We start from the raw sequence: 144,179 nt of genomic DNA, 5'->3' as shown, positions 1-144,179 counted from the left end.
AAACAGACAACAAGTATATAAACAAAGCTAGATTCAGTAGGCCTGGATCTAGTCTATGCTAGAGCAAACAAGGTGAACCAATTTCAGTAAGATACAGTTCAAATATTCAGGCACTATAAACCTTTAACCAGAAAATTCCCAGCTCAGAAGGGCAGAGTCCAGCCTCTTCTCCCACAAGAGTGCAGTCCACGAACCTTCTTAATGTAAAATAACTGGCCTGAAGCCCAAGTGCCTAAACCAGAACTAATACACTTGGACACTGGGCTCTCAATCAGCAGTTCCCAACTTAGAAGGATGAAAGCTACCTGTCCTGCCACCACAGTGCTTGCCACAAACCTTCCTAATGTAAAACAACTGGTCTGAAGCCCAAGTGCTTAATCCAAAAGACTTGAATGATAGCTACACTTTAATCAAGTTACAACCAAGCAGTAATAAATACCATTGAATACTTTAGAGAATGTCTGGATTAGTGCTCAAGTTACACAAACAAAGCTAGATCCAGCAGGCCCGAATCCAGTCTATGCCACAGCAAACAAGGCGCACCAACTTCAGTAAGAAACAGTTCAGATATGCATGCACTATAAGCCTTTAACCAGAAATTCCCAGCTCAGAAGGGCAGAGTCCAGCCTCTCCTCCCACAAGAGTGCAGACCACGAACCCTCTTAATGTAAAATAACTGGCTTGAAAGCCCAAGTGCTTAAACCAGAATTAATACACTTTTAGAATAACAGACACTGAGCCCTCAATCAGCAGTTCTCAACCTAGAAGGATGTAAGCTACCTGTTCTGCCACAACAGTGCAGACCACAAACCTCTCAGTGCAAAACAACTAACTGGTCCGAAGCCCAAGTGTTTAAACCAAAAGGCTTAGAATGAGTTACACCAAGCAGTAATAAATACAATTGAGTATTTTAAGATGATGCAAAAGTAAAAAGAAGTAGGTAAAAACACAAGTACAGTAAAAGCAGATGATTTTTTTTTTTTTTTTTTTCTGAACAAGTGCTGAGATCAAAGAAACAGATTTGAGTGCTGAAACTAGAAAACTGGCTAGTTACAAGAAAAAAAAAACAAGCTAGAAGGCTTCCCTCAAACACAGAAGGGCTTGGGGGCTCAGAAGCCTACAAATAGTCTGTACCACTTAACAAGAAAGGCAGGAAATAAGCTTATTTTTTTTTTTTTTTCTATTTCCCAGATGCTCTCTTTGTACACAGTAGGAGTGCCTGAAATCAGAATATGATCTCACTGCACTCAGTTGAGTGAGCAAATGAGATGGGCCCAGAGGCAGGCTGAGGGGTGGGCAGTTTCAATGCCACTAAGATTAACACCAAAACAAAAACAGGGCGGGTGGGTGGGAATAACTGAAGAGCAGAATAACCAGTTAAAAATTCCTTCAACACTCCTTCATACACAGTTTAAATCAATTTAAATACTGTATTTTTTAAAAGAAAAAGTGCATAAATAGGTACTTAAATTCTCTTATACGTCCAGTTGAATATAACCAAGTTCTTAGCTTGCCAAGCTGAAGTTTTAAAGCAGGAATTATTTCACATGCACCAGTTTAAATATGCAAGGACAGGAAATCACTGAATGTGGCTACCCCCACACCTGTAATTACTAGCAAATAACAAAATTCAGCCAACACTAGCTTTTAGTTCAAGTTACTGAAGAGCAGAATAATCAGTTAAAAATTCCTTCAACACTCCTTCATACACAGTTTAAATCAATTTAAATACTGTATTTTTAAAAGAAAAAGTGCATCATAAGGTACTTAAATTCTCTTATACGTCCAGTTGAATATAACCAAGTTCTTAGCTTGCCAAGCTGAAGTTTTAAAGCAGGAATTATTTCACATGCACCAGTTTAAATATGCAAGGACAGGAAATCACTGAATGTGGCTACCCCCACACCTGTAATTACTAGCAAATAACAAAATTCAGCCAACACTAGCTTTTAGTTCAAGTTACTGAAGAGCAGAATAATCAGTTAAAAATTCCTTCAACACTCCTTCATACACAGTTTAAATCAATTTAAATACTGTATTTTTTAAAAAAAAAGTGCATAAAAGGTACTTAAATTCTCTTATACGTCCAGTTGAATATAACCAAGTTCTTAGCTTGCCAAGCTGAAGTTTTAAAGCAGGAATTATTTCACATGCACCAGTTTAAATATGCAAGGACAGGAAATCACTGAATGTGGCTACCCCACACCTGTAATTACTAGCAAATAACAAAATTCAGCCAACACTAGCTTTTAGTTCAAGTTACTGAAGAGCAGAATAACCAGTTAAAAATTCCTTCAACACTCCTTCATACACAGTTTAAATCAATTTAAATACTGTATTTTTTAAAAGAAAAAGTGCATAAAAAGGTACTTAAATTCTCTTATACGTCCAGTTGAATATAACCAAGTTCTTAGCTTGCCAAGCTGAAGTTTTAAAGCAGGAATTATTTCACATGCACCAGTTTAAATATGCAAGGACAGGAAATCACTGAATGTGGCTACCCCCACACCTGTAATTACTAGCAAATAACAAAATTCAGCCAACACTAGCTTTTAGTTCAAGTTACTGAAGAGCAGAATAACCAGTTAAAAATTCCTTCAACACTCCTTCATACACAGTTTAAATCAATTTAAATACTGTATTTTTTAAAAGAAAAGTGCATAAAAAGGTACTTAAATTCTCTTATACGTCCAGTTGAATATAACCAAGTTCTTAGCTTGCCAAGCTGAAGTTTTAAAGCAGGAATTATTTCACATGCACCAGTTTAAATATGCAAGGACAGGAAATCACTGAATGTGGCTACCCCCACACCTGTAATTACTAGCAAATAACAAAATTCAGCCAACACTAGCTTTTAGTTCAAGTTACTGAAGAGCAGAATAACCAGTTAAAATTCCTTCAACACTCCTTCATACACAGTTTAAATCAATTTAAATACTGTATTTTTTAAAAGAAAAAGTGCATAAAAGGTACTTAAATTCTCTTATACGTCCAGTTGAATATAACCAAGTTCTTAGCTTGCCAAGCTGAAGTTTTAAAGCAGGAATTATTTCACATGCACCAGTTTAAATATGCAAGGACAGGAAATCACTGAATGTGGCTACCCCACACCTGTAATTACTAGCAAATAACAAAATTCAGCCAACACTAGCTTTTAGTTCAAGTTACTGAAGAGCAGAATAACCAGTTAAAAATTCCTTCAACACTCCTTCATACACAGTTTAAATCAATTTAAATACTGTATTTTTAAAAGAAAAAGTGCATAAAAAGGTACTTAAATTCTCTTATACGTCCAGTTGAATATAACCAAGTTCTTAGCTTGCCAAGCTGAAGTTTTAAAGCAGGAATTATTTCACATGCACCAGTTTAAATATGCAAGGACAGGAAATCACTGAATGTGGCTACCCCACACCTGTAATTACTAGCAAATAACAAAATTCAGCCAACACTAGCTTTTAGTTCAAGTTACTGAAGAGCAGAATAACCAGTTAAAAATTCCTTCAACACTCCTTCATACACAGTTTAAATCAATTTAAATACTGTATTTTTAAAAGAAAAAGTGCATAAAAAGGTACTTAAATTCTCTTATACGTCCAGTTGAATATAACCAAGTTCTTAGCTTGCCAAGCTGAAGTTTTAAAGCAGGAATTATTTCACATGCACCAGTTTAAATATGCAAGGACAGGAAATCACTGAATGTGGCTACCCCCACACCTGTAATTACTAGCAAATAACAAAATTCAGCCAACACTAGCTTTTAGTTCAAGTTACTGAAGAGCAGAATAACCAGTTAAAAATTCCTTCAACACTCCTTCATACACAGTTTAAATCAATTTAAATATCTGTTGTAGTTCAAAAATGTATGACTAATACTAGACTGTACTGTAATCCTTTATGTTTCTATATATTGTTAACTTTGTCACTGTTCATGCTTGCAGCTTTTCTCCCCAGGCCTCTACTGAAAATTGACATATATCCAGCTAGACTAGCCCGGTTAACAAATGTAAAATAAATAAATAAATAATAAATATCACCCAATAATATGCCTGTAGATTACTATAGCAATAATCCACACCTGGGTTGATGTGGTTTGGTCATGAGTGTGAAGCCCGAGTGGCCAAACAAAGAAAACCGTGGGTAAATCCAGCATTACCCACACCCAGAAGTGGGTTAGTGCTATTATACAATGACATTATTTAAAAATATATAATAACTTTTCTTAAATAATGGCATTGTATAATGCCTCCTTGCTGCTCTTCCTCAGCTGTCTGGTATTCTGCTGCAGTTCTGATGTACTGCGCATGCGTATACTTATGCAGTACATCAGAGCTGTGTTCAAAAGCAACGGAGAAAGCAAGATCTCCGTTGCTTTTTACAACCTGTCTCACTATGTTAAACGAGTTTAACATAGCGAGACAAAAGCAACGGAGAATCTCAGTTGCTTTTTTTAAAGCTGTCTCACTATGCTAAACCCATTTAACATAGCGAGACAGTTTTGAAAAAAGCAACGGAGAAAGCAAGATCTCCGTTGCTTTTTAAAATGTTGTGCTATGTTAAATGGGTTTAACATAGCGAGACAGCTTTAAAAAAAGCAATGGAGATGCTCTCTTGCTTTTTTTAAAGCTGTCTCACTATGTTAAACTCGTTTAACATAGCGAGACAGGTTGTAAAAAGCAATGGAGATCTTGCGTTCTCCATTGCTGTAAAAAAAAAAGAGTTATACTAATGGAAAAAGTCCGGGCGACCGGACCTTTTTCCATTACTGTAACTCTGATTTACAACGTGCACGTTAATCAATCAGCGTGAGCGTTTTGGAATATTAATGGGGGTCGTTGTATAATGGTATTTTTGTGATGATAATACTTGATATAGACTATATATTAACACGCCCCCCATACAGACAGCCATGATAACTGAAATTCAAATGGGTTAGGGTATGTAGCTAGGCTTGTAAGGGCCCTAGTGGTCATTATAAGGAAAGTGCTCAGCTCACCATGTAAGGGTGTGCTTCTTACTTCAGTAATTCATCTGGTAATGTAACTGGGTTGGTATTCCAAAAGCCATGTTTCAATTCATGGCTGGCTGTCTTAAATTAGTTCTCAGTTATATTTGTATGTATCCCATAATACATGCACACTGTATGTTTGTAATGAATAATTGTCTGACAGTTGGAACAGAGGATTACTGTGCTGTTTTCTGTGGACCAGTGGTATAGGCTTTGAATCTCTCAGGTTCTATCACATAACTATGTGACTCTGAGCAAGTCAATTAACCAGACAACACTCCCAAGCTTAGTCTGAAGAAATTACAAATAAATAAATAGAAACAAAAAAAAATAAGCAATTTATTTGCGCAAATACTGGCTTGTATATTGATAAAGGTTACGGTGCATAAGAATTGTACATTTTTTCAGTGGCTTCACTTTCCTACAGCATAAATGGAAAGATATTCTAAAGAAATGGGCTTGAATGCTTTCTCATTTATGTTTCTACAGGAGTGCTACAGAATCCTAAAAGCCCAAAATCCTGAAGACCAAAATCCTAACACCAAAATCCTAAAAGTTCAAAATACTGAATACTGAATACTCAAAATACTGAAAACTCAAAATCTTGAAAACACACAGGACACCAACACTTACTATAGCCCAACACAAGTACATACAGAAACATATTACCCTTCAACTATATGCAGGAGGGCAAGCACCCTGCACCCCCCATGTGGGGGGTTGCGACTCCCATACCCCCTGCTACTTAAATATATCAACTCCAAGACTGTGCTTCACTATACTAAGTGCAGTCTTGGAGTTGATATGTTTAAGTAGCAGGAGTTGTGGTGGGCTTGCCTCCCACATGGGGGGGTGCAGGGGGGCTTACCCCCCTGCTTATACTTGGAGAACAGTAATATAGTTTGTGTTTTATTTGTTTCTCTATGTACTTGTGCTGGAATATAGTAAGTGTTAGTATCCTGTGTGTTTTCAGGATTTTGAGTTTTCAGTATTTCGGGTTTTCAGTATTTTGAACTTTCAGGATTTTGGTCTTCAGGATTTTCAGCTTTCAGGATTCTGTAGCACTTCCATTTCTACATGACACCCCCAACTGTTTCAACAATGTCATCAAATTATGACACTTGGTATCTTGGATAAATAATTGCTTTAGAGGTAGAAGGTCACATAACTGATTGTTAAAGGGTAATATATTTTTAAAAAATGCATTGTGTCTCACTAGCATTCTATATAAAACACTGCCTCATAAATAGGAAGTTACTGTTATAATGTTTAAGTCGGCACATATTTTTGATAGCAGTAAAAGTTTTATTTAATAATATTCAAGTATCTGGTATATTGGCTTATAAGCAAATTGTTGGCTAGATATCCAGATTATACCATGCATTTTAATACGTTTCCTCTTGTCTTCCAGAGGACTTTAATATTGTAGGGAAGTACTAAACTGTACAACTAGATGTCAGAAGTTTAAATACGTTCATAGGTAACTGCTAGGCTAGCTGCCCTTGTGGGCTATTTTAAGCCTATCCAATTTCCTTCAAGGGGGAGAATCAAATCTTGCACCTTGTGTCTGTGAGGTAAGCACATTAACCTTTATGTTAACTCCTACCTATGCTTTCACACTTGTTTAATAATGTCTGATTCTCCTCAAACAGCATAATCAGATGTAATCTTTTCAAGACAGAGCAAGGCAAAGGCACTGCCACATGTCAAGATGTAGAGTCTAAGTGGGCTTTCTGATAACTTTGCCCAACAGCTGGACAGAGCAAAACTTATTTACATTGTACTTAATTAGGTCAAAGCTCAATCCTAGCTTTGCCAATTTGTAATATTTTAAATACAGAACATGAACATGTCATTATATTGGGACATTCTCGTAAACAATACCTTGATGTGCAATTATCTTCACAAAGCTACTTTCTCAAGCATCTATAAAATAATCTGTTAGAAAAGATTGCACAATACATGATATGATGCACAAATTAGTATTCAGCAAATCTGCCTCAGACAATTAATCGTCATGAATGCCAGCAATTAGTTCATTATGCCCACAATTTCACATGCCATATATTAAGTAACACAATGTAAGTTATCATACAACTGTGTAATGCTTTTCAGAAAGGTTGTCTTGTGCAACCTACACAAAACATCATTTTATTTATTTATTTATTTATGTATTTATTTGTCATTTTTTAATTGGGTTAGTCCATCTGAGCCAATAGCCCATTTTCAGTGGAGAACCAAGTAGAAAAGCTCCAACTATACTAATAACAAAGGCAGTACAAAAACAGTGTAAATTGAATATATAACATTTACAAAAAAAAAAAATACAGTTCAAAGTTGTATGAGTTAGGTTTAACAATCATATAAAAAGTTTGTACAATATTAGTAGACTTGTTCTAAAAACCACAGAGAGCATAAATACACAGGTTATGTAAAGCAAAAGATTGAAGTTGAATTACCTATATAGGTCTATAGCATAAAATTCAGTTGATACAGAAATGCTCAGCAGCAATGCTATGTTTTAATATGTGATGACAATGATGAAAAGTTTGAAAATGTACTCCCGTTTCAAACTTATGAATCTGTGTGTTCATTTTTTAATTAATGCATTTGTTTATTTACACTTATTGACCAAGTTACCCCACTAGACCAATGGACTCTTTTCAGGAAAGACTTAAGGTAGCATTCATGCTAACTAGGAGAAAGTTGGACAGGGCACCAGAGAACTTCTATTATTCATCGTTGTTGCAAGTGGGACTCATTTTGCAGGTGCAGAGGCAACCTGGAGAAAAAGGAAGGCAGATGGAAAGAGAAGGAATTGATGGAGTGGTGAGACAAATGGAGGAGAAACAAATATTGGGACCAAAGAATGTGTGCAGGATTCTGAGGAGATGTTTCTAAAAAAATCTGTTTGATGGAGATGAGTCAGCAAAATTACAATGCATAATTAAAACCCTCCAGTCAGAAGGGTTGCGGGATGATTTACTTAAAGAAATGGTGATGCAGAGTGAACCAGAAAATAAAGATGACATTTCCTTGCGGAAGAATATGGAAAAAATCAAAAGGAGGATGCAGAGACAATCCAGAAAAATAGTGGTTTGATGGGAAAAGAAAACATATGCAGATAAACTAAAAGACAGCAAAAGGGAAGTAGCAGAAAAGAAGGCAGAAGAAAATGAGAAATGGAAGTACATAGTAAGGTTTCAAAGTAAAGAAGACAAAGAAATAGACAGGTATGAAGTTGGGACAATTTAATAGCTCCTTCTGGTGTAAAAGCACATGAAGTAAGAGCATTTATTTTTGCTAACAAAGAGATTTTGTGACATTAAATTTGAGACTGATTTTTCAATGGAGAATTTTCTTGGAGAATATGAAAAAAGAAAGACTACATCCTGTGGAATCTTTATGCAATAAAATTATTTAACATGGAAACAAAAAAAAAATTTAATGTACAATTTCAAACAGAGGGAGAAAGAGAGACTTTGAAAGGACATTTGAAAACTTTACGTAAAGAAGTACTGTGCATTGCAAAAGTTTATGATGAGGGAATTATGGACTGAACTCCTGGATGGGACTGTAATATTGTACTAAAATTTGAAACAGAATATATATATATATATATATATATATATATATATATATATATATATATATATACCGAGTATGATAAATGTGGAGGGGAATAGGGGTGTTGTAAACTACTGCGGAAAACCTAAAACATGTTTTTTTTTTTTTTTTTGGAAAGAAGTACATTTCATAAGTAACTGTGATAAAAGAAAATATTTGTGGGGAAATGGGACATGATGCAAAAATGGTAACTTTAACTAACTAGGACATTTATGGATGGATTGCAAAACTGAATGTAAGAGTAAGGAAAAAGAAAAGAAAGAAAAGAAAATGTACAAAGAGAAGAAATTTTAGAAGTAGTAGAAATACAGTAGACTCCCTCTTTTCCGGTCTCACTGGGACCAGACCTTAGGCTGGATAAACAAATGGCTGGTTAATCAGATAAAGCATACAAAATAGCATTTATAGATTATAAATCAGCTAGAATAACATGATTTGTGTTAGCATGCATTTTTCTAATGAATATGAAGTCTAAAACTCAAATGTCTCTCATTATTTAACCCAGAGGAAGCAGAAGAGTTGTTCTTCTCTGTTGCCTTTTGCTAGGGCTATAGCAGAAATCTGATGGCTGGTTAAAGAGGAGGATGGTTAAAGAGCGGCTGAATAAGAGGGAGTCTACTGTAGAAGAAAAATGAGATGAGAAAAAAATAATCGAGATAACATAGAAAATGTTTCAAAAATATGTGATGAAAAAGACATAAATTTGGAGGTAGTAAAAGAAAAAAAAGAATTATATTGGTAAAAAGGTAAAATGCAGGGGAAAAAATTAAAGGAAAAAGGCTAAATAAAAAAGAAAAGAAATGGATTAAAAAGAATATATATAGTTAATGATTGGGGGTTGGTATAATGGTTGATGTATTTGCCTCATAGGTACAAGGTACAGTGTTTGATTATGTTTAATGGAAAATGGATTTTAGCAAAAATAATAAGTAAAATCAGATAGGTTATGGAAAAAAGAACTGGGGGTCAAATACTTAGTATGATAGAAAAGGAAATTATGAATATGTGTAAATATATCTGTATATCTATATATTTGTACGTGTAAATATTTGTAAATATGTAAATATGTTATAAATAAGAGTTCTTTTTGTATATAAATAAAAGACCACTACTTTTTTGATAGGTGCTTTGATGGGGTCCTTCTCCAGGCCAGCAATCAAGGAGACTCTATCCTCACCACTGACTCTTGTAAGGGATGGTCAATAAGAGTAAAGATGGATTCACACAATATTTTCAGATGTACATCTTTGCACCAAGCACGATTTCCCTTAAGAGCATACAGGGAGCATGCTCCAGACATGGGGCTGGACTCGCCTTCTCTCTCCAGACCCATACAAAACTCCACACTGACCACTTTGGAGTTCTATGTCCCTGTTTCTAGTAGCTGACATATACACACGTTGATATTTGAGTTGCACATACACACCTGGGGAAAACTGGCAAAGATTTACTAGCTGTGCCCCTCCCTTTCTTTCCAGACTCTGAGGTAATCACACTGCCAGTAATCAGCTACCCTAAGGCTCTTACAAAGGGTATGGAATTATACTGTGTAAAATTAGTACTAATACAAATGGTAGAGTGTGACCAAAGCAGCAAGGCTTTCAAAAGTGGCCACAGTGTCATTAAATCTAGCATAACTACTCTCAAGATGTTAAATGTATTTTCTAAAGGACCAGCCACAATAAAAGGTATTAAAATATTTAATGATAAATAATAAAATAGAAAACAGGAGAATATGGAATACAATAAACAACAGAGTTTCAACCACAGAGATATAAAAAATAATGCAGTTGAATAATGTTTCACAGATGCAGAAAACAATACTAAACTATTCTCACTAAATGTCCCTGACTAACTAAGGAATCACTGTTCCTTGACTACTTACTAAAGCAAGGCAAGCTGATGTGTGTTGAGTGTCTTACCACAGCAAAAGCCAGATGATGTCTGTCTTTGTCTGTGTGGATGTGTGATATATATATACTGTCAGAAATCTTTCCTGTCAGGTTCCAAAAAGCTGCTGCGAAATTTCCATAGAAACCAGATGCTGGTTAGAGGCATCACCACCTCTGGTCACCTGACTCTGATACAATACACACACACACACACACACACACACACACACACACACACACACACACACACACACACGCACACACGCACGCACGCACACACACACACACACACACACACACACACACACACACACACACACACACACACACACACACACACACACACACACACACACACGCATACACACACACACACACACACACACACCACACACACACACACACACACACACACACACACACACACACACACACACACGCATACACACGCACAGCTTTGCTAAGATCTGTGGCAGCATCTGAAAGCTATAACACCATTTCAAACTTTCCACCTTTCCAGGGTTCTCTGATAAACATACACATTTGAGCAGTTACAACAATACAACCTAATATATAATGCATACATTCTTTCTATCCAGCAGGACCTACTGTCAATGCATTTTTAACACAAGTAACTTTACAAATAAATTTTTAACTGAAACATCTGTATGAGTTAGTGTGATAGTCAAATAACATAAAATTCTTTATAAAACTCCAAATACTTATGCTGGCATATGTACACATCTACTGCCCTACTCTCCCTGACACTGGTGGCACTACCTCATAACATCACAGGTGCCATGAGTTCTTTTACATCCAATCTGAGCTAATACAAGCTCAAATAGATGGGATGTTGGTTTAATGTCTTATACAAAGGACAGCACACTCAGGAGTGCAGTACCTACCTCATGCAGCACTGCAGTATCAGCAATCCATCTACGTGGTGCTTCAATGGAACCAGCAACCTTCTGCACAAAAGATGGGTGTGCTCTCTGTTTTCTTATTACTTTTCAATTGCCAAAATCAGGCATGTCATTTTTGAGCATCAACCATACTTATTTAGCATATCACAATTCAGGACCTAACCAAAGTGCAGTGTTCATGTCATTGTAGGCATTCTTTCCAAAAGATGATTTTATACACTAAAGAATAATTCACACTTCAGAATACAATTAGGTATCTATGTCATGTGTCAGATATAAAGAGCTAAAAAAACTATTCTAAAATGTTGCCCTCCCATCCTTTATAACTTTATTATTTTTTCACATTACCTCAAAGGCAGCAACAGAACTTACCACTTAGGCATGTTGTCAATACAGCAAAGTGATAAACCTTAGCAAATGCACTCTTCAGTGGATTAGTATATTAAAGGATTAAATGTATCTAAACTTTTAATAAAACATTAACCTTATTGTCTAAACACAGACATTGATTTGCATGGAGTAACTATCATGTCAGTAATAGAGTTAGAAAGTTTAAAAGCCAAGTATTTAAAACATCACTGATAAGGGTTTGCAGCAGTTAATACATTCTAAATATCATGTAATAAGTTGACTAGTTTCTGTACAATTTTAATATCAATAACCAATAAAATGAGATCAGAATATCCAGCATTCTGTGGTATACAGTATTATGTATGATGCGTATATTGCTGAATTTAAACATTTTATATTTTCTAAAATATAGGCATGTTTCTTCTATAATTGATAGGGATAGGAAGTATCAAAGAGGAATTCCTCAAAAACAAGTGATCTAGAACCGAACTCATTGAAAACAGCACCTTTCAGGAGAAGCAGGCTATCCTGTACCTCACACAATCTGCTTACTTATATATAATATTTCCATGGTCACACAATATTATTGAGAGATGTATGTTTATATATATATATATATATATATATATATATATATATATATATATATATATATATATATATCTTATTTCCAGAACATACAAGTGAAAACTGCGGTGGTGGTGCTGCGGTAGCATTGTTGCCTCACAGTAAGACGTCTTGTTCAATTCTCAGCTAGAGTGTCTTCTGTGTGGAGACATGCGTGAATGGGCATACCTTAGTTGAAGGTTGTGCATCAGGGCTGGCAACTCAGCACATAAAAATCTACTGCCAATCATTAGCAGACTAGAGTTCCGCTGTGGCAACCACTAACCGGGAAAAGCCGAAAGACACAACAACAACAAGGGTCATTTGTTCTATCAGATTAAATAAATATATATGTCTGTGTGTGTATATGTGTGTATGTGTATGTATCTGTGTGTTTATGTGTATAATGTGGCATAGTGAGTGTGTAGGTAACCTTGAGAATCCACAGAGGGTGTGTTTTGGAAGAGAGCTACTTTGTCTGTCAATATCCACTACCACCTTCCTTTTCTTGTCCTTTGTTTGTTGCTGTCCCTTTGACTTAAGATGAATAAACACCAGTGTTTCATCATTGTTTCCTCCTCTATGATGCTCCCTTTCTACCTCAGGATGAATAAATACCACTTTATTCTTATGTTTTCTCTATATCTATTAGAAAAGTGCATCTCAGGACACTTTGCTATAAGCTTTGTTCCTGTTTCATTGTGTATAATTAACTGTCGCCCAGATATTTATGCCCTGTAATAACACTTTTGTAATTATAGGGTTTTATGCAGTACACTTTATTTGTTATGTTCATATACTTCAGTGAATGAGTCTAGTAATTGCTCCCCCGACTTTTTTAAGTTGAGCAAAGGTTTATTTGTAGGTTTACTCTGTTGTTGAATTACATTATCACACTGATAGAGTAGTCCATCAAAAAGGTAGCCACTTCCATTTGTTTCAGAATTTTCTGCTTCAGGGCCAGTATTATTTGCTGTGCCTAATCTTCTAGGTTTCTTAACTAATCTTAATTGATCAAAATTGCATTTGAAGAAGGCTAGGGAAGGGCTCTGCTTAATTTGAATAGGAAACCGCTTCAATAAAAGGACAATCTCTGAGACTCATATCTGTCTCTCCAACATGTTTTGTTTGAGTTTCTAGTCCCCTTAGGAGTTTTGCTATTTTTGTTAGTAAATTAACTACTGCTCTTCAACCTCCTCACCAGTATTAGCACTGGGATGTGATAATATATTATTCTACCTCCCTCCCATCCTATTGTGAGGGTGTGCCCCTTTAAATGTATTATTTCATTTTCCTTTTTCTTTATCAGTACACTCACCTTTCCACAGTCTCATTTCATTTACATAAAAGTTATCCTCAGTATTGCTTTAACATTGCATGTATTTTTTACTTTCCATGCATTGTTTAGTAATCTTATTATAGACTACATCTAGAGTATACCCTTGATCCATTTCTACAACTGAAACACACAGAATGGACCAGATGAAAACACCAAAAACGTCCGACAGCCCAAAGACCAATCTGCAAACTGCCAGCTCACAGTAAAAGCAGCTGAAAACAGGAGCCAATTGTAAAAAAAGCCAAAGCTTTAATAATCCAAACGAACTGTTGAGTTTCATCAGAACATTTTCACATACATCCTGAATTAGTTAAATAGTTCACTCTAATGATGTGATTATTAAATGCTAAACAATTAATCAATTCATACATATGCCACTACTTAAAACCATAATGCTCTTACATCAGACAAAATCCATAAAAGCATCTGAATGCAAAACATCTGAATAAAAGCATCTGAATGAAGTAAATACAAGGAGTGCAAAAGCGACAAATAACACTAAACAGACAATGCACAGTGCAAACATGTCTTATTCCATCATAAGTAATGGTTTTATAGTCAGATTGTCATTTAGTCCAGGCTCAGTGGTGGCGCCTGTACACACCTGCCACCATAATTCTCTGTAAGCCAAATAGTTTTTAACATTTCCACCTCTTGGATTTCTGGTAATTGATATGCCAAATTTAAAGGAATGTTCAGGCCCAGCATTTTTGATATGCCTAAATAAAGCATTCTTTCTAACTTCCTAATAGAATATAGATGGGAATAAATCCTCTGTCGGTCTTGCCAATATAGAAATACTGGCAGACCGAACAGATATATAGACCAACATGGTGGATCTACAGTTACAGTTAATTTTTGTCTTGCATATATTATTGAGACTCACACTATATGAATCCAAGATAGTGCAGCACTGATTGCAAGTGCTGTCTCTACCATTATCAAAAAAAATTTTGGTTTTACCCATTTTGTTAACAAATAGGGTTCAGATCCCACAATATTACCCACATCCTGTGTGAGGCATAACATGTGCCAGTTTTTCCGTATTCTTCACCAATTTGTTCCACTATAAGTGCCTTATTGTAACACCTAGAAGGAGATACATTCACTGTGTTAGGGGCTAATGTCTCAGTGTGTATTTGTCTATTAGATCCCAACAATGGTGAGAAGTTAGTCCCCTTAAACCAAAAACATAGGAACATACATGAACAGACTGGTGACCAATTTCAGTTTCGCCTATAGTGTCCTGTAACCTAGAAGTCATACTGACCCTTGAAGATGTTCTTTTAAGCTTGTGTGGGTGGTAGCTGTTATAATCCAAACAGGAGTTGGAAAAGTGTTTTTTCTATGTACAGAAGATTTAAAACCTTCATCATCGATGGAAATGAAGGTATCTAAGTATGGAACCCCTTGAGTGCTACTTGTATGCGTAAACCTCAGAAAATGACAACTATTAATATATACTCCATGAAGGAAGGAAAGGTGTCACTATTGCCCTTCCATAAGATGTAAAAATAAAATTCTCCTCCCAGTCCAGCATCACTAGATTTGCAAAGATGGGTGTATGCAGCACCCATCGCAACGCTTTTTTGTTTGGGAAAATTTCACCTTCAAAATAGATATAGTTATATTCAAGAACTATACTCATAAGTTCTACCAATATTGATATTTTGTCCCAACTCAATTTTGTATGCTTGGATGCTGCTGAACAAATCAATCACATCTATAGAGCAAAATAATAAGTTGTTAGTTTCAATATCAATAAGGAAATTCAACTGTCATAAATTTATATTGTTCCTCTGTAATTCTATTTTCCAACAAATATTCTTTTTCTTCCTAGTAGTCTTATTGAGTCTGTAAAGTTCATTAATCACTTTGTTTTCAAATAATGTGATACTAGATTTGACCTGAATCAATACTAGTTTCAAATGAGATGTATTCAAACAGACATTTATATATCTTGAAATTTATCCGTTGTCACAATCTTTGAATTCAGACCCACCATTCATATGTGTGTTCACTTTATTTAGCCTATAAACCATTTGTCTGTTATATTGTTCCTTATCCCTTTGTATCTTCCTAACTACGTTCATGTGTGCTTTCCACTCTATCCTCATTTTCAACATCATTTTAAAAATCTTAAACCCATTGGCACAATATTAACGTTAACTCCTTCAAAAATACAATCATTCTTAAGAAAGTCTTGTAAAGTCTTATGGGCACCAACATTGTCTTTGTCAGCTCGACCACAAAATACAGAGTTCTTGTTTGAAGACAAGTTTCTGAAACAACTAGACTCACCCGTTTTGTTAGCCTCTTCAGCAAAATTGCTGAACGAAAAATCAAATGTGAAGTCAATAGCATCCGTCCTAATGTGGTCCGCTGTATTTACGGACTCTGGCAGATCGATGCCATTAGGTATTCCTGGAGAAGAAGTAGAGAGAACTTCCATCAACTTCCTGGGATCTCCTACCGACTGCAACCGAGGTATTGTTAAAACCAGGCAATCTAGGTACTTGCATATTCCCCTGAAAGTTGGAACCCGTTGAAAACTGTCCGAAAAGCTCCATAATTTTGGTAACCTCCCGGATACAAGCTCCTTACCATGATCGTGTCACTGAAAGTACTGTGAGGGGAACTCATAGCAACAACTGAAACACACAGAATGGACCAGATGAAAACACCAAAAACGTCCGACAGCCCAAAGACCAATCTGCAAACTGCCAGCTCACAGTAAAAGCAGCTGAAAACAGGAGCCAATTGTAAAAAAAGCCAAAGCTTTAATAATCCAAACGAAACTGTTGATGCTAGTTTCATCAGAACATTTTCACATACATCCTGAATTAGTTAAATAGTAAAAGAGGCATCACTCTAATGATGTGATTATTAAATGCTAAACAATTAATCAATTCATACATATGCCACTACTTAAAACCATAATGCTCTTACATCAGACAAAATCCATAAAAAGCATCTGAATGCAAAACATCTGAATAAAAAAGCATCTGAATGAAGAAACGTTTAAATACAAGGAGTGCAAAAGCGACAAATAACACTAAACAGACAATGAACAGTGCAAACATGTCTTATTCCATCATAAGTAATGGTTTTATAGTCAGATTGTCATTTAGTCCAGGCTCAGTGGTGGCGTCTGTACACACCTGCCACCATAATTCTCTGTAAGCCAAATAGTTTTTAACATTTCCACCTCTTGGATTTCTGGTAATTGTTTCCAATATGCCAAATTTAAAGGAATGTTCAGGCCCAGCATTTTTGATATGCCTAAATAAAGCATTCTTCGTATCTAACTTCCTAATAGAATATAGATGGGAATAAATCCTCTGTCGGAGTTGCCTCTCGGTCTTGCCAATATAGAAATACTGGCAGACCGAACAGATGGCTATATAGACCAACATGGTGGATCTACAGTTACCTTGTTAATTTTTGTCTTGCATATATTATTGAGACTCACACTATATGAATCCAAGATAGTGCAGCACTGATTGCAAGTGCCGCATCTGGTGGTATGAGAATTCACTTGTCTCTACTCGCATTATCAAAAAACCATTTTAGGTTTTTACCCATTTTGTTAACAAATAGGGGTTCAGATCCCACAATATTACCCACATCCTGTGTGAGGCATAACATGTGCCAGTTTTTCCGTACTATATTCTTCACCAATTGACTAACCGGGTTATGTTCCACTATAAGTGCCTTATTGTAACACCTAGAAGGAGATACATTCACTGTGTTAGGGGCTAATGTCTCAGTGTGTATTTGTCTATTAGATCCCAACAATGGTGAGAAGTTAGTCCCCCTTAAACCAAAAACATAGGAACATACATCCGTCAACAGATCACAGTCATATCAAGAACAGACTGGTGACGAATTTCAGTTCGTCTATAGTGTCCTGTAACCTAGAAGTCATGCGTATGGCCCTGATACACTGACCCTTGAAGATGTTCTTTTTAAGCTTGTGTGGGTGGTAGCTGTTATAATCCAAATAGGAGTTGGAAAAAGTGTTTTTTCTATGTACAGAAGATTTAAAACCTTCATCATCGATGGAAATGAAGGTATCTAAGTATGGAACCCCTTGAGTGCTACTTGTATGCGTAAACCTCAGAAAATGACAACTATTATTAATATACTCCATGAAGGACTCAAAGGTGTCACTATTGCCCTTCCATAAGATGTATATATCGTCTAGGTAACGTGAATAGTAAAGTATGTTATCGAAGTGTGCATTATTAAAAATAAAATTCTCCTCCCAGTCCAGCATCACTAGATTTGCAAAGATGGGTGCGCATGCAGCACCCATCGCAACGCCTTTTGTTTGCCGGAAAATTTCACCTTCAAAATAGATATAGTTATATTCAAGAACTATACTCATAAGTTCTACCAATATTGATATTTTGTCCCACAAAACACACATATGAATGGTGGGTCTGAGATTGATTTGTCTTATGACAATCAAGAGCAGGATTTTTTATCCAATCAGACAAACAGACCCCAGAGGAAATGGGGACAAGGGGGCAATTGGAGAAAGAGATAGTTGAGTACACATCTCATGAACAGGCCCCCTGTAAACAGGACATCTGTTCTGGTAATTCAAAGATTGTGACAACGGATAATGTGGTTAATGAATACTTGAATTTCAAGATATATAACTACAGTAATGTCTGTTTGAATACATCTCATTTTAGTCTCTTTTCTAAGGGCTTAAAATTTATCCCCACTCCCACATTTAGGGTGGTGGACTCCATTTTCGAGATGAAAAAATATACTAGAAAATTGGGTCTTGCTGTAGCATTTAACAACCCACCCTCATCTATGAACGAAGGTACGAATTCGACAGAAACTAGTATTGATTCAGGTCAAATCAGTTTTAGAAAGAAAAGTACATTTATCCCCCACAATATTCCTAGTATCACATTATTTGAAAACAAAGTGATTAATGAACTTTACAGACTCAATAAGACTACTAGGAAGAAAAGAAAAACATTTTCTAATCTGACTGAGGAGGAAGAATTGATTTTGAGAGATTTATGTTTTGATCATAGTCACAGAATAATGAAGCCAGACAAAGGTGGAGGCATTGTCATCTTTGATACCCTGATGTACAGTGCTAAGATTAACAACATTCTCCACACGTCAGGCAATTATGCAGAGGCATCTGTGAATGAACTAAATATTATGTATCGTAGGATAGACATGTTTTTAGAAGAATATTTGTTGGAAAATAGAATTACAGAGGAACAATATAAATTTATGACAGTTGAATTTCCTGTGTTGGCTACAATAGTAGGTATACCGAAGGTGCACAAGGATCATCTGAACCCCCCATTAAGACCAATAATATCTGGTAGTAAATCTAAAACCTTTCAAATAGGGGTTCTTATTGACAAAATGTTAAAATTTATATACGGAAAAGTGAGGCATTTAGTTAAGGACTCCTGGGAATTCTTGAAAAATTTCCCTATTGATATTGAAACTAACAACTTATTATTTTGTTCTATAGATGTGATTGATTTGTTCAGCAGCATCCCTTTAGCCGATGGTATTGAAGCATTTAGTAGAAGTCTGAGAAAGCATACAAAATTGAGTTGGGACAAAATATCAATATTGGTAGAACTTATGAGTATAGTTCTTGAATATAACTATATCTATTTTGAAGGTGAAATTTTCCGGCAAACAAAAGGCGTTGCGATGGGTGCTGCATGCGCACCCATCTTTGCAAATCTAGTGATGCTGGACTGGGAGGAGAATTTTATTTTTAATAATGCACACTTCGATAACATACTTTACTATTCACGTTACCTAGACGATATATACATCTTATGGAAGGGCAATAGTGACACCTTTGAGTCCTTCATGGAGTATATTAATAATAGTTGTCATTTTCTGAGGTTTACGCATACAAGTAGCACTCAAGGGGTTCCATACTTAGATACCTTCATTTCCATCGATGATGAAGGTTTTAAATCTTCTGTACATAGAAAAAACACTTTTTCCAACTCCTATTTGGATTATAACAGCTACCACCCACACAAGCTTAAAAAGAACATCTTCAAGGGTCAGTGTATCATGACTTCTAGGTTACAGGACACTATAGACGAACTGAAATTACCAGTCTGTTCTTGGAACGGGATATGACTGTGATTTGTTGACGGATGTATGTTCCTATGTTTTTGGTTTAAGGGGACTAACTTCTCACCATTGTTGGGATCTAATAGACAAATACACACTGAGACATTAGCCTAACACAGTGAATGTATCTCCTTCTAGGTGTTACAATAAGGCACTTATAGTGGAACATAACCCGGTTAGTCAATTGGTGAAGAATATAAAAACTGGCACATGTTATGCCTCACACAGGATGTGGGTAATATTGTGGGATCTCTATTTGTTAACAAAATGGGTAAAAACCTAAAATGGTTTTTGATAATGCGTAGAGACAAGCGAGTGAATTCTCATACCACCAGATCAATCAGTGCTGCACTATCTTGGATTCATATAGTGTGAGTCTCAATAATATGCAAGACAAAATTAACAACTGTAGATCCACCATGTTGGTCTATATATCTGCCAGTATTTTTATATTGGCAAGACCGAGAGGCAACTTAGACAGAGGATTTATTCCCATTTATATTCTATTAGGAAGTCAGATACGAAGAATGCTTTATTTAGGCATATTAAAAATGCTGGGCCTGAACATTCTTTTAAATTTGGCATACTGGAAACAATTACTAGAAATCCAAGAGGTGGAAATGTTAAAAACTACTTGGCTTACAGAGAATTATGGTGGCAGGTGTGTACAGATGCCACCACTGAGCCTGGACTAAACGACAATCTGACTATAAAACCATTACTTATGATGGAATGAGACATGTTTGCACTGTTTATTGTCTGTTTAGTGTTATTGTCGCATTTGTATTCCTTATATTTAAATGCTTTTTTATTTAGATGCTTTTTTATTCAGATGTTTTGCATTCAGATGCTTTTTATGGATTCTGTCTGATATAAGAGCATCATGGTTTTAAGCTGTGGCAAATGTATGAATTGATTAATTGTTTAGCATTGAATAATTATATCATCAGAGTGATGCGTCTTGGCGCCTCTTTTACTATTTAATTAATTCAGGATGTATGTGAAAATGTTCTGATGAAACTAACAGTTTCGTTTGGATTATTAAAGCTTTGGCTTTTTTTACAATTGGCTCCTGTTTTCAGCTGCTTTTACTGTGAGCTGGCAGTTTGCAGATTGGTCTTTGGGCTGTCGGACGTTTTTGGTGTTTTCATCTGGTCCATTCTGTGTGTTTCAGTTGTTGCTATGAGTTCCCCTCACAGTACTTTCAGTGACACCTCACCCGATCATGGTAAGGAGCTTGTATCTCTTTACCAAAATTATGGAGCTTTTCGGACAGTTTTCAACGGGTTCCAACTTTCAGGGAATACAGGAAGTTGATGATGCCAATGTAGTTCTCTCTACTTCTTCTCCAGGAATACCTAATGGGCAGGGTTCGATGGTAAATACGAGAGGCGACATCGATCTGCCAGAGTCCGTAAATACAGCGGATGCTATTGACTTCACATTTGATTTTTCGTTCAGCAATTTTGCTGAAGAGGCTAAGCGTATTGGTGAGTCTAGTTGTTTCAGAAACTTGTCTTCAAACAAGAACTCTGTATTTTGTGGTCGAGCTGACAAAGACAATGTTGGTGCCCATAAGACTTTACAAGACTTTCTTAAGAATGATTGTATTTTTGAAGGAGTTAACGTTAGTGCTCACAGACCTCTTAATAAGGTCAGTAGGGGAAAGGACTGAATTCGATCAACGCATTGAAGCTTGACAATGCGTATTTGAACTTTTGCATATCGTCTAATATTGTGCCAATGGGTTTAAGATTTTTTAAAATCCCATTAGGCATAGACATTTCCATTGATGTTGAAAAAGACTTTAATAGCATGTTTGATGGTTTTGGGCTAGAGTTCATGAAAAAATTGATTAAATACAACGACATAAAGTTATGTAAATTGATTTTGGAGGTGGAAAACTTAAATAAATTTATTTTACAGGATTTAGCCTTTGCACAGTGGGAGAAATTATACCACAAACAATTCATCATGGCTGAGGATAGAGCGAGGAAAGCACATGAACGTAAAGTTAGGAAGATACAAAGGGATAAGGAACAATATAACAGACAAATGGTTTACAAGTGGGGGAATAATAGGCTAAATAAAGTGAACACACATATGAATGGTGGGTCTGAGATTGATTTGTCTTATGACAATCAAGAGCAGGATTTTTTATCCAATCAGACAAACAGACCCCAGAGGAAATGGGGACAAGGGGGCAATTGGAGAAAGAGATAGTTGAGTACACATCTCATGAACAGGCCCCCTGTAAACAGGACATCTGTTCTGGTAATTCAAAGATTGTGACAACGGATAATGTGGTTAATGAATACTTGAATTTCAAGATATATAACTACAGTAATGTCTGTTTGAATACATCTCATTTTAGTCTCTTTTCTAAGGGCTTAAAATTTATCCCCACTCCCACATTTAGGGTGGTGGACTCCATTTTCGAGATGAAAAAATATACTAGAAAATTGGGTCTTGCTGTAGCATTTAACAACCCACCCTCATCTATGAACGAAGGTACGAATTCGACAGAAACTAGTATTGATTCAGGTCAAATCAGTTTTAGAAAGAAAAGTACATTTATCCCCCACAATATTCCTAGTATCACATTATTTGAAAACAAAGTGATTAATGAACTTTACAGACTCAATAAGACTACTAGGAAGAAAAGAAAAACATTTTCTAATCTGACTGAGGAGGAAGAATTGATTTTGAGAGATTTATGTTTTGATCATAGTCACAGAATAATGAAGCCAGACAAAGGTGGAGGCATTGTCATCTTTGATACCCTGATGTACAGTGCTAAGATTAACAACATTCTCCACACGTCAGGCAATTATGCAGAGGCATCTGTGAATGAACTAAATATTATGTATCGTAGGATAGACATGTTTTTAGAAGAATATTTGTTGGAAAATAGAATTACAGAGGAACAATATAAATTTATGACAGTTGAATTTCCTGTGTTGGCTACAATAGTAGGTATACCGAAGGTGCACAAGGATCATCTGAACCCCCCATTAAGACCAATAATATCTGGTAGTAAATCTAAAACCTTTCAAATAGGGGTTCTTATTGACAAAATGTTAAAATTTATATACGGAAAAGTGAGGCATTTAGTTAAGGACTCCTGGGAATTCTTGAAAAATTTCCCTATTGATATTGAAACTAACAACTTATTATTTTGTTCTATAGATGTGATTGATTTGTTCAGCAGCATCCCTTTAGCCGATGGTATTGAAGCATTTAGTAGAAGTCTGAGAAAGCATACAAAATTGAGTTGGGACAAAATATCAATATTGGTAGAACTTATGAGTATAGTTCTTGAATATAACTATATCTATTTTGAAGGTGAAATTTTCCGGCAAACAAAAGGCGTTGCGATGGGTGCTGCATGCGCACCCATCTTTGCAAATCTAGTGATGCTGGACTGGGAGGAGAATTTTATTTTTAATAATGCACACTTCGATAACATACTTTACTATTCACGTTACCTAGACGATATATACATCTTATGGAAGGGCAATAGTGACACCTTTGAGTCCTTCATGGAGTATATTAATAATAGTTGTCATTTTCTGAGGTTTACGCATACAAGTAGCACTCAAGGGGTTCCATACTTAGATACCTTCATTTCCATCGATGATGAAGGTTTTAAATCTTCTGTACATAGAAAAAACACTTTTTCCAACTCCTATTTGGATTATAACAGCTACCACCCACACAAGCTTAAAAAGAACATCTTCAAGGGTCAGTGTATCAGGGCCATACGCATGACTTCTAGGTTACAGGACACTATAGACGAACTGAAATTCGTCACCAGTCTGTTCTTGGAACGGGGATATGACTGTGATTTGTTGACGGATGTATGTTCCTATGTTTTTGGTTTAAGGGGGACTAACTTCTCACCATTGTTGGGATCTAATAGACAAATACACACTGAGACATTAGCCCCTAACACAGTGAATGTATCTCCTTCTAGGTGTTACAATAAGGCACTTATAGTGGAACATAACCCGGTTAGTCAATTGGTGAAGAATATAGTACGGAAAAACTGGCACATGTTATGCCTCACACAGGATGTGGGTAATATTGTGGGATCTGAACCCCTATTTGTTAACAAAATGGGTAAAAACCTAAAATGGTTTTTTGATAATGCGAGTAGAGACAAGCGTCGAGTGAATTCTCATACCACCAGATGCGGCACTTGCAATCAGTGCTGCACTATCTTGGATTCATATAGTGTGAGTCTCAATAATATATGCAAGACAAAAATTAACTTTGCGAAAGGTAACTGTAGATCCACCATGTTGGTCTATATAGCCATCTGTTCGGTCTGCCAGTATTTCTATATTGGCAAGACCGAGAGGCAACTCCGACAGAGGATTTATTCCCATCTATATTCTATTAGGAAGTTAGATACGAAGAATGCTTTATTTAGGCATATCAAAAATGCTGGGCCTGAACATTCCTTTAAATTTGGCATATTGGAAACAATTACCAGAAATCCAAGAGGTGGAAATGTTAAAAACTATTTGGCTTACAGAGAATTATGGTGGCAGGTGTGTACAGACGCCACCACTGAGCCTGGACTAAATGACAATCTGACTATAAAACCATTACTTATGATGGAATAAGACATGTTTGCACTGTTCATTGTCTGTTTAGTGTTATTTGTCGCTTTTGCACTCCTTGTATTTAAACGTTTCTTCATTCAGATGCTTTTTTATTCAGATGTTTTGCATTCAGATGCTTTTTATGGATTTTGTCTGATGTAAGAGCATTATGGTTTTAAGTAGTGGCATATGTATGAATTGATTAATTGTTTAGCATTTAATAATCACATCATTAGAGTGATGCGTTTTGGCGCCTCTTTTACTATTTAACTAATTCAGGATGTATGTGAAAATGTTCTGATGAAACTCGCCTTTGTGCGAGTGAAAGCGCTCAACAGTTTCGTTTGGATTATTAAAGCTTTGGCTTTTTTTACAATTGGCTCCTGTTTTCAGCTGCTTTTACTGTGAGCTGGCAGTTTGCAGATTGGTCTTTGGGCTGTCGGACGTTTTTGGTGTCTTGATCCATTTCTGATTGCATACCCCATCTTGTTAAGCAGAAAACCATTTAGCTCACTTGGCTCATAGGTTCATAGGTAAGTACTAGGCTAGCTGCCCTTTTGGGTCATTTTAAGGCTAACCAATTTTCCTTTCTCTGCTCAAAAAAGCCTATACCATATGATTATAGACTGGCCTTCCCCAGCTCATAGTCAATAATTATATATTACCTCTAATGAGAATAACTGGGATCATACCATAGATAATTTGAGGAGATCCGTGCATGGGATTAAGCATTTAGGAGCTGCCTCTGTCCATTAGTAGTAAAGGGGGCAATCCTGGGGTATAGATGTCTCATTGAAGTACATTTTACATGCTTTTATACTTACATCTTACTGGTACAGATGTGCAACAACAAACAGTTTAACATCAGTCCTAAATACTTTATCAGCCCAATGGGAAACTATTTTTTTCTCAGTCCTTTGTGCTGTGGATTTTTTAGTCCAAAAATTGGAGTAGTTCAGAGGATACTGTAAGTTTTTCCAGTTGCCTATCTTCCAAATGCAAGAACAAAGCATAACAGCAAAGAGTCCATTTGTTTATGAAGTTTTACACAGCTAGATTCTTCAAAATGAACCCATTTCTCAGCATTAAACAGGAACACACAGCTGCATAATAGGTTCATAGGTTCATAGGAGATTACTAGGCTAATGGCTTAAGAGCCCTTACAAACTTAGCCAATGTAATCTGATTTTACCCAATATACGGCCCGTAGGGGCAAGACGATGGCATATATTTGTGCCTATGCATTTAGTGTCTTACAGAGTGCCCAGTCCATAAGGGATATAGGCATTATCCGAGGTGTGAAAATGTGATTCCTCATCCATTGATTCAAATTGCATTTGAAGAGGGCTAGGGAAGGGCTCTGCTTAATTTGAATAGGAAACCGCTTCAATAAAGGGGCAATTTCTGAGATTCATATCTGTCTCTCCAACATGTTTTGTTTGAGTTGCTGACTACATTTAGATCCCTAGATCAAATGACCCTCTTGCTCTTTGACCTGGAAATGTATAATAGCTCCATCAGGGCTGGATTTGTGAGCACCTTGTAGGTCAGGCATAGGTCACCCCTTAATAGTCAATAAGAGACAGAGTAAAGGAATAGGGTTTTTAGTCTGTCCACATAGGATATTTTGTTTACACCCTGTATTTTCTTTGTGAGAAATCTCTAAGGTCACTCCAGCTGCTGTAAGTGCCTAGTCAAGTACATGCCAAAAGGTGCATTGTACTCGATTATTCGTCTAATGAAGACTGAGTACAGTGGGACTATAATTTCCTTGGATTTGGATGCCATACCTTTACTTATAAGTTGTGCCACATAGAAGGACTTTGTCACCACTGTGGACACATGCTGGACAGAGTTCAGGCTATTATCTATCTGAGTACCTAGATCTCACACCTCTGAGTCTACTCTTATGGGTGTGCTATTGATGTTGTAATTTGCAGGGGGGGGGGGTATTTGACTTCCCAAATTGTATGATAATGCATTGTTTTGAATTTACTTTTAGGTCATGGTTCTGGCACCAACCATTTGTCTGATCTAGACCCTCTTGAAGGATATCCACATCATTGGGGGATTCAATTATTTCCCCCAGCTTGTAGTTGTTGTCAAACTTTGTCATCCAGAGGCCTTCCACATTAACCTTGACTTCAGAGAAGTATATTCCAAACAGGAGTGGTCCCAGCACTGTGGCACACCATTAGTAACTGGCCTCTTGCTGGATCTAGATTCACCACTTTAACCACGTGTCCTATCCATGAGCCAATTGGGTATCCATCTAATGATGTAGAGATTTATGCCCAGTTTTGTGACTTTATTTATAATGCCTGAGTGGGGGACTGTGTCAAATGCCTTCGCCAGGTCAAGGTAGGTGATATGTACAATTTTACCCTCATCCATGACCTTACTGACTTTCTCAAAAAAATCCACCAGATTCAGTAGGCATGACCTGCCCTTTACAAAGCCGAACTGGGTCAGGTCCAGTGTTTGGAGGTTTCCTCTGTCATTATTTATCAGGTCTATGATAATTCTTTGCATGACCTTACATATAAGACTAGTCAAACTTATTGGTCTGTAATTTCGCAGGTCTGTAGATGGTTCCCCTTTATGCAGAGGAATGACCGTTGCTATCCTCCACTCTACTGGAACAAAGCCAGTCTGGAGGCTGTGGTTAAATAGAGATCTTAATGGGTCTGATAACATACCTGTCAACCTCTTAGGGCAAGAAATCTGGACAAATGTATAAATAATGGGGAGGGGCCCAAAAATATGATACTTTTGAAATATTGCTCTTACAGACTTAGAAAGTTGATAGAATAACAGGTTTTGTGTTAGCATGAATTTTCTGAAGGGTATGAAATCTGAAACTCAAATGTTTGTCATTATTTTCTGACTTCAGTCTTTAATGATTTTGCAATGGTTTGCCAGAAAATTAGTTTTATAAAAAATGGACCAAAAATATGAAACAAAAAGCTGAACATTCTGTGAAAATCTGTACAATTGAGAGGTATGCTCAACCTTAGGTAAACGCTAGGTAAGTCCTGATTTAAGCTATTTTAAGAGGTGACCTAGTATATCATCAGGCCCCAGGGCCCCATTGAAGCCATGTTTTTAGCTTTAAAGAATGCAGTGGCAACTTGCTCTTTGGTGATAATTGGTGGTGAAGTGGTGGAGTGTATTTTTTGGGGGAAAACTGGGAATGATGGGGAGGTGAAATTTGAGCTGAATTTGTCAGCCAGAAGATTTGCTATATCTTCTGGCAGAGTATAGGTGATGTCATCTATAGCTAATTCTGCATATTGTTGGGCATTGTCCTTAAGACTGCAGACATAACTGAAAAAAATGCTTCATGGTTAGCTTTTGCTTTGCAGGCTATTTTTGCCTCAAAGTCTGTTTTCAGAGTCTTGTCTAGTTCCCCAATTCACTCATTTAGACTAATGAGGAACTTTTTTGCTCTGTTGTGCACATTGCTTCTTAATTCTCAACAGTATTTTCTTTCTTTTATTGTACAACCTATTAACACCAGGGGTCCACCAGTGTAGCTTGTTTTTGTAGACTGACCTGGGTTTATTCTGGTCTGGTACTACCATTTCTATGCAATTGTTTATACAGTCGTACAGGGTTTTTGTGCATACCTCTGCATAGGTTTCTGCTTTTTCAGGATTTTGGGGAGATTGTAAACTAGCTGTCATTTCTTAATAGGGAGTAATTTATCTTAGAGAAGTTCTTAAAGTTTTTGGGGTTAGGTGGGGGACCAGTTTTACCTTTATTTCAAGGGAGACCACTACATGATCAGATCTTACCAGTAAGGACATCACACTAGGAGTGGTTACAGTACTCTCCCTTAATCATCATTAACATATCATAGGATCATTGGATCATGGGAAGTTAAGAAGCTATTGGCCCTGAGGCCCTTACAAGCCTAGCCAAGAATTTAGCTCATGTTCCAACAAGTGAGCACCCTATGCCACTGTCCAGCAGGGACAGAGGTGGAATCCCAGGGGTGTATCCAGGTTGCACTTAAAAAGGGTTAATGAAGTACTCTGTTTTACATGGAGATTTAGTCTATTCCGCAAAAGGGGGAGCCTCTGGTACACAAATCTGTCCCACCAACAAGTGATATTGATGTCACAGACCAGGTTGAGGTCACGCGTGCAGATTACTCAACTAGAGCTTGACTTGTGGATATGCAGCAGTCCCATCAGAGCGGAGCCTGAGATGCTTTGTGTGTCAGACAGAGGTCACCTTTGAGGAGTTTGTAGGAGACTAAGTAGAGGAACAGGGTTTTTTGTCTATCTGTGTATGGTAGATGTTTGACTCTGTGGTCTCTCCAGCTGCTGCATGTGCTTTGTGAGGTACATTCCAAAAGGGGCACTGTGCTGAATAATGGGTCTTATAAGGGAAGAATACAGGGATGTTATGACCACCTTTTCCCTGGATAAGATACCCTTACTAATGAGGTGGGCCATGTAGAAAGCTTTCTGTACAATGGAGGCAATATGGTGATCAAAAGTCAGTTTGCTATCAACCTGGGTGTCCAAGTTCCTCACAACTGATTGCATGCTTAGGACCGTATTATCAATGTGATAATCTGTGGGGATGCCACTTACCCCAAAAGGGATGATGATGATGCATTTTTTGGCATTCAGTTTGAGGCCATGTTTCTGGCACCAGTCATTAGTTTGGATGAAACTCTCTTGGAGTATGTCTACATCACTAGGGGAATTGATGACAGCACCCAGCCTCCAGTCATCTGCAAACTTCATCAGCCATAGCCCACTAGATTTGGCCTGCACCTCTGAGAAGTGTATCCCAAACAGCAGAGGCCCCAAGACCAATCCCTGGGGTACACCACTTGTTATGGGTCTACTACTTGAGGTGGCTTCCCTTATCTTGACTATGTGGATTCTATCAGTAAGCTAGTTTGCTACCCATCTGGTAACATAGAGATTGATACCTAGTGGAGAGAGTTTATCTGTTATACCTGAATGGGGAATAGTATTGAAGGCTTTGGCCAGGTCAAGGTCGGCAGTGTGCACTGTCTTCCCCTCATCTATGGCCTTGGTGACTGTCTCAAAGAAGTCGACAAAATTTAACGGGCATGACCTTCCCTTGACAAAACCAAACTGTGTGGGATCAAGTGTCTGGAGGTTGCTGATGGACTTGTTAATGAGGTCCATGATACTCTGCTCCATGGCCTTGCATATCAGGCTAGTTAGGCTGATGGGCTATAATTTCCTCGATTGGTGAATGCTCTATCTTTGTGCAAAGGATGACAGTGGCTGTCCTCCACTCGGCTGGGGCAAAACCAGTACTCAGGCTTTGATTGAAAAGGATGCCTAATGGTGCTGTAAGTTCCTGCCTGAGTTCATGTAGGAGGCAGTCTGGGATGTTATCAGGTCCAATGAAGGCTGTATTTTTTTACCTTTGAGAGGGCAGTGATGACTTGCTCCATAGAGATAAGGGGAGGGGGCAGGTACTGGGGATGTCCTGTTTTACTGATGGGGGGACAGGGAAGTGAAGTTTTCACTGAATCTGTCTGCCAGCAGGTTGGCTATATCTACAGCGTTTGTGTATGCAATGTCCTTGACCACCAGTTCTGAGCAGATCTGGGTGCTTCCTTGAGACTGAAGACATATGTGAAGAAAGTCTTATGATTGTCTTTAGTAGATGTGACCAGTTTGGACTTGAAGTTTGCATTGGAGGATTTCCCTAGTGCTCTTATTTGCTTGTTCAGGCTAAAGAGACATTGCTTCCAATTAGGCACCTACTCCTTCTTGGTCCTGGACATCAATTTTTCCTTTTATTATACAGTTTATTTATTGTAGATGTCCACCAGACAGGTTTACTCTTCCTTGAGGAGAAGGATTTTGCCCTGTCTGGTATTCCTGAGTCCATGCAGCTATATAAATTCTCATATAGTACTTTGGTGTAGGCTTGGACATATGTGTCAGTTCATGTGGAGGGGGAAGGGGCTGTGAAGCTATTTATACCTTCCCTCAGGAGGTTGTAATCAGCTTTGGAGAATTTTTTTTGTTTGACCCTAGCTGGGGGGGGGACTTTGAAAGTGACTGCTTTGTGTTCAGATCTTACCAGGGATGATGATACTGTAGGGATGCTGCACTGGTTACTCATGTCGGTTAATATTCTCATCTCCTGTGGGAGTTTCAACCAACTGGTCCAAGGCATTTGCATTGACAAAATCAAGGAATCTCTGGGCATTTGTGTTTTGGCATGACTATTTCTTCCAGTCTATGGTTAGATAGTTAAAGTCACCCAGGATGAGGGTAAAGGGTTGAATCTTGATAGATTAGAAGAGGTCCAGATAGGTGGAGTGGGCATCTTGAGTCAGAGTTGGAGGCCTATAGCTAGCTATGATTTGAATAGGGTCTTGTCAGTTGTTAACTGCACCTGGAGTATTTCCTGTGCATCATACTGTTTGACCAGCCTAGAGGTGTGTATGTTTTTATATATGTTGCAGCTCCACCTCCTTTTGTTTTGCTGCCCACGGTTTGGGGTCTGAATGAATGACAGGATGAGTAACCTGGTTTGGCCAGGGTGCTCTCCACAGCTTTGAACCAGGTTTCTGTGACTGTGTTGATGTCAGCATTTTCCAGTGTTAAGAATGCTTGCAATGAGTGCAGTTTCATGTTTAGACTCCTAGCGTTTAGCAGCATAACCTTTAATATACGTTTTGATGACATTTTCATGTCGGTAGTTTTGACCTCATGGCTTTTCCTAAAAAAGGCACTATGGGGGGAGGCAAGAGCCTTTTCCAGGATCATGAAGGCCAAGGGAGACAGATGCAGGTCATCTCTGGCAAAGCATTGTGGTTTGTCAATCATGTCATCCCAGGCTGTCGGGTACTGGATCCCATTGGAATGATACCAGAAATTAAGCCAATTGGTAAAGTCAATCATTTTCTGTTTGTATTAAGGCATCATTCTGGGTGACAGTAGAATGCTGCTTAAGGTTAGGAACATACCTGCCTGGGACACATATTCAGTGAACTCAATCATGTCTGTCTTCATATAGTCCAGAGAGGTGTGTCTCAAGTCATTCTCTCCAACATGGTCTTTGACAGAGTCATAACAGTGGCAGATTCTGGCACCCAACAAACAGCTAACTATGACTTTGTCCTTATCCAGGATATTTGTTCTCCTAATGGGAGTGCAGACTAGGGGAGCCAGGGCATTTGAATTTACAATGTCCAGAAATCTTTGGGAGTGCATGTCAATGGTTGTGTATGCTTTCCAATTAAAGAAGAGGTAGTTAAAATCACCCATGAGTATGGTATTGGGCTAGATGGTTAGTGATTTTAGTAACTTCAGGTATGATGCATGGGTTTCCTGGTTCATGGTGGAGGACCTATAGCTAGCAAGGAAAGTAAATAATGTGGGAAGAAATAGCCAGGGAATTGTTATGGCTAGGCTTGTATAGGCCCTAGGGCTGATAGCCTAGTACCAACCTATGAACCTATGAACCTATAAGAATATGGTAATGGATTTTCTCATGGTAAGTTGGACATGGAGTAGCTCAAGCATGTCATATTGTTTGACCAGCCTTGAGGTGTGCTTGTCCTTTATGTAGATAGCTATATCTCTGCCTTTTGCTCTTTCATGTTCAGTGGGTGGTCAGAATGTATGAAAGGCATTATAGCCATGCACTGCCAGAGTGCTTTCTGTGGCTTTGAACCATGTTTCAGTAACTACACAGACATCAGCATTCTCTAGGGTGAGGAGAGTTTCCAGGGAAGACAGTTTCTTGTTGAGGCCCCTAGCAATGAGCAGTAACACCTTCAGCTTGTCCTAAGTAGCTTTTGTTATGTTGGAAGATTTGTCTGTTTGGCAATTCCTAAAAAAAAGTTACTACTGGGGTGGATGATGTTTTGGCCAATATCCAAAAGCCTAGAGGTGACAGGTGAATACATTCTATAGCAAAGCAGCATGGCCTCTCAGGCTGATAGATACTGGACCCCTGTGGAATGATACTGGTAGCTAAGCCAATTGTTAAAGTCATTCATTTTCTGATGGTATTCTGACATCATCCTTGGAGACAGTAGAATGCTAAGCTCATACCCACCTGTGACACATATTCTGAGGGCTCAATCATGTCTATCTTCTTAGAGTTCAAGGAGGTACATCTCATGTCATTCATGCCCACATAGACTATAATTGAGTCATACTGATACTTCGGGGTAAGTGACCTGAGTGCTTGCATGGGTGAATCCTGGCCCCTGACAGGCAACTAACTGTAACCTTCCCCATATCCATCCTGCTAAGAGGGACATCAGTTTGTCTCACAATGGAGCCTCCTATGAGCAGAATACTGGGTTGTGCAGTGTTTCACATCATGGGCTTGGTAGCTGAGAGACAATGAGATGTGGCTTTATGTGTTTTGATGGAACTTGTCTTGGTTGTGTGCATGTGGAATTTCTGAGGACTGTGCCTGAGAGGCCTTTGAGGTTTGGGTAAGTTACATGTGAGCACCTCTATATATCTGGGTCTATGTGTGTGGTCTTTTGCAAATGTGGTGAGTGATGTGTGTGTCACTGACAACTTGTTTGCTGCTTTTTGTGTCTGTATGTGAGAGTCTGGCCTCCAGTGGCAATGTGTAACTATATCTCTCACATACTGTATTTGTCTGAGAATTAAGTGGTTGTCAGTGTACATAAGGCAATTGTTACATTGCCTCAGGATGCCCATGTCTACCAAGTTGGATATAGAGATAGCAGGAAAGTGCCCATCCATGGTTCCTGTCCTTATGTGTACTTGAAAAGACAGGCATGGAGGACGTTTGTAACTGTATGAGGAAAGGGTGCTTACTTGGTGTAAACTGTAGTAAACCGAACAAGCACTGCTGCTCAGCACCAAATCAGACGCTCTCTGAGCTGCATAGTATTGGGTGTTATAATAAGGTGACATCACAGTAAAGGACAAATTCCTCCATTATCCCTCAATGAGCAGGAAAAATCGTATTTACCTAGGTAGTAGCAGGTTGCATCTTAGAGGATTTTAGGACTTCAGGCATAGGTTTGCACCCACAATGTTTACTATGTGCTTCACCACTGTTAGATCCATCACACCAATGGAATTAGGATATATGGAAAAACACAAGTTTATTAAAATTCCACAAAATAAATTACTATCCCTCTATACTTTGCAGTTTCAAAAATAAAGCAAATATTACCTTTGTAGTAGTGTCCAGTCCACATAGTCCTATCAGGGTACAGGCTGACTTATAATCAAAAAGAAAGTCTAAGTCTGCAGCCCTTTTCCAGATCTTACTTTCATTTCTAAAACAAGTGCACCCACAAAATATAGCTCACAGCTAACACTTCACAGCTTAGCCCCAAAGGAGATGATTCTCAGTCTATGCTTGCAGGTCTTCCTTTCAGATGATCCTTCATTGTGGAACTGACATATTTAATTTACCCTCTGAGACTCTCTCATTTATACTTTAGTATTTGGTGATTAAGACCTTCTAATCTGGGATATTGCTGTGACAATTATTCCACACTACTTAGTTCTGAGAACACATTTAAAAACAGACACATATTTCATTTCCATAATCAATATGTTAAAATATCCATATCCATATAAATATATATAATATATACATATATATATATATATTGGTCCCCTTCACATTGTCAAAACTGCAAAATGTCGACATTCATATGGCCGAGACCATATGATCGACATTTGCAATTTTGACAATGCGAAACCGGCATCTCACTATAGTGCAGAATGGAAAGATTTCTGTAGTGCAATCTCAGATTTGGTATATTTAAGTTACGGGGGGGGGGGGGGTCAGAACCCCCCATGGAGGGGTACATGGGGGCTTGCCCCCTGCTAGCAATGTGTTTTTATTTTGTAACATGTGTTTATTTTTTTTTGAATGTTCGAAATTGCGAATGTCGATGATATGGTCTCGGCATATATACATGTATGTACACACACACACACACACATATATATATATATATATATATATATATATATATATATATATATACACGAGTCTAGGACACATGCTCGACTAGCATATGTCCGAATCACAAAACATCAAACATACATACACGAAAGCGCTTAACATCAAAAAGCGCTTCTGTGTATGTGTAGTCAAAAAAAAAAAATCTGTGTTTCTGCAGGGGGGCAAAGCCCCCTGCACACCCCAGACCCCCCTACTTTATTATTCTCACTCCAAGATCGCACTACAGTGGGGAAAAAGGAATTTTCCCTTAACCGCACTGTAGTCCTATCTATGAAACAGGCACACATACACAGAAGCACTTGTCGATGTTAAGCGCTTTCGTGTATGTGTGTTCGATGTTTTGTGATTCGAACATATGCTAGTCGAGCATGTGTCCGGATCCCATACCACAGGGCTCAGTCCTGGGCCCACTCTTGTTTGGCATCTACTTTTCCGAAGTACAAGCAAACACAGGAGGGTTATGGCTGACAAAGTTTGCAGATGACTGCAAACTGGGCGCCATAGTAGAAAACACATCTGACACAGATATCCTTCAGAAGGGTCTCACAGAAACGGATAACTGGTGCCAGAGCCATGGCCTAAAGTTAAATGCCAAAAAATGCATAGTCATACCCTTCGGGAAAAACAAGGTTACCCCTAGCTACCAAATAGGTGGCAATCCACTGAGTACAGAAGAAGTTATCAGGGACCTGGGACCCAGGTTGATAGTAGTCTGTCATTCGACACCCATGTAGCTAAAGTAGTTAGGAAGACCTTCTACATTGCCCACCTTATCATGAAGGATTCTCATCTAGATCAAGGGAGGTCATAGTCTCCTATACTCATCACTCATCAGACCAATGATTGAGTACAATGCCCCATTCGGAATGTTTTTGGCCCGGCACTTGCAGCAGCTGGAGAGGCCACAAAGTTCCTCACCAAAAGGATAAAGGGTCTCAAACATCTGTCCTATGCTGCCCGACTGAAAGAACTCCAGCTCTATTCAGTCGCTTACCGCTGCTCAGAGGGTAAAGGGTTGAATCTTGATAGATTAGAAGAGGTCCAGATAGGTGGAGTGGGCATCTTGAGTCAGAGTTGGAGGCCTATAGCTAGCTATGATTCGAATAGGGTCTTGTCAGTTGTTAACTGCACCTGGAGTATTTCCTGTGCATCATACTGTTTGACCAGCCTAGAGGTGTGTATGTTTTTATATATGTTGCAGCTCCACCTCCTTTTGTTTTGCTGCCCACGGTTTGGGGTCTGAATGAATGACAGGATGAGTAACCTGGTTTGGCCAGGGTGCTCTCCACAGCTTTGAACCAGGTTTCTGTGACTGTGTTGATGTCAGCATTTTCCAGTGTTAAGAATGCTTGCAATGAGTGCAGTTTCATGTTTAGACTCCTAGCGTTTAGCAGCATGACCTTTAATATACGTTTTGATGACATTTTCATGTCGGTAGTTTTGACCTCATGGCTTTGCCTAAAAAAGGCACTATGGGGGGAGGCAAGAGCCTTTTCCAGGATCCTGAAGGCCAAGGGAGACAGATGCAGGTCATCTCTGGCAAAGCATTGTGGTTTGTCAATCATGTCATCCCAGGCTGTCGGGTACTGGATCCCATTGGAATGATACCAGAAACTAAGCCAATTGGTAAAGTCAATCATTTTCTGTTTGTATTAAGGCATCATTCTGGGTGACAGTAGAATGCTGCTTAAGGTTAGGAACATACCTGCCTGGGACACATATTCAGTGAACTCAATCATGTCTGTCTTCATATAGTCCAGAGAGGTGTGTCTCAAGTCATTCTCTCCAACATGGTCTTTGACAGAGTCATAACAGTGGCAGATTCTGGCACCCAACAAACAGCTAACTATGACTTTGTCCTTATCCAGGATATTTGTTCTCCTAATGGGAGTGCAGACTAGGGGAGCCAGGGCATTTGAATTTACAATGTCCAGAAATCTTTGGGAGTGCATGTCAATGGTTGTGTATGCTTTCCAATTAAAGAAGAGGTAGTTAAAATCACCCATGAGTATGGTATTGGGCTGGATGGTTAGTGATTTTAGTAACTTCAGGTATGATGCATGGGTTTCCTGGTTCATGGTGGAGGACCTATAGCTAGCAAGGAAAGTAAATAATGTGGGAAGAAATAGCCAGGGAATTGTTATGGCTAGGCTTGTATAGGCCCTAGGGCTGATAGCCTAGTACCAACCTATGAACCTATGAACCTATAAGAATATGGTAATGGATTTTCTCATGGTAAGTTGGACATGGAGTAGCTCAAGCATGTCATATTGTTTGACCAGCCTTGAGGTGTGCTTGTTCTTTATGTAGATAGGTACTGCTCTGTCTTTTGCTCTCTCATGTTCAGTGGGTGGTCAGAATGTATGAAAGGCATTATAGCCATGCACTGCCAGAGTGCTTTCTGTGGCTTTGAACCATGTTTCAGTAACTACACAGACATCAGCATTCTCTAGGGTGAGGAGAGTTTCCAGGGAAGACAGTTTCTTGTTGAGGCCCCTAGCAATGAGCAGTAACACCTTCAGCTTGTCCTGAGTAGCTTTTGTTATGTTGGAAGATTTGTCTGTTTGGCAATTCCTAAAAAAAGTTACTACTGGGATGGATGATGTTTTGGCCAATATCCAAAAGCCTAGAGATGACAGGTGAATACATTCTCTAGCAAAGCAGCATGGCCTCTCAGGCTGATAGATACTGGACCCCTGTGGAATGATACTGGTAGCTAAGCCAATTGTTAAAGTCATTCATTTTCTGATGGTATTCTGACATCATCCTTGGAGACAGTAGAATGCTAAGCTCATACCCACCTGTGACACATATTCTGAGGGCTCAATCATGTCTATCTTCATAGAGTCCAAGGAGGTACATCTCATGTCATTCATGCCCACATAGACTATAATTGAGTCATACTGATACTTCGGGGTAAGTGACCTGAGTGCTTGCATGGGTGAATCCTGGCCCCTGACAGGCAACTAACTGTAACCTTCCCCATATCCATCCTGCTAAGAGGGACATCAGTGTGTCTCACAATGGAGCCTCCTATGAGCAGAATACTGGGTTGTGCAGTGTTTCACATTATGGGCTTGATAGCTGAGAGACAATGAGATGTGGCTTTATGTGTTTTGATGGAACTTGTCTTGGTTGTGTGCATGTGGAATTTCTGAGGACTGTGCCTGAGAGGCCTTTGAGGTTTGGGTAAGTTACATGTGAGCACCTCTATATATCTGGGTCTATGTGTGTGGTCTTTTGCAAATGTGGTGAGTGATGTGTGTGTCACTGACAACTTGTTTGCTGCTTTTTGTGTCTGTATGTGAGAGTCTGGCCTCCAGTGGCAATGTGTAACTATATCTCTCACATACTGTATTTGTCTGAGAATTAAGTGGTTGTCAGTGTACATAAGGCAATTGTTACATTGCCTCAGGATGCCCATGTCTACCAAGTTGGATATAGAGATAGCAGGAAAGTGCCCATCCATGGTTCCTGTCCTTATGTCTACTTGAAAAGACAGGCATGGAGGACGTTTGTAACTGTATGAGAAAAGGGTGCTTACTTGGTGTAAACTGTAGTAAACCGAACAAGCACTGCTGCTCAGCACCAAATCAGATGCTCTCTGAGCTGCATAGTATTGGGTGTTATAATAAGGTGACATCACAGTAAAGGACAAACTCCTCCATTATCCCTCAATGAACAGGAAAAATCGTATTTACCTAGGTAGTAGCATGTTGCATCTTAGAGGATTTTAGGACTTCAGGCATAGGTTTGCACCCACAATGTTTACTATGTGCTTCACCACTGTTAGATCCATCTCACCAATGGAACCAGGATATATGGAAAAACACAAGTTTATTAAAATTCCACAAAATAAATTACTATCCCTCTATACTTTGCAGTTTCAAAAATAAAGCAAATATTACATTTGTAGTAGTGTCCAGTCCACATAGTCCTATCAGGGTACAGGCTGACATAATCAAAAAGAAAGTCTAAGTCTGCAGCCCTTTTCCAGATCTTACTTTCATTTCTAAAACAAGTGCACCCACAAAATATAGCTCACAGATAACACTTCACAGCTTAGCCCCAAAGGAGATGAGTCTCAGTCTATGCTTACAGGTCTTCCTTTCAGATAATCCTTCATTGTGGAACTGACATATTTAATTTACCCTCAGAGACTCTCACATTTATACTTTAGTATTTGGTGATTAAGACCTTCTAATCTGGTATATTGCTGTGACAATTATTCCACACTACTTAGTTCTGAGAACACATTTAAAAACAGACACATATTTCATTTCCATAATCAATATGTTAAAATATCCATATCCATATAAATATATATAATATATACATATATATATATATATATATATATATATATATTGGTCCCCTTCACATTGTCAAAACTGCAAAATGTCGACATTCATATGGCCGAGACCATATGATCAACATTTCCAATTTTGACAATGCGAAACCGGCATCTCACTATAGTGCAGAATGGAAAGATTTCCATTCCTGCACTGTAGTGCAATCTCAGATTTGGTATATTTAAGTTACGGGGGTGTGTGGGGGTCAGAACCCCCCATGGAGGGGTACATGGGGGCTTGCCCCCTGCTAGCAATGTGTTTTTATTTTGTAACATGTATTTATTTTTTTTTTGAATGTTCGAAATTGCGAATGTCGATGATATGGTCTCGGCCATTCGATCATTCAAGTGTAAACTATATATATATATATATATATATATATATATATATATATACATATGTATGCATATATACATGTATGTACACACACACACACATATATATATATATATATATATATATATGTATATATATATATATATATATATATATATATATATATATGAGTCTAGGACACATGCTCGACTAGCATATGTCCGAATCACAAAACATCAAACATACATACACGAAAGCGCTTAACATCAAAAAGCGCTTCTGTGTATGTGTAGTCAAAAAAAAAAATCTATGTTTCTGCAGGGGGGCAAAGCCCCCTGCACACCCCAGACCCCCCTACTTTATTATTCTCACTCCAAGATCGCACTACAGTTTTAAAACTACTGTTTTAAATTACGTAATTGTTCTTATGATAATGTATATGAATATGCTTTACTGGTGCTTTATGATTTTAACCAATTCATTGGTTTTAATTTTCAATTTATTGTATTAATGTTGCTTATTATCTAATTATTGAGTGAATGGTGTGGTTATCCTTTATAAGGACTGGGTTTTAGTTTGTAATTTGTTCTGAAGAAGTCCCAATTCAGGGAAGAAAGTGCTTAACTGTGTTGAAACCTGTTTGGAAAATAAACTGCTATTGGATTCTACTGCTGTGGAGTTTATTTTGTTTTGTATTTATTGAGTTCTGTTTCCGTGGATTTTTGGGTTATTTGTTTTTTGCCAATTCCACTAGCTATGGATGGATCCGCAGATAACAGTGACATTTTGCAGCTGCTACAACAGATAAATCAGCAGCTTGCCCTTCATACCACGCAAATCAAGTCTTTGGTTGGAAAGCAAACAACAAGTATTTTTGGCAGCTTGGGGCTGCCCTTAACACAAGCTACCCGGAGTTTACAGCCTTCTGAGTTTGTACAAGATCCCAGTAGTGACCTTGGTTCTAGGGAAAATGACCATGGTGAAATGGGACAGGACTCTATTTCCTGGAGGTTGAATGGTTTCAATGTCCAGGAAAACTTGGCTCCCAGCACTGCTGGACAGCAGAAATGCTTAACTTTAGAAGACAGACTGGCTAATTTTGAAAGAGACTTAATTAGTTACAAGAAATTGCAACTTGAAAGTTCCTACCTGGGGAGGAACTTGGAGTTGCAGCAAGTACCACGAGGACTACATATTTGGAAATATCCCAGTGGAGTGGAAAATAATCCTGATATGCTTCATGAATTACACCAAGTTTTTTTATCGGTCAGGAATGGAGCTGATGAAAATTATGTTAAAGTATAACACTCGTGCTTTGGAGGGGTTATCCAAAACCCTTGAGGGCAATGGCAGATTTATAAAAAATTATTTGCTGTTTGATCACTTTCAGACCAATTATGTTAACATATTCAGTAAGATTGATAACCTTTGCAGCGATATCTTTTTGAGGAAATGTAAAAAAATCAAAAGAGACATTAATGAATATCAAAAAGGGATGGTCTATCCACATTTACCCAGTCGCCATGGCAACGGCAGTCAGAAGCCCAACCAAATCACAGGAAGCCAAGAGGAAGTGACATTATCCCCAAACTCTTTTCAAGAGCAGGAAATGGAACGGCAAGGGCAAGATGGAGGTGATTTGTGGTGCTTGGAGTGGATAAGCGATAGAGTTCAGCAACAGCCTTATTTTTCGGAGGATGAACAGAGGGACTACAGCAGCCAGGGCGTGAGACCAAAAACCTAGACAGCGTGGAATTGTCACCGGAAAAATGAATGGACTTGGCAATTAGAAAACTGTTTGATGTAAGTACTGTATGCACTAATGTGTAGCCTAACAATGAAGTGTACGGCATTGAGCAGAGACAGTTCTCTAAAAGTAACGGATATGAAGTGACTGTGGAAAATGAAATGAGTTATGAACTGCATTATGCAAGCCCTATAGAGGCTAGTAATGGTGAGGAGAATGATTTAGATATTTTAATAGCATTAATGAATGAAAAGGTGCTTGTCCACAGATTATTAACAACAGTTCTTGTGATTTTAAGATATACAATTATTCAGGTAAGGCATTAACCTTAGAACATGCTAATTTGTTATCTAAGGGAATGACCTTTGTCCCCTGTAGAAGGGGAAATGTGGCACAAACACTTACTGACTTAAAGTTATATGTGCGGAAACCTAATTGCAAATATGGTTTAACAATGAAATTGCATATGATCAGGTGGTTTAAAAAAGCCTAGTCTTTTTAATCCCCCTAGTAGCAATTACATTGGGGTCTTTGAGAAAGTGTGTGAAACAGTGATTAGGAGGATGTTAGGGTGGAAAAAAGCGGTGCCCCAGTATAACTTAAGCAGGGATGAATATGATTTACTCATGGAAATTGTTAGAGACAAAAATATTCAGGTTATGATGCCTGAAAAAGGTAGTGGATTAGTAATAATGGATTTAAATAACTATTCTAATGCCATGAATATGTTTTTAATGGATGGTACATATGAAGAGAGTTCCCTCAATGAAGTAAACATAATGAACAGGACCATTGATTTAACATTGAAGGATATGGTCCTGGAGGGTCAGTTAAATGAGGATGAATATAGATTTCATAGGAATGATCACCCCATGGTCCCTAACATTTTTTGCATCCCCAAAATACACAAAGGATTTATTGTAAAGCCCACCTTTTCTATTTCCTATTTTGACTATGTGAGTTGGCACCCTTATTACCAAAAGAAGTCCATTGTAAAGGGACAGATGGTGAGGGCTGCCCGCATGGTAAGTGAGGATACCCAATTTGAGGTTGAGGTGGATTTTAATACTCAGATGTTCTGGAAATGGGGATATCCCTTGCAAATGATATGTAAAATTGCTAAGGAAGTAATGAGGAAACCGGCTGATGGAACTTACAAGCCCATGTTGAGAAGTTTGGATACAAATGTTTTGAGGGCTGACGGTCCTCAGGTTGATGTCATCAATCAGCCTAGTAGAATCCTTAGTTTCATTACAACTTTTAATCTTGATGGTGATGCAGTATCTGAGATTATTAGACACAATTGGGCGATTTTGTCATATGATCATAATATTAGTAACAAAGTTGGACTGGCCCCAGTGGTAGTTTATAGGAGAGATAGGTCATTTAAGAACATCTTGGAATCCAAGGGAAACCAAGATGGTTTGGTTTGGTCCAGAACCAGTGGAAACTTTAAATGTGGCATCGGAGCTTGCTGCAGGAATTTCCTGGAAACCAAAGATCACTTTAGGTTGAATGGTAATAACATATATATAACAGGGCATTACAACTGCAACAGCAAAAATGTGGTTTATTTGACTAAGTGTCAAATGTGCCCCGCATTTTATGTACGGAAGACCTGCAGGTGATTAAAAGACAAGGTCAAGGAACACCTTTTGGATATCAGGAATCGTAAAATGACTGATGCTCTAAGGAGACATTTGCAAGACCAACATATATTTAAATTTTTGGTTCTTCAGCACCTAGTTAAGGATGCCCAAGGGAGAGTGTTAGATGTACACTTGGATATATGTGAACTTAGGTGGCAATTAAGATTAAATGCCACCCAGCTCCCTGGTATCAATGAAAATATTAATATTTTATGTTTATTGAAATTGAAGCATATTTTAGGTTGATAGGTGCCTCTGCAGGACAAAAACATTTTTTTTGAGTTCTTTATCCTACTATTTTAAATTATGTAATTTTTCTTATGATATTGTATATGAATATGTTTTACTGGTGCTTTGTGATTTTAACCAATTCAGTGGTTTTAATTTTCAATTGATTGTATAAATTATGCTTATTATTGAGTGAAGGGTGTGGTTATCCTTTATAAGGACTGGGTTTTAGTATGTAATTTGTTCTGAAGAAGTCCCGATTCAGGGATGAAAATGCTTAACTGTGTAGAAACCTGTTTGGAAAATAAACTGCTATTGCATTATACCTGCTGTGGAGTTGATTTTTGTTTTGTATTCAGTTCTGTTTCCGTGGATTTTTGGTTTAAAGGGTAAAAAGGTCCCACATATAAGTCATTCACTAAAAACTGTAAGAAAGGCTCAGCCAAGCTAAAGCCTTCACTGTGTAATACCTTAAATCTCCTGTAATGGTGGCTCATGGGATACATGCACATTACCCCTTAAGGACATACAAATGTTTCACCTACATGTCTTTTAAATGCCCATGACTTTTAATGTTTTATGTCTTTATGAATACATTCAGGCCAAACTCCCCCTATATAACAAAAAAAGAAAAAGTCACACTTTACTGGAAACCAATTACCAGCTGCATATCTAAGTATCTAAAATGCAGTGAAAAGAACTGTGCCACAAGAATATGTATGTCTAGGGTGGTATTCATCATCATTACTCAAGTGCACAGTGGGTATGTGTGCTGCCTGCATGCAAGTGCAGGTAAGTGATGAGTCAGAGACAACTGCTTCTTGCAAGACAACTGTTACAAATTTATAAGTTTGCCCTTAAGGCTAAACAACACACCTAATACACTTGTAATAGGTGACTCTATTGTCAGACACACTGATGTCCCACTCACCAAGCTGAACAAGAAGGTTACTGTAAGCTGCCTGTCGGGTGCCAGGATCTGCCACATAACACAAGCACTTAGGTCACTCCAAAGCAAGTACAAATATGACTCTGTCATTGTCCATACTGGTGTGAATGACCTGAGATGTACCTCCCTGGACTACATGAAAAAAGACGTACAGGAGCTCTTTGATCATGTAGCCCAGGCCGGTATGACCCTGACCTTGAGTAGCATCTTACCCTCACCAAGAATGATGCCACAGTATAAAGACAAAATGATCAATTTTAACAATTGACTAAAGTATGGGTGTCATTCAAAAGGGATCCAGTGTCTGTCAGCCTGGGATGCCATGCTCGACAAGCCACGTTGCTTCACTAGGGACGGCTTGCACCTGTCACCCCTGGGTTTTCGAATACTGGCAAAGGCTGTTGCCTCCCCCATAGTGCCTTTTTTAGGCAAGGCTCAAAAGACAAACCCACCCACCCCCATAGACAACACAAAGAAAAAAAAAACTAAGGGTAATGCTGCTCAACGCCAGAAGTCTAAACCTCAAGATGCACACACTCAAGACTCTCCTCAGTATGGAGAATATCGATATCTGTGCAGTAACAGAAACCTGGTTCAAGACTCCAGAGAGCACCCCAGCACTAACAGGTTATACTTCATACCATGCTTTCCGGCCCCAAAACACGGACCGAACCACAAAAGGAGGGGGAGTATCCATATTTATCAAAGATATCCACACCTCCAGGTTAGTGGCACTGCACAAAGCATTGGAGACCATCCATGTGCAACTAACAGTGGGAAAAACTGCCTTTCAGTTTGTAGCCTGCTACAGACCACCCTCCCAAACACAGGAGCCTCACTCGGCTTTCCTGAGAACACTGGAGAATATGAAGGTCTCTCCAAATGCTATTATATTGGGTGACTTCAACTACCCAAACATCGATTGGGTAAACTACTCAAGCCCAAACACCCTCGTCCAACAGTTCCTAGAATTTATAAACTCAAATGCTATGGAACAACTGTTCACCACTCCCACAAGAGGGGAAAACATATTGGATCTGGTCATCACCAACATGGGGTCTCTATGTTCCACACCAGAGGTATACCCCTCATTGGTAAGATTGGACCATAAACAAATCTCACTGGACATCCATATTCCATCCCCACCCCTAGCCAAGGAAACCACGGTGAAGAACTTCTCAAAAGCAAACTTCACACTTCTCAAAACTGAGGTGGAATCCTTCAAAGCCCCCGGGCCAGTGGAAAATACGGCCCAAAATGCAGAATCCTTTACAAAAGCATTCTATGGACACCTACAGGAATGCATGGAGCATGCTATCCCAAATAAAACCAAGACTCACTCCTCCAAAGGCAGGAGACCTGTCTGGTGGACCCCAGCCATAAATAAGTTATACAACAGAAGGAGAAAGCTACTACATATGTTAAGAGAAAACGTTTTAAAAACATACTGTTATTTGTCTTTATCCTCTGCTTGCAAAGTGAACATGTTATTTGTTGGGATATGCCTGTCAAAGATGGGCCTCATCTGTGAACAAAATGCAGCATTGCTTATGAACCTGAATAATAACTGTTTTCTGTGTTTCAGAATAAAGAGATTTGGTTATAGCTTGGTGAAGCCTGGGATAAGGACGCACGGCCGAGTAAGAGTTAATTTACTGAAGCAGGCTGTGTGTCCTGGAAAATTTGAGCTACCATTGTTGAACTGAACATTCTGTACTTCTTGAACATTCTGTACTAACTGTTGGTTTGAGGTGATTTGTGATAAACATGTTTACCACAGGTGTTTTTCATAGCCAACTGTCAACAGTCAGAAATGTAACAAAAAGTTGTTTTGCTTGCAGTATAAAAGTTGATGTCAGTAAACAAGTTGACCAGAGGAGATCACCTTGGCCAACATGTTGTGTAATCTGGTTAGCTGCTAATAAAGAAGTTTTTCATCACCTGAGGCAGATGTGACTCGTTTGAATTTTTCTTCTGACAACATGACAGAGCAAAATCCCAAAAAGGGAAGGCATCACTGATCAGTACTAGCAAGAAACTACGATCCCTCATAAAATCATCTAAGGCCAGCTTTGAAAGAAAAATTGCACAAGACACTAAAGATAATCACAAGGCCTTCTTTAGTTATGTCAGAAACCTGAGAGGCAACTCCCAGATATGCTCTTAGTTAGTGCAAAATGACAAAAAATACACTGAACCCACAGACATTGCCAACATCCTGGCAGAAAGGTTCAGTGCAAACATCTCTCCCTCTTACCTCCCAAAAGAGCAAATATCTATCCCAACAGAGTGTAGCCTTTCTGAGATCACAGATGCATAGGTGAGAGCTGCCCTCTTCAAAGCAAAAAAAAATAGCATCAATGGGACCAGACGGTGTCCCGGGCTGCGTCTTACACGAGCTCCAAGAAGAACTAAAGCCTCATATAAAGTCACTGTTCAATCTCAGCCTTACTACAGGATATGTACCCAAGAAATGGCATACAGCAACAGTGGTCCCACTCCACAAAGGTGGTGCCACAACAGACCCCAGAAACTATCGCCCTATAAGCCTGACTAGCCTGGTCTGCAAAGCTATGGAGCATATCATCATGGAAATCATAAACAAGGACATTGGGAACCTCCAGACACTGGATCCTACCTAATTCGGCTTCGTTAAGGGCAGATCTTGCCTCTTGAACCTGGTCGACTTCTTTGTAACAGTTATCAAAGCCAAAGATGAAGGGAAGGTAGTCCACACAGCCTACCTGGACCTCGCAAAAGCCTTTGACACAATACCCCACTCAGGCATCTTAAATAAACTCACCAACTTAAATATCAACCCCTATGTCACAAGATGGGTTGCAAACTGGCTCAGGGATAGAACTCACATGGTCAGAATAGCAGGTGTCATGTCAGACTCTAAACCAGTTACAAGTGGCGTCCCACAAGGCTCAGTCCTGGGACCTCTCTTGTTTGGTATATATTTCTCCGAGGTACAGGCTAACACGGGTGGACTATGGCTGACCAAGTTCACAGATGACTGCAAACTGGGTGCTGTAATCGACTCTCCGGCTGACACAAGCATCCTCCAAAAGGGTCTCACAGAGACGGATAACTGGTGCCAGAGCCATGGCCTAAAGCTAAATACCAAAAAGTGCATAGTCATCCCCTTTGGGAAAAACAAAGTGCCCACAAATTACCACATAGGTGGTAATCCATTAAGTACGGAAGAAGTAATTAGGGACTTGGGGACCCAAGTAGATCGCAATCTCTCCTTTGACAATCATGTTGCCAAAGTGATTAGAAAAACCTTCTATATAGCCCACCTTATCATGAAAGGGTTCACATCTAGATCAAGAGAGGTCATTGTACCCCTCTACTCATCACTTATCAGGCCCATAATTGAGTACAATGCCCCATTTGGGATGTACCTTACCCAACACCTTCAGCAACTGGAAAGACCCCAAAAGTATCTCACCAAGAAGATCAAGGGGCTCAAACAGATGCCCTATGCAGTTCAGCTAAAGAAACTCCAGCTCTACTCAGTTGCGTACCGCCTACTCAGAGGCGATCTGTGTCTGACGTATAAAGCCATGTCCAACTTAGAATTAATGGACATGCTTCACCTCAGGAAATCCAAATCCCTTAGAGCTACATGCTCCAGGGACTTGAACCTCAGCACAGAAATAAATAGGACACGCTGGAGGGACAGATTCATATCCCAAAGGCTCCCCTCACTCTGGAACAAAATCCCAATCCATGTTAGGCTGAGCCCCTCACTGACCCTCTTCAGGAGAAATCTTGACAAGTGGATGGGAGATTGTAAGTTTACCCCTGGGATCTCTTCTGTGTCCCTGCTTGACAGACGTACAGTAAACTAACCTTAAAAGGGCTACCTTCTGTGACCTACTATACAGAGGCACAGTCAACTAATCTAAAAGGGTGGCGAAAGCCAAACACACTCTGGCTAGGCTTATAAATGCCCTTGGGCAGATAGCCTAGTATCAGCTTATGAACCTATGAACCTATAAGGTCATAGGCAAATGAGAAAATAATGAGATCTAAATAAGAAATTTGTGCAAAAGCTGTGGCTTAATATTTTAAATGGGGCTTTCTTCCTGCCTTTTGTGCACTCCTTTTCCACTTACATTGCAGTCAGCAAAGGTGCTCAGTTTTGTACTTTCAGCTAATTGCCTCTGCCATAACAAAACATGTACTGAGTAGACCTTGTTGACCTAGATGAAGAATATGTAGGCAGAGAATAACCCACTTTAACTTTGCAGAATAGGAACTGTTGGATACATTTAGAGTGGGCAAGGAGATCATAAGGGCTTTGGCAACTTGGTAGCCCACAAACCTGAAATGGAGGAATACGTGTCCTTCCTATCCCTGTTGATGCTAAGGTATGTATAACCTTCACTGTACATGCCACATGGACCTTTTGGAGGCAGAATGGGGACACATTGGCTATCTAACAGGCTTCTGCCTCAAGGATATTGCAGCAGTTCCTTGAAATACTCTTGGCATGTGTGGATGAACATATCTATTTTTCAATGTCAACACAGGACTGATCCAGTACCATGCATGTCTTCTGCAGAGTGGCATGCTTTTCTGAGATGCTTGGTACAATAGTTTGCACACATGTGGCTTATAAGGCTCTTGGACCATGGGATGAGAGGTACTATGACAGGACATGTTACATTAACTGGCAGGTAGTTTGTGAGTGTGATGCACAGAGAAGCATTACCAGTATTTCTGTCTAGTATCCTGGTGGTGCCTCTGATTACCATGTATGGCACACAGGTTCACTATACTACCACTACCTGCATGATAGAATTCCTCACAGCTACCTAGTTGGTAAGTAGAGCCTATTATAATGTTATTTTCTATAGGAATTTAAAAATCATTATAGTGAGATATTCAGTGGTGACTAATCTCCCCTGCATTATGTGTTCCCTTTATGTTACGTTTCCCAGGTGACACAGTATACCCACTTGAAATTAATCAAATGACACCAGTCCATAACCCACAGAGAACTGCAGAGCAGTGCTTTAACACTGGCCTGTACCAAACATGGATAGTTATTGAACAAGTGTTTTTTCTGCTCAAAGACTGTTTCTGTTACCTGGTTGAATTGGGGGGTTGGGGTCTTTGACCATGATCAAGAGCTAGCATGTGCACTTGATGCTGATTTTATCTGATGATGGGATATACTGGATGCAAGGCAACCCCTTGACGCTGACTGAACAGTGCTGCAGGACCTAGAGCTTGACTCAGAGGTTCCACCCCATCATGCAGAAGTCTGATGAGGCCTAACTTCCTTCTTTAAGGAATCCACATAAATGCCTGCAGTATTTTGCTGGGACACACACGGTGCCTGGCTTTGTCATCTGCCACACATTGCCATCCAGCACTGACTTTAGAGTGACTGGTAAGTCCTTACTAGTGTGTGAACAGGGATTGACACAAATGCCATCTGTGTGACTATAGTGTGCATGAGGATCATCATGGCATTCTCCCTGGCTTCTACCATTCCTATGTATTGGTGAATTTCCTCATTAATATCCTGTAGCACTCTAACCATCTCTGCCTAACTTTCACTTGCAGTAGCCAGGGGTGAGCTATGCCATGGGCATATAAGACCCGGTGTGTCTCTGGAGCTAACTCTGAAGGATATATTCATCTGGCATCCCTGTATAGAGGCATAACAATGGGTAATGGAACTTTAGACACAATTGTATTTTCCTTCATAGGTTCAGTTTGTACATAAGAAAAAGGTGTTTCCGGGGATGTCATTTCCTTGTTATGCACAGTGTGTGATTCTGTGTTAGTGACAATGGAGTTATTAACTTGCTTGGGGATAGTGGGCCCTGTACGCTCACTTTGTGACTGGGTGCCACTCACCTGAGGCTTTGTCATAAGTTTGAGAGTAATTATGCTATCATTGATAACCACTCTGCTGCCAACATCAGCCTGCTGGGGTGCATCCACAGTATGTAATTTTTTCTGGAAAGTGCATAAATATGCTATTGACGTCTCCTGTGACAAATATCTGATTTATATTACATTTACAATATCCACACTTGCAATGTGATGTGTGATGAGGTTGTGTTACAGTTGATGCCGATGGAGTATCTGATGATTACAAATTTCGTAGCTATATGTACACATGTACGACACCAAGGTCTGCATGCTATAAAACTGCCAATGGCTGCAAAAGATTGACATTGTATACTACTAGTGTGGAGTTTAAAGGTTTCCAAAAGTACGAGTATCCATGCCATCTCAGGTGAATCCAGCACCCTCATCTTCTGCAACACAGTCATCCCCTCATAAACAAAGCAGATAGTCCTCTTCAAGTATTAAACTTCCGGCTGTAGAAGGCCCAAAAAGCCATAGCTGGAGGATGAACCCCCCCCCCCCCATTTGCTATGATGCAGCAGAGGACACTTGCCCAGATTACCCAGTGAGTCACAGAAGTTCAGTAAATAAGGCCAGAGTTCTATAGTAAGTATAGCAACTGTGACATTTCATTTTCTACAGCAATATTAATATGATTTCTAGTTAATAGTTTTATTTAAACAATGTGGAACTTACTAGTAAATATTATAACGACGTAAGTCTGTCATATTTAGTATGTCATGAGCATGAGTATTGCAGAAGCTAGCAAGTGTGTATATCCTACACACAGGAAAGGGTTGTTTTGTACTGTATTTCAAATATTTAAGGTTCTGCTTTTAAATTGTGCTGTTTTTGAGGAAGATCTTGCCCTTTAAACCTGCTTTTTAGCTGTCATTGCTGATACATTGCAAGTGTTTTTTGGGCTGCATCCAGACCTGGGCAAAACTATTTATTTACTGTATATTTATCACCGAGTCCTGAACTGCACTTTAACTGAAAATCTGTTGGTTTTGTATCACTAATCTGTGTATTAACTGCTGTGACCTTGTTCTTGCCATGGCCATTTACTTTGATTTCCTGCACTATCTATTTGGCATCTAGCCTTAAGCTGTTGTTTCTGCACAGTTGGATCCAGACAGTATTTTTACATTAGGAAGTCTTTAGGCTACTTCCTAATGGCAGTATAGTGGGGCCAGGTGAATTCTGAGCTGCAATACACTGTTTAAAAAGACCAAAGTGACGGCTTGCTATTACGTAGAGTGCTAAATTGTTTTAGCTTTGTTTCTGCTGGCTCATTATCTCAGAGCTCCAACTCACTTAGTAATGACAGCATTGTTTGTAGATGCTTTGTGGTGCATCTACATCAGTCAACTGCTAGATAAGTTCCTGAAATTGCTGTTTTGCACTGTAGATCAAACACTTAAACATTTCTGTTAAAATTGTGCTATTTTTGAAGAAAAATTTACACTTTAAAACTACATTTTAGCTGTTATTGCTGATTCATTGCAAGTGTTTGATGAGCTTCATTCACACCCAGAATTGTAAATTTAATATATATTTACTGCTGAGTACTGAACTTCACTTTATCTGAAAATCTGTAAGTGATGTATGACTAATTTATGTATTAACTACTCTGCCCTTGTCCTTCATTTGACATTATTAGTGCCCTGGACTCTTGCTACAGCCATTTTCTTTGATTTCCTGCACTTTCTGTTTGATTTCTAGCCTTAATGTGTAGTTTCTGCACTACTGGTGTTCCCAGGCAGTGTTTTTACATTAGGAAGTATTTGGTCTGTTCCCTAGTGACAGTAGAGAGGAGCCAGGTCATGTCTGTACTGGGATACACTATTTGAAACTTATAAGTGCCTGCTTGCTATTGGCGAGAGGACTTGTTTGTTTGAGCTTTGTTTCTGCCTTTATAAAGTTTCACGTTTGCGTGACACTGCTCATCATGCAGCAGCAGTTAGCGATGTTCTGTATGGAAGCAAATACCTAGAGTTGAGGCTTTTCTTATACAGATATCTGTCTAATTTCCTAAATCCCTGGCTGTGCACTGAGCGGCTAGTTTGTGCACTGAGCAGCTAGTTTGTGCACTGAGAAGCTGGTTTGCATGTTTAGAATCATCCACCTTTTGAGCTTAACCCTAGGCAGTTTTAGGCAGTCTTGCTAGTAATCTACATTCCTAAAGTAACCAAGCTAGGCAGCTATGAACCTACCTTGTACTACCCCCTACAGAATAAGCAACTAGGATCCAAACTATGGACATGCACCTCCTGCTATCTCTGCAGTTGGCCTGGACGTGGGCATCCTGAGGCCATGCAGCAGTTGGCCCAAGAACACAGACAACCAAGTAATGCTCAAACATACAAATAATGTATGTGAGAGATGTAGTTACACAATGTCATTGGAGGCAAAGTGACGCCCACCTCACATAGTACAAACCAGTCATATAGACCCACATGTGCCAAGTTTCTTCAATGCAATCTCCCCAGACCACAAAGCCTTCCCAGGTGCTGCACACAAAAAGTCCTCAGCAGCCTTAAGAGCATGCTACAAAAGCAGCACCAAACAAGACAAATGCTGCAATAACCCAAGCTGTCTGAACCTCAAAGGTCATAAGGCATACCTCTACACAACCCAGTATTCTGGTCACAGGACACTCTTTAGTGAGACACAGACATCCCAGTCATCAGGCTAAGCAAAGACAGAGTCATGGTCGGCTGCCTATCAGAGGCCATGGTCTGTCATATCACTCATGCACTCAGGTCACATAACCCCAAGTACAAGTATGACTTGGTCATAGTCCACATGGGGGTTAACACCTCCTTGGACTATGTGAAGAGAGACATGACTGAGTTCTAGAATGATACTACAATATGAACAGAAAATAATTGACTTCAATAATTAAAGTATGATGTCATTTAAAGGGGAGTACAATATTTGCCAGCCTGGGAGGACATGGTCAACAGGCCATGATACTTTGCCAGGGGTGGTCTGCACCTGTCCCTATTGGGATTTTTAATATTGGCTAAAACCTTTTCCACCTCATAATAACTTTTTTAAGCATTGGCCGTCAGATAAACCTTCCATCATAGGGTGTAACACAACAGCGAAAATTTGAAGGTGTTACTGCTCTGTACCAAGTGTCTGAACTCCCTGCAGGCTCTCCTCACCTTGGAAAATGTAAACATCTGTGAAATCACTGACACATGGTTTAAAGCCACAGAGAGCACCCGAGCAGTGCAGGGTTATAATGTCTTTCAAACATTTAGACCAGCTTCTGCACAGGAAGGGACAAAAGGTGAAGGTGTCTCTACAGACAAGGCTATTCCATATGCATGATGAATCTGAGCTTCTCCATATCTGAATCACCATAAATAAGATCCCATATGTTATCCTTGCAAGCCATAGGTCCCACTCAATAACCCAGGAATACCAAAGCACTTACCTAAAGGCAAAGGACACACTCTCCATCCAACCCAACACCATATTCATGAGTGACTTCAACTACTCCAGTATAAACTGAGAATCAAGCACAACCCCCAACATACAGGCACAGAGATTCCTGGGCACCATAAATGCCAATATCCTGGACCAAATAGTTCATACATCCACTAGGAGCTCAAACATCCTCGACCTGGTCCTCACAGACATGACAGAATGCTTCACACTTGAAGTGTAATGTTCTCGCTACTCAGACCAGATCATAAAGCAGTCAATGTTGAGGTAAATGTAAAACCATGGACACCTAAAACCCTAGGGCTTTTTAGAACTGCTCCAAGTTAAACCTGGCACTACTAAGTGACAACCTAAATAAGTTTTAAGCCCCTCAAACCCCAAGAATACTGCTGAAGTCAAGGCTAATGTTAAGGGTCTCTGGGTGACCATGTTTGCAGACAATTGCAAACTGGGAACAGTCATCGATTCCTCCCAAGATACTAATATCCTCCAACAGGGCCTTTCACAGACTAGTAAACTGTGCCAGAATCATGGCCTAAAACTCAATGCTAAGAATCATCATAGTATATTTTGCAAGATGGCCACCTAGGTAAACTACCACTTTGATAATACATCCCTGAAAGTAAACCCTCTAGTGAGGGACTCAGAAACACATGTAGACAAAGATTTGGCATTTGGCCAACATGTTTCTACTGCAGTGAGGAAGTCATTTCATGTTGTAAAACTTATAAGTAAAGGTATGGTATCTAGTTCCAAACAAGTCAGTGAAACTCTATGCCCTCATAAGACCTATCATTGTGCAAAATGCCCCCTTCAGTATGTACCTCACTAGGCATATGCAGCAGTTAGAGTATCCACAGAGATTTTTCACAAAATAAATACAAGGGGTAGAAAAGAAGTCAAATCATTGCCCCTATATTCAGCTTCCTACAGGCTGCTGAGTGGCGACCTATGCTTATGCCACAAAATTTCCTCAGATCCAGCACTAATGGACCTCTTACAAATTCAGAAAACAACTAGCATCAGAAACACCTGCTCTAAGGACTATGTCTCCTGCACCCCCTACTAATTATATATACTAACTCTGAGATTGCATAAAACTGGTAAAAGGGAATCTTCCCAAACTGCAAGAATTGTGAAATCTTGCACACCCATTGACCATCTGTTTAGTTAACAAAAAGCAGACAACTAAACAGATATTGACCAAATGCACTTTTGACCTGACCATTTGTACTCCACAAAACATGTAGGAATCATTACCTCTCAAATTTTATTTTAGGAAACTTGGCTAAGCTTAAAATGGCCTCTTGAGTCAATATCATATTTTATTATGATACTATAATGATGATATGCCAAAGTATGGAAATTTGTGCTAACTTCTATTTCCTTTGTACTGAAAATGCTTATACCAGTAATGTACTGTGGTAGTAAATGCACTTTAAATGTGTTTACTTGACTTGTAAGTTAATTGGAGCACTAGCAATGGCTACTGCAGCACCTTTTTTGAAGATAGGTAGTAGGGTATCGATAATGTATTGGAAATTTTAGGCATTTTCTCTGAACTTCTGCAAATGATACATACAGTGCCTAATGGAGGAGGTGGACAGAAGAATTTTAGACTTCCTATTGGTCTTGATATTTCCTGCTATGCCAACTTTGCTGCCTGTGCCTTTGATTAATGGCATATTTTTGCAGTTATACCTACTGCTGAAATGATTAGTGAAATAACATGGAAATATTATCAATATAAAATGAATATTTTACCAAGGAAGCATGCAGGTACTAGAAACAATTGTGTTCTGATTCATAATAAGACTCAAATGTTCTTTTCAGCTATAGCAATACCTGCATAACTCTGGCCTTCTTGAAACTGATAATTTTTGAAGTTGTCACAACTGCCAGATTTTTCACTAGTATGTAGACCAATACCTTAATCACGGTCTACTGTCAAAAGTGTATGGTGCTTCTGAATGTATCCATTGCAGAAGTTAAGACCTGTCTGTGATAATTCTATTTCATTTGCAATATACTCATTCTTTTTTCTAAAGGTATACATAACATTTTGTATTACAGAATGAAATCATTGGCTATTTTCTTGGAAGATAGCAAACATAACTCATTTCAATTATCCTGTTTCCTATGCTATGGCAGCTTAATTAGAGTTACAGGGTTACATGTTTGACTTCTTATGCAGGAAGTAAAGAAGTGTGGGAGAAGGGGAGGGGGTTGACAAGATCAAGTTTCCAATTCTGTACTCATTCCATATCTCTCAAACTGGAATCATCAAAAATCTGGACAAAGGCCCAAGAAAAATAGGTACAATTGATCAAAAATCTGCACACTGATTACCATAAATTTGCATGCATAATTATGTGGCCCCATCCACCCCTATCAAATTATGGGATACCAACTTTTAAATGCAAATTGAAGAATAGACAAAATATAAAACACAAAATATAAACAAAATAGTGTTTTATTTATATTAATATTTGAACTTGTATCAAACTTTGAACTTGTGCAAAACTAAAATGCAGTTTTCTTTTAGAAAAATAAAATTTCCTGCTTGTTAACACTCCAACTTAGCATAAGTACAGTATAGGTTTGTTTTGTATAATTAGGAATTTCTAAACATCATTTAATGCACTGTTATCCAGTATCATGTATGTCTCTGATTCCCAAATGTTACCTCTTTTACTAATTGTAAACGCATTGCCCATTTCCAGTTCCTTATATGCTCAAAAAAAATCCTTTGTATTCCCTGACACCAAAGAAGCAAATTTTGTTTTGCTCCTTGATTTGCCTTTGTGGCACACCAGGATCTGAAGCAGACATGGCAGATTAATAGGTCCCGTGCTTTGTGCCTGAGGGGTTGCATAGGCAAAGCAGGGTGCTTGATAGCACACAGCTCGGTTTGGCATGCAAATGAGAAACAGAGAGGGGAGCCATGGGAGTCTGGCTGTGCTCAGCCTTGCAGATACACTGGAGCCAGAACACCTTTCCCAGACCTTTTTTATTTAATTCAACACAAGAACCAGCTAATTTTTGGTACATCTCTGAGTATCCTACTTTTGATTTAATTCAACACAGACAACAACCTCGGCTCCAAACAGCCAACATAGGCAAGGGAAGGCCTTCCAGATTTATGTGCATGTTCCTAAAGATATCGCTTCTGAAATGGTACAGAAGACACAAAGCACAGGGCTGGAGAAGGCTCATTCTAGTAATACAGGTTAAACGGAGAGATGCAAAGTTCATTTTAAAATCTTTGTTTATCTTCAGTTGCCATAGTACTGAATACATTGGACATTATGAGTCATAACCTTCATGATTATCTTCAGTTATATTCCTTGTATACTACAGCACACTTGTTAGAGCATGTTTTAAATTTGTTTTAAACATTTTTCCAGTAAGCAATAAAACAAAATGTACGAACGAATAATGACAAAAATGCCCAATTCAGAACATTTCCATCATAAAAGTCTACTCAAACTTCTGTCATTACAATCCACCAATATCACTAAATATACACAATCTCTGCAAAAGTAAAAGTCATCTAAATAATTCCACGTCAAAGAGATCTGTGACTAATGAAGAGGTTGCTGCTAGCAAACAGCTTTATATTTCATTGTTTCATCTATTCATCTACAAAGTACCTGTTGCCCTTGAAGAATAAATTGCCTATGTTACATTAAAAAATGATAAGCTAGTAATACTGCAATAAGGACTGGATGGCACACAGATAACAGGTTCATAGTTACTAGGTATCTCCTCCAAATGAGGACATTCTTAGGACTGCAGCATCCACCCCCTTTAATGTACAACACAGTACAGTATCAGCAATCCATCTACATACTGTGGGAGTAGAACCCACAGCCTTCTGCATCAAAAGCAAATATACTACTTGTTGTGCTACTAACAATGCAAACAGACTAGGCATAACCAGCACTAAACTTCTCTTCCCCTGAAGCTCTCAGCTCCTTGTAAAATCCATTTGACACTCAACTATATCTCTCAACTTTACAGCACAAGAAATCTGAAAAAAGCCAACATTTATTGTGGGGGCAATAAAGGCCCAAAACCAGAGGCACATTTTAAACATTGCTTGTATAATCTCAGAAAGTTGCTAGAATAAAATGTTTTGTGTTACCAAATTACCACGCATTTCCTGAAAAATAGGAAGACTGACTGAAACTTAAATGGCTATCATTATTTAGTGAATTTAGTTCTCACTGATTTGCCATAAAACCACAAATTTTAAGAGGAACAGACCAAAAGTATGAGGTACACCTGGACAGTTGAGAGCTATGGACTCAACTCCTTGAATCAGAAGTGGTGGTATGGGTAGAGAATTCAGGCTCTTGTGACTTTGTACCTAAGGTTTAGGCCTGCGTAACACTATCCACCAGGTATACCTAACTGGGGCATTTTAAACACATACACACACACACACACACACACACACACACACACACACACACACACACACACACACACACACACACACACAGCAAACTCTGCACTTGCAATAGTAATAACAGCAAATTCTGCACTTGCAATAGTAATGGCAGCAATCTCTGCACTTGCAATAGTAATGGCAGCAAGCTCTGCACTTGCAATAATAACGGCAATACACATTCCGTGAATTGTGGCAGGAATAATAACTCCCCTTACTTAAGCAAACTTGCTTGTTGAACAGTCGTTGGCAGCTGCAATCCATGAATTGTAACTTGCTTTTGCTGTACTGTATTTGAACAAATAGTGCAGCAGGAAGAACAGGACCTGACTGGAAGAACAAGACAGTGTGAGCTGGATCATTCTTAAAGAGCCCTTAACAGTTCCAAAAGTGCTGCCTGGGGCAGACCGCCCCTCTGCCCCCTAGCTATGACACTGTGTGTGACATCTCAGAAAAAGCTGTAAGACAGGTTCCAATAAAAAAAAAAAAAAACTAAATGACCATTAATTGTAATGAGGACAGCGATACGTACAATGCATGTTTTTTTTTCTTTTTACTTACCTGGAGGAGGTTGAAAAAGTAATGGATATGGATTCCATCATGTAGTGAGGGCATGGGTGGACTGACTCTTCCTTCTGCAGAAGTTAACTAACTTAAATAAAACTGTGCACAGTGCACATGCAGTACAGCTCCAGTCTGCTCCGCTGAGTCTGCTCTGCTGCTGTTAATGCAATCCAAATTATAGAGAAGTTCTGAGAGTCTCTAAATGAGTCTGACAACAGGCAGTCCTCTGCTTCATTAAGGTGATGTCACCATGCATGCCCTTGTACGTTGCTGTGATGTGTTGTAACGTCATCCATTATTTAAACTGGTAAATAAAAATTAAAAAAAAAAGAAAGAAAGAAACAAATTCGGAATTGAAGGGGACCACTCAAGAATTAGTGGCACCCCCATTATTTTGACCTCCAAACAGGTAAATACTGAGGAATTCAGTACAGTTGAGAGGTATGTCTCATTCCAATAACAAATACATGGGGGGAAAGATTATACAAATTAGATCACAGTACAAGAACTGTAGTTAAAAATATTAAGTATTCAGCAGGCATTGAAGGAAATGAAATCATTCTCATTAATCCCTTCATTTTTTTTCTTATTTCCACAGTGTAGATGAGAGGCAGACTTAGCTGGTTCCTCTACTGAGTAAGTATGATTTACCATCAACAAAAAAAACTACATATTAATCAAACAGAAATCATAAGTTTTAAAATGTCATTGTGAGACCAAGAAAATGTAGTCAGGAAATGCAGATTATTTCTGTAATGAGGGTATGATACTGGTACATTACAAATGTATGAAATCCAGCACTGTTATCATGTTGCTGAGTATGCAAAAAATAAAAAAAAAACATCAACAAAATACTCCAGAAATGCTTGTTTTTCTGCAGTTATGATTAGGATAATTACAAAGATATCATGTGCTGCAGTGCCAACATATCACTAAGTAGATCTGTACATATCAGTTCATTTTGCTATGATAATAAATTATCATATATTTCACTGCTGTCAGTTTACAAGTACTGAATAAAAATATTACTGTTCTAATTTTTCTCTGTGAAATAAAAGAATTTCCAATGAAACATTTATGATTCCTTTTCCTATCTTGCGTTTTGTCTCTTCTTTAAATTCAGAAGTGCCTGGTGCATGTTGAATGCAGTCCAGCTAAGTGATGAAGAGATTGCCACCACCCCCTGCCCATCTTGGGAATGCTCTACAGGGTTGGAATGGTGGCTGCACCCCTGTGAGCACCCAACAGTGTGGCAGCCTGGAAAGCCGACATCCTGAGCTTCAGAACATAGGGGAGGTTGCAATGGAGAGGAAAATAAAGAGGCAGTGGGGCCCACACCAAAGTCTTCTTTAGCACGTGGAAGACTCGCTGTCCTGGTTGGCTCCAACCACTGAGTTACCAAAGGCCTCAACCAATGGGACCACTCTGCCTAGAAACATCAGGGTAGGAAACATTGTGAGACCCTGCAGACTGGTGTGGGAGCACTGCAAGGGACTCATCCCTTTCTCATTTGTGTCTGTCCACCTTCTGTACCCCTGTCTCTCCTTTGATTTGTAAACCCAACACAGTGTTCCTGTCTGTCTTGTCTGTGTTTTATGTAACTGTCAGTACTCTTAATACTTCCATAACCCTCTTTTCTACCCACCTTCACAGTGAAGTAAAAGCCTATAAAGTTCTGATATTCTTCTGGCAACCATTGTGAATCAGCTCACGCTCTCATGGAAAGTTCTCATGACGCTGACACAACTCTCTGCTTGTAGCTGACTGACAAAAATATATGAAAGCATTTGTGAATTTATGAACATGTGCAACATGTACACAAAAGTGTGCATCTTTCACTTATTTCTGTATTTTTCATACCCCACTTCAGACAGTCAGGTTTGTGAAATTGTATTGGACTGCCCTTCATAGGCCTAAGAACATCAAAAAACAATAGTGCACATCAGCATTTCAGACATTTAAATATCATCAGTGATTTGCACATTTATCTTACACGTATGTATAGTATGGAAATATGAATACCACCTGTAGAATTCAGTGATGGGAAATATACCACGTATAGTTTATCGTCCTCCATGGTCAAATCAGAAAAAGACATTTTTACTGGACACAAAACTCTGAAACAGTTTTTCTCCTGAAAATTGTCTCCAGAAGTTCTTTTGATATTGTTAGAACTTAAATATTCAAATGAAAGCTACGGAAATGTATGCTTCTTCCTCTTCCTCTTCTTTTCCTCCTCTCTTTGTTGGCAGATGTTACAGAAAACTTTTGTCTTGCATATTACAATTTCTTCTCTGATGTCATTTTGTACATATTCTCAAATAAGGGATAGTTGATGTGATATTCAATGGATATTTAATAGTCTTGAGATGTTACCAGGCCAGGAGTGTAATCTGGCTTCACTGAGGTGTTTGTTTCATAATTAACCGTCAATGGTCATTCATTATGTTTTATACTGCATGGTATTACTAAATGTATAAAAATAACCAATGCAAGCAAATTATACAGATGCTGACTGGCAACATGGTACAAGTTTCTGTATGATTTTACACATAAGGGGGGAACCACAGTGAACACACTGTCAGATATATAATTTGCTATACATTTTTATAGTTCCAAGCTTCTAGATACAGGACATCATAATAACTGCAAAGTGGAACAGGAGATAAGGGATAATAACTTATTCTACAAAAGGATTTTGATCGCTGTGAACATTCTGCCATGCAATATACATCATGATTTGACTGCTTGTTGTTACTGAGGCTGTTTGTAGAATTCTGTCCTAGTGGATTTCCTGTGTTAAATTTTCTTTTGTCATATCATTTTTCAAATCTGTTGTAATAGTGCCTTATATATGAATATGGGTTTCTTCAAACTTTTCAGGATAGTTAATTTATTGTATTTCATAATCTAATAACAGTATATGCTCATATGGGTGGACTGAATTTGGTTGGCACTATCTTTGGCTTACATCTGTTTAGCCACAGAAATTGGGTTGACTAAACAGATGAGCAATAGGTGTGTGAGATTGCTCAATTCTCAGGTCAGAATTAGTACATAAACTATTCTTGGTTTTACAGGCTTTGTATTTGCCAACATTGTCGATTGATGCATGCGTAGTAGTGTGTCAGCATTTGCAAAGTCAATCTTTGGTTGTTTTTATCATTATCAGTACATCCACCCATATATAAGTAAAAGTAGTGGTTGAAATGTTGACTTTTCAAAGCTTTCACCACAATGATACAAAAAATGATTGTATTTGAAAGAAATGTGTCAGCTTTAGTTAGTATCACATGAATGGAATAACTATTTGCTAGTACTTTAACTGTGGGACGTATCGCTCTACAACAGCACACACACACACACAAACACACACACACACACACACACACACACACACACACACACACACACACACACACACACACACACACACACACACACACACACACACACACACACACACACACACACACACACACACACACACACACACACACACGCATGCACATGCACACACATGCACACACACACACACACACACACACACACACACACACACACACACACACACACACACACACACACATGTACATTCTTGAACATCACAAACTCATTCCTCTCTCTTTTAAACTCTGAAATGGTTATATAAAATACTTTATTGTGTTCTTCTACAGCAACACATATTAGACCACAATTAATAAAAGAAAAACATCACAGGCAGTAAAATAATCTAAACAGAAGAGAAGCTGCCATTGAAATAAGTTGGATGCTGGACAGATTATTGATGCATATTTTTGTAGAAATATATGATTAAACATCAATAATTTGTCCAACATCCAGCATACTGAAAGAAATATCATGCTACAATAGTAGTACAGAAAACTGGAATGGTCAAATAGATAACTGATCCCACAGTAATGATGCCTTCTGGTCTCAGTATATAATTTTTGTGAATGGCACATACTTATAAATAATGCTTATACAGCTAAAATTATTTTGAAGAAGCTTGTATATACACCTATGGCACTTTATTCAATGATACCAACTAATAACCTTTTCATTTTAATTTACAGTTAAATGAACAGCAGTCATCTGGCAGAAAGTCAATGACATAAGGTGAACCTATTAGCTACATGGACCATGCAAACCATCTAATTAAAAAGGTAAAACTGCCAACGGATTAGAAGTATAATTGGATGCCTGTAATTATATTCAAAATCCAGTCCACTGTAGAAATTCTTGTCTTGTGATCATTAAATGTTTGATTGTTGCTTGCTGGTCCTATAATTATCACTCACCTTAGTAAAGTTCAGTCTAATTTACTTTTGGGCTTCTAACGGGAACAGAAATTTGGGGGTAAGATAAGATACTGCTTACTCTGTTACCACTTTCATTTTATTTGGAGTTTTGGCTGTTCTTTTGTTACTGTGATGAATCTGTATCATAGAAATGCTATTAACAGGAATAAAGAAAAATCAGTATTCCATGTAGTTTAATACCAGTAAATGTTGCAATACAGAAACGGTTCATTAATAGATGAATGTAGCAGTTTGTTATTATTAAAACTGCCTTCTTTCTGAGCTAAATATATATACTTTTTTTTTTACACAGATGAGTCTGAAAAATCTGTAAAGCTCTTAACATTGTTACTCTCGAAGGCATGCTGTACTATTTCTATAAAGGATATTTAGTGTTAGTTGTTACAGGTAATTATATATTACTTTGTTGTTCAAAAATGAACCACTTAGAGCAGGTTCTGCAGAACAGATGATACCTCCATCATAGGTAGACTTCAGGACAGCAGTGGTCGTAACAGTCCAGATTACTGAAGCCAAGAAACTGGAAAGATCAAGCAGATAACTGTATTCTGTTTTGTCCTCTGTCGTGCATAAATACCATTTTCAAAGATGATTTAATTATAAACACATAATGTTATTTTGCATTTTTTTTACTGGTAACTAATAACTAAAATAACATCTCACCTGCCTCCTCCACAATAGTAACCTTAATCCAATGTGTTTCCTTTTATGGTATAAAGTTTCTAATGAACCTTTGGAACAGGTCAGATATTTTAAAATTTAACAGGTCATCAGAGAGCAACAACATAAGTATCACAAGCCTGGTTTAGAGAAGCAAGTCCAGAAAGTGGACTAGAGGACAAAAACCTCAGAAAACCACTAATAGACAGGCATTGGTTCAATTATCGCCCCGAAAAACAGAGTTTGTTAAGGTGTTTTACATTATCTTGTTCGATGCACTCCCATTATTGAATGCATTCAAAGAGCAAGTATCAGATATTGATCAAACCTTATTTAGAATGGTAATCATAGATAAAAAGTGCAGAGATAATATATATCAAGTACAATGTGTATTTATTCTTGTTTAGCAACATTCTTACTATATCAAATGTTTATATTCATCTTTAGCAAATCAAGCATCATTGGCATAACTGACAACCTACAGACATCAAAAATCTGGGCAATAGCAGTTAGAGTTATGTATTTCAGTGTCAAACTGGCCAAAAAATTCCATTTAATTTAATTTAATTAACATAAAATGTGCATACCTGTAAGCATAATGTCTTCCTGTAATTACAGCCACTGATATTTATGAATAATTAACAACTTCAGTTTCATCCACATCATTGCAATGGACTTAGCTTATTATTATTAACTTTATTTGATGAAGTAAGGGGGATAGATTATCATACATCATAAGCAGGAAGTGAGGACTTTGCAAAATTGTACACGAGTACTTATCTCATTCATGCCTCTTTGCACTGAGAAGAAAACAAACAAGGTCTGCTGCAGATATTGAGTCAAGCATTTATTTTCTGTTGCACACAAACAAATTGAGCAACTTTTTTAAAATTTGTGATTATAATTGTTTCTCTCAAATTAAATGGTAATTTAGTCTATCTACAATCATTCCCTACCATGTTATTGATATTTATTCGGATGTATTTCCTTTTGTTTCTTGATTTTACAACTGTACTACATGCAAAGTAGCAGACAGTTTCAAAGCATGAGTGATTTATTCCACAAGTTACAAATAAGGCATATCTTTCCACCAGTAACAGCATAGGTACTAAGGTGAAATTGAAGGGATTTGATTCTTACCTGGTAATTTATTTTAACTTTGACTCTGTACTGTTACTAGAATGCATAATAATAAAGCTGTCTGTATAGTCCAATGGCTGACATAATAAAAGCTATACTTGTAAGAAGTGACTCTAGCACTCTTCCATCAGAGTAGTTTGTATTAACAGCAGCACACAAATTCAATGTATGTGAAACACTAACTGAAAGGTTAACAGCAAAAGTCATTTTGATAGAAATTCCCATGTTAAGGTTATTTACATACTGTTTATTATCCAGAACTGAACCAACATATTGAGATAAGGGGCATTTCAGAGAAAACTGAATACATTGCACATGCTACTCTACACGACTATTCTTAAAACACCACTACTGATATAATTCTGGCATAATTTATAAATACACATTTGGAATACTTTTTAGGGAGTTATTTGACTGCAATATTTTGACCCATTTTGTCATCACAAGTTTAACCATATAGAAGAGATGGGCTGGATCTCTTAGAAAATCAGATACCACTATTCATACGCATAGTATGCATCTAACACATAAATCTACATATGCAAAGGTTCTCTCAAAAAATTTACCAAAACATCAGACTTCCAAAACACAAGCCAGCTACAACTAACACAGTTTCCACAGCACCCAAGACATGTAGCAACACCAGTGTCTCACCTACCAAGCCCTTAAGGTGTAACACTCAAAAAACAAATTTTCTTGTCACTGGAGACTCCATAGTGAGACACATGTATGTTCCACTCACCAGGTTAGACAAGGAGAAAGTCACGGTCAGCTGCCTGTCCAGTGCCAGGATTCGTCAGATCATGCATGCACTCAGGTCTCTCTGCAATAAGTACCATTATGACTCAGTCATAGCTCATTTCGAGTGAATGACCTGAGATGTACCTCATTGGACTATATGAAGAGAGACATGATTGAGCTCTCTGACTATGTGTCCCAGACATGTATATCCCTAGGTGTGAGCAGCATACCCCCCTCATCTAGAATGATGCCACAGTATAAACAAAAAATGATTGATTTCAATAATTGGCTTAGTTTTTGGTGTCATTCATAGGGGATCCAGTTTCTGTCAGTCAGGGATGACATGATTTACAAACCTCGCTGCTTTGTCAGAGACAGTTTGCACCTGGCACAAGGCTTACGGATGTGGGCAAAGGCTCTTGCCTCCCTCACAGTGCCTTTTTTTAGGCAAGGTCTCAAAAACAAAATTGCCAACATGAAAATTGCCAATCTTAACAAAGTAAGGGTTATGTTGCTAAATGCTAGTAGCTTAAACCAAAAACTGCACACCCTGGAAGCACTTCTATTACTAGAAGATGTAGATGTCTGTGCAGTCACAGAAACCTGGTTCAAGTCTTCAGAGAGCACCCCGGCCTTGCAAAGCTACAATGCCTTCCACACCTTCAGACTGCAAGACAAATGTGTGAGAACCAAAGGAGGAGGTGTTTCTATCTACATTAGAGATAAATTCACCTCCTGACTTTTCAGACAGGACAACTGCATGGAGTTACTCCAAGTTCAGATTACTGTGGATAAGAGCCCCATTCAAGTCATAGCTAGTTATAGAGTCCCCTCCATGAATCATGATGTATATTAGGCCTACTTGACCAAACTGGAGTCAATCCAAATTTTGCCAAACACTCTGGTCATGGGGGATTTCAATTATCCCACCATCAACTGGTAAACCTACTGTAGCCCTAACATACTTGTGCAAAAGCTCGTTGACTTTGTTAACTCAAATGTCCTGGAACAAATTGTTCAAACCCCAACAAGAGGAACAAACATACTTAATCTGGTCCTCACTAACATGACAAACAGATGCACCATCACAAATGTCAGACCCTCATTCATTAAATCTGATCACAAATCAGTCACCTTCGAACTGGCATTAACACCAGAACTCACAAAGGGTGAAGTCAGACTAAAAAACTTCACCAAGGGAAACTATATCCTCCTAGGGGAAGGTATACATGCATTCCAAGTCCCACAACCAGCTGGAAGTGGTAACTACACCAGAGCTTACAATGAAACCCTGTACAATCACTTGTATAAGTGTATAGACTCAGCTGTTCCAGAGAGAATCAACGCCAGAGCCCCAAGTAAAAACAAGCCACCCTGGTGGACATCCAGCATCAATAAACTTTACAAAAAATGCAAAATGTTGCTGGCTAAGAAAACTAAGGTGAGGCTCCAACAATGGAAAAGCACCCTCCTCACCCTCAACAGGCAAATAAGACAACATGTCAAATCCTCTAAGGGTAACTTTGAGAAAAATCTAGCAATCACATCCAAGGATTACCATAAGGCCTTTTACAGCTATGTATGTAGCTTTAAAGGTAGGACTCAAGCATGTGCTGAACTAGTGACTAATGGTATCACACACACTGATCCTGCAGAGATAGCAAACCTGCGGACAGATGTGTTGAAAATTTCACTCCCATATCCCCTTCAAACTTATCACAAACCTTGCCCTCAACTTCCCCCAACCCTACATATCTGAAGAGCAGGCCATTAAAGCCTTGTCTAAAATAGCCTTTATAGGACCACATGGCATCCCAGGCTATCTTCTAGACAAACTAATGCATGAACTAGCATCACCATTAAGTACCCTGCTCAATCAGTGCCTATCCACAGGCTTTGTTCCTGTGGAATGGAGAACAACAACCCTTAGTTCCCTCCACAAAGGTGGCTTAGCAACAGACCCAGGGAATTATAGACCCATAAGTCTGACCAGCCTCATCTGTGAGGCCATGGAATGTTTCATCATGGACCTCATAAATAAAGACATAGGCAACCTCCAAACCCATTCGGCTTTGTCAATGGCAGATCCTGCCTGTTAAACCTGGTGGATTTCTTTGAAAATGTGACCAGGGCCACTGACAAGGGCAAATCTGTGCACATAGCATACCTAAACTTGGCAAAGGCCTTTGACACAATCCCATACTCAGGTATTACTGATAAATGTAGCAAACTGAATGTAAACCCCTTTGTTGGAAGATGGGTTGCCTACTGGCTCACAAACTGGTCACACATAGACTAGCAGACATGTCACCAGTGGGGTGCCACAAGGGTCAGTGCTGGACCCGCACTGCTTGGTATATACTTCTCAGAAGTTCAGGCCAAAGCTAAGGGGCTGTGGTTGAGCATGTCTGTGGACAACTGTAAACTGGGTGCAATTCCTGAATCCCCAAATTATGTCAGTATATTTCAGGAGGGTCTTACACAGACCAACGACTGGTGCCTCAGTCATGGTCTCAAACTGAATGCAAAATGCATCATCATTCCCTTTGGTAAAAACAATGTCCCTTCATACTATCCAATGAAGTGGTAAGGCAACTGGCATCACAAGTAGACTGCAACTTTAACTTTAACTTAAATCAGCATCTGTCTACTGTAGTAAGGATGGCCTTCTACATAGCACACTTGATTAGCAAAGGCATCATCTATAGAGCAAAGAAGGTTTTAACCCCTCTATACTCATCACTAATCAGGCCAATAATTGAGTATAACGCCTTTTGGTGTGTACTGTACAAAGCTCTTGCAGCAACTGGACAGACCTCAGAAATTTCTAAGAAGATCAAGGGAATCCAGCATGTGCCTTACACAGACCAACTAAAGTCCCTATCACTATACTCTGTATCATATAGACTTCTTAGGGGAGACTTATGCCTGGCTTACAAAGGAATCTCCAACTCCAACTCAACCCTAATGAATTTGCTGCACATCTGTAAATCAAATGGGACTAGAGCTACCTGTTCCATGAAACTAAATATGGCCTTCGACTTGAATAGCCCCCACTGGAGGGACAGATTTGTCTCACAGCAACTGCTGCATCTTTGAAATAGGCTTCCAATTCATGTGAAGCAGAGCAACTCTATGACACTGTTCAAAAGGAACCTGGATAAGTGGATGGGGCACCATAAATTCTTACCAGGGATAGAGCCCACAATTCTCCTGGACATGGGCAGTCTTTACTAAATACAATTGTAGGTACTGAATACAGTATCTATGGTATTACATTAGGATGAAACGGCTAGGCTTGAAATGACCTCTCAGTCAATAGCCTAGTAACCTCCTATGATCCTATGATTACATTATCTTACCAGGGTATGTTATACTCACACAGGAGTCTGCACCTGCTTCCAATGCTCCTCTTTCAGATTTTCTATTTGTCCCATGACTCCCTGAAAATCTCTATTAAGCCATATTCCTCCATAAAATCCAGCAAACAATTCCAAGCACTAACTGCTCTTTCATATGGGTTCATAGGCATATACAAGGCTAATGACCTCTTGGGTCTTTTTAAGCCTAGCCATGGTTCTCAAATCTATCGTTCAATTTTTGGTACCCAAGATCATTTTAAGAAGCATATGTAGGCTTGTGCTTGGGTGGTCTAGCATTTACTGGCTGCCTTTGTCTAACAGAGACATGAGTGCCAGACTGGGGTAAACTTATGGTTTCCCCACCCACTGGTCATCCCCTGCCCAACAGACTCGCCCAGCAAAATACCTTGTGAAAGAGTATAAATCTGCTTAAGTTACCTGGCTGAAGCAACTCCAAAAACAAACTAAAAAGCACAGCTTTCTAAATTCTTCTCCCAATGGGTTAAACACTCTGTGGTCATCCCCTACACAACTGACTCACTCAGCAAAATACCTTGTGAAAGACTATAAATCTGGTTAAGTTACCTGCCTGAAGCAGCTCCAAAAACAAATTAAAAGCACAGCTTTCTAAACTGTAGTTGTTCCTTCTATTGCAATTTATCCGCACTCCGAATCTGTTTTTAAAACTATCTGCTTTTAAAAAAATAAGCTGCTCCTTATTTAAAGTATTATTACAGGGCAGATGAGCATACACACAGGTTAGTTTTTTCTGGCTGTAGTAACTTACTTTGGCCACCAGGTGGCAACACAATGCCAGCAGTCTACCACATTCCTTGTTGTTTTAACTAATAGTACCAATAGCTTTTAGTTTAATGCTGTTTTAACTCTCAGTAGTTCCAGTATATGTCACTTTAATGTTGCCAGCCACACCGTAGAGTGTTGTTTAACCCCTAGTATATCTTCTGTTCCCTTTGTCTCCTTTTGTTAAACTTATATCTGCAACTTTTCCATCTCTGGCTTGCTCTCATCCCTCTTCAACTCTGATTTTCACAGTTGCTTCCTTTCTAATTGTTTCAGTGCTGTTTCACACTGCTGACCTGACCCTGTCAGTACTGGTTCCAACCAGCTAGGCCACTGTGGTATCCATCTCCAGTCTCTATTCTAACCCCTCCCCAGTTTCTTTCACTTTCTTTTCTTTCCAACCCCTCCCCCAGACTCTTTAACTTTGCCTTCCTTCCTGTGGTGCCATATTTTACCTCTTTGAACCATTCTAATCCTTTCCCTATTCCACTGCTAGAATATCCATTACCCCTTGCGTACTTTTGTCTGAACTTACCTTACACTCCACTGATTGTTTTTCACTTTTGACCTTGATTCTTCCTTTCCTTGGTTCTACCCGCTCTGTTCCCCTACCCTACCCCCATATCCCACCCACCCCCAATACCCTTACACTTATATTTAGCTAGCCATCCCCACCACTTCCACCATCCAATCCAAACTACCCATCATAAGTCCAAAATCACCTCCCACAGTTCCCACATTCAGTTCACCCATTATAGTAAGCCTGCCTTTCAGAGTTTACTGCCAAACACAACTTATCCTGATAAACTACTAATTAACCTAAACCATAATCTTTAACTCAAACTGACTTCACAACTAAACTCACCCCCTACTTCTACTCTAATGACCCTCAAATCTTTATCTCTACTTACTCAAATAATACTTATAATTGCCTTAAATTACCTAAATTATATCACCCAACCTACTAATGCAAACCACTCCCGCCATTTCACACCACTACCCTATCCTCTACACAGTACAAATCTACTGTTACTCATATATCTCCCAGTCTCTACCCCCTCAACACTAACATGCTCTTCCCCTATAGACTCCTACCTAACTCTAAAAACACTGTTCCCAACTACACTAGTCTAATGTCCACAAAACTCTCTACCTGTATACTACACCCCAAAGAAACCAAATACCTCATACGTATCTTATCCATCATCTTATCTCTAGCCTTCTCTCCAGGGACATCCACGCAAATCCAGGCCCCTCTACCACGCTGCATCCAACCCCCAAGCAACAGGCAAAGCCATCCACTTCTCAGCTCTAAATGCTCAGAGCCTATGTAACAAAATTCCAAACCTTCATGCCTGGCTTCTACATAACAAGCCCGATATTCTTTCCATCTGAAAAACCTAGCTTAATCCCCACATAGGGCCCATCTCAATACTGAAAGATTGTCAAATTCCAGTAATAATGGCCACACAGGTAAGAAATGCACTCTCCAAAGCTAAGAATACAGCATCCATTGGACCAGACGACATCCCAGGCTATGTACTACATGAATTACAAAATTAACTGGCACCTCATCTAAGTGTCATGTTTAATCATAGCCTCACCTCAGGCTTTGTGCCCACTGAGTGCCGCACAGCTACAGTTATCTCACTCCACAAGGCGGGATCCACCTTGGATCCCGGGAACTACCGCCCCATCAGTCTGACAAGCCTGATCTGCATGGCCATGGAATGTATTATCATGGAACTTATAAACAAAGACATTGGCAACCTTCAAACACTAGACCCCATGCAGTTTGGGTTTGTGAAGGGCTGATCTTGTCTCCTGAACCTGATTGACTTCTTCAAATCAGTCTATGGAGCCATGGACAAAGGTAAGGTGGTCCACACAGCCTATCTGGACCTCACCAAGGCCTTTGACACCATCCCCCACTCTGGAATCATAAACAAACTTACTAAGCTGGGCATTAATCCCTACATCACTTGATGGATTGCCAACTGGCTTACTGACAGAACCCACACTGTAAAAGTAGCCGACTCCGAATCTAGCTCCAGACAAGTGACAAGTGGAGTACCTCAGGGTTCAGTCCTGGGACCGCTCTTGTTTGGCATCTACTTCTTTGAAGTACAAGCCAACACTAAGGGACTCTGGCTAACAAAGTTATCAGATGACTGCAAACTGGGAGCCATTATTGAATCCAAAAATGATGTGGATATTCTACAAAAGGACCTTACAGAAACAGATGCTTGGTGCCAGAGCCAAGAGCTCAAGCTCAATGCCATGAAATGTATAGCTATCCCCTTTGGGAATAAACATGTACCCGTGAATTACCACATAGGTGGCAGTACACTAAACACCGAAAGTGTGATAAGAGACTTAGGGACACAGGTAGACAGTGGTCTCACCTTCAATAACCACATCACCACAACAGTCAGGAAATCCTTCTATGTGGCACACCTCATCACTAAGGGCTTTTCATCCAGAAAAAAGGAGGTCATTGTCCCACTGTACTCATCCCTCATTAGAATACAGTGCCCCATTTGATATGTACCTCTCAAGACATCTGCAACAACTGGAAAGGCTGTAGAAATAACTCACTAAAAGAATAACAGGCCTAAAGCAAATGCCCTATACTCATGAATGAACGTAGTATCTACTATCTGACTGCTGTAAAAGGCATTCCAGAGTAAAGAAAAAGCATTAGTGTGATGCCCAGAAGTCTATGCAGTTTAACTGCACCGTAAATTACAAGGGGGTTTGGACTGCCACATCCGCAGGCACGTACGTGACGTGGATAGCTGGATTGCTACTGATTGGTTCTCGCTCTCTTCTCAAAAAGAGAGCGAGAAACAATCAGTAGCACTAGCACAGTAGTACTGTACTTGTCTTGTCTAAGAGGTTGGGACCGTTGGATTCAGTGGATCTTACCCTGTCATTGTCGTTGGTGGTGCTTGGTAAAAGAAAGCTAAACAACTTTATTTTTTTTGTCTTGGCTAAGGGAGGGCTTGCACTACAGTCAGAGAGAGGAAAAGAAGAAGATGAGATACATAAACTGAGGTAGGTGCTGGACTCGGCTCTGTACCCTTGAGTTTTTTTTTTTTTTTTTTTTTTTTTTTGCTGCAAGCCTGGCTGCAACTCTTATAGGTTCATAGGTTCATACTAGGCTATCTGCCCTAGGGCATTTATAAGCCTAGCCAGAATGTGTTTGGCTTTCACCACCCATTTTAAATTTATTTTGCTATGCCCTTTTTCGAGGTTAGTATACTGTGCCTCTGTCTAACAGTGACACAGAAGTGATACCCGGGGTAAACCTATGATCTCCCATCCACTCATCAAGATTCCTCTTGAAGAGAGTCAATGAGGGACTCTGCCTAACCTGGACTGGGATTTTATTCCAGAGTGAAGGGAGCCTCTGGGTTATGAATCTGTCCCTCCAGCATGTCCTATTCATTTCAGTGCTGAGGTTCAAGTCTCTCGAGCGCGTAGCTCAATGGGATTTGGATTTTCTGAGGTGCAGCATATCCATTAATTCTGGGTTGGACATGGCTTTATACGTCAGGCACAGATCGCCTCTGAACAGGTGGTATGCCACTGAGTAGAGCTGGAGTTTCTTTAACCGGGCAGCATACGGCATCTGTTTGAGCCCTTTGATCCTCTTGGTGAGGTACTTTTGGGGTCTTTCCAGTTGCTGCAGGTGTCTGGTAAGGTACATCCCAAAAGGAGCATTGTACTCAATTATGGACCTGATGAGGGATGAGTAAAGAGGCACGATGACGTCCCCTGATCTAGATGTGAATCCCTTCATGATTAGGTGGGCTATATAAAATGTTTTTCTAACCACTTTGGCCACGTGGTTGTCAAATGAGAGATTGCTATCAACTTGGGTCCCCAAGTCCCTAATTACTTCTTCTGTAATGGATTACCACCTATGTGGTAATTTCTGGGCACTTTGTTTTTGCCAAAGGGGATGACTATACACTTTTTGGCATTTAGCTTGAGGCCATGGCTCTGGTACCAGTTGTCTGTTTCTATGAGGCCCTTTTGGAGGATGCTTGTGTCGGCTGGAGAGTCGATTATGGCACCCAGTTTGCAGTCATCTGTGAACTTGGTCAGCCACAGTCCTTCCGTGTTGGCCTGTACCTCCGAGAAATATATACCGAACAAGAGAGGTCCCAGGACTGAGCCTTGTGGGACACCACTTGTAACTGGTTTGGAGTCTGACATGGCTCCAGCAATTCTAACCATGTGGGTTCTGTCCTTGAGCCAATTTGCAATCCATCTAGTGTCATAGGGGTTTATATTTAAGCTGGTGAGCTTATCTATAATGCCCGAGTGAGGTATTGTATCGAAGGCTTTTGCGAGGTCCCGGTAGGCTGTGTGGACCACCTTCCCCTCGTCAATGGCCTTGGTGACTGTTTCAAAGAAATCAACCAGGTTTAAGAGGCAGGATCTGCCCTTAACAAAGCCGAACTGGGTAGGATCCAGTGTTTGTAGGTCTCCAATATCTTTATTTATGAGGTCCATGATGACCCTTTCCATAGCTTTGCAGACCAAGCTAGTCAGGCTTATGGGGCGATAGTTTCCAGGATCCATTGAGGCACCACCTTTATAGAGAGGGACCACTGTTGCTGTAAGCCACTCTTTGGGCACATATCCTGTAGTAAGGCTGAGATTGAACAGTAGTTTTATGTTTGGGTTTAGCTCTTCTTGGAGTTCATGTAGGACGCAGCCCGGGACACCGTCTGGTCCCATTGATGCTGTGTTTTTTGCTTTGGAGAGGGCAGCTCTTACCTGAGCATCTGAGATGTCAGTGGGGCAGCACTCTGCTGGGATAGATATTTGCCCTTTTGGTGGGGGGGAGAAGTTTGCGCTGAACCTGTCAGCTAGGATGTTGGCAATGTCTGTGGGTTCGGTGTATTTTTTGTCATTTTGGACTAATTCTGAGCATATCTGGGAATTACCACCCAGGTTCCTAACATAACTAAAGAAAGCCTTGTGATTATCCTTAGTGTCCTGTGCAATTTTTCTCTCGAAGCTGGCCTTAGACAATTTTATGTGTGCCCGTAGTTTTTTGCTAATACTGATCAGTGATGCCTTCCCTTTTTGGGATTTTGCTCTATCATTTAGTAGCTTCCTCCTTCTATTGTATAGTTTGTTTATGGCTGGGGTCCACCAGACAGGACGTCTGCCTTTGGAGGATTGGGTCTTGGTTTTATTTGGGATCGCATGATCCATGCATTCCTGAAGATGTTCATAGGATGCGTTTATAAAGGATTCTGCAGTCTGGGCCGTACACCTGTAACAAACGGTAACCTAAAACAAAACAAAGCACAATAATACCAATTCTGGATGGAAAAACGGCCACATGAAGTCTGAAGATAACTCACTTGATTAATAACCAAGTGAGTTATCTTTGGACTTCATTGTGTGGCCGTTTTTCTATTCGGAATTGGTAGCAGTGAAAGGTGCTCGACTGCTCGTGCATAACTTTTAGAAATAAGAACCCCTTACTGTGGTTACATATTTTTAAATTTCTCATACCAGAGCACAAACAGTGAAGAGTAGACATCACAGAAGATGGGTGGTAATCTCAAGTTCATTCATTTAACTCATCATATAAAGCTGTTTAAGACTCTGTATGGATATTAACGGTTATACTGAGAACATAGAAACAGATGAACTTGTTCTTGAAGTATGTATTTAAAGAAAAAGTGATGTTACTTTTAAAGCTACTTGTATGTAATCAGACTTGTACAGTACATTTGAATGTTAATATTGTAGTAGAAAATGGATGTCAGAATCGACAGAGGTACCTTTAGAAAAACAGTAACAGAAATATGACATATGCTAATGGTTGTCATTTAAAGTATGTTATAGAGCATTATTAGATCTTGTTTCAGAAATGGAAATTAGCTATCAGATGAATGAAAAAGAAATAGGTTTGCTGAATGGGAGTACAATACCCATAAGTTAAAGAAATATACAACACAGTCACAGTCCATGAATATATTCATATAATTTTGTTTTGCAGGAAGTTATCAACTGTGATAAGACACATAATTAGGACAGACTTTATTTCTAAAAGACCTATTAGTTTAGCACATTACACAAAAAAGAGTTGGCTTTATTAGAAAATACATTAACAAACTGGGATATTCCATGTTGAAATGCACTTTTAAGAGACACTGTGAAGGAAAGTTAAAGCATATACGAACAGGCTTTTATTGAGCAGGAAGTTAGTTCACAGTCACTGCTGTTCTGTGGGTCTATATTAGATAAACGAGCACATAAATGTTCGAATCTCTAAAGGTCGACCTTTAGAGATCGAACAGTTAAGTGTTCGAATATCTTTAAAAATTAAAAAAAATAAATAAAACTAAAACAAAAAAACCTAAAGGGTGTAAGCAGGGGGACAAGTCCCCCTGCACCCCCCACTACTTAAATATACCAACTCCAAGATCACGCTACAGTGTAGGGAATGGGAAATTTCCCATTTCCGCTCTGCCATGCACTGAAGTGCAATCTCAGAGTTGGTATATTTAAGTAGTGGAGGTGTAAGGGGTGCAGGGGGGCTTGCCCCCTGCTAAATCCCTTTCAATTTACCTTTTTTTTCTTTCTTTTATTACATTTTTGAACACTTAAATGTTTGATCTCTAAAGGTCGATCTTTAGAGATTCGAACATTTAAGCATTCGACAGTGTAATATAGACCCTGTTCTGCAGTGCAGGTAGAGCATTTTTTGTAATATTAGTTATTGTGAACTTGCCACTGCTTTTGTGATGGCAAAACATTCAATTTGTTCACCTTCTGAGTTAAACTGACCTTTTGGGAGATCCTGCATAATAATGTTTCAAAATGTATTATAAGGAATGGTGGAAATTTGATAATAAAGATTAAGATATTTAGTATTATAAGAGAAGGGAACCCCAGACAATAACATGCTTTACATAAAGGAGGAGGAGACTGGGCAGTAAGGAAGAAGTACACTAAAGCGCTGTATTACTTCATGGAGGAAGGGAGGGGTACCCTGGACATAACCCTGCAACATAATATTGAAAATAATGTATGGCTTGTATAAAAATGCTATGTTATCTATTAGTACATTAAATATGTATTAACTATTCAAGTTGCACTCCCCGGTCCATGTCCACCAGTGCAGCTATGACACAGAATGCTGTCCTCTATGCTGATGAACTGGATTCAGCATAAATCCCACAGTTATGTATTAACATAATTTTTGTACATGAATTAGCAGACATCTCTTTTTTGGGCAGTGAAAGAACATTGTTCCAAAAGCATTTGTTGCTGAGTATCAAAACTGATACCATTTCAGATCTCTTAGTGAACTCTATATGCTCCTAGCTTTCAGAAGTAGTGAGTGGAATCTTCCAGACATTTGACTTGGAAGATTTAAATGCCCAAATTCTCTATAAATACCAATCCAAAATACTGTCATCCACTTACATATGGTACATGAGTGGGGTAGTAATATTTAATAGTGGATGTGGCAGCTCTTCTGGCATAGAGGGATAAAGCCTTGGGAAAGAACCAGGTGACCCAAGTGTGACTAGTGGGTTAGGCACCTGCTAGAACTGGTGTGGGGGGAGGAGATGGGTGGTACAGGTAAGTTGTCTCACCTCACCTTACCTCAGGGTGTAGGACGGGTATGGGAGCACATGATGTTCCCATAGATGAATCCCCAGTGGTGTTCAGAAGTGCCACAGGAGTGCTGGCTTCAAGGGTGTATGGCTGCCCTTATCTCATCCATGGACCCAAGTGACACCCTCTCACTGATGCCCATTGCATGCAAAACTGTGGGTGTGTTACAAGGCATGTTGATCAGAGTTAGAGCTGCATAAAAGAAAAAAGTGACAGCACCTAGTGTGTGCCTAAATGATCCCCCTGACTCAGTCCGCTCTCACTTAGGGTACAAATTTATGAGAATTATATTTGATTAATAAAAAAAGATGAGAGGAATGCCCTATTTATACATACAAAAGGATGTAACAATTTAAAAATATTTTTATTTTTTATTTTAGAAACAGGTCCATATAATGTTGGATTGGTAACAGAACCACATTTGGAAAGAAGAGAATTATTATGGCATATTAAGCTGAATGCTAAACAATGTTCTGGTATTAATGATAAAATAACTATTAACAGTGTCCTGGTAGTAGACATGAACAACATTAAATGAAATATATTTTATAATTTAGGAACTTTTAACTCCTGAAAAGGTATTAATTATTAGTCATGGAGACATTTTGTGGGGATATTTATAGAGGAATATGATTTTTAGTTTGGGCTTTAAGGTTTATTAATGAATGAATAAGTTATGTTATAAAATGGAGGAGTTTAATTGTATTTACTGTTCTGATGAAGTTTACTGTGCTATGAACAAAAGCTCTTAATAGTTGTAAATAAAGAGTTCTGCAATGTTCCATTTTCCATTTCTATGGATTTTGTTGTAACAATTTAAGTTGGTGTGGAGTTTTTTGGTTCTTGAAGTCTAGATTAACTATGTCTAATGGTACTCTTTGTCAAGCTTCCTCTAAGTCAATCATAAAACTAGATAAAGCTTGACTGACATATCTTTCTGGTCCTGAACCCATGTTGGTCGTTGCCCTGGACAGCTCTAGAAATGCTACCAGTGTTTCCCTTCAGGATTCAGTTTATGACTTTCTCTGCCACTATTATCAAGGTAACAGAGTTTTAGTTCTATTTTTCTGTCACCCCACCCCTTTTTTAAGATGACTGTTATCAAAAACCTACTTATGCCTTATGCCTTATGCCTGTCATCATGTGTTAAATAAATAATCACATAATATACATTTGGGATTTTTGAAAACGTTTCCCTTTTGCATTAATAAATAAATACAAATTGTATCAATACTGGGTGTTACAAAGTTAATGCAACATCACAACTCTTCATTCTCTGATTTGGTTACTACCTAGGGTTCCTTCGCTGCAGGGTCTGCATGTAGTCCCTGTTTCTGCATTTTTAGTAGAGGCCCCAGTTTCCTCCCCTAACCCAGAGATATGCTGATAAGTTGAACTGGCAATCCTCCATACTAAACACAGATGTGTTTTACATGCATGGATGTGCACCTATACATATATACACAGGTGTGTTTTGCATGTCTGCATGTTTATGTCTGTATTTGTGGGGCTGCATCTATGTCTGCGTGACTGTGTGCACAGATTTTTGCAGAATATCCAGATTTTTGCATCACATTTTGGTCCGCTTTTCATCAAATTGTGGTTTTCTGGCAAATTAGTGACAAATCATTAAAGACTGAAGTTAGAAAATAATGGCAGACATTTGAGTTTCAGATGTCATACCCTTCAGAAAATTCATACTAATGCAAGACCTACTATTTTATTAACTTTCTAAGTTTATAAGAGCAATATTTAGAAATTGTGCTTATTTTTGGGCCTTTATTCCACTTTTATTTATGGCTTTGTCCAGATTTCTTGCTCTGAGGTTGAGTATGACAAATGTGTCAGGGCCATTACCATCAGCCAAAGACATTTCAAATTGTGACATACTTGTTGTACCCCACTCATCCATGTAGTGACTTTGGGTGTATCCAAGCAAGGCAAGGAGCAGTTGTGCAGAGTATCTCCCCATCTAAGGTAGACACAAGTATAGTGGCTTTTCATCTGTCCTTGATTTTGCAGAATATTCTGGTTTTCTGTCATATTTTTATACTGTTGATTTATGCTTCTTGTTATTCAGAAAATGCATGTTGTTGGCTGCATGTTACTTGGTACTTTTATAAAGCTGAATATAAATTATAATTGAACTGCAGTGCAAGAAGAAGTGGAATGGTTTGAGTTGAGTACTGCTTGTTTTTATACCTGATTTTGACTGGCATTCCAGTAATGTATTTAAAAGAAATTAATTGTTCATGCCTCACAACCTTTTTGTTTCCATCTAGATATTAAGTAAGCTGTCATGTAGCCAGTACATTGAAGTACTTTTTCTTTCTTCTCCACTTCATTTTCTCTTGATTGGACTCTCATAATGACTGTTTGGCACCCAGGGCAGTGTATTTAATTAAACTCCCAGTTTTTATGGTTTTGAGCATAGCCCTGCCCCTTTCTAGTTGGTCACACCCCTTCCCATTGGACCCATCCATTCAGCTGTCTCCTGCAGCCCCCCCTTTGATTTGAAGCCACCAGTCACCACTGCCTATGCTGACCATCTAAAAAAACTCCAGCTATACTCTGTCGCATATCGTCTACTAAGAGGTGATCTCTGCTTATCATACAAGGCCATGTCAAACTCAAAGCTGTTGGACATGCTACACTTAAAGAAATCCAAATCTCTCAGAGGCACGTGCTCCAGGGATCTAAACCTTGTCATCACAATGAACAAAACATGCTGGAGGGATAGGTTCCTGACCCAGAGACTCCCCAGACTCTGGAATAGACTGCCCATACATGTCAAATAGAGCGCCTCCTTGGCCCTCTTCAAAAGGAGCCTTGATGATTAGATGGGAGATAGGAAATTCAGCCTGGGGATCACGTCAATCACCCTGCTAGACAGTGGTCCAGGAAATAGTGCGGGAATTGTTATGGCTAGGCTTGTAGAGGCCCTAGGACCGATAGCCTAGTACCAACCTATGAACCTATGAATCTATAAAAATACAAGATTCTGAAATAACTCCTCCCAAATACCGCATGTTAAGGAATGACAGAACACAAAAAAAGAGAGGTGGTGTAGCACTCCTTTACTTGGCATCCCTCTTAGTCACCCCCTGTAATAAACCCTTTCCCCAATTTGGCAAGGCAGAAATAATACCAGCCCTACTCCACCTAAACAAGCATAAACTCATATTTGTTCTCTCCCTCTATATTCCCCCTGGTGACAAAATCTCATCCCTTGAAGATATTCTCTCCTGGGTCTTTACCAACATTACTCATGAAACATAATCATGGGGTACATGAACATAAACTGAGGCACAATCCAATCTCCCACTAGCTCACTCAATATTAACTTATATAACTTTACATAACTAATCAATTCCACTACCAGGCCTTCCAAGAACTCCATCCCTGGAACTACAATAGACTGGATTCTAGTATCCCATCCTCACTATATCTCTGATAGTGATATTCTCCTAGACCCACTAACTGACCATTTCCCCACTTTTACCCACTGTCTCCCCTCTTCTATACAACTAACTCACACCTATATTTCCACTCGTTGCCTAAAGAACTTCAGTGCTGAAACCTTCTCAAATGCACTAAAAAGCACAAACTGGAACCCATTAAAAACTCTTTCCCTAGATAATGCTCTATCCTACTTTAACTCTGCCTTCACAAACCTGCTCAACTCCTTTGCCCCTCTAAAAACAAAACATATGAAATATAACCCTGTACACTGGTTAACCAAAAACACCTTAGCTACTATGCAACTCTGTGACAAAACCAGGACATGTTACCAAAAACATAAAACCACTATCATCCTAAACAAATATAAAACACTACGAAATAAAGTCAAAAAACATATTACCTTAGACCACAAAGCCTATTTCTCTACTGTCTAAACCAACCACACCACCAATCCCAAACTATTTTGGAAAGGAATCTCATCTCTCCTCAACCCGGGAAACAAAGAAAACCCTTGCCCCAACCTAGATGCCTCTGGCATGGACTTGGCCACCCAAGTTAACTCTTTCTTCATAGAGTCCATATGCAAGCTAACATCATCCTTTACCAACACCTCCACAACCCCTCCTCAGGGTGCTCCCATCCCTTCTTTCCCTAGCATCCCTTGCTGCCAACTTCCACCTTTCTCTATCAATCCCTTCTCTATATCTACCATAAAAAAACTTCTCCTAAAATTAAAACCTGGTTCCAATGCCCCTGATGAAATTCCCTCCTACTTCCTAAAAGTAGCCACAGAAGCCATTGCTCTCCCTATCAGCATACTAATTAATCGGTCTATCTCAGAAAGCCAGGTCCCCCAGCTCTGGAAGAAGGCCTTTATTATTCCTCTCCATAAAGATGGCAATAATAATGACATCTCAAATTTTCACCCTATTGCCATCCTATCCCCTATTTCTAAGCTACTTGAAAAGTGTGTACACCAACAACTCTTACCCTACCTCATCAATAATCAGCTTCTTACCCCCACATAACATGGCTTTAGATCAGGTCATAGTACCTCCACTGCCCTCCTCTCCTTCCTAGAAACAATAAACAAAGCCTGCAACTCTGGCCACTTTGTATCCACTCTTTTTCTCGACCTCTCTAAGGAATTCAACACTATTTCCAACAACCTCCTTCTTACTAAACTCTCTAAACTTAACCTATCCCCTTCCTCTACCCAGTGGTTTTCAAGCTATCTCACAAACAGGCAACAAGCAGTTAAATGGAAAAAAGCTACCCCACTCTTCCTTAATACAATCACAGGCATCCCCCAAGGTTCCATTCTAGGCCCCCTACTACTCAGCATATTCATAAATGATTTCTTCCAAGCCATTCCTAACTCCAGTCACATCCAATATGCCGGTGATTCTACTATAATCTGTTCCTCCCATTCCATCACAACTCCTAACAATCTAACACAAGCCACCTTCTCTTCCACTGAACAGTGGATGCTCAACAACCATCTAGCCCTTAATGCAACCAAAACAAAACTTATGTTATTCAATAAATCCAAAACCTCTTCCCTAGATAAACAATCCTTCATAATTACCAGCAATAATAATACCCCCCTAGAACTAGTCTCTGACACAAAATTACTAGGAATTATTATTGACAATCAACTAAAATTTGATAAGCATCTACAAGCAAATATCAAAAAAATCCATAAAAATTAGGTATGCTTTACCGCCACAGTCGCGTTATGTCTCCCACTACAAGGATTACATTAGCTAATACATACCTCATCCCATTCCTTTTATATGGTGCATCTATCCTTACCAGCCTACAATCTTCCCTCAAAACAAAACTCTCATCTTGTTATAACAAAATATCCAAATTTTCAGCAGGTCATAGAGCCTCTTCTCACCACTGTAAGTCCCTTCCACAACTAAGTTGGCTAGAATTATCAAACTTCTTCACATATACCCAGCTCATCCAAGCACACAAACTCATTCATAACCCGTCTCTCTGCCCCTCCCTAGCAAATACATTTGAAATGCATAAACCAGATAGACTCCTAAGATCCAGTTCCCAAAACCTAATTAAATTGCATAAACCAACACATCCTACTGGGAATCAATGATATCCTTCTCTCTTGCACGCCTCTGGAACTCTCTCCCTTCTCCCATCCACACCACTAGCAGTCTCTCCTTGTTTAAAACCTCTCTGCACTCACACCTTACTTCACAATGGAAATGATCTTGCTCTCATCCAACCTAATTCTACCAGACTTTCTTCCTAACTTTCCAAATTTTGTTACTTGTCACTACCTCCTAAAGTTTTACATCCCTTGGGACATATCCGACCAATGACTAAAAAATTACCTCATTGTAATTCCCTAAAAAAAAAACAAATACTGCTTACTGAATTAACTTGATGTAATTTTCCTAATGAAAATCTTTTTTTTATTTCTGTATTATGTAACATGTATTTGAATTGTGCAATATGGGTTTGTACTATACAAAATATGTATTTAACATTTAATTGAAATGTATATTATGGATTTGTGCTCTTCCTGTACTATGCATTTGTATGGAGCTTTTCTCTCCAGGACTCCATTGAAAATGGGCTCCTTGTAGGAATGGACTATCCTGGAAAACAAACTGCAAATAAATAAATAAAATAAATAAATATAAATGGGTTAGGGAATAACTCTACTTCATGTGAATGAGAAGCCTATTCCAAAGAGACACATATCTGTCACTCCACCATGTCCTATTAATGTCACAGATGAGGTTTAAGTTCCTGTATCATGCAATTCTGGTGTTGCTTGTTTTATGAATGTGCAGCAGTTCCATCAGATTGGGATCAGAGGATGCCTTGTACGCCAGGCTTAGATTTCCCATCAGCAGTCTGGAGCTGACAAAGTACAGGAATAGAGCTTTCTGGTGGTCCACATAGGACATGTTATTAATGCCCTGTAGTCTTTTTGTGAGAAACCTCTGTCAATATTGCAGTTGTTGTATATGCCTGGTCAGGTACATACTGAAGAGGGCATTGTACTCAGTGACTGGTCAGATGAGGGCTGAGTAAGTGGAACAATGATATCCTTGGACATAGATGCCATACCCTTGCTTATACACTGTGCAACAAAGAATGCTTTCCTTATTACTGAAGACACATGATATTCAAAGGCTAGGTTACTGTCTACATGAGTTCCCAAGTCCCAGACTTCTGGGTCTTCCCTAAGGGGTATATTATCAATGTGATAGTTTCCAGAAGTAGTCTTTTCCCTAAGGATATTATTATTATTATTTACTGGCATCAAGCTTTAAACCTTGGCTCTGTCAGCAGTTAGTCTGTGTCAGGCTTTCTTTTAAGGTATTCGTATCTACGGATAATTATATGATTGTCATCTGCAAACTTGGTCAGCCAGAAGTCTTAGATGTTAGTCTTGACTTCTAAGAAGTAGATGCCAAATTAGAGCAGCCTCAGCACAGAGCCATGAGAGACTCTGCTAGTGGCAGATCTCTTTGTAGAGGTAGAATCCCCTAAACTAGCTTCTTGTGTGCTATCTGTGAGTCAACTGGTTATCCAGTGGGTGACCTATGGATTTGTTTCTACTTTCATGAGTTTGTCTGTAATGTCCAAATGAGGTAGTATGTCAAATGCCGTGGCAGATCAAGGTGGCTGTATGGATCATTTTGCCCTCATTCATTGCTTTGGTGACCTTCTCAAAGATGTCCACCAGTTTGAGTAGGTATGACCTGCCCTGTCCATTCTCTGAAGGTTTCTTATATCATTTACCAATTATGTGATAATTCTTTCCATGGCCTTGCATATTAGACTAGTCAGACTTATGTGTCTGAATTTGCTGGGGTCTACAAATGGCCCATGCTTGAGCAGAAGCATGACATTTGCAGTCTTCCATTCACTTGAAACAAAGCCTGTCTGGACACTATGGTTAAATAGTGATTCTAGTGGTCCTGAAAGGTCATGTTTCATGCTAATAATGGAGGCATCCTGGGATATTATCAGTGCCCATCGATGCTGTATTTTGCCCATGGAGAGTGCATTGAGGACTTGTTCCCTAGTGATACTTAGGGAAATTAGAGGGTATTTATTGAGGGTCACCTGAAGGGAAATGAGGGTAAAATTTGGAGCTAAATTTGTCTGCCAGAAGATTTGCTATATCTTCCGGCTCAGTATTGGCAGGTCTATTTATAATTAGTTTAGCATATTGTTGTGTACTGTCTTTGAGGTCATGGACATAACTGAAGAAAGCCTTGTGATTTCCTTGGCCAAAAAGGCTATTTTACCTGAAAATTTTCTTTGATAGACTTGACTAACCCTCTGAGTTTTCCATTAAAATTGATAAGGGATATTTTTTATTGCTGGGTATTGAACTTTCTGATTTTTGCTATGGTTTTCTTTCTTCTGTTGTACAACTACTGATGTTGGTATTCTACCAGGGTGGCTTATTTATTGAGATTGTCCTATGCTTAGCTGTCTTTTTACAGCTATTTATATGATTGTATAGGGTTTCTTGGAGCAATTCTGCATATACAGCAGTTAGTCCTGGGTTAGTTGGGGTTCTGAGTTTTATTTTTATTTCAAAGGAGACAGCTTTATGGTTTGATGTTACCAGACAAATCATTACAGTAGGGGAGGATGCAATGTTTTTCCATGTTTGTTATGACAACAGTTAGGATGTTAGTGCATTTAGTAGGGGTATGGTTTAGATTGTCTAGAGTGTTTCTAGCTAAAAAGTCCAGGAATTTCTGGGTCTGCACATTTCTGGTAGTATATGAGTCTATGTTTATAGTGAGATAGTTAATGTCAGCTATAATTATGGTGTTAGGCTGAATGTGAAGTGTCTCTAGCACATTTTAAGTATGTGTTATGAATTTCCTAGGTAATAGAGGAGGGGCCTATAACTTGCAAGTATATGGTATGGGACTTTGCCTCTGGTAATTTGGATGTGGAGAAGAAACTCAAGTGTATCCTACTGTTTGAGAAGCCTTAAGGTGTGGTTGATTTTGATGTAAATTAAGACATTTCTACCTTTTGTCACTTCATGTGCATTAGTTGGTCTAAATGTGTGGAAGACATTATAGCCCTGCACTGCTGGAGTGCTCTCGGTGGCTTTAAGTCATGTCTCAGTAACTGCACAGATGATTACATTCTCCAGGGTGAGGAGAGCTTGCAGTGAGGGGAGCTTCTTTTTTTGGAACCTTAGCATTGAACAATAGCAATGTTTAGAATTTCTTGGGTTGGTTTTGCTAAGATGGAAGGTTTATCAGGTTGGCAATGTGTAGAAAAGTGGGTCTATATTAGATGATCGAACTTTCAAAAGTTCGACCGTCATATGGTTGACACCATATGATCGAACTTTAAAAAGTTTGAACATCTAATAAAAAATAAACTACACAAAAAACTACCTGAACATTTTAAGCAGGGGGGGGGTAAACCCCTCTACACCCCCCACACACCCCGCGCTCTTTAAATATACCAACTCCCAGATCACAGTACAGTGTAGAAAAGGGAAATCTTTCCATTCCATGCTGTATGGAGATCTCCGTTAAAATGTTCGAACTTTCAAAAGTTTGATCATATGGTGTCGACCATATGACGGTCGAACTTTTGAAAGTTCGATCATCTAATATAGACCCTAAAAAAGTCACTATGGTGGTAGACAAGGTTTTAGCCAGTATTCAAAAGGCTAGCAGGGACAAGTGCATACTATCCCTGGCAAAGCAGTGTTGTCCGTTGACCATATCTTCTCATGTTGACAAATCTACCCCCTTTGAATGACACCACATGCTAAGCCAATAATTAAAGTTAATTATATTTTGTTCATATTGTGGCATCTACTTTCTCCAAGGATGATGCCACAATTATCTTTTGTTCATATTGTGGTATCAGTCTTGGAGAAGGTAGAATGCTGCTTATGGTTAGACTCATACTAGCCTGGAATGCATAGTCTGAAAGTGCCACAATGTCTCCCTTCATGAAGTCCAAGGAGGTATGCCTCAGGTTATTTACACCCACATGGAATATGGTACTTCTGGCTCAACAACCCGAGTGTGTTTGTGATCTAGCAGATCCTGTTCCTGGATAGACAACTGACTGTGACTCTCTCCTTACTCAGTCTGGTGAGGTGGACATCTGTGTATCTCACAATGGAGTATCCTTTGATCAAAAATATTGGGTTGTGTGGTGGCATTGAATGTGAGACACTGTGAGATGTGTTTGTATATGCAGTGGTGGGTGATGTTTTAGTAGAATCCTTTTGAGGTTGTTGAGAAAGAATAGTTGTGTAAAATCTTACCATAACCATAGATGTCCTTCTCTTTCATGTTGCAGTATTCTTGGTGTGGGATTTCCTGCCTTCAGGCGACCTGTACATCGGCTCCTATACAAAAGCTTCAGCTTGGCTGTTGCAGCTGTGTGGGACATCACACGTAGGGCCATAAACCAGGGACCTTGTGTGTGACGTCTGTATGCACAATCCTCAGAACTTGAAGATAAGCAGGCAAAGTAGATAGCCCAACAGGATAGGCTGCTAAAGGTGACATGTATAAGGCCCTGGGTCTCTTCTGTAATGCTGAACAGCATCAGGGAGTGGTTAGACTGGTACAGTCAGTAAAGGGGTATGGTTGGTGGGAAGGAATACTGCAACATGGAAGTGAAGGACATATATGGTTAGGACATCTATGGTTATGGTAAGATTTTACACAACTATTCTCTGTCCTTCTATTCCTATGTTGCAGTATTCTTGGCGTGGAAGAGTACCACAGCTTAGTTTCATGAAAGGGTGGTGGATGCAGAAGATGATTCCACAAAGCCTTGTAGGATTGCCCTGGCAAATTCTGCACCTGCTTTGGAGATTTGGTCTAATTTGTAATGTTTGGTGAAAGTGTGGATAGTGGACCATGTAGCTGCTTCCATAATGGAAGCTGTGTCCATGCCTTTTTGGAAGGCCTTTGAAGTGGCCATTGCTCTTGTGGAGTGTGCCTTAACCCCAAATGGAGGGGATTTTCCATGGTGTGAGTAGCAGAAACCGATTGGCTTTCTAATCCAGGATGCAATGGTCTGTTTGTTGACTGCCCTGCCCAATGCCCTGGGGTGGAAAGATACAAAGAGTTGTTTGGATTTCCTAATGTCTTTAGTCTTATCCAAGTAAAATCTCAGTTGCCTGTGGACATCTAAGGAGTGGAATATCCTCTCTCCTTGGTTAGTGAGAGGGGAAAAATTGGGTAGGTGAATGGATTGAGTTAGTGATAAGTCATTGACTACCTTGGGCATAAAGGAAGGGTTAGTTCTCAGTGTGACCCTGTCCCTTTGAAAAATGGTGTAAGGTGAGTACGCCATTAAGGCTTGTAGCTCAGAAACCCTTCTGGCTGAGGTAATAGCCACTAACAGTACTGCTTTCCAAGTACAAAACTGTAGAGAGGCTGGGTGAGTTTTTCCACGATGAAGTTCAGGTCCCATGGAGGAGGAGGGTCTATATTAGAACATCGAAGTTTCAAAACTTCGAATGTTCTAATTTCGACCCCTATTCAGCGAACACTTACAACATCGAACATGCAGAACTGCAAATTTTTTCCTAGGGAAAAAATTTGCTGTTCCAAAACACATACACACAACACAAGCACACTAAACAAACAGCAATCCACACACACATACACCTAAAATCTTACATCTAACCCTACACTAAACTGTACATATACCACTAACTATTCACTTACCTTAACCCAAACCCTAACCCTAACTATCGCACACTCATCTCACCCTCGCCCTAACCCTAACTCACCCACCCCACCCTAACCCTCATGTCCACGTAATTGCACACTTACCTGACCCATGCCCTAACCCTAACTCACCTAACCCACCCTAACCCACACGTTTACACAATTGCACACATATCTAACTCGCGTCCTAACCCTAACTCACCTAACCTGCACCCAATGGCACACTTACCTGAACCCGATCCGTAACTGTCCACCACAGCACTGAAAATAGCAAAGTGACAGAAACGGACAACCGAATTCTTTCCTTAGGAAAAAAATCAGTTTTCTATAGCTTCTCTATTTTCAGCATTCACTTAATAGGGGTCGATATTAGAACATTCACAGTTTTGAAACTTTGATGTTCTAATATAGACCCGAGGAGGAATAGGCTTCTTAGGTGATCTGATGTCTAAGACCCCTTTAAGGAAGAGTTTCACATGTAGCCTGGCTAACAAGGGGGGATCTAGAGGTAAGCAGGCTGATAATGTGGAGAGGTGCACTTTCACTTGATGAATGGGAAAGTCCACTCTTTATAAGTTGACACATATATGAGAGGACTAGGGGGTGTCAGCCTGTTAAGGGTCCCTTTCCTGTCCCAGACACCACTGAGTAAATCTTTTCCATTTGGCAAGGTATGATTTTCTAGTAGTGGGTTTCCTGGCCTCTCTCAGGACTGATAGCACATCCTCTGAATAGTGGTGTTTGAATGGGGTTAGTAATTTATCACCCACAGAGTCAGGGATAGCATTTGCAAGTGTGGGTGTAGGAGAGTTCCTTTATCTTGTGTCAGAAGGTCCACCTTGTGGGGTAACTTGCAGTGATTGCCCTTGGCTAAATTGTATAGAATAGGGGACCAGTGCTACCTTGGCCAGTAGGGAGTCACTGGCAAGATTTTTGGTTTGTCCTTCCTGATTTTCAGAAGGATTTTCTGAATCAGAGGGAAGGGGGGAAGGCATACAGGAACTTCCCCTCCAAGGTGAAACTGAAGGCATCTGCTCTCCAGGCTTGGGGGGAGTAAGTCTTTGTGCAGAAGGTCTGCAGCTGCCTGTTCTGAGGGGAGCCAAACAGATCTATTTGGTGAGTGCCCCACCGGTGAACTATGTCTAGAAAGACCGTCCTGTTCAGCATCCATTCATGTTGTGGAGAGTATGTTCTGCTCAGGAGGTCTGCTTGCTTGTTGTCCTGCGAAGGGATGTAACTGGCTTGCAGGGATAGATTGTGCTGGTATGCTAGGTCCCAAATTAGTAGGGCTAGCCTGCACAATTGGTATGCCTTGGTGCCTCCCTGTTTGTTGATGTACCACATTACAGTGGTATTGTCTGTTACTATCAGAAGATGACCTGGTAGCAGTAGTGGTAGGAAGGTCTGTGGAGCTAAAAGAACTGCTGTCATCTCCTTTACATTGATGTGTTTGGTTTTCATGGGAGGTTGCCACTGGGCTTGGACTCTGTAAGAGTGCAAGGTGGCTCCCCAGCCTGAGTCTGAGGCATCTGTATGCAATATTTGTGTGGTTTGAGGGGGCTGCAGTAGAAGCCCCAGATTTAGTTGTACTTGTTGGATCCACCAAATTATTTCCTTCTTTAAAAAGGGAAGAAGGAGAATAAAGTACAGTTTTGTACCTACCATAAATGTAGATGTTCGAGTGTTCACCCTGCTGCATTCATCACACTTGGGTTATCCTGCCGTCAGGCGGTCCCACAGTCGGCCTGAGTTCCAAAGTCTTGGTCCAACATCGGTTGCTGTCACTTCTTCCCTGATGTCAGTGCGCCAGGGGTATATAAGAGGCATCCAATGCCATTTTCTTCAGTTTTTCTTGCCCCAGATGTCAGGTGCCCCCAATAGGTAGGCAAAATATATATATTGCTATATAAAGAAATACATATAAAAATAAAACAACACCTTCAGGCACAAGCAAATACACCACAGAGGTTGTATAGGATAGGGTGGTATAGATAAGTCTAGCTAGTTCAGAGGGGATGGAGGGAGGGTAACCTGGACTGCAGCAGGGTGAACACTCGAACATCTACATTTATGGTAGGTACAAAACTGTACTATGTTCATCATGTTACCCTGCTGCAGTCATCACACTTGAGTTGAATCCCAAAGCTAAGGATGGGTGGTGGAGTTAAACAGGGTTAGAAGAAGCTAGTAGGCCCTGCAAAACTGCAGTGGCAAAACCAGCTCTAGTCTTAGAATATAGAGGTAAGTGATAGTGCTTGGTGAAGGTGTACACTGAACTCCAAGTTGCAGCTTCCAGAATATCCTTGGTTGGCACTCCCATGAGAAAGGCTGCTGATGTAGCTGTAGCCCTGGTGGAGTGGGACCTAATGTTAGCAGGTACCAGTTTCCCATGATGCGTGTAGCAATAACGTATGCAATATCCTATCCATTTTGAAATGGTCTGTTTTGAGATAGCTTTTCCTTGTGATCCTGCAGCATAGGCTACAAAGAGCTGGTCAGATTTTCTGAAAGCCTTAGTTTTATCCAAGTAGTAATGTAATTGCCTGTGAATGTCCAAAGAGTGCAGCAGTCTTTCTCCTTTGTTCTGGGGATTTGGGAAAAAGGTGGGCAAATTAATGGTTTGGTGTAGGGCCACACTGGATACCACCTTTGGCATAAAGGAAGGGTTAGTTCGTAGAGAGACTCTGTCTTGATGAAAAATGAGGAAAGGCTCCACTGCCATTAGTGCCTGTAGCTCTGAGACTCTTCTAGCTGAAGTTATTGCTAGTAGCAGGGCAGTTTTCCATGAAAGAAATTTTAAATCAGCTGAAAAAGCTGGTTCAAAGGGTGGCAGTGGAAGCTTTTCCAGAACAAAGCTGAGATCCCAAATAGGTGTTGATGCTCTCCTGGGCGGTCTTATGTTCTTAGCCCCTCTGAGGTACTGTCTTAGTAGTGGATGTGAAAATAAAGGAGGATCCGTGTTGTAATGAGCTGAAATTGCTGAGGCGTGGATCTTAATAGATGAAAAGGAAAGTCCTTTGTGCAACATCTCAGTTAAATATTGTAGAATCTGAGGAATGTTTGGATCAAGGGAATTTTGGCCTTTAGCCTGGTTCCAGGTGCAAAATCTTTTCCATTTGTCTGAATAGGTTTTCCTGGTGCTGGGCCTCCTGGCCTCCAGAATGACATCCATAACAGCCTTGGATAGAGGTGTTGGCTGGTTGTTTAGGTAATTTGCCATGCAGCCAGGTTTAAAGTCTTGAGCTGGCTGTGTAGAATCTGATTGTCTCACTGGGTGAGCAGGTGAGGAATTTGTGGTAAAGTCCATGGTGGGCCGTGGACCATGTTCCTTAGAACTGGATACCAGAACTGGATACCACTGCTCTCTAATCTGACTTTCAGCAGTACCTTTGCTAGAAGAGGCAGTGGAGGAAAGGCATACACTGTTAATGTTTTCCAACTGAATGAGAGGGCATCCACTTTCCAAGCTTGTGGATGGAATGCCCTTGTGCAAAATTTTTGAAGTTGGTAGTTTTGGGGGTTGGCAAACAGATCTATGTCTGGGTGTCCCCGTTTTTGAGTTATCATTGCAAATACTTGTGGATCTGGTTTCCACTCGTGGGGATCCATGATGTTTCTGCTTAGGTCGTCTGCCAATGTGTTTTTCTTTCCTGGCAGGAATTGTGCTTGTAATTGAACCTGGTAAGACAGTGCTGTGTTCCACAAGGTCATTGCTTGCCTGCATAGAGGGAAGGAATGTGTGCCCCCTTGCTTGTTTATGTACCACATTACTGTTGTATTGTCTGTCTTTATTATTAGTTGTCCTGGGTGTAAGAGGTCCTTGAAAGCTGTTAGGACATTCTGTACTTCTAGCATTTCTTTTTGATTGATATGCAGATGCCTTTGATCTGTAGTCCATTTACCCTGAATGCACTCTCCTGCCATGTGTGCTCCCCAGGCATAGTCCGATGCATCTGTTGTCATAGTTTGCATGGCTGTGGGTAAGGTGAAAGGCTGACCCTTGTTGAGGTGACATGTCTCTGCCCACCATAGAAACTCCTGTTGAAGGCAGGGAATGAGTGGTATCATTGTTTCCAAGCTGTGGCTGTGCTGAGTCCATACGCTTTTCAGGTACCATTGTAATTTCCTCATATGCAGTTTTGCAAATGGTATTAGTAGTATGCAAGATGCCATGAATCCCAAGGCCTGCGGAATTTTTCTTGCAGGGAGTTGGGTCTTTGTTGCCATTATTTTGAAGTATTGAGTCAGCTGTTGTTGCTTGTCTGGCGTGAGATAAGCCATCTGGGCCGTTGTATTTAAGCTGGCACCCAGGAATATTATGTTTTGTGAGGGCACTAGTTTTGATTTCTTTTCATTTACTGTGTACCCTAGGCAACTTAGAAGGTGTTTGACAAATGCCAGATGCTTTAAAAGAATGTCCTTGCTTTCTGCTTGAATAAGGCAGTCGTCCAGGTATGGGTATATTTGAATTCCTTTTTGTCTGCAGTATGCAATTACTGGTGCCAGGCATTTTGTGAAGACCCTGGGTGCAGTAGAAAAGCCAAAGGGCAGTGCAGAGAATTGATAATGGGTTGAACTTGCAATGAAGAGGAGGTATCTTCTGCAATTTTGTCTGATAGGGACATGCAGGTATGCCTCCTTGAGCTCCAACGTTACTAGCCAAGCATTCTTGCCCAGCATAGGAAGAAGCTGCTGTAGTGTTAGCATCTTGAATTTTGTTACTTGTAGATAGGTGTTCAGAATTGAAAGATCCAGAATGGGTCTCCATGCTTTGTCTTTTCTTGGGACTAGAAAGAGTCTTGAGTAAAATCCTTGACCTTGCTCCTGTGTGGGTACCTGTTGAATGGCTCTCATGTCCATGAGAGCTGTAATTTGTTTTTGTGCCTCTGCCCTTTGATTTGGTGACAAGTTTGGCATTCCTTTTATCCTTGACAAGGTATGAAAGTGGAATCTGTATCCTTGTGAGACAATGTTTAGGACTCATTTGTCTTTTGTGATGATGTGCCAGTTGTCTGCAAAAAGTGCAAATTTTCCTCCCAAGGGAACTGCCAAGAGAGGTTTGCTTGGTAGTTTGAGGATTGAGTCATTGTGTTTGTCTTCTGCTAGCTTGGGGCCTATCTTCTCCACCTTTCTGGGTAGCAGTACCCCATTGACGAGGTTTGTAAGGGCCTTGTGGCTGACCTCTGCCCCTTGGGCATCTGTATTTGCCCCTCTGTGATCTGTCAGAAGCTGGAAAAGACCAGTTTTTTGTTGGCCAATTTCTGCTGAAATAAGGGGGTTGTACCTGTAAGAAATCCTTGACCGTCTGCATAGACTTTGCCTTATCCCCCATTTTCTTTAAAACCTCTTCTGCTTTGACACCAAATAATACATCCTGCTGTAAAGGTGCATCCAATAATTTTGCTTTAACATGATCAGGTAGGGTTTGTTCTTTTAACTAAGCATGTCTACGTATAACAGACCCAGTAACAGCTGCTCTACAGGAAGCTTCCAATGAATCAAATCCACATTATAAAGTATGTTTGCCCACCTGTTCAGCTGCATGCAACAGATCCTGCATTTCCTTGAATTCAGACTGTTCAGAATGTGTGCTCATTTTTTGTTTTAATTGAAACATTAGGAATTGCTGATATTTCAGCATGTGAAGCTGACAATTTAATGCTCTCATAGCCAGAGTAGCTGAGGTGTATATCTTCTTTCCCTATCTATCTAGGGCTCTAGAATCCCTTTCAGAGGGCACAGGATTTTTAGCCATAGAAGTTTTACCCCTTTGGGAACCTGGGAAATTGTTTCTGGGTCAGCCACAGGGCTTTTATAAAGGGATTTGTGTGAGTCAGGTACTCTCTAGTATCTGTCTGGTTTGGCTGGAGCAGGAGGTAGAGAGTCTGGGTTAAGACTAGATTCTAAGTAAACATCATTCACAATGTCTAAAACTGGAGGGATAGCAAGTGGTCTGTGCTGGGGTAGTAAAAGGAACTCTCGGAGCCTTTTCTTAGAATCAGAGTAGTCCTGGCCTTCCCAGTGGAAATGTTCCCTCATGGTATGTAAAGTTTCCCCAAAGGAGAAGTCTTCAGGGGGAGATGCTGAGGGAATGGAGTCTTCAGCATCAGAGCCTTCATAAGGGGGAAAGGTATAATCCTGTTCCTCAGAAGAATCTGAGGAAATTGAAACCTGGTCAAAGGAAGCATAATCCTCCTCTTGTCTTGGTCTTTTACCTGGAGGGGGATGGGAACCCCTGATTAGGGTAATCAAATCTTCAGCCATCTTAAGCACCTGTTTCTTAGGCATGGGGCCTTAAACTGTGGACTGATGTACAGTCTTTTTTTGTTTTAATGGAGTTTTAAGCTTAGCATAAGATTTAATGGTGAGTGTAGTCGGTCTGAAGACCCCTTCTGCAACCAAAGGTGTTTCTACTGCACCGGGATCTCCTTCTGCTCCGGTGTCGGAAGGGCCTAATGAAGACGGCTGTTATGCATGCCGGTCGTTGGCTGCTCCAACTGCATGATATAATTAAATTTCCTACCAAAGTAATGTTGTGCGAAGTCAAAATGGCGTTTGATAGTTTGTTTATTAATTCTAGCACAAAACCGACAACCTGTGACGTTGTGGTCTGGGTCTAGGCAAGGAATACAATAAGAATGGAAGCCCTTATGAGGTATTTGCTTCCCTCAAGAAATGCAATTGTTAACTTTTCTGACATCGGACTGAGGCAACAAAAGGTTCCCCAATGGGGTACTTAGCTTTATTGAAGACTTCGGACTGAAATTCGATTTGAAAATCTCAGGTGTCGGCCGACCGGCACTTGTGAACTGCTTCTGCTTCAGGCACCGAGCAGCAAGAAAGACTGAAGAAAATGGCATCGGATACCTCTTACCCCTGGTGCACTGACATCAGGGAAGAAGCGACAGCAACCGATGCTGGACCAAGACTTTGGAACTCAGGCCGACTGAGGGACTGCCTGACGGCAGGATAACCCAAGTGTGATGACTGCAGCAGGGTAACACGATGAACATCTTGTACCAAGTGATTCTGGTGTTGTGACTAGATATTTTTGAGGTACCATTGCAGTTTTCTCAGATGCATTCTGGCCAATAGTAGCATGGGAATGGTTGCTGCCATCAATCCCAGGAGTCGAAGGAATTGCCTTGTAGTGACTGCCTGGGAAACCAAGACTTCCTGGAAGTGGGAAGTTAGAGATAGAACCTTGTCCTGTGGGAGAAAGGCTTTCATTCATTTGGTGCTGATTCTGCAACCTGGGAATATCTTGTCCTTGTCTGGGTTCATGGAGGACTTCTTGAGGTTTGAGGTGAACCCTAGACTTTGTAGAAGGGACATAGTGAAGTGCAGATGCCTAAAGAGGGAATCTTTGGACTGTGCTAGGATAAGGATGTCATCCAGATATGGGTAAATCTGGATTCCTTGGATCCTACAGAAGGCAATGACTGGAGCTAGGCACTTTGTAAACACTCTTGGGGTAGTGGATAAACCAAATGGCAAGGCCGTAAATTGGAAGTGCGAGGATGGGCCAGAGAAATGCAAGAAACGTCTGTGTGAGGCCCTGACGGGAGGGTGCAGGTTAGCATCTTTTAGGTCCAAGGTGACCATGAAAGCATTTGAGGGCATGAGGGTTAAGAAAGTGGGAAGTGATAGCATTTTGAAGGTGGGTACCTGCAGGTAAAGGTTTAGGAAGGAGAGATCCAAAATGGGTCTCCAGGAACCATCCTTTTAAGGGACAAAGAACAGACAGGAGTAGAATCCCTTTCCTTCTTGTCCTGTGGGAACTGGCTCTATTGTGCCTTGTTGTTGCAGGTGTGACAGAATTTGTGGAAGAAGATGTCATTGTTTTTTGGGGGAAATGGAATGCCCTTCCAGGGGGGAATTTGTTTCCAGGATAGAAAGTACCCTTTTTGAATAATGATTAATACCCATTGATCTGTAGTGATTTTTTGCCAGATGGGGAGATAGTGGGTAAGGCGAAGTGAGAGGGGCAGATGGGTAAGGCAGTCATGCATTATTAGGATCTCCCCTGTCTTGAAAGGGTTGTCTAGGCTGAGGAGGAGGGCCAGTAGGCCTGGATGAGGAATGTTTTCTAGTTCCTCTTCTGGGTCTGGAGCAGGAGGCAGCAGAATGCGGGTTATGCCTAACAAAGGTAGTCTTAGCTGGGTAGTTCCTATAAAATGTGGGTATAGGAGATACCAGGAGATGTTTTATATCCTGCAATTCTTTGCTTTATTCTTGCAGATTCTTAAATAGGTCTGCAGATTGCTTTCCAAAGAGGAAGTTGTAATCCAGGGGGGAATCCAAGATTTTGGACTTGAAGTCCTCTGGCAGATTCTGTTGTTTAAGCCAGGAATATCTCCTAAGGACAGATGCTGATGCTGCAGAGCAAGCAGAAGCTTCTGAAGCATTGTAGCTGCATCTTATGGAGTATCTAGCCACTTGTAGGGCTAAGGACAATTTGGAGGAGAAATCTGTCTTAATTGGACTGTCAGGGATTGAAGCCAGCAAAGAGGTGGCTTGGGATACTAAGTCCAGGGCATACTTGGTCATGTGTGTTTGATAGTTAATGGCTCTGAAGGCCAAAGTGGAGGAAGTGTACACCTTCTTGCCTATCCTATCCATGGATTTGCTATCTTTATCCGTTGGCAATAGGGAGGCAGAAGGTAACAACCTAGACTGTTTATCTGGGGCAGTGGCAATCAATGCTGGGTCAGCTAAGGGTGGATTTATAAGGAATTTTTGTTCCTCTGGCACCTTGTAGAAGTGGTCTGGGTGCTTAGGTGTAGGAGGCTGTGAGTCAGGTGTTCTAGAAGCTACAGTAAAGGCATCCAATTATGCTGGAAGAAGAGGGGGGTGCAGCTGTAGGGGAGGGGGACTCCACTTGCAGCAGTTCAAAGTATCTTTCTTGGGTTTCGGTCGTTTGGGAAGTATCCCATTTGAAATAATATTTCATTTTGGTGATGGTTTCACCAAATGTAATGTCTTCAGGTGGAGAATCCCCTTCCACAGAATCCTCATCAGGAGAATAATATTCATTGGGAGAAGCAATCTGGGATGCATAAGAGATGGATTCATCCGAGGAAGAGTAAGAAGATTCATGTTCTTCTTCCTCAAGGAGGGGAGCCAGGGGATGGAAGAAGCAGAGGGAGGCCTAGGGCTTAGCAGAGAAAATGTAGTTGTGGGTGAGGTAGAAGGCCTAAGGGCCATAAAAGCCTGCATAAGCAAAGAGGTGAAGGCCTCCCAGTCTGGAGGGGCTTGAGAAGCAGGAGTAATGTGTTTTATTTTCTGCTTCTGTTTGGTCAGAGTGGCCTTAGGAGTTGGTCTAGAGCTGGATTTGGCAGCAGCTGTATCCGAGGTCTGGATCCCGGTTGAAGGAACCACCAAATTTGGTTCCCCCCTTGACATCGACAGGCGTCGGTGTCTGAGAAAGCTCTGTGGATGTGCCGGTCGTACGATGTGCAGTGGCCTCTGCGAGGGAGGTTGATAAAGCTGACTGATCTGCCGAGCGCTCCTCAACTCCTGCATTGGCAGTTGGCGGGGAGCCAGGGTGCGAAGCGGCAAGCAATGAAGGCCTAGGTATCTTGTCCTTCTTACGCAGAGGTTCTTGGGCAGCATCCGAAGCGGGATCCATCCTGAGAGCCAGATGTTTGAGGCATTGATTTTCTAGGTAGAGCTGCAAGGCGGCTACGTAAGGTCTTAGGAACAAAAGATTTACAAATAGGGCAAGCGTTATGGTCGTGTTCCCGGCCTAAGCAAAAAACGCATTTGTCATGTGTGTCTTTATGGGGAATTTGGCGTCCACACTGGCACTTTCCCTTTTTCCCTGACATCAGCTGAAAGCTACAACAACCAAGCCTAAGCAATGTGAAAGATCAGTAAAATATTAGAAATGCAAAAACCCACTGGGTTACTTATCTATAGTCGATCCAACGTCTGGAGAGCGATCGTACGATGCAAAGTCATTTGCGGCTGAAAAGTTCTGAGGATTGTGCGTACAGACGTCACACATAGGGTCACTGGTTTATGGCCCTACGTGTGATGTCCCACGCAGATGCAACAGCCAAGCTGAAGCTTTTGTATAGGAGCTGACGTACGAGTCACCTGAGGGCAGGAAATCCCACACCAAGAATATTGCAACATGGAATAGAAGGACATTGTTTAGTACAACATCTGTGAGGCTTTTGGGGTTTAGAAGAATTACTTTTAAGGGCCTCTGCATATGATGGTCTATGTGCCTGGACCATGTTATGTGTGGTGAGTATAGTATGGGTGTTACTGACAGCCTGCTTGGTATTACAAATGCTTGTGTGTGAGAGCCTTGCCTCCAGTGACCTTCTGTCAAATAACAATTTCTAAGCTCAAGACTGAAGTTTATTACCTTTACCTGAAACTGGTGTCCTATTCACCCCATACCCACCCACCCATCTTCTTTAATTCTACCGCTTTACAAGTTTCATTCCTGATCTTGTGGATACAGTTCAAAATTCCTTCTCCTTCTTTGTTTCTAGTCAGTATAATCCCAGCGCCTCCCTCCTTCCTTTATAGACCAGGTCCACCATTCCATTGATTACTCTTTTTACTTTCCTTAGTACTTTTTGTGAGAATTCTATGACTGCCTTCCTGTATGATTTCCAGAAATGTACACAGTACTCCAGATGAGGGATAACCATTGCCTGGTACTGCAGTAGGATATCTTTCTCAAGATATTAATGATCAGTTGTTGATTCTAGCTGTTTTGAATCAGTCTGATGGTGCCAGCTTCATTGGTGTAGAGGCCTAACAATAACAAATTGACCCTGAGTTCAGTTAGTGGCTTGTGCAGCTGTTGGAGCTGGCATCATGGGACAGGAAAGAAGTAATGAGGCTTTGCCTGCTTGCTGCTCTTGGAGGGTGGGAATTGGATGATTAGCTGTTGAGGCGAAGCCATTGTCTGTAGCCTGATGGAGATTGGGAGTAGAGTAGGGCAGTAAAAATCATGACTAGGCATGTGGGTGAGCTGGGATGGGTAGTGCTGTCACCTTAGGATGGAGAGGATTCTCCTAGCCCTTTCCTCTTAGCATAAAGTAGCCCACGTGGGGTACCAGAACACAGGAGGCATGGTATTCAGCTATGTACTAGTCAGTTCCCAAACAAGCTGCATGGTGATGACCACTCCTCAGCTTCTGGGGAGAGTACCTGGGAGAAGACCAAGATGAGTGCTGCAGTGGAGATCAGAAGTCAGCAGTGACTCTCTCTCACATGACATCAAGCCAAGCAATCAGCAGAATAATACAGTTGAAAGACCTAATGGTTCATGAGTGATCATGAGGCAAAGGAAAAAAAAAAAGTCAAGATCGCCTAGTACATTTATTAGTCAAAGATATTTTTTTTTCTGGACAGTTTGCATTAGTGCTGTTCTCTGGATCTCTACTTGACACCTGTATTGCTGTGTCTTAGACGAAGCAGCTCACTTATAACCAAGTTACAATTATTGTTTCTACCCATCTAGTTATTTTAAGACAAACCCATTACTGTGCTTCATATTCAAGCTTCTACATTGAGAAGATCTTGCTGAAAAGTTGAGCACTTTCAGTCATATGAAGCTCCCCAGGCTACATTAGCAATGTGTGCTAACCTTAACCCTGTCCCAGCACAAAACAACACTTTATTACTACTACTCCAACAAATTTGATCTGAATGTATTGGGGGGATTTATCCTACAAGACTGAAAAAGGAAAATGTTTTCCTTTTGCTACCTTATTTGCTTTTGTTATGTTTGGTTTTCAGTGAATGAGTATTTGATATACTGTCATTGATGTATAGTGGTTTGATGTTTATATATATATATATATATATATATATATATATATATATATATATATATATAAAATGCATAGATACACACACATTCACACATATGCACACAGACACACACACACACACACACACACACACACACACACACACACACACACACACACACACACACACACACACACACACACACACACACACACACACACACACACACACACACACTTCCAGAAACATTGGTAGAATTAGTACAGGCTATGTACAAGGGCCCAGTGACTCAAGTACGAACAGTGTTTGGCCTCACTGAGGGGTTCCCAGTGGGAGTGGGTGTACACCAGGGTTCAGCTCTGAGCCCACTACTGTTCATACTGGTAATGGACTATATCAGCAAACAGGTTGGAGTGGTCAGAGCAACAAAGCTGCTGTATGCAGATGATGTGGCAGTACAGGCAGACTCTGATCTAGAACTTCAGCAAAGGATAGGAGAATGGAATGCAAATCTGAAGGCACATGGGATGAAACTAAGCGCAGATAAGACAGTGGTAATGGCAGCAGATTGGGGAAATCAGAAGAAGGTGAGAATAGAGATAGATGGGAAGATAGTGGAACAGCTAAACAGCTTTAAGTATCTGGGAGGGGTGGTTAAGGAGAAGGGTAGTCTGAATGAAGAGGTCAAAGCTAGAATCAGAGGGGCTGCAGCCAAATGGCATAGAGTATCATGTGTAGTATATGACAGAAGAATGCCAAAAAAGCTGAAAAGTAAGGTGTACAAGACAGTGGTGCGACCAGTACTACTGTATGGTACAGAAACCTGGGTAGTAAAGGCAGAACAGTTGAAGAAGCTAGAGGTGATGGAAATGAAATGCCTGAGAAAGGTGGTAGGATGCACACTGCGGGACAGGCGAAGAAATGAGGACATAAGAGCAGAAGCCAGAGTAGCTCCAATTGCAGAAAAGATCAAAGAAAACAGATTACGATGGTATGGGCACATGTGTAGAAAAGCAGAAGACAATCTGGTGAGGGAGATTTGGGACAGACAGGAAGAAGGTAAGAGGAAGTGAGGGCGTCCAGCAAAGAGGTGGATGGATTGTGTGAAAGAAGATCTGTGACAGTCAGGCATGAGTGTTGAAGAAGGCAGGAGAGTGGCACTGAATCGAGAGAGTTGGCGACAGTTAATACGATACCCCGACCCCATGTAAATGGGAAAAAAGTGGATGATGATGATGATGATGATGATGATATGGGATCCATATAGATCCCCAAACGGCAACATCACCGAAACAGATTCAGCCGGGCATACTTGCGCAAAAGTGCTTTTCACCGAAGAAGCACTTTCTCATAAGTATGCCTGTTGCAGAGGTCGTACAACAGTGCGGATAAGGGAAAATTCCCTTTTACCCACTGTAGTGTGACTTCAGAGTGAGAATATTTAAGTAGGGGGAGGTGGGGGGCACAGTCCCCCCACATGGGGGGTGCAGGGGGGCTTGCCTCCCTGCAAAAACATAAATTTAATGTTTTTTTTTTTTAACACACTTTAACGAAAGCGCTTTTTTGATGAAAGAGCTTTCGTTAAAGTGTTTTTGGTGATTGTGGATTCAGACTATTGAACTTTCATCCAATAGTCCTAGATCTATATATATATATATATATATATATATATATATATATATATATATATATATATATATATATGGAACTAGTCAAATTCACTGAATCAACATTAAGTACACACACTTAATGTTGACACAATAATGTCAACACCCATTTGTGCATGCAGCATAGGTTCATAGGCTCATAGGAGGTTACTAGGCTAATAGCCCAGGAGCCCTTACAAGCTCAGCCATATTTATCCCAAGTTGCCCCAATTAACAGTACTTAGGTGAGAGAAGTTTGCAGCAGTATGAGTAATTAATACCCACTGCCTCTGTCCATGAAGGACATGGGTGCCACCCTAAGACTGAATTTGTGGTCACCCATCCATTGATCAAGGTTGCATTTGAAGAGGGTCAGGGAGGGGCTCTGCTTCATGAGGCTAGGAAACTTGTTCTAGAGAAGGAGTAGTCTCTGGGAAATGTATCTGTCTCTCCACCATGATATGTTCATGTCAGAGACTTGGTTAAGATCCCTGGAGTGAGTGACCCTGGTATAGTTTGATTTACAGATGTGTAGCATTTCTATCAGGCTGGTTCAGAGACTGCCTGTAAGCCAGACACAGGTCACTCCTTAGCATCCTGTAGGAGACAGAATACAGTGACAGATTTTTCAGTCTTCCTGCATAGGACTTGTTTTGTGTGCCCTGTACTTTTTTGGTGAGAAACCTCTGTGGTCTGTCCAGCTGTTGCAGGTGCCTGGTGAGATACACGCAAAAGGGAGCATTGTACTCAATTATTGGTCTGATGAGGGCCAAGTATAATGGGATTATAACATCCTTAGAACTAGATGCAATGCCTTTACTTATGAGATGTGCCACATAGAAGGATTTCCTTACCACTGTGGATATGTGGTGTTTGAAGTTGAGATTGCTATCAACCTAAGTACTCAGATCATGTAGCGCTTGGTCTACATTTAGGGGGGTGTACTGTCTGCAATATAATTAGCAGGGAAGCTAGCTTTCCCAAAGGGGATAATAATGCATTTTTTTGCATTTAGCTTCAATCCATGGCTTTGGCACAAATAATTTGTCTGCATTAACCCTTTCTGCAGTATTTTGGCATCATTGGGGGACTCAACAATTGCTTCCAATTTGCAATTATCAGTGAACCTGGTCAGCCACAGGCCATCCACATTTGCCTGGACTTCTGAGAAATAGATTTTGAACAGTAAAGGGCCCAGAACAGTACCCTGTGGTATGCCACTGTTGACTGGTCTTTTGCTAGAGGTGAAGTCACCTACTTTGACAGTGTGTGTCCTTGCTACCCATCTGTTGATGTAGGGGTTAATTCCCAAATGGGGGAGTTTCTCTATAATACTTGTGTGGGGGATTGTGTCAAATGACCTGGCTAGGTCAGGGTAGGCAATATGCACTGTTTTTTCTTCATCCGGGCCTTGGTGACTTTCTTGAAGAAGTCATCCATATTTAACAGACATGATCTCCCCTTAGCAAATCCAAACTGGGTTGGGTCCAGAGTTTGGAGATTACCTATGTCCTTGTTGATAAGGCCTCTGTCTTTTTCTAATTTCTCCAAATCTTTTGGGTTTCTAATACCATGATGAGAATAGGCCCCATTCCTAAGTCAAAGTGCGATTAAAGTTCATGAAATTAGTATTGTTTCAATCTTTGATGTCAGCCAAAAGTGCTCTTCGCAGCACCCACGGTGTGCCCAGTAAAGATTCCTTCTGCAATTCATACAGGGTTACATGGATTAGTATCTAAATACGATTACAGATTCTTTTTTATAAGACCCCGTTTCTCCTACTACTACTGGAACTGTCTGGGTATCTTTCTTCCACATTGCTCTCGTTTATGCCTGCAGATCCTGGTATTTTATTACTTTGTGTGTGTCTCTCTCTCTACACAAGACACTGTATTCACTAGGTGTGGTAATTTCAATGATCAATGCTACTTCTGTCTTCTTTTCTTGGACCACTATATCCAGTTTTCTAGTATCTATCTTTTGAACTGTTGGTAACGGGTGATCCAATGTGATATAAACTTCATCATTTTCTATGATGCTTTGTGGTCTTTTCTAATTTCTCCAAATCTTTTGGGTTTCTAATACCATGACAGGAATGGACCCCATTCCTAAGTCAGAGTATGATTAAAGTTCATGAAATTAGTATTGTTTCAATCTTTGATGTCAGCCAAAAGTGCTCTTTGCAGCACCTGCAATGTGCCCAGTAATGACTCCTGCAATTCGTACAGGGTTACATGGATGGGTAACATATCTAAATATGATTGCAGATTATTTTTTTAGAAGACCCGTTGCTCCTACTACTATTGGAACTGTCTGGGTATCTTTCTTCTACATTCCTCTTGTTTCTGCCTGCAGATCTTGGTATTTTATGACTTTGTGTCTCTCTGTACGCAAGACACTATAGTCACTGGGTGTGGCAATTTCAATCATCAATGCTACTTTTGTCTTCTTTTCTTGGACCACTATATCCAGTTTTCTAATATCTGTCTTTTGAACTGTTGGTAATGGGTGATCCCATGTGATATAAACTTCATCATTTTCTATGGTGCTTTGTGGCTCATGTTTTCAGCATTTTTCAGCCACTTCAGTACCATAATATTTGCACAATCTCCAGTGCAACAATCTCGCCACATTATTTTGCCTTTCAGTATACAGTTCTTTTGCCATTAGTGTGTTGTAACCAGCAACAAGGTGTGTGACTGCTTCCAATTCGGTTTTACAGAACCTACATCTGTCTGTTTCTCCCACATGTTCAATGGACTTTGTAAACCAGTGTGGACGTAGCCCATTATCTTGGGCTGCCAAAATTAACCTTTCATTTCCTGGTTTGAATTCACCTCTCCTTAACCATTCCTGTGTTCATTTCTGATCAACATGAGACTCTTCCAGAAATTTTCTATACTTGTAACTATATTTATGCTTTTTCCACATTTCTTGCCTTCTCATCTGGTCCTTCACCTTATATCCTTTCTTTTGTTTTTTTGCACATTCAGTTGCTGCCTGGTTTTTATCTACTTCTGGTTTGATTTCCATTCCTGCTTGATGTCGATATGCTTCTGCTAAATTAAGCAGAGAAGTCATCTTAGATTTATCTCCTCATGTTTCAAAACTTTCACTGCATTTGGATGTTGTGAGGTCAGTAGATATGTGTGGAGTCCCACAATTGCAGATCTATACATGAAATTAATTTCAAGGAGGCCCATCCCTCCTTAGGGAAACCACCGTAAAAGATTTCTCCAAAGCCAACTTCACGCTTCTTAAGACAAAAGTGGCAAACTTCATGACACCCATGCTGATGGACAATAGAGATACAACTGCTGAATCCTATACAGTTGCACTTTATAAGCACTTACACGAGTGCATGGATCGTGCAATCCCTAAAAGAACCAAGATGCTATCCTCCAAAAAACAGAAGCCAATCTGGTGGTCCCTGCTATAAACAAACTCTACAACAGAAGAAAGAAACTGTTGCAAAAAAGAGTAAAATCCCATGATTGGAGGAACTCCGTGGTCAGCCTCAGTAAGAAGCTGAGATCCCTCATAAAATCCTCCAAAGCTAGTTACGAAAATAAAATTGCCACTGATTCTAAAGGCAACCACAAAGCATTCTATAGCTATGTTGAGAATCTCAATGGCAACACTCAGATCTGCTCTGAGTTAAAGCACAATGGCACTAAATATACAGAACCAACTGATATTGCCAACATCCTGGCAGATAGGTTCAGTGCTAACTTTACCCCTCTCTCATCCCCTAAAGGGCCCATCTCTATGCTGGAAGAATGCAAAGTACCTGTAATCATGGCTGCACAGGTAAAAAACACACTCTCCAAAGCCAAGAACACAGCATCCCTGAGACCTGACAACATCCCAGGCTGCGTTCTACACGAACTACAGAATGAACTGGCACCCCACCTAAGTACCATGTTCAGTCATAGCCTCACCTCAGGCTTTGTGCCCACTGAATGGCACACAGCAACAGTTATCCCACTCCACAAAGGGGGAGCCACCACGGACCCCGTGAACTACCGCCCCATTTGCCTGACAAGCCTGGTTTGCAAGGCTATGGAGCGTATCATCATGGAACTTATAAACAATGATATTGGTAATCTTCAAACTCTGGACCCTACCCAGTTCGGGTTTGTAAAAGGCAGATCATGTCTCCTAAACCTGATAGACTCCTTTGAAGCAGTCACCAGAACTGTAGATGAGGGTAAAGTGGTACACACAGCCTATCTAGATCTCGCCAAGGCTTTTGACATCATCCGCCACTCTGGAATTATAGACAAACTCACTAAACTAGGTATAAATCCCTATGTCACAAGATGGGTTGCCAACTGGCTCACTGACCGAACCCACACTGTGAAAGTAGCAGACTCTAAATCCAACTTCAGACCAGTGACAAGTGGAGTACCACAGGGTTCAGTCCTAGGTCCTCTCCTGTTTGGTATCTACTTCTTTGAAGTACAGGCTAACACATAAGGTCTTTGGCTAGCAAAGTTCACAGATGACTGTAAACTAGGAGCCATAATCAAATCTCCTAACGATGTGAACATCCTACAAAAGGGCCTCACTGAGACAGATGCCTGGTGTCAAAGCCATGGCCTCAAGCTCAATGCCAACAAGTGCATTGTCATCCCTTTTGGTAAAAATTCTGTATCTATGAACTACCACATAGGTGCTAGTCTACTTAACACCGAAAGTGTGATAAGAGACCTTGGGACACAGGTGGACAGTAGTCTCTCCTTTGATAATCACATCGCCACAGTAGTCAGGAAATCCTTCTACATGACACACCTTATCACAAAAGGTTTCTCATCCAGGACAAAAGAGGTCATTGTTCCCCTGTACTCATCACTCATTAGACCCATTACAGAGTACAACGCCCCTTTTGGTATGTACCTCACAAGACAGCTACAACAACTGGAAAGGCCACAGAAATACCTCACAAAGAGGATTACTGGCCTCAAACAGATGCCCTACGCAGACCGTCTCAAAAAAACTCCAGCTTTACTCTGTCGCATATCGCCTACTCAGAGGCGATCTCTGCCTAACATACAAAGCTATGTCAAACCCAGAGCTGTTGGACATGTTCCACGTAAAGAAATCCCAATCCCTCTGAGCTACACGCTCTAGGGACCTAAACCTTGTCACCACAATAAACAGAATATTCTGGAGGGATAGATTCCTTACTCAGAGACTTCCCATAACCTGGAACAAACTACCTATCGATGTCAAACAAAGCTCCTCATTAGTACTCTTCAAGAAAAATCTTGATGATTGGATAGGAGATAGGAAATTCACCCCGGGGATCACTTCTGTGGCTCTGCTTGACAGGGGCACAGGAAAATAATTTTCTTGGGTGGCAAAAGCCAGGGAACCATTTGGCTAGACTTATATAAGTCCTAGGGCCATGAGCCTAGTACCTACCTATGAACCTATGAATATATAATCTTTGTATACACTGATTTTTATAAATCATTTGGTGAGCATGAAGCATCCCTCTTGTTTTAATATGTAATCTATCCAACACTTTTTGGGGACAGTCAACCACTCCAAAACTGTACGTTAGGACAGGAAGAGCAAATTGATTTATAGCCTGGATTTTGTTCCTAGATATCAATGCTGTTCTCAGGATTAATTTAAGTCTTCTAAAGTATTCCTTACTGAGTTGTATTCACATTTGTTCATGTTTTATTGCTGATCCTTCATCAGTTCCCAAATATTTATATACTCCCTCTTGCTCAAGTTCTTTTATATCACATTCTTGTCCCAAACTGATGCTTTCCTGGTGCTGTAGTTTTCCTTTTTTAAAGGTTGCTTTTGCACATTTATCAAGACCAAATGACATTCTAATAAATCATCAACAAAGAGAAGGAGAGAAGTCATTAGACTGTTGTTTTCTAGGAGCCAAATTGTTGCCATGGCCTAAGCTGTTAACTAAACATCTTAATGGATTAATAGCAAGGCAGAATAGCAACAGTGACAGAGCATCACCCCGGAATATCCCCCTTTGAAATTTTTATCCCAGGGATAATAATCTGTCCTTTATCATGGCTTAATTGCAAAGTGGTCTGCCATTGTTTCATGTTTATCGTAATGTAGTCAATCAGTGTACCATGTATCTTGCACATTTTTAAGCATTCTTTTATACATGAATGTGGGATACTATCAAATGCTTTTTTGTAGTCAATCCCTACCATGCTTACATTCTTCCCCTTTTTACAGTTCTCCACTATAACAACAAATGATTCTTTGTTCCATATCACTTTCTTTTATTGTCTTTTTGTTCTACTGTCATAATTGCGTTTTCTTCGAAATGACTATAAACTGTCTGTGTCAATTCCCGTGTATAGTTTATACGTCGTCGGAAGGCAAGTTATTGGTCTATAATTTTTAGGGTAGCTTGCAGGTTCACTCTTAAGTAAGAGCATTGTATTGCCTGTTGTTAGCCAGTGTGGTGTGTTCAGAGTGCACATATAAATAGTTCTTACTTCATGGCTAAATCCTTGTGCAAAGATGTTAATACTTTTAACCAAAAGTTAGGTACTGCATCTGGGCCTGGTGTTTTCCATTTAGAGGCTTTTCTTAACTTTGTTTCAATCTCTCTGGTTGTTACTTCATCCCATTTCATATCCTGTACTGTTAAACTTATTATTCTTTCTTTTACTTCTTCTATCCATTTAGCATCTTTGTTATGTTCCACAGGATCTTCATAGAAACTTGTCCAAAATGCATCTGCTTCCGCTTTTTTGGCGGTCTTTCAATTCCTTCTACCTTATTTCCCAATTCTCCATAAAACTTTTTTGGGTCATCAATAAATTGCTTATTTTGTACTTTTCCCTTATATTTATCTGTGTATCTTCTAAATTTTTCCACCTGTGCTGAAATTTTTAGTTTGTTATTTTACGATAATGTATGATAGATCATGGTCTGTTCTAATACTGTTCATTATTTTTATCACATCTATCTTTCTTAGTATTTTTGTTGATCTGTTCCCTCTTCTATAATCTTCTAACAGTGACACTTCTTGTCTTAATTGCTTTATAGTTTTCACTGTTCGATACTTCCATGATGGTATTTGATTTCTCCCCTTCCTTTCCTTCAATACCCTGTGATCTTTTGGTAAAACTATCAGTTATTAATTTAGCAGCACAGTGATATATCCCGTTTACTTCTGTTATATCACATGGATCCATGGATTTCTATGGACAGTCCTAATTACTGCATTCATTTGTTTTATCAGACTTCTTACATTTTGGGTTTTATTGACCTTCTGGAGTCTATTTCTCTCACTGATCTTAACATATCTATCCATGTCCATTAAATCAAGTAGCTCTTCTCTTAGCTCATTTTCTTCCAAACTGAGGGCACATTCCTTGTTTTCCATTTCCTGCTATATAAAGTTCTATAACATCTTCCTGTTGCACATTCTCTTCAATTTCATCCTGTGTCATCTGTTTCTCTGTCATATGGGAACTCACTGGCCTGTCACTCCTCAACATTGACTGCATCAGAGTTTCCACAGTTTCCTGTTCCTTTCCTTGTTGTCTAGCTACAAGTGAACTTGTATACCAATTTCCTGTGGAAGGCTTCAAAATATCTTGATATGGCACCTGACCAATTGCTTCCTGTTCCACTGGTTTCCCCTTAATTTTGATATCCATTGCTCTGTCCTGCTGTGGTGTTTTCTGTATTTGATTTTATACACTGAATCCTTCTCTTTCCAGCTCCTCCATAATCTCAATTTCTATTTCTTTGACTTCTCCATTACTAATCTCTTTTTCTACTTTTCTTGTTAATCTACTTATTTTTTGTATTGTAAAGTTTTCCATATCTGGATTCCTTTGCTTGTATTTCTCTTCAAATATCTTTGGTGCTGCTCTTTTTGTATTGGTTAGTTTTGCTTTCTCCTTTGTATAAATATTGCACCATATTAAATCTCTTTTCCTTTCCCATTTTGATATTTCTTCTTCACATGCCTCCTGATCTTCTTGCTTTTCCATATTCTGGGAACTCACTCCATCATGCTGTAATGTAGTCTGTATTAGACCTTCTACATTAAATCCTTCACTTCACAGGTACTCCATAACTTCAACTTCTATTTTTTTAACTTCTGCTTTACTGATCTTCTTTTCCACATTTCATCTTTGTGATATTAATTTTTTTATTGTGAAATTTTCCATATCTGGATGCCTTTGCCTGTATTTCTCTTCAAATATCTTTGAGGCTGCCTTCTCTATATTAGTTAACGGTTTTGTTGTTTATATTTTCGCACTTCCTCAGCTGCTTTTTTTTCCAAACAGATCAAAGTTTCTTGATCTATGTACTGTTTTTCAAAAATCGTTGTATTAATGAATGCAAATTTTTATTTGAAGCTTCTGACAGTTTTTCCTGCGGAAGTATTTTTCTTTCCTCTAATTTCTCTCTTAATCATTTTGTATATCTTGTGTCTGGAAATTCTGGGCTTTTTACATAATAGTAACAGTACATGATTTCTTTCTAATCCTCAATAGTCCACTCTATTGTCTTTATGGCTCTTTATGGGCCAGTTATGATTCTTCTCATGGCCTTACAGATGACGCTAATCAAGATTATGGGTCTATAATTCCCAGGATTGGTCAGTGATTCCCCTTTGTGCAGAGAGATTACTGTTGCTGTCCTCCATTCTGCCAGACCATAGTCAGTCTGGAGGCTGTGGTTAAACGGTTAAACAGGGATCCAAGTGGGTCTGCTAGATCATGTTTTAACTTATTTAAAAGGCAATCTGGGATATTGTCTGATCCTACTGATGCCATGTTTTTGGCCTTGGAGAGTGCAGAGGCGATATGTTCCCTTGAGATAATAGGCTGAGGAATGATGGCGGGTATACTTTTGGGGATGATCGGTGGGGACAGGAGGGTGAAGTTTTCTCCAATTCTGTCAGTTAGTAGGTTGGCTGTTATCTCTGGCTGAGTATTAGTGATGCCATCCTCAACCAGTCCAATACATAGCAGTTAATCCCATTTAGATTCTGAACATAGTTAAAGAATGCCTCGTGATTACCCTTACCTAGGGAGGCTATTTTTGCTTCAAAATTAGCTTTGGAAGACTTGATAAAATCTCTAATTTGTTTGTTTATGTAAGATTTCTTCCTCTGCTGAGCCACATCGCTCTTGTTTTTGGACATTAGTTTCTTTCTTTTGTTGTGTAGCCTGTTTATACTAGGGATCTGCCAGGGTGGCTTGTTTTTCTGGCAAGACCTGGTTTTAATCTGGTCATGTACAGTTGATTCTATAAAACTGCTTAAGGGGTTATACAGGGTGTTGGTGTACACATCTGCATAGAAGTCCATGTATTTCATGTTTGAGGGGGCTTTGAAACGTCTTAAACCATTGCTCCATTGCTTATAGGTTCATAGGTTCATTGTTTGGCACTAGGCTATTGGCCCTAGGGCCTATACAAGCCTAGCCATAACAATTCATAGGTTCATAGGTTCAAAGATAGGTACTAGGATATCGGCCCAAGGGCCTACGTAAGCCTAGCCAACAAGGTTCCCTGGCTTACGCCTCCCAAGGAAGTTATTTTCCTGTGCCACTGTCGAGCAGAGACACAAAAGTGATCCCCGGGGTGTATTTCCTATTTCCCATCCACTCATCAAGATTTTTCTTGAAGAGTGCTAATGAAGAACTTTGCTTGACATAGATGGGTAGCCTGTTCCAGAGTATGGGAAGTCTCTGGGACAGGAATCTATCCCTCCAGCATGCCCTGTTTATTGTGGTGACAAGGTTGAAGTCCCTAGAGCATGAGGCTTGGAGGGATTGGGATTTCTTTAGGTGTAGCATGTCCAACAGCTCTGGGTTTGACATAGCTTTATATGTTAGGCAGAGATCACCTCGGAGTAGGCGATATGCTATACAGTAAAGCTGGAATTTTTTGAGACGGTCAGTGTAGGGCATTTGTTTGAGGCCAGTAATCCTCTTTGTGAGGTACTTCTGTGGCCTTTCCAGCTGCTGCAGATATTTTGTGAGGTACATTCCAAAAGGGGCATTGTACTCTATAATGGGTCTAATGAGTGTCAAGTAGAGGGGAACAATGACCTCTTTTTTCCTGGATAAGAATCCTTTTATGATGAGGTGTGCCACGTAGAAGGACTTCCTGACTACTGTGGCAATGTGACTATCAAAGGAGAAACTACTGTCCACCTGGGTCCCAAGGTCTCTTATCACACATTCGGTGTTAAGTAGATTGCTGCCATGTGGTAGTTCATGGGTACAGAGTTTTTACCAAAGGGGATGACACTGCACTTTTTGGCATTGAGCTTGAGGCCATGGCTCTGACAGCAGGCATCTGTCTCAACAAGACTCTTCTGTAGGATATCCACATCATTTGGGGACTTGACTATGGCTCCTGGTTTACAGTCATCTGCTAACTTCATTAGCCAGAGGCCTTCTGTGTTAGCCTGTACATCAGAGAAGTAGATACCAAACAGAAGAGGTCCCAGTACTTAACCCTGTGGTACTCCACTTGTCACTGGTTTGAGGTCAGATTTGGAGTCTGCAACTTTTATAGTGTGGGTTCTGTCAGTGAGCCAGTTGGCAACCCATCTTGTGATGTAGGGATTTATACCTAGTTTAGTGGGTTTAGCTATAATTCCAGAATGGGTGATGGTGTCAAAAGCCTTGGTGAGGTCAAGATAGGCTGTGTGAACCACCTTACCCTCATCTATGGCTTTGGTGACTGCCTCAAAAAAGTCGATCAGGTTCAGGAGGCAGGATCTGCCTTTCACAAACCCGAACTGCGTGGTCTCCAAAGTTTGGAGATTACCAATGTCTTTGTTTATGAGTTCCATAATGATACGTTCCATGGTCTTGCAGACCAGGCTCATCAGGCTAATAGGGCGATAGTTCATGGGATCAGTGCTGGCTCCCGCTTTGTGGAGTGAGATAACTGTTGCTGTGCACCATTCAGTGGGCACAAAGCCTGATGCGAGGCTATAATTGAACATGGTGCTTAGGTGGGGAGCCAGTTCATTCTGAAGTTCATGTAAAACGCAGCCTGGGATAATGTCCGGTCCCATGGATGCTGTATTTTTGGCTTTAGAGAGTGCAGCTTTTACCTGCATAGTTGTGATTACAGGGACTCTGCATTCTTCCTGTATAGATATGGGCCCCTTTAGGGGGTGATGGGGGTAAAGTTAACACTGAACCTATCTGCCTGCGTAGTTGTGATTACAGGGACTCTGCATTCTTCCTGTATAGATATGGGCCCTTTAGGGGGTGAGTGGGGGAGAAGTTAACACTGAACCTATCTGCCAGGTTGTTGGTAATATCAGTGGGTTCTGTAATTTTCGTGCCTTTGTGCTGTAACTCAGAGCAGATCTGGGTGCTGCCATCGAGATTCTTGACATAGCTATAGAATGCTTTGTGGTTGTCCTTAGAATTAGTGATGATTTTGTTTTCGTAGCTAGCTTTGGAGGATCTTATAAGGGATCTCAGCTTCTTACTAAGGCTGACTAGGGAGCTCCTCCACTCATGGGATTTTACTCTCTTTTGCAGCAGTTTCTTCCTTCTGTTGTACAGTTTGTTTATGGCAGGGGACCACCAGACTGACTTCCTTTTTTTGGAGGATAACGTCTTGGTTCTGTTTAGGGCATTTGTTTGTCTTAAGAAGCATGAAGTTGGCTTTGGAGAAATTTTGTACTGTGGTTTCCTTAATGGGGGGTGGGGGCGGGATGTGGATATCAAGGATGATTAGCTTATGGTCAGATCAGACCAAAGACAAGTTGACTTCAGGTGTGGAACACTGGTCACTGATGTTGGTAATGACTAGGTCTAGGATATTGCTGCCCCTGGTGGGGGTGTGAATAAGTTGATCCAGGGCATTGGAGTTAATGAATTCCAGAAAGCGTTGAGCTAAGGAGTTGGTACATGAGTAGTTTTCCCAGTTAATGTTGGGGTAGTTGAAGTCGCCCATTATTAGGGTGTTTGGGTGAACCCTAATATTTTCCAGTACATCAAGAAAAGCGGAGTGGGAATACTGGGGCATGGTGGGGGGTCTGTAGCAAGCTACAATTTGGATTGCAGTTTTGCCCAGAGTTAGTTGCACTTGGATAACCTCGGATGCATTATGCTGAGCAGCTAGCCTGGAAGTGTGGATATCCTTAATGAATATGGACACACCTCCGCCTTTGGTGCTTCGGTCCAGGTTACATGGCCGAAAAGTGTGGTATGAGTTATAGCCTGGTAGTGCAGGGGTGCTCTCTGCAGCCTTGAACCAGGTCTCAATCAGTATTCCCTGGATATTTCTTCCTGCAATATTTACTTATATATTTATTTATTTATTTGTTATATATTATTATATATTATATATATATTATAATATTTATTAGGAAATAATTTGTCTTGGAAAAATTCTTAACTGTTTTTGAGCTTGTTGGGGTATCTGGCCTTATAATTACACTGGAAGAGACTGATTTATGGTCCAATCTTACCAGGGAGGACATCACACAGGGGGAGGTGCAATGCTTAGCTATGTTACTGAGTACTATGTCCAGGACATTTGATCCCATCATGGGTGTGCTGACTAGCTGTTCCAGAGCATTTGCATTGACAAAGTCCAAGAACCTCTGAGCCAGTATGTTTGTGATTATGTATGTTTCCCAGTAAATGGTAGGATGATTAAAATAATCCATGAGTAAGGTGTTGGGCTGTATAGTAAGTGACTCCACTAAGTCCAGGTATGTGGTATACTTTTCCTGGTTCTTGGTGGGGGGCCTATAGCTAAGTATGATATGGTAGGAGATTTTGCCTGTGGTTATTTGGACATGGGATACCTCAAGAGAATTGCACTGTTTGACTAGTCTTGAGGTTTACTTATACTTAATGGAAGTGGATACACCTCTTCCTTTGGCTCTTTCATGCTCAGTTTGTGGTCTGAATGTATGGAAAGTGTTGTAGCCCTGCTTGGCCGGGGTACTCTCCATGGCTTTCATCCATGTCTCTATGAATGCACAGACGTCGGCATCTTCCAAGGTGAGGACTGATTCCAGGCAGTGCAGTTTCTTGTGTCAACTCCTAACATTAAGCAGCAGTACCCTGAGATTATCTAGAGATGGTTTTGTTACATTGGGAGGTTGGTTATGCTGACTGCCTAAAAAATGCACAATACGGGTGGCTAATGCCTTTACCAGTATCCAAAAGACTAGAGGAGGCAGGTGCAGACCATCTCTTGCAAAGCAGAGTGGCCGTCAACCATGTCTTCCCAGGCTGACAGATATTAGATCCTTTTGCACTGATACCAGAAGCTAAGACAATTGTTAAAGGCAATCATTTTTTGTTTGTGTTGTGGCATCATCCTTGGGGAAGGTAGAATGCTGCCTAAGGCAAGGCTTATACCTGCCTGTGACACATAATCTAAGAGCTCAGTCATGTTTCCCTTCATATAGTACAGAGAAGTTCATCTCAAGTCATCCACCTCCACATGGACTACATACTGGCACTTGTGGTTGAGTGATTTGAGAGTTTGATTGACTTGACAGATCCTGGAACCTGACATGCAGTTAACCATAACCCACTCCTTATCCAGCCTGGTGAGGGGAACATATGTGTGTCTCACAATGGAGTCTCCTATGACCAGTGCATTGGGTTTTTTGGGATTACACCTTATGGACTTATTTTTTGAGTCACTGGCGTGTGTTAATATGTGTTTTTTTTACATTGTATGTGTAAATGGTTTCCTATAGGGACCATTTGTGTGCTTATGTGTCATGTCCTTATTTAGTGTGGGAACTGGTGTGTGTGTGTTGGCAACCTGTTTGGCGTTTGATTTGTCCATATATGAGAGTCTTGCCTCCAATTTCATAACTACATCTCTCACATAAAATATCTGTTTGCTTTCTGAGTAAGTGGTTGTTAGTATACATGAGACAATTGCTAGATTACCTCAGGATGCCCATATCCACCAGGCTGGTCACAGGGATGTTAGGAAACTACCCATTCATGATCCTTACTGTGGATTTAGTCAGGGAAGGGAATGGGTTAAATTACACCGGACTGTGTTGGTGGCACAGAGAGTGTGAGTGGGGACTCCATTTTGTCTAGTCAAAAGCAACCACACAAAGAGATGTTGTTCAGCACACAACTTATTTTCTCCTAGAGCAGCAAGATGCTGGGTATATTGTTAGTGATAGTTATCCAAGGGGAATTTCAGTTTCAAGGCATTTGCATCTATACAGTGCACTTCAGCTTAGCACAAATGTAAGGCTTAAATACAAGCAAAGAGGAACAAGTTTTAGCTAACTTCCAATTAGGAGAACATGCAATAAGCCTTCTACCAGCATTCCTCAACTCAGATAGGACAGATAAGCACACGTCTGCAACAAGAGTGCAGAAAAAAAACTCTTAATGTGGAATCACTGGTTTGTGAAGCAAAAGTGTAAAAAGACCACACAAACTAACTACAATAGCCCTATAACAACCAGCCACAATGTATTACAGTGCAGTTAAGTACTTAAAGAAACAGTAGATGGTACTTTTTTTAAAAAAAATACAGCAAAAAAACAGCAAATAACTTAAGAAACTATTAAAGTACAGTTGCAATTAATAGGAGAAGTGCAAAAAAATACTTATTTTCATCTTTTGAGTAATGGATTGCTCCAGGTGAAAGTAGATTCTCAGCATTCCCAAGCCTCTTAATGTTGAATGACTGGTTTGGAGCCCAAGTGTAAAACTAGCTACAATAGCCCTCGAACCACCAAGGTTACTCCTCAGACATTGTATAGTAAAATAAATAGTTTTTGCAGGGAGGCAAACATCCCAGCACTCTCCATACCCCCCATATATACACTAACTCTAAGATCACATGATCCCGGAAGTCATATTCTTCTTCTTTGCCAAGGATCACATCCTTTATCCCATGACTGTTGACTATATGCAGTGTTTGACCAAAGTGGGTAAACTAGACAGAGGTCAATCTTAGCCATGATCAAACAGTCTAATGGAAACCACATATATGTGCATGCACACACACGTGTGTATAGAAAAATAGATATAGCTATAGCTGTAGATATAGATACAAATATATATATACATAGATATAGATATAGATATAGATATAGATATAGATATCTAGATATATACGGTTTACTATTAAAAGGTCGAACGGCACTCCTTCAAACGTCGTATAGTCGACACCGGAAGGTCGTAAATGTCGAATGTCGAAGTCAGAAAATCAATCTAGGAACGGTGTTAACATGGGTTGAGGTAGGTGTTCGTATTATTCTGAACTACAAACATCTCCCCTACCTCGACCCATGTTGAAACCCATTCCTAGATTGTTTTTCTGAGTTCGCGATTAGCAGTTTCGGCCTTCCGTTGTCGACTATACGACGTTCGAAGGAGTGCCGTTTGACTTTTTAATAGTAAACCGATATATACATACCCACACACATCAGGTTATTATACATCAGTTTTGTAAAATTGCTAATTTGACTGCATGAGATAAATTATGAATTAAGTTAATTTGTTTTTGTAGTGCAGTTGCAAGAACAGCACTAATACGTAATTACAGACTTTAAGTCTACTAATTACCAGGCCCACATGACGAGATATGCTCTGGCCTTGATTGCTCAGGCTTGTCAGGTTATTTCTAACCTCTCTCTTATTCTGCAGGCAAATCTTCTGCCTTATCTAATTTAGTTTCTACTTCTCAAGTGGACCATCACTCTATCAAGTGTAGCTATGATGCTGCTGATGCCTCTTCCAAGGCTGTGGCTTTTGGGTCTGTCATGAGGCATTATCCTTGGTTCCATCTCCAGTCTTTGCCTGAGGCTAGTAAGGCCAAGTTTTTGAATGCTCCTTTGGATAATAAACATCTTTTTTGGGACTGCTGCTGCTGCTGCTGACCTGTTTAAGTCTCTTCAAGAGAAAGGCAAAGCCTTGCAGGACCTGAAACATATTTTTGTTTCTCCTATCCCTATACTGCAGTGAAATTATCCTTATAGATTTGCTTTTGTCCTCAGGCAGCCCTGCCAGGCCTCCAAAGGCAGGAAAGGCGGTAGGTGAGCCTCTTCTGCTAAGGCATCTCAGGCTTCTGTGGCCCAGAAGCCTTCTTTATCTGATACGCCTGCTTCTCCTTGACAATCCCATTACTCTCACACCAGGTTCCTTTGTCCCTTTGGATTACCCTTTGTCTTCCAAACTGGCTTCTCATCACTGCAGGCTCTTGAGTTCTTTCTATCATCCATCAGGGTTACTTCATGGTCTGGAAGTCTCTTCCTCATGTTTCAGGGATTCCTCAATCTCCTCTTGAACAACTTCCTCATTTGCTGGAGGTTCTAGGATCCCTGGTGAACCAAGGAACCAGTCAGTCTGTTTCCCCTTCCCAAGTGGGAAGGGTTTTTATCCAGGATGTTCCTGGTTTCTTGAAAGGAGAGCAGTTGAAGACCTATTCTGGATTTTTCCCCGCTCAACACTTTCCTCCAGGTCCTCTCTCTTCAAACCCTCTTTCCTCTTTTATTACCTATTCTGGATTTCTCCCTGCTTGACACCTTTCTCAATGTCTTCCTTCTTCAATCCCTGTTTCCTCTTTAACTACTCCAGGCTTTTCTCATATCTTTGGATCTGAAGGATACTTACCTTGATGTCTCTATTCACCCTCTTTTCAGGAAGTTTTTACATTTCTCTGTTTTTTTCCTCTCATTTTGAGTTCTCTTCTTTACCCTTTGGCCTCTCTACTGCCAAGATATTCAGATTTTTCCTTATCTAGATGATTTGTTGCTTCAGGCTCCTTCTCCCAGTTGCTTGTTACAGGACCTGGAGTTCACCATCTCTCTTCTTCAAAATCTGGGATTCACGATCAACTTCCAGAAGTCCATCCTGACTCACTCTCAGGATCTCGTGTATCTGGCAGACATGATTCAGACAGTGCCAGAGTTGGCCTCTCTTCTACCTCTGAATGTTCTGTCATTGACAGCCACCTTCTTTCAGTCTATTCTTCCTCTGAGTGCCATTCCAGCCAGAAAGTTTCTTCAGGCCCTGGAATACATGGACTCTTCTATTCCAGTGCTCTTTCTTGCCAGTCTGCATATGTGGAAGCTTCAATGATACCTCAAGTTGGTTTGGCTGCAGCTTTGCTGTCCTCTGGATTTCATCATACCTTTCCTTCCTTGTCTAAAAAAGGAATTTGAATGGTGAATTCAACAGTTTGCTTTCAACCGAGGCCTGCTTTCAACCACCAATCCCTTCTTAAATACTGTTCACCAATACCTCAGATATGGGATTGGGAGCTTCATGTATTCATCTGAAAGTTCAAAGGCTCTGCCCCCCCATCAGAAGTCAGACCATATCAACAACAGGCTTTTCGCCCTATGTTTTCTCCAGACCTCTTGAAGGTGTATGCAGACAACATTGCCATGATGTGGTATGTCAAAAAGCTGGGAGGCACAACATCTTACCTACTCTGCAGAATGTCTCTTCAGGCCTGAGAGGTGAATCCCAGTTATCAGTTAACTCTTCAACATTACACATTCCTTCAGAGCACAATCTGTTGGCAGACTCTTTGAGCAGGTCCAAAACACAGGCTCAAAAATGGATGCTTCAGAGAGACATGTTTCTGGACATTATCCATCGGTGGAATATTCATCAGGTAGGTCATTTTGCTTCCCCTCTGAACAGGCAGCTCCCTTTCTTCTGTTCCTGAGTGCCATGCCATCAGGCATAGAAGACAGATGCTCTTTCTTTTGCTTGGAAGGGCATGTCACTTTATGCTTTCCCTAATCTTCCTCTACTTCCAAGAGTCCTGCAGAAAATTCAGATGGACTCCCCAAAAATCTTGGTAGTGACTCCCTTTTGGCCAAGACAGCACTGGCCAGGGGCAATCACCACAAGTTACCTCACCAGTTGAACCTCCTCACACAGAACAAGAGGTCTGTCATCCATCATGCATTGTCCACTCTTCAGCTGACACTGGTGGTGATAGGGATTTGATCCCTTTTACACACCTCTTTTCTAAGGATATGCTCAAGGTTTTACAGGAGGCAAGGAAACACAAAACCAGAAAATCTTATATGTCCAAATAGAAAAGATTCTCTGTCTGGAGCCATGCTGGTAACAAGGACCCTTTTTCAGTATGGGTCCCTTTGGTCCTCTCCTATTTGTGTCACTTGTTACAGTCTGGCTTGGCTTATTCTTCTGTGAAGGCCCATGTGTCAGCAATGGCATAGTCATCATGGGATAAATTACATTGTGACATGCAGTCACATAGGTATGGTAAGAAGGCTCAGAACTGCAGTTGAATACACATAAACTGAGAGGATGAGCTGTACCAAGGAGTGTGCAGAAACATGCACTGGTTGTAGCTTGCTGTAGCATGATGTTGCACAGAGGTGCAGTCTAATACACATAAGCAGGATATTGCACTTCACTCGCTATTTAACAGGTAAGAGGATACTGAAAACATCAAAAATTTCCTAACTTCACTTCACCCCCTGAACCATCTTACTCATGTGTGCTAACCCTAATGATAACCCTAACAGTACACATTATATTACTAAAACCTTTTCCCTGCAAGTGCTACTACATAAGGCAAAGGACACAGAATGCACACGACACAACACAAAGCATGCATAACACTCCCCTTCATACTTCCCAAACTGCATACATTGATAACAGGGACAAAGGCCCTTAATACATAGGAACATCCAGCTAAAAATACTGACATTTAACTACTATAAAATTTAAACATCAAATAGCACATAACACTTCCCGCTTCCAGTAGGAGTACCACTCAGAAACATGTCTAAAGAAGCAGAGAGTGGCAAAAATTATGAAAAAAATATAAACACATTATAAAAGAGACTGCATGCAATCTGTACACTTTAATAAACTGTATCACAAAATTCTACCACACAAAGGCATTTATTTTCACTTCAGAAAAAGGGAGATGTAAGATGTGTGCCCTCTTTCTTTAAATTATTATTGCCATTAGTATGTTGGTCATGTAGTGTGTTTTCAGAAAATGATATGTGAAGAGGGGGAATTCAGAAAATTGTGTGAAGGTGTAAATCAAGCCTGAAAATAGGGAAGTACCTCCAAAAATAGAGACATCCTAAATCAGGTGTAAAAATCAGAACATTTTTCTAAAATAGGGACAGGTGAGAGGTCTACTCCCCTTATCTAACCCTTACTGTAACTTCAACTTTCATAATCACAGCAGCTGCTATATAACACAGTCATCCACATCATCAAAATCACCACTTTTTTATTCAAACATTATTTTTTTATTTTAATTTTATTTATTTATTTAACATTTATTTTACCAGAAGAAATCCAACTGGACAACAGGTGCCCATTTTCAGTGGAGTCCTGGGGAGAAAAGCTCCAAGGAAGTAACAGAGTGATTACACATGTAAAATAACAAGAAAGCTAACATACAGGTAAAAAAAACAGTTAAATGCAAAAACAATCACATAGTACAGTCAGCAGGTTACATGTCTACCATAACAGTACAATCTATGTAAATAAGATAAGATACTCAGGACTAGGTTTATATTTACAATATTTACAAGAAGTCTGTTGCAAGTTACAGTATGTTGTACTCATTGGAGGCTTCAATGGGTAGTCTGCCTAGAGGGCAGTGAGGATTCGGGGGGGGGGGGCCTTTGCAGTTAAAGAGAGGGTTAGCAAAGAAGTATGATCTAAGGAGGCCTTTGAATGTGCTTGTGTGATTTTGTAGTCTGAGTTCAGGTGGGAAGGTGTTCCATACTTTTGCAACCTTGTGAGAGAATAGGGCTTCCCCTGAATTATTCTTACATGCATTGACTTCAGTCAAGGATTTGTTACTTGATCTTAGTTCCCTGGTGGAGTTGTAAAAGTTTAACATGTCAGCTAGGGCAGGGGTTCTCCCAAGATGGTATAGAATTTGATAAGCTATGATGAGTTGGTGATAGCGTAGCAGGTTTGGAAGTTCTAACCAGTGTCGTTTAAGTAGGGATTGGCAGTGGTGTGAGTGTGATCTACTATTCGCAGCAAACTTAGCTATTTTGTTCTAGCATGTGGAGAGTTTGTTCAGGTCGATTTTGTTAATGTTGGTTAGAACTGGAGAGGCGTAAAGCAATGTTGATAAGAGATGAGTTCTGGCTATTGTGTTCTAGACTCAGGGGTTAGGAACTGTTTGCAACGATAGAGGCAACCAAGTTTTTTGTGGACATTATAGATAGTTTGTGATATGTTTTTTTTTTTTTTTTGTAATAAGGTTCTTAATCAATTGTGACACCTAGCAGTTTGGCCTCATCTACTAGGGTTATGAGGGTACTGTTAGCTGACAGGATGGTGGGGGCACAGTGTTTATTTGGGAGGAATAGCATTAGCTATGTTTTGTGGGGGTTTAGTATCAGTTGGTGGTTGTATAGGCAGTTCTCTAACTCAGTGAAAGATTCCTGGGCTTTACTTTGTAGTAGATGGATGTTGGGTGCTGAGCATTAGGGTTGTGTCATCTGCATACTGGACAATATTGGCTTTAGTGGTTGCTAGGTGGGGATTATTTGTAAATATGTTGAAGAGAAGGGGGCCAAGGACTGAGCCTTGTGGGATGCCACATGTGACGGGGAGTTGGGGGGAATTGTCCCATTTGACAGATTGTGAGTGGTTGTTTAGGTAACCTTTAAACCATTGTAAGGTGGGGTTATTGAGGTTGAGTTTGGAGAGAAAGGTAAGGAGTTTACTATGGGAAACTTTATCAAATGCCTTGGATAAGTCTAGGAAGGTGGCGGAGACCAGTTTCCCTTGGTTCTGTGTGAGTTTATGGTTTTGGAGAAGTTGATCAGGGCAGTGTTGGTGCTATGGGATGGTCTAAATCCATGTTGGGTTTTGGATAGTAGGTTGTTGGGTGGGTAAGGCATTGGTGATGGATACATTTTTCTAGAATTTTTGAGAGAGGTGACAGGATAGCAATGGACGGAATTTAGAGAGGTCAGTAGAGGGGCCACCCTTGTGAGTGGGATGATATATGAGGGTTTTCCACAAGGATGGAATGGTGCACATTGAAATAGATCTATTAGTGAGTAGGGAGATGGGTTAGGCAATAGCCTTGGATGCCATTTAGACATCCTGGGCTGGGAAACAGTCAGTGGCTAGGGTAGTAGGTTTGAGTTTTGCTAAGAGTTTTTGAATGGTTGATGTTGGTACTGGGTTAAGTGAGAAGGGAGTGGAATTAGTTTGGCAGTTTAAGGATTGTGGTTGAGTTGTGGATGATATATTGTTTACTAGTTTAAGTATGGAAGAGGTAAAGTAGTTATTGAAGCATGAGGCTTTGTCAGAGTCAGTACCTTTGATGTCTGGAGGTGGTGTAGTGGTTATTCCAGGCTGACAGCTGTTATTCACAGAAGCCCAGAATTTTTGTGGGCTGTTGCTGTGTTTCCTTTGTAAGGAAATATAGTGGTTTTGTTTGTCCAACCAGACCTGTTTTTTTTTTGCTTTATTTCTGAGTTCAGAAAACGTTTGCCTAGTTTCGGGTGTTTTGTGTTTTTTCCAAGTTATCCAAGCTTTTTCCCTAGCCTTGAGTAAGATATTTGTGGTTTTGTTTAGCCAGGGTGCAGGGTTACTGTGTACTCTTATTGTTTTCAGTGGGGATAGTTGATTTAGAATCTCTAGGAATTTGGAATTAAAGTATTCTACTGCATTGTCCGGGGGAGGGTTTTTAGGGGAGGCCAGTTGCAGAATTTTAGGGTTCTTGAGAATTGTTCTGTGGAGAAGTTTTTTTGGGAGTGGGTTTGTAACAGGGAGGGTGGGTTGGTGTTTTTCAGTTTGTGCTGAAGGGGGAAAGTTGGGTTATGGTCACTGAGGGAGTCAGGTAGTATCCCGTATAGGTGGGCAGTGTTTGGCTGGTTAGTGATGATCCAGTCTAAGGTGGATTTGGGTTGGTGGTTTTGTCAAATCTTGTGGGAGAGTGTATGAGACTCAGGAGTTAGGAACTATTTGCAATGATAGAGGCAATCTAGTTTTATGTGGACATTAGAGATAGTTTGTGATATGTGTTTTTTGTACTTAAGTTCTCGATCATTTTTGACACCTAGCAGTTTGGCCTCATCTACTGGGGTGATGAGGGTGCTGTTAGCTGACAGGATGGTGGATGTGGAGGCACAGTGTTTAGTTGGGTGGAATAGCATTAGCTGTGTTATTTTAGGGTTTAGTATCAATTTGTGGTTGTTTAGCCAGTTCTCTACCTCAGTGAAGGATTCCTGGGCTTACTTTGTAGTAGATGGATGTTGGATGCTGAGCATTAGGGTTGTGTCATCATTGTGCTAAAGGATGAAAGTTGGGTTATGGTCACTGAGGGAGTCAGGTAGTATCCCGTATAGTTGGGCAGTGTTGGGCTGATTAATGAGATTCAATCTAAGGTGGATTCAGGTTGGTGGTTTTGTCATATCTTGTGGGAGAGTGTATGAGTTGAGTAAAGTTATATAGGTTTATGTGGTTAGCGGCTGATGATGAATGTACACTGTTCCAGTCGATGTTGACATCGCCTAGGACTACATTTTCTTGGGAAAGTGAGTGAGAAGCCCAGTGGAGTATAGATTTTAGGGTCCTAAGGTTGTCTCCTGTTGGTATATAAATGCGGAGTAGGTTTAGCTGTTTGTGTTGGTTTAGGAGGAGTTTGATGAATAAGGTCTCAGCATTGTTGAAATATGGGGTTTCTTTTTGAAGGAGTTGAACTTTTAAATTGGATTTATAAAGAAGGGCTATTCTGCCACCTCTTCTGTGAGCTCTATCTACTCGTAATATATTAAAGCCAGGTGGGGTTATAGAGTTATCTTTAATATGGGGTTTAAGCCGTGTTTCTGTAATCTCCGTAATATCTGGGTTGTATGCAGAGATGGCTCCATGTAACTGTTCTATTTTGTTCATGATGCTGCGAATATTTAGGTTCAGTATGAGTATATCAGTGGGTTTGTGCTTAAATGGGAGGTTGGAGCTAGATGTGGTATGGGGATATTTGTTGGGCCGGGGTTGGGGTGGATGTCCCCTCCTAGTAGTAGTTGGGTTGCAATGCTGGCAATGGTTTTAAGGCAGAAGACTGTTAAGAAGTGATGTTTGAGATTGGGATGTTTTTTTTTTATTGTGAGGTGTAATCAATTGGAGATGTGAGCTGAAATATTAAAGGGTAATGGATGACTGGTTGTGTGTTTGTAGGTATAGAGGGGTTGCTTATGGTATGAGGTAAGGTGGGGGATTTGATGCAGTGCATGATGTTGAGTGGGTGGTGATAGGTGGTACTACTGGAGATTATGAAGAGGCAAATGGATAGAGAAGGTAAGAGTATTGGGATGATGTGGTTATGGGAGTGTGGGGTTAGTGTCATGGTGTCTGTGAGGTCTATGTATTGCAGGATTTTGGGTGGGTGGAGGAGGTGATGGGGTGTATGCAGTGTGTGGTTTGTTAAAAAAGAGGGGGTGGTAGTTTAATGGAGTGTGGGTGTGGTCTAATATTGTTGAGTTGTATTGCAATGATTGGATGATTGGTGTGGCAGGTGAGTCAGGTGATGTGGGGTAAGTATAAATCTAGGAGGGAGTACTGGGGTGGGTGTGAATGGTGGTAGGGTAGAGGAATGGAGTGAGCCTAAAGGGTGAACGGAGTGGGGGCGCACTGATCAGTACACGGATCAGTACACAGGTAGGTGACTGCAGAAAACAACCAGTGAGCCTTTATCAGCAGAACATGTATTTGGAGGGGAGAGAGATATGCTGGGGTTCAAGTAATGGAATGGGTACGTCTGCCAGAGATTAAGTAGTTATTGCTAAATTTCCAAGGGTCAAGTAGAACCAAACAAAGTTGTGGGAGATGAGAGTGTTGGAGTGAGTTGGGGGGCAGATAAGGAATAAGTAGCTAGGGGGACTGTGGTAAGGTTCTTAGGCTGGCTTAGTTTGGGTGGCTGAAAGGGGTGGAGGGGTCTTTAAACTAGAAAAGAAACACTTTTCTCACTGCCAATCCTAATAACAATAAATATGTGTTTTATTAGCCTTTTTGTTTGAAATAGGGAGCTTGGATGGTCGTTGCACGTAGGCTGGTAACAGGAGGTGCTTGTTGGGACTTGGGACCCGATGTGGTATTTCAGATTATGCTCTTTTTTGTTTGAAATAGGGAGCTTGAATGGTCGTTGCTCATAGGCTGGTAACAGGAGGTGCTTGTTGGGACTTGGGACCTGATGTGGTATTCCACATTATGCTCTTTTTATTTGAAATAGGGAGCTTAGATGGTTGTTGCTCATAGGCTGCTAACAGGAGGTGCCTGTTGGGACTTGGGACCCGATGTGGTGTTTCAGGTTATGCTGGCACATAAGGAGGTGCTTGTTGGGAACTTGGGACCTGATGTGGTATTTCAGGTTATGCTCTTTTTGTTTGAAATAGGAAGCTTGGATGGTCGTTGCTCATAGGCTGGTAACAGCAGGTGCTTGTTGGGACTTGGGACCCGATGTGGTATTTCAGGTTATGCTCATTTTGTTTGAAAAGAGAGCTTGGATGGTCGTTGTTCGTAGGCTGGTAACAGCAGGTGCTTGTTGGGACTTGGGACCCAATGTGGTATTTCAGGTTATGCTCTTTTTGTTTGAAATAGGGAGCTTGGATTGTTGTTGCTCATAGGCTGGTAACAGGAGGTGCTTGTTGGGACTTGGGACCCGATGTGGTATTTCATGTTATGCTCTTTTTGTTTGAAATAGGGAACTTGGATGGTCGTTGCTCATAGGCTGGTAACAGGAGGTGCCTGTTGGGACTTGGGACCCGATGTGGTGTTTCAGGTTATGCTGGCACATATGCACACACAAGGATGATTGGCAGTGGTAGATAGTGTTTCTTGCACACTCCTGCTTAACTGCACAATATAAAACTAAATTCAATCATATGTGATTCAAACAAATGAGCGTTCAGTCATTTGTACAGTCTCTCTTTTTTTTACACTCACAAAAACCTTTGTACCAAATGTGTATTCTAACTTTTGAGTTACAACTAACTCTCTCTATCTATATATGTATAGATAAACAGATGTAGATGTGTATATATATATATATATATATATATATATATATATATATATATAGTTACACTGAACTTCATTATCACAATTATAACATTGACAAAAAAAAATCTAAACCAAAATATTGACAACACTGCTGTTATAGCAGGGAAGGGAATATGCCCTTTCCCCAATATTGTGAATCCTTGGAATTGGTATGTAAAAGTAACAAGGGGAGCAGTTTTGGATTTGCATGCTGTCTTGGAGCATGCGCTTTCAATATTCTGTGCTTTATATTTTTTTGTTCCATGTTTTGAATATTAACATTGCAACAGATCACCTGCAGTAGCTGCGGTGTGTGTGCGTATGTGTGTGTGTGTGTGTGTGTGTGTGTGTGTGTGTGTGTGTGTGTGTGTGTGTGTGTGTATATATATATATATATATATATATATATATATATATATATATATATATATCTAGATAAATTGAATGACACACACACACACACACACACGCACATACACACATATAGATATATGTATAGGAATGAAGTGGCACATCTGATTTTTAAGGGAGAAAGACATTCTGTAAGTTATCTGCTACAATTTTAATTATTATTGATATTAATTTTATTTGGTGAGCAGCAAGCTTTTCTCATACAGCAGGGAAAAGAGATACAGGATGAAAACAAGATACTCTTAAGTATTTTTTTTCTTTTTTTATGCCAAGAACAGGTCATACAAGACTTACTCATTGATGTCATCTACTCAAGAGTGCATCCCCCGCCACCATTAGTGTTGTCTTGGAGTCTGTTTGGTTCATAAAATACCTAGCTGTGTGTTATGTCTCAGCTGGAGGACCTTTGGTTGGAGACTGCTGGAGCAGCTGGTACTATACATACATCACAGTCAACCAGTTCAGATGGGTCCTAATGAACTCTCCATAAAGGAAAGAAGTGATAACGTTAGGAGAATCGCAACTATACCAATGGAGACCTTTTTCAACAATGGTAGGCTTTATATAGTTTAAATATATCATGAAGTCCACTGCAAACCCATTTATTTATTTATTTTACTCTCTCTCACGGTAGTACATTGATCACAGTCATTCTTTTTCAGGCCTGCCAAGTACATGAAAATCAACAGGAAATTATTACTCTATTAGTATACAATTATAACAGTTAATATTCAGTGCAATAGGTAGTGAAGAATTTATGGAACTATCAGTTTACAACAAAAATATCATCCAAAGTTTCCATTTTTCTGGAGAAGGTTACAACAAGATGAAAACAAAAGGTCATAACGTTATTGTGACAAAAATAAAGCATTTTTTGCAAGTAGAAGCCCTCCTGTACTCCCCTATATGAGGCAAAGTTACCCACCCCCCCCAAACTTATACATACATCAACTCCACAGTCTGACAAACATGAAGAAAAGAAAAATGTCGAATAGAAAGCAGTCACTGCCAGTGCACACAGAGAAATTGTACCAGCAGGAGTTTCCAGTGGAGTACGATGCTCAAGATGCTCAGCATTGGTGAGTTCAACTCACCCAGCTGGCAACTCATGCAGTATAAACTCAGCCAGTTGTAGGGTAGCCCATTTTCTGCAGTTCCAGGATAAGTGGAAACCACAAATAACTTTCAAACATACATCTGTGATACAGCATATTTAATTGCATTTACATAAAAAAAATGTTAATTTTATTTCCCGCAAAGACAAACACAAAAAATAACTATAGCCTTTAATATTTGATTAATAACTCATTCAATAAAATCTAGGTAGTCAGATATAGTCAAACTAAAACACTTCTGTGACCATGCTAGAATAGGATGAGGGGGAAAGCTGTACCCCTACGAATAACCAGCAAATGGGGAAATTATTCTGAATCACAATAAACCAGACCAGGTCTAATATATTATAGCTAGAAGGCCAGACCGTAGTCAAGAGCTTCCATCCTGTGCATTTACTCTATACCTGTATGTAAGCTATTATTGTGCCCCAACACTTCTCAAGTCACATGACCTTTTGCAGTGAAACTTAAAAACAGGCAAATTCTGTACAAAGCTATTTCGTGCACATATTTCATATTGTAGGTTTAATCAGTTTGCCAGCTCACTCTGCATAATTATTGCAACTACCATTGATCACTCCACCCAGAGCTTATTCATTATGCGGCTTAGGTAGACAGCAAAAAAATATGACTTCAGTGGCACTGGCTGCTTTTGAATCCTTTCTTGTCTTTTGTGTTACGTAGCTTACATTAATACCTTTATAAAAAAAAAAAAAATATATATATATATATATATATATATATATATATATATAGAAAAGAATAACTCATTTGGTCAAACGTACCACCAATGGATTTCTTGGTGTCAGAATTGATTTAATCTTTGCATTGTCAAGGGGAAAACATTAACTGAAGTGTGAAAATCAAATGTAAGGTAGGCAGGGTTAGTAATGTCAAAACTTTCATCTGCAACAAAAGTTTTGCAATTGGGATTCAGTATGTGTGTGTCTGAGCATTTGTGGGTTAAGAATATAGTCAAGGCTAGGGAAGGGGATAGATTTATTGGTACGCTTTGTCACTGGCACATTTGAAGTGTGTGTGTGTGTGTGTGTGTGTGTGTGTGTGTGTGTGTGTGTGTGTGTCTATCTGTCTACCTTTAGTCTTACTGTTAGGGAAATTGTAACATTTGTTCAAGCCACGCTGTTTAATTTTGGGGTGTTTATTATTTTTCATTCATTTTAAGCTTTTTTTAATACTGAGCCTTTCAAAGCTTTTTTGTTTTATTTTTACTTGTTCCATGATCATTTATTTGTTCTTTCATTAACCTTTCCATCTCTTTTTTTCTTTAATGTGTTCTGTTCCTGTTGTTCACATTAGCTTATAGCTTTAACTTGTAGTATTTCCTTCTGCTAGTTTTTATTACCTCTTACCACCTCACTTTCTGTGTTGCCCATGTCTTCTACCAAAAGTACAGTTTTGTACCTACCATAAATGTAGATGTCCGAGTTTTCACACTGCTGCAGTCATCACGCTTGGGTTATCCTGCCGTCAGGCAGTCCTGCAGTCGGCCAGAGTTCCAAAGTCTTGGTCCGGTGTCAGTTGCTGTCTCTTCTTCCCTGACGTCAGTGCACCAGGGGTATTTAAGATGCATCCAACACCATTTTCTTCAGTTTTTCTTGCCCCAGATGTCAGGTGCCCCCAACAGGTAGGCAATACATATTGCTGTATAAAAGTATACATATAAAAATAAAACAATACCTTTAGTCACAAGCAAATACACTACAGAGGTTGTATAGGATAGAAAAGTATAGATAAGTCCAGCTAGTTCAGAGGGGATGGAGGGAGGGTAGCCTGGACTGCAGCAGTGTGAACACTCGAGCATCTACATTTATGGTAGGTACAAAACTGTACTATGTTCATTGTGTTACACTGCTGCAGTCATCACACTTGGGTTTAATCCCAAAGGTAAGGATGGGTGGTGGAACTAAACAGGGTTTGGAGAGGCTGGTAGGTGCTGCAGAACTGCAGTGGCAAAGCCAGCTCTGGTTTTAGAGTATAGAGGTAAGTGATAGTGCTTGGTGAAGGTGTGCACTGAAGTCCAAATTGCAGCCTCCAAAATATCCTTGGTTGGTACCCGTCTGAGGAAGGCTGTTGGTGTTGCTGTAGCCCTGGTAGAATGGGGCCTGATGTTACTAGACACAGATTTCCCATGGTGTGTGTAGCAGAAATGGATACAATGTCCTATCCATTTTGAAATAGTCTGTTTTGAGATAGCTTTTCCTTGAGATCCTGCAGCATAGGATACAAAGAGCTGGTCAGATTTTCTGAAAGCCTTAGTTTTATCCAAGTAGTAACGTAATTGCCTGTGAATGTCCAAAGAGTGTAAGAGCCTTTCCCCTTTGTTCTGGGGATTTGGATAAAAGGTGGGCAAATGAATGGTTTTGTTTAGGGCCACACTGGATACCACCTTTGGCATAAAGGAAGGGTTAGTTCGTAAAGAGACTCTGTCTTGATGAAAAATGATGAAAGGCTCCACTGCCATTAGGGCCTGTAGTTCGGAGACTCTTCGTGCTGAAGTTATTGCTAGCAGCAGGGCAGTTTTCCATGATAGGAACTGTAGATCAGCTGTGAAAGCTGGTTCAAAGGGCAGAAGTGTAAGCTTTTCCAAAACAAAGTTGAGATCCCAAGTTGGTGTTGGTGCTCTCCGGGGCAGTCTTATGTTCTTAGCCCCTCTGAGGAACTGTCTTAGTACTGGATGTGAAAATATAGGAGGATCCGTGTTGTATTGAGCTGAAATTAGCTGAGGCGTGGATCTTAATAGATGAGAAGGAAAGTCCTTTGTGCAACATCTCAGTTAAATATTGAAGAATCTGAGGAATATTTGGGGCAAGGAGATTTTGGCTTTTAGCCTGGTTCCAGGCGCAGAATCTTTTCCATTTGTCTGAAAAGACTTTCCTGGTGCTGGGCCTCCTGGCCTCCAGAATGACATCCATCACAGCTTTAGAGTGAAGTGTTGACTGGTTGTTTAGGCAATTTGCCATGCAGCCAGATTTAAAGTCTTGAGCTAGCTGTGTAGAATCTGATTGTTTTGCTGAGTGAGCAGGTGAGGAATTGTAGGTAAATTCCATGGTGGGCCTTGAGCCATGTTCCTTAGTATTGGATACCAGTGTTGGCTTGGCCAGTCTGGAGCAATGAGCATCATTTGTGGCCTCTCTAATCTTGCTTTCTGCAGCACCTTTGCCAGAAGAGGCAGTGGAGGAAAGGCATACACTGTCAATGTTTTCCAACTGAATGAGAGGGCATCCACTTTCCAAGCTAGTGTGTGGTATGTCCTTGTGCAGAATTTCCGTAGTTGGTAGTTTTGGGGGGAAGCAAACAGATCTATGTCTGGGCTCCCCCATTTTTGAGTTATCATTGTGAATACTTGTGGATCTAGTTTCCACTCGTGAGGATCTATGATGTTTCTGCTTAGATCGTCTGCCAGTGTGTTTTTCTTTCCTGGCAGGAATTGTGTTTGTAGTTGAACTTGGTAGGTCAGTGCTGTGTTCCACAAGGTCATTGCTTGTCTGCATAGGGGGTAGGAGTGTGTGCCCCCTTGCTTGTTTATGTACCACATCACTGTGGTGTTGTCCGTCTTTATTAGGAGTTGTCCTGGATGCAGAAGGTCCTTGAAAGCTGTTAGGGCATTTTGTACAGCTAGCATCTCTTTTTGATTGATGTGGAGATGCATTTGATCTGAAGACCATTTGCCCTGAATACACTGTCCTGCCATGTGTGCTCCCCAGGCGTAATCCAATGCATCTGTTGTTATTGATTGCCTGGCTGTGGGTAAGGTAAAAGGTTGACCCTTGATGAGGTGACATGCCTGAGCCCACCATAGAAACTCCTGTTGAAGGCAGGGAATGAGTTGAATTATTGTTTCCAAGCTGTGGCTGTGTTGAGTCCATACACTTTTCAGATACCATTGTAATTTCCTCATATGCAGTTTTGCAAATGCCTGCAGATTTTTTCTTGCAGGGAGTTAGGTCTTTGTTGCCATCATTTTGAAGTATTGAGTCAGCTGTTGTTGCTTGTCTGGCGTGAGATAAGCCATCTGGGCCGTTGTATTTAAGCTGGCACCCAGGAATATTATGTCTTGTGAGGGCACTAGTTTTGACTTCTTTTCATTTACTGTGTACCCTAGACAACTTAGTAGGTTTTTGACAAACGCCAGATGCTTTAATAGAATGTCCTTGTTTTCTGCTTGAATAAGGCAGTCGTCCAGGTATGGATATATTTGAATCCCTCTTTGTCTGCAGTATGCAATTACTGGTGCCAGGCATTTTGTGAAGACCCTGGGCACAGTAGATAAGCCAAAGGGCAGTGCAGAGAATTGGTAATAGGTTGAACTTGCAATAAATCGGAGGTATCTTCTGCAATTTTGTCCGATAGGGACATGCAGGTATGCCTCCTTGAGGTCCAACGGTACTAGCCAAGCCTTCTTGCCCAGCATGGGAAGAAGTTGCTGTAGTGTTAGCATCTTGAATTTGGGTACTTCCAGGTATGTGTTTAGAATTGAGAGGTCCAGAATGGATCTCCAGGCTTTGTCCTTTCGGGGAACTAGAAACAATCTTGAGTAAAATCCTTGTCCTTGCTCCTGTATAGGAACCTGTTGAATGGCTCTCATGTCCATGAGGGCTGAAATTTGCTTTTGAGCCTCTGCCCATTGATTTGGTGGCAGGTTTGGCATTCCTTTTATCCTTGTCAAAGTGTGAAAGTGGAATCTGTATCCTTGAGATACAATATCCAGGACCCATTTGTCTTTTGTGATGATGTGTCAATTGTCTGCAAAAAGTGCTAGTTTTCCCCCCAAGGGAGCTGCCAAGAGGGTTTTGCTTGGTAGTCTGAGGGGTAAGTCATTGTGTTTGTCTTCTGGTAGTTTGAGACCTGTCTTCTCCTCCTTTTTGGGGTGTGGCACCCCATTGTCGAGGCTGGTAAGAGCCTTATCTGCCCCTCTGTGGTCTGGAAGAAGCTGGAAAGGACCAGTTTTTGGTTGGCCAATTTCTGCTGAAATGAGGGGGTTGAACCTGTAAAAAATCCTTGACCGTCTGCATAGATTTTGCCTTATCCTCCATTTTCTTTAAAACCTCTTCTGCTTTTACACCAAATAAAACATCCTGCTGTAAAGGTGCATCCAATAACTTTGCTTTAACATGATCAGGTAAAGTTTGTTCTTTTAACCAGGCATGCCTACGTATGACAGACCCTGTCACTGCTGCTCTACAAGAAGCTTCCAATGAATCAAATCCACATTGCAAAGTATGTTTTCCCACTTGTTCAGCTGAATGCAACACATCTTGCATTTCCTTGTAATCTGGCTGTTCTGTATGTGCGAGCATTTTTTGTTTTAATTGAGACATCAGATATTGCTGATATTTCAGCACGTGAAACTGACAATTTAAGGCCCTCATAGCTAGAGTAGCTGAGGTATATACTTTCTTTCCCCATCTGTCTAGTGCTCTACAATCCCTTTCAGAGGGCACAGGATTTTTAGCAATAGAGGCCTTAACCCCTTTGGGACCCTGGGAAATGGTTTCTGGATCAGCAACAGGGCTTTTATACAGGAATTTGTGTGAGTCAGGGACTCTGTAGTATCTGTCTGGTTTGGCTGATGCAGGAGGTAGTGAATCTGGGTTAAGGCTAGATTCTGAATAAACATCATCCACAATGTCTAACACAGGTGGAATAGCAAGTGGTCTGTGCTGGGGTAGTTAGAATCAGAGTAATCCTGGCCTTCCCAGTGGAAATGTTCCCTCATAGTATGTAAGGTTTCCCCAAAAGAGTAGTCTTCTGGGGGAGATGCAGAAGGGATAGACTCTTCAGCATCAGAATCTTCATAAGGGGGAAAGGAATATTCCTGTTCCTCAGAAGAGTCTGAGGAAATTGAAACCTGGTCAGAGGAAGCATAGTCCTCCTCTTGCCGTGGCCTTTTATCAGGAGGGGGATGGGAACCCCTGATTAGGGTAATTAAGTCTTCAGCCATCTTAAGCATCTGTTTCTTAGGCATGGGGCCTTGTACTGGAGACTGCTGTACAGTGTTCTTTGTTTTTAAAGGAGTTTTCAGTTTTGCATAGGATTTAATAGTGAGTGTAGCCGGTCTGAAGACACCTTCTACAACTGAAGGCATTTCAACTGCACCGGAATCTCCTTCAGGCATGGAGTCGGAAGGGCCTAAAGGTAAAGGTTGAGGAGGTCTAGCAATCTCCGCTTGTGAATCGGATGTCGCCTGGGGTTCTGAATCAGCAGTCATCAGGGGCTGCGTAGGCGCCTCACTGAAAACCGGAGAACCGGCGACTGGCCTAGCAGAGGCTTCAGAGTCCAGTTTTGATCTCGGCTGCCTGTCCTTATCTTTGCGTTTTTATGCATTCCAGTCGTCGGTTCCTCTGATGGCATGGTATAATTAAATTTCCTACCAAAATAATGTCGGGCGAAATCAATCCGACGTTTAATAGTTCGTTTATTAAACCTAGCACAAAACCGACAACCTGTGACGTTGTGGTCTGGGCCTAGGCAAGGAATACAATAAGAATGAAAGTCCTTATGAGGTATTTGCTTTCCACAAGAAACGCAATTGTTAATTTTTTCTGACATTGGACTGAGGCAAGAAAAGGTTCCCCAATGGGGTACTTAGCTTTATGAAGACTTCGGTCTGAAATTCGATTTGAAAATCTCAGAAGTCGGCCAACCGGCACTTGTGAACTGCTTCTGCTTTGGGCACCGCGCGGCAAGAAAGACTGAAGAAAATGGCATTGGATGCATCTTATATACCCCTGGCTCACTGATGTCAGGGAAGAAGCGACAGCAACCGACGCCAGACTAAGACTTTGGAACACTGGCTGACTGCGGAACCGCCTGACGGCAGGATAACCCAAGTGTGATGACTGCAGCAGTGTAACACAATGAACATCTACTGTGACCATCTCCTAACCCACCTATGCAGAGGTCCCTTGACTCATTCAATTTATTTTATAACACATTTAAGAGACTAATTATGTGATGCTATTTACACAACATTTTCAGTCATTATTGCAAACTGTACCCCCAAACAACTTTCCTTCACTCTTTTATCCTTTCCCATCTCCATCTCTGTCAGGTTACTCAATATCTCATTTTGCTATAAATTAATTTACTCAGTTTACTCAATTCAATCACACCAGAACTGTAAGTTAGAACAGGAAGAGTAAATTGATTTATAGCATGAACTTTATTCCTAGATGTCCAGGCAGCTTTCAGTATGAGCTAAAGTCTTCTGAAGTATTCCTTACTAAGCTTTGTTCTCATTTGTTCATGTTTTACTACCAACCCTTCATCTATACCCAAATGTTTACATACTCCCTTCTTGTTGCTGCAGCTTTTCTTTTATATACGTTACTACTGCACATTTATCAAGACCAAATGTCATTTTTATATCATCTGAGAAGGTTTTAAGTATTTCACATTTCAAATATGTCTCATTCCTTAGAACTCTATAGTGACGTGCCACCAAATACACCTTTTAGTGTACCTCTCCTAGCAATTTATTCTCCATTTTATCTGGCTGTTGATACTTATGTTGGCACCCTTTCTATAGCTTTACAATCGTCACATACAGAAAAAGCTGCATAGTAAATGCTTTATGAAAATGTGACTTTCTTCTGCCTGCATCCCTCTCCCCAAATGTCTCCAAATGTTTCAGTTTATAATACTGTGAAATGAATGGACTGAATTCCTAAGTCAGGGTATGAGTCAAGTTCATGAGATTAGTATATCTTTAGTCTTTTTCTAACCAAGAGTGCTCTTTTCACATTCACAATGTACCCAGAATTGCCTCCATCTACAGTTCATATGGAGTAACATGTATTGGTAGCACATTTAAGTATATCTACAAATTCTGTATTTTTTTTAGTCCAGGTCTGGGTATCTTTCTTCCACATTGCTTTCATTTCTGCTTGCAAATCCTGGTATTTATACTTATATGTCTCTCCACATGTATAACACAATAAGTTGTGGGTGTAGCCATTTCAATGACCAATGCTGCTTTTGTCTTCTTTCTTGGATGACTATATCTGGTTTTCTTACATCTGTTTTTTGAACTAATAGTATTGGATGATCAATGTGATATAAACTTCATTGACAATAATGTTTTGTAGTTTATATTTCCAGTTCTTCTCAGCAAGTTTTATATTGTGGTGTGTGCACAATCTCCAGTGCAACAGTTTTGCCTCACTACTGTGCTTTTCAGTAAACAGAACTTCAGCCCTATGTGTATCATACCCAGCAATGAAATGTGCAACTGTTTCCAGTTCTGTTTTATAGAATCTGCATGTGTATGTTTCTCCCACTTTTCTCTAGATTTTGTAAATCAACATGTTCATAAGCCCACTAACTTGGGGGGCCATTATTAGACTTTCATCTTTTGTTTTTTGTTCATCTCTCCTTAACCTGCTCAAATGTTGGTCAACATGAGATTGTTCTAGAAGTTCTCTATATTTGCGTCTGTATTTGTGGACTTTACATTTATCTTTCATTTTCTCCTGGTCCTTTTCTTTATATTCTTTCTCTTGCTTTTTGCAGTTTCATTTGATATATGTTTCATGCCTTCTTCTCTTTTGATTTCCATTTTGCTCTAGTTTAAAATGATTCTGCTAAACTAAGTAAAGTGTTGTTGTCTTTCGGCTTTTCCCGGTTAGGGGTCGCCACAGCAGAACTCCGGTCCCCTAATGATTGGCAGTAGATTTTCATGGTGCCGAGTTGCCAGCTCGATGCCCAACCTTCAATGAAGGCACGCCCATTCACGCATGTCTTTCGGTACGCCACTCGACCCACGGGGAAGACATGCAGACTCCACAAGAAGGCACTCCCTGCACACTAGCTGAGAATCAAACATGAGAACCTCTTGCTGTGAGGCAACAATGCTACCGCTGCACCACAGTGGATTACATTGCTAAACTAAGTAAAGTAAAGATGTCATATTAAATTTCTTCTCTTCATGCTTTAGAAATTTCAATATGTTTGAGTCTGATTAGGTCAGCATATAGGTATGTATGTATGTAGCCTCTCAGTTTAAGACCTATACATGTAATCAATATCTAGGAGGTCAATACCTCATTAAAAGTGAGGGATATATAATGTTAGCATGTACTGTTTTTTATATATCATTTGATAAGCATGAAGCATTTTTCTTGTTTTCTTGTCTATCTGATTCAATTATTTTTGGGTCTGGTCGATAACACCAGAACTGTAAGTTAGAACAGGAAGAGTAAATTGATTTATAGCATGAACTTTATTCCTAGATGTCCAGGCAGCTTTCTATATTAGCTTAAATCTTCTGAAGTATTCTTTACTAAGCTTTGCTCTCATTTTTCATGCTTTACTGCCAACCCTTCATCTATACCCAAATATTTACATACTCCCTCCTGCTCAAGTTCCTTTATATCACATTCCTGTCCCAGGTTGATATTTTCTTGGTGCTGCAGCTTTTCTTTTATATATGTTGCTATTGCACATTTATCAAGACCAAATGTCATTCTTATAGCATCTGAGAAGGTTTTAACTACTTGTTGTTGTACTTTCGGATCCACATCTGATGAACTACACTACTTTAATTCATTCACAAGTAGAGGAGATGTCTTTGTACAAGGGTGGTTTCTGGGGACCAAGTTGTAGCCATAATCTAGCCTATTAAATAAACTACTTTATGGGTTAAGGACAGTTTCTGTTCTGACAAAAAATCACCATGGAATACCCTCCTTTGAATTTGTATGGCTAAAATAACAATCTGCCTTTTATCATGGCTCAGCTGCAAAATGGTTTCCCACTAATTCATAGTTACTGATATGTAACTGATCAATGTAGGATGTATCTTATTCATCTGTAAGCATTCCATAATCCATTAATGTGGAAAATTGTTGAATGTTTCCTTTGTAACCTAGCCATGTAATATTTAGATTACTTCCCTTTTTACAGCTCTTCTTTATGGATTTGTTTAAAAACTGATGATCCTTGTTCCATGTGACTTTCTTTTATTTCCTTTTTGGTCAACAGCCATAATTGATTTTTCCCTAGATGGTTATAAACCCTGACTGCATCAATTTCAGTGTATAATTTACATATTGTTGGAAGGCAAGTTATTGGTCTGTAGTTCTTAGGATGGTTGGCAGGTTCCCTCTTAAGGCAGAGTATATTTTTTCATGTTGTTAACCAAGTTGGTGTCTATTTAATGTAGGCGTATAAGTAATATTTTATTCAGGGCTAAATCTTTGTGTAAAGATTTTAATAAATTTAGCCAAAAAAATGGATATTGCATCTATGCCTGAGGTTTTCCAGTTAGGACTTTTTCTCAAATCTGTCTCAATTTCCTTTTCTCTGGCTCCTGTTTCATATTCTCTACATTAGAGATTGTTATTGTTTCTTTTAAATATTTATCCATTCAGCATCTGTGTTATGTTCAACAGGATTTTCATAAATGTTTCTTCAATATGTTATTTCTTCCCTTTTGGTGGTGTTTCTAATGTTTTTGCTTTGTTTCCCAATTCTCTGTAAAACTTTGTGGGTCATCGGTGAACTTCTTGCTTAGTACTTTTCATTTGTATTTATCACAACAGTGTCTACATTTTTTTCTGCTTGTACTGATAGTTTTAGATCATTATTTGAAACAGTGTATGATAAATCCCGGTCTGTTTTAATATTTTGTTTTGCTTTTACCACATTTATCTTTTTAATAATTTTTAATGAACTGCCACTTTTTCGTATTCTTTTAACAATGATACTTACTTGTCTTAGATGCTTTATTGCTCTCTCTATCCAGTGCTTCCATGGTGGTATTCTACATGTTTGCTTCCTTACTTTTGTTACTCTGCATTATTGAGGTTAGCACATTTTTTGTTATTTGTTTAGCTGCACAGTTGCATATACTATTTATTTCTGTTATATCACATAATTTATTTTAACAATCCAAATTACTGTGTTCATATGTTATATCAAGATTCTAACATTTTGGGCCACATTTACTTTTATGCAATCTCTTTCTTTTATCTATCGTAATAAGTTTGTTTCATTTCTATTAAATCAAATTGTTCTTCACTTAGATCTTTTTTTCTTCTGCCTATTAAATAAACTGCATTTTCCTGCTCTTTCCCTTGTTGTACAATTCTAGCTGTATTTTCATGCAAGTCTCCTATAGAAGACTTCAGAACACTGTCCTGTGGTACACCTTCTTCATATGTATCCTGCTCTATCTGCAGCTCCTCCATCTAGAGCCTTATTGGCCCAGACTGTTGCAATATTGCCTATGTCAGAGTTTTCACTGTCTCCTGCTCATTCCCTTTCTATACAATTTTAAGTGGACTTTATGAGAGTTTCCTACAAAGGGTTGCAGAACATTGCTGTGTGGCATATCTTCTTCAGATATATCCTGCTCTTGCTCTGCCTACTGACCGTGTTTGGCCACATTAGCCCACTATGTTGCAATATTGCTTGTGTCAGAGTCCATCCACAGCCCCTTTTACCATTTTTGCACATAAGGTTGGGATGTCACTTCAACAGTGACAATCATCTAGAGCAGTGGTGCACAACATCCGGCCCTCAACGCAACACCATCTGGCCCCCAGAGAGTAACCAAAAATTTTTAAAAAAAGTGAAAAAATGCTATGCCTTACTCCAGTCATGCAAACTTTCCAGCACGTGCTTACTTACCTAATTGACTGCAGTTGCACACACCTCTAATTTTAGCTGCGGAAATAACTATTATTTGTTGTTTATAACTCTTAGTCTGTAAACAGTAGTAACTTTCTGTAAGAGTTTGTAGTAAGTCATGGCTGCAAGCCAGAATAAAGTTAAATGCAAAATTGATGTAGAAAACAGGCAATTTCATGACTGCTTTCTTAAGTAAAAATGCCAGTCACCTGTACCTATTGTTAACTCATAACAACTTGCTATGTTTTGAGGTGGCCCGCAGATGCATTAGGAATTCATATAGTGGCCCACCACTCAAGAAGGTTGTGCACTACTGACCTAGACCCAAGGCCTTTAGACTAAATCCTTCATTTTGCAGCTGGTCTGCCACTTCAATTTCTAATTTCTGCCTTGCTAAAATTCTTACTTTCAATTAAATTCCCCCTTTGTTATCTTATTTTTTTTATTGTGAAATTTCCCATATCTGGGTATTTTTACCTGTATTTCTCTTTCAACATCTTTGGAGCTGCATTTTAATGATTACTTTGGCCATCATTTCTCCACAGATATCACACCATACCAGAGCTCTTTTTTTTGTCATGTCCGTATTTCTTTTTTATACCTTTCAAAAACTTCCATTTTTTTGTTGCCTTTATTATCTCACTTCTTTTGTCGCTTCCTTTTCCTGGTGGCTCAGTGTTTCTGAAACTAAGCAATGTTTTCTTCTCATCTGGTTTATTAAGGATCTTAAATTATTGTCTGTGGGCTGTAATATTTTTCTTGTACAAGTATTTTTCTTTCCTCTAATCTCTCTCTCACTCTTGTTACAGATCCTCTTTCTGAATTTTTTTTGTGGACTACTTCCTTCTACCACAGGGGTCATCCTCCTCCTGACCCTGAACTAGCCCTGTGGCAGAAATATTTCTATGTTCTGAGATTTTTCTTCACAGTCTTAGCACCAGACATATGCCATGTGTGGCAACTCTTTTTATATTGGGACCTATGAAAGTACATTGAATACTATACACACTTCTAATAACATGACCTTAATACCATTCATTCCAATATGTTCATCTGTGTTGATAAGCAGACTCATATTCAGTGTAACCTAACTCCCAGCCACTGCTAAAATAGTGTAGGATCAGTGTTCAGTATAGCCATTCATATAGCTGTTGCTAGGGGCATGCAGCTATAATATTGTGGTATGAATTCATAGTTGCACTGGCATTGCAGACTAACCTCTTTTTTGGTATGACAACTGTCTCAGTGATAAGTTCAACTACAAGGAAGTAAATCAGACTCCAATCTTCTCATCAGTATCAATGTGGAACTCCCTAATGTGGAGTTTTTGGGGGATTACTGTTTACACTTTTATATAAACAGTCTTTTTGAAAACTTGCCCAGCTACCAATATTGCTGCATGCCAAGTATCTACTTTTTATATTGCCAGGGCCTTCCCAAAGCTCTTCAGTTCTCAACTAGCAAGTATTTGTTTCATTGATGTTATTGACTCTGTTTAACTGCTGTAGCCTATTTCAACCTCAATATACAATAAGAACCCTCACCTTCAGACTTGCTAAGTAAAACGCAATAGCCTTTAGGACTAGAGGTCAGCAAAAAGTTCTTATACCCACATCAAATGTCACAATGACTTTGAAAATTAATTTTCACACTTTTTAAATGCCTTAAAATGCAAGAGTACAGGCAGCTTCACTTTAGGCTGTCCTATAATCTGTGTTCAGAGAAACTGTCCAGGTAAATCAAATTGCACTAAAATATATGCAGATTCCCAAGACCCAGTTCTTACAGCATTATTGGGCAAGGTTCAGACTCATTCAGTAGGTGTAAAATCTTAATGTACTTGCTTCTTTCTTCCTTATTAACCTCAGATTTTTTTCAGACTAGAGTAACTTACCCCATTCTACTTGTCCCATCACTGAGTATCTTTGTATAGTAGTTAGCAGTTTCAGGTGTTTCATCATATGTGCACATCATGTACATACTCAGTTCTCTTTCAAATGTAAGTTTCCTGCTAGATGTATAAAAATGTACCCAGGACGTGCCTAAAAATTTCCATGATGGAACATGTTAAGTTCTTCAAAGGATGTGTCACACTTATTCTAATATCATATTATGATTGACCTACCAAAAATACAAGTTTATAAAGCCTTAAGGTCATTAAACTACACAAGCCTTCCAATCAAGTTCCAAGGCATTGGAAAGGTTTTTGTAAATGCCTGATAGGTATCAATGGTGAATATTCTAGTTAAGAACAGCAAGTGGCATTGTTTTTTTTCTGTAACCAGTCCCACATAACAAAGTAGATGATTCTCATCATGTTGGTCTGTACAGCTTAGTTACCTGCTATGGTAAGAAAGGAAATGGCAAACAAATGTTACATTATCATGAAGCACTATCAAAAGACTTGCATATGGTGATTCCATGAACAAAAATAAGTATAAAAACAAAAACAAATGTGAAATAAACAATGTAAAAAGCCATTAATGAAAACATTACACTAAAAATTATCATTCCAGGCTGAACAGAAGAAAGAATACAAACACCAATCTGAATTTATTTATTTATGAATGCAAACACCAATCTGAATTTATTTATTTAGTTAGTTATATTTGTTTAGCAGAAATATTGGAGATTTGGTAAATACATCAAATAAAGAAGTAATTATTTTTAAGCCAAAACATAAGCTACTGATATAGCGTTTTCTAAATATGTTGGCCTCCTTGTACCCAGATCTATGTATATATATATTTATGTGTGTATATATACCAGCAGTTAGAGTTAAGTAACTATGGACTGCAGCAAGCAGTATGGGTAAGGAAGGTGGTAGCGTGGTACAGAGATGACTATTAAATGCAGTAGTAATCATTTACATTAGGGACCAAATTCTAAAGTACTTACTGTGATGTAAGCCTGCTTTATAGATAAGCCTTACACCAGAGTAAGTCAATTTAACAGACAGCAAGTCTTTTTGAATCTGGTCGTATGTAGATAAAAAAAATGAAAATTATTACCTTGTCATCAAAACATTTTGGAGCCTGAAGTATGCATTCCACTGATACGCATCACAGTCTGTTTCACACTTGAATTAATTTAACTCACCTTAGAATGTTTGTTCTTTCTCTCATTTTCTTGCCTTCCTTCCTACCTGTCTAGTTTTTGGACATTTCTGTTAATAGTTTTCAGAAATGCATGCCTGTACTTTACATTATATTTTGAAAATAAATTAAATTAATTTCTGCAATCACTTGTCGTGTTTAAATAAATGATACAGATGATACAAACAAAAGCATTCAGAAGCTCAAATATCTTACCTGATACCACATGAATTACATTGAAAATATTGGCTAAGGTATTGGTCCACACCAAAATGAAACTGTAGAATAGCCGGTCAACATGAAATGGTGTCCAGCAAATACCAAACACAAGCACCAACACAACTAAGGCAGAAATAAGAAGTATAAAGTTAGAGTTATTATTTCCATAGTATCCCTGTAATATGCAGTTTGTAATAATTTGTGACTAATATAGAAACTGTTAAACAGGCATTGCAGATTATGACACTAATACTTACATGCAAAAGTAAACATGCTAGTTAATTTAATGTACTTTAGACAAAATATATAAGACAAAAATTTCATAAAAAGTCTGCAGCATTTTGATTGCAAACTGCTATATCCCATCCAAATCTCAATACACAGTAAGAAGTCTAAAAGAAAAACCTGTAAATAAGGTATATATCTTAATTAAGCAACAAAAATATGTTTAAATAAAACAATCCCACCACTCACTTCACCAAACAGTATGCCATTGACAGTATCAAACAAAGCCATGGCCTCAAGCTCAATGCCAAAAAGTGCATTGTCATCCCTTTTGGTAAAAACTTTGTACTCATGAACTACCACATAGGCAGTAGTCTACGTACCACTGAAAGTGTGATAAGAGACCTTGGAACACAGGTGGACAGTAGTCTCTCCTTTGATAATCACATGGCCACAGTAGTCAGGAAATCCTTTTACGTGGCACACCTCATCACAAAAGATTTCTCATCCAGGAAAAAAGAGGTCATTGTTCCCCTCTACTCGTCATTCATCAGACCCATAATAGAGTACAATGCCCCTTTTGGTATGTACCTCACAAGACATCTACAACAACTGGAAAGACTGTAGAAATACCTCACAAGGAGGATTACCGGCCTCAAACAGATGCCCTACGCAGACCATCTCAAACTCTCATGTGAAAAAAAAGATTAAACCCCACATCTGAAAGTTACACTTACATGAAAGGCATATCCAGTGAACTAATCTAGGGTGCATCTTGTTGCCTGAAGGCTTCTAAAGCCATGAGTGACCCAACAGCAAACATTTTTGAGATACAAAGTATCGCATCGGTTTAGATGATGTAGTATATAGAAAACTTCTCAGTCACACCAATGTTTTATATTGTAATTTAACTAAGTATAAGCATATGACTGAATACATATGACACCTTCTAAAGTTTTATAAATATTACAGAATATAATGAAAAATTAGCCATATAAAAAGACATTTTATAACTACATGAATATGTATGCCATTTATAGAACTGTT

The sequence above is a fragment of the Protopterus annectens genome, chromosome 4.part0 (assembly GCF_019279795.1).
Source record: "Protopterus annectens isolate FY-2018-M chromosome 4.part0, PAN1.0, whole genome shotgun sequence".
Taxonomy (NCBI): Eukaryota; Metazoa; Chordata; order Ceratodontiformes; family Protopteridae; genus Protopterus; species Protopterus annectens.
Note: the sequence above shows the minus strand (reverse complement) of the source record.